Raw genomic sequence first — 140,219 nt, forward strand, 5'->3', positions numbered from 1 at the left:
GACTGGTCCAATTGCTGAGAGACATACTGGATAGTGTGCAGGTGGAAACACATCACAAGAGAGTATTTCAGGTTTCACACTTTAACAGTTGCCATTTGTTGAAGCAACAAAAAAGTGAATCTATTTTTGTTTGTTAAGCATAAAGATTTGGCTATACCAGTCATAGATAATTCTGCTTTCTCTCTCTCTATGACTCTGAAAGCTACACCTAAGTTATGACAATGAGATACCATTTTGATAGGTCTCAATCAGGAAATACCAGAACAAATTGAGATGGATTCCTCCTTTGTGTGTCAATACCTTGCTCTCTTTCAGACGAGAAATATGATGCCTTCAATTTCGCTGATTACTAGTTTCTGTGTCAGTCTTATCAAGGCAATGATAGGCTCTATACAAATGTCCTCCTAACGTTATTTTCCTAGCAAAAGTGGTACCTGACCTACAGTTTTTAAAGCCCGTATAGAATAGATCATATTTTTCTGCAGGCTCTACCTGGTTTCCTAGCTAGCTGCTTAATTTAATACATCAGAGCCTTCATCCAAAGAGCACTGCAAGACACTAACACTGAACATTTTACCATGCTGTCTTTGTCAGGATTAGAATTCATTTATGTTTAACTTATTCAGTCTTTTTTGTCAGCAAAGATGATTCTGGAGTTAAAGCTAAACTTTCTGAAGACATGGCTGGCTCATACAGGGAAGAACAAAACTACTGTGCCTGACTGTGAGTGACTATAAGTAAGCTTGATTGGCCTCTTCACACCCTCCAGAAGCAAGGTTGGACTCTTGCAACTGTGCAGCCACTGTCATAGTTACATAATTGAAAGACTGACAGTTCTCAAGACTTCATTATTATTTTTATTAGTGCTTTTGTTGGCACTGACAGTTTTTTCTCATACTCTTCAAATATGCTGGATGCTGGCAGCTGAGGATTCTGCATGACAGCTTGCATTGAAGTATCGGGGTATTTTTCATGTCGGTACAGAAAGAGAAAAACTGTCAACAGAAACACAAAACAGAGCTCAGAGATGGTTTTATATATCTTAGTTTATTTCAGGTTTGATGCTATTTTGATTTTTCACTTGCAAATCATAATTTTAATTATATGTGAGCAAAGGTTGTTGTTAAAAATGTAAGCAAAAGGATGAATTTAATGCATCTAAACAAGTACATAGTAAGAGTACTCAGCAAGGGAAGAAGTTTCCTGATTCATAGCTAGCTTTCTTTATTTAGGTCACTGCTAGAATGGTTTCATCTGAGCCCAATTTTTTTTAATGGTTCAGTACTGAATGATGTTAGATCATGAATGGCCTTCTATATTCCTTCTTCATAAGCACAGAAGCAGAGCCCAGTCAGATTAGTTTTGATGTGGATCAAAAGCAAGGTCTTTAAGGATATACAGGGAAACCTTTAAGGTTGTTTAAAGAGTGTACTTAAAACAGAGGGAAGATTTTCCTTGACTTTGCTGTCATAAAGAATCGCGTTGAACATGACTAGCAACAAAACACTTGGCATACAGAGAGCAGGACTTTCAGATCCTGAACACCCAGCAAGGAGCAAATTGTGTTGAACACAGAAGCAGAAGATGTGGTTCCTTGGCAGACCTCATGAGCAGTGATGCCAAACTCTGAGCTGAATTACCAATGGGGAATCGGTAAGTGTGAATAGCCCCAGCTAGGATTTAGAGGTCTTCCTTTCTGAATGAGCACTGAGAGAAAATAAGCAGTGCCTCTACAGCACTGCAGAGCTTTTATAAAACCAACTCTTCAGAGACACAGGTTGATTAATTAAACTCACTAAAGTGGATGTGGTTAAAAAACATACTGTCAAGCAAGAGGAGAAAGATGAAGAAGACAAAACTGTATGTAACTAATCGTTATTTGCATGAAATCATTGTGAGTTCATACAAAGGGTTTATTGAATGCACATCGGCCGAACCTTATTGATGATTATGGATTTTCTGGATATGCCTCAAAAACAGCATTTTCACCCCTGCATAATTGCTTTTTTTCTCCCAGCCATTTTTATAATTTGATTATCTCTATTGCTCCTGTAGTATAAGCTATTTATTGAAAAGTTCAATAGTCACATCAATAAAAAAAAAAGTATTCGAAATAAAGCAGAAATCATCTGATATTTCAATTTGCATTTAAGGTCTCTAGTTTTTTGGAGTTCTGCTTTGTTCCCATTACTTACATCATAAATGACAAGTCCTCAGAAGAGGATGTATATGTTCAAGTGGTGCCTGCCTCTGTTAATGGTACTTGGGGATCAGCCTTTCTAAGTATTACATGTGTGGTTGGATCATGACTGCACATTGAATATTATGACAGTTCCCTTGGTCTCCATGAAGACAGCCACAGAATCAGGGCTTCAGAACCATGTTTCCATGGGCCTGAACTTTCAAGCTCAATAAGTCCATGCTTTTAAATCACTGGAAACTCTCACCCTTCATATTTATAACTATTTGGAAATAACCCTCTGAATAATAATTGCTTGTGATCCTTTCTAGTTCCTGGAACTTTTTTCAGGGGAAAAAAATAAAAGAAAAAAAAAGTGGGTTTATATATAACGATTATTACAATCTATCAGGATTTTATCTATCTTCTTGTATCTTCTTGATGGCATACTTTTTCTGCTGGGTAGAACAAAGGACTGGCAGACAGTTAACTACCAGGTAACTAGCTGCTCTTCCCAGCTTTTCTGCTCTGCTTTACAACAAATTGTGAATCACTTCACAGTCCTGTCCCCATCTTTCCTCCATTCTTCAAAGGTTTTGCACATGTCCAGAGAAGTAACTGTTTCTTGCATATAGGCTGCTCTAAGCACTTGTCTTTTTCAGGTTCTGTAAGTGTTAGTGAAACTGAAAACAATAATTAAGAAGGTGATTTAAACTTTTCCTTTGTTATTCTTAAGCTTTTAAATAGCCTTGTCAATTCACGCCCAGTGACTCGAAAGACTCTACTGTGAATGAGCTACCCGTGCTCCAGTCCTGGAAAGAGGAATCTCTTCCCCAACAGGCAAAGGAAAGTAGAGTTAAGCATAGTGTAAGTGTATGAGATGAGGGCTGTCATTACAAACTGTTGTACTGGTGTTGAAGCAGCTGCTTTTTCTTGTTAGGAAGTAGGATTTCCCATTGCTAGAACCAACTACCTAATACATAGTAACCACGAAAATGACAACAACAAAAGGCCATTTCTATAGAAGTGAAAAGGCTTTTTATAAATCTTCAAGTCTTTTCAAATCCTTCTGAAACTTTAAATAATAATTTACTTTATCTCATTTTGACATTCTGACAGAAATTAGACTTTTTTTTTTTTGCAAAATAAGAAAATAAAAAATAACAAGACAGACTAAATTGTACACTTACATACTCTAGAAGCCAGTTTTAGTTCTTCAGTATATGGGCTCCTCAGAGCTTGAAATATGACTTATATATTCATTAGCAGCTCTAATGTTTAGGGACTCTGTCCTTGGAGAGAATGAGCCTATGGGGGCTATGGGAGCCAGGACAACAGGCCCATGAAGATTGTGCATAGGTAGAGTATCCACTTTTCAGTTTTCCTGTGAACCACAGCTTTATTTGTCATTTCCTTATATATATATAGACAGAGAGAGATGTAGATATATAGATATAGGTAATTTTAGATTATAGATGATATATAAAATGAAGCGACTACAAATATACATATATGGTCACTTTGTAATGCATTTATACATACATAAGTGTGAAAAAAGTGATAGAAAATTATAGCCTTAATGTGTTCTGTGTAAATCAGAATGCACATTTTTGTCAACAGGTCTCCCCCAAAATAGTTGTGCAAAAAATGTTTGTCTTTCTGTCATGAAACTGGGGGTAATTAACATACGCAAAATACTACAGTCCTGCTAGAAGCTACCCAGCCCTCCCCTGAAATTTAGGCTCTATTTATTTACAACAAAATAAAGTGGACCCTTCTGGAAAGAAACATAGCTTTGTGGCTGCACCAATGCTGTCGCACAGATGCTTTAAATCTTTTATATCTCCCAGACCTCCAGGGGCTGGTGTTGGATGGTATTGAGCCAGGGCCAATAAATAATTTATGCTAAGTAGCAATTTAGTTGTTTGGCTTGGGGTAAAGAAATCCAAGAAATTCATAAATAAAGTTCCCATTTTTGCTGTGTTCCAAAGTTAATTTATGTTACTCTGCAATTAACTAACATAAAGGTGAAAAAATATGACAGGCCTAAGGTAGAAAATAAAGCTCATAAATCTGCCGTATCTTAACTAGTGGTGCTTTAGTGATAGTTGGTGCTTGCACTTGGTTTCCCGTTCATCTAATTCACCTGTATTTGCTTGACCCAGAAAAATGTAGTAATTGATTTCTAATAGTTTCTCTTTGAAATAAACAAGCAAACCCAACATTTTCTGCTCTGTCCTTTGAACTAGAAGGTAGGTACTAGATTTTGGCAGATGTTTTGGAAAAATACACAGAACATGAAGTGTATAATGTGTAGATAAAAGCTGGTCATATGTATTTAAAACCAGCCTTGGTTATTTGTTAATGTGCTTTATATGTACACACACACTGAACTTACAGACAAAAGACATACAGACCTTGTTGTGATACACGCATTCTTCCCATTGACTTAACACCAGTATATCCTACCAAAGACATGACTTTCCCTCATCATCATCCATTAGTCTATTGACACTGCATGTACTGTTTAATAGAACGCTCTTCTGTACATGCAAGTGTGTAATTGTTGCTTTCATTAAATACTATCACTGCATTTGGAAGATTAAAATTATATAAATATCTGCAAAGTGCAAAATGCTGAAGGTAAGTACACTGAAATAATTAAAGTTAGGCAAAAGACTGGATGCAGGTTCTTCTAGGATGAAAAGACTATGCTTGTGTTTTCTGCCTGGAAATATGCTATAAGTTGCTAACCATAATATTTAGCAAAAATTCACAATTTGAAATTGTTGCATTTAGAATTGTAGAACTACTGAACTCTGTAGGAGGGAAAGGTAAAACAATGCATCCCATTAATTTTACAGGATTTCTCATTCTTAAGAGCTGTTTTGACCATAGATGTTAAGAACACATTTCTGGGAGGTTGTCTGATATTTACTTTCACAGAAATAGATTCTTAACTATCCATAAATAGGAAAAAAAAACCTGATCTGTGATCATGCAACAGAGAAGGACCAAGACCTCTGCTCCTCTGAAGCATTGTGTAGTCACTGATTTCAGTGAAACTACATTGATTCAAAGCAGCTTAATGCCTTATATTTTCAACTTTAAAACTCATCTCTGCAATTACTAGTAGTTTGAAGAAGTCCATTCAACATCCTTCCTTTCAGGATGCAAAGAAAGAGAAGCTTCTTTCCTCCCCTCAGTTTTGCTCCTGCAGAGTACAGTGTTGCAAACATCCCTCACTGAAATCAATGCCTTCTTATAACTTCAAGGAGCCTGTGAGCTTCAAATCTGTTCAGAGGTGAAGTGGCACAGAAGAGTTCAGGCTCAGACAGTCAGATACTTGCCTGCTAGGAAAAAAAAAATATCTCCAACCATTATCGAAAAGGGTCTGGTTATGAAAAATATTGTATTTGCTGTGATAATGGTTCCAGAGTGTGCTTCACTATCTGCTGAAATGTTTGTTTTCTTTTCCTGGAGGTTTCTGCATGATGAAGATGAATTTAGCTCTTTACTTCCTGAGATAAAAAGAAAATTACATGATTGATTTCTTTTTTAATTGCAGTACAGAGTATCTTGATTTCTGACTCTCACTTTTAGTCGTGTTCCAGGCAGTGCTTTCTGTGTTGGTGGGAGAGTGGAGCTGTGGGATGTGGCCACAGGAGTAATTATACAGTACAGATTATACAGTGATTATGCACTTCTCTCTTTAGGAGACTACAGACCACAGGGCCTGGGCCCTGGAGGAACAGTCCTAAATTCTTATAGAGTCTACTTTTTAGAAACAAATTTCAACTTTGCCAAATAAGAGTTTGGGAAAGACCATGTAATTTATTAAATGGAAGACAAGGTGTGAATCTACTCATTAAAATTCATAATGAGATGCATCTGGCATCTTAACACTTCTTACTATGCTGCAAATAGATTTTGTTAAAGGCCATTTTGCTCTTTCTAGCAGGACTACATGGCACAGATAAAGGGTTTTGAATTGCGGAAATGAGAATACGTTTTCAAGTCTATTACCTCCAATTTCCAGTCATTAAATGATTCAGTTGGAAAGTTTCTGTTTTAACTTTAGTGACCTCTAGCAGGGACACCAAGCCAAAGTGACTCTTGAAGATGAATGTAAGTCCCACATTCTTTATGTACATTAAAAGAATAGCTAAAAAGCAGTTCAACTTCTCCATATCAGTCAATACAGATCAGATTTCAACCAAAATAATATTTCCTCTAAACAGCCACTTGACAATGATTAGCATAGGTCTGTTCTTTGCTGAAGTGGATTCTCTCCACCTGGGAGATGCTCATTACACCAATGAAGGGCTGGGGAAGGAGAGAGATTTCCATCCTCTCAGGTGAACTGCTCCCTTTACACCCAACAAGGTTAAAAGATTTGGGTGGCTTAAGACACATTTTGCATTTACATATCTGCTTCCATCTTCAGAGCTGCCAGAGACTGATGCTCTATATTTTCCTCCTTTCACTGACACTGCACATTTTCATTGATAAAGAAAGCCAAAGAGAAATTAGGAGGCAGTTTAAGGCCTGAGCAAAACAGCAAAATGGTTTCACCCTTCCACCCCTCCCCACCAGAGAGGCAGTGAGGAAAAGAGCTCTCCTGCCAGTGGACATTATGGTCCAGGTCTTCTCCATCACCCTGGGCAGGAGAGGCTCCTGTCTCTCTCCCTCTGCTCTCCTATCACTCTCTGGAAAGGTCTGTTCCTCTCAAGCAAACCTAGCAGAGCCTAGGTGTTTGGTTACCTAGACCTTTAATATTTACATTGATGATGGAAGGTAAAATCACATAAACCAGGAATGTGAATGAAAAAGGAAGGTATTTCTCCAGCTATAGAAAGCAGGATATTTCAAGAGTATGCACAACTAAGACTATGTATGTATGGAGCTACATATAGATAAATAATATAGATAAATAACTGTGGGAACTTCATCTTGCAAAACATTTTAAAATGTTTCCATATTTTAAATGGATGCCATATAGGATATATTTCCTTGCAGCTTTAGAGATACACTATATCTCCTGCGCATCTTTCCTAAAGTTAAGTATTTCCTGAGTAAAATAAAGGATTTATTCCACAGTGTATGGTATTGAATAGCTCATACATAAATTTGTTCAGTTACACATATGGCTATGCCTAGCTCCAACTGATTTCAGTGAGAAAGCTTTGTAGAGAATATATCATCCAAAGTCACCTAGATTTCTGCCTTCTAGTCCCATGTTAGGTTTAGCATAGCAGAAAACAATTTCCGATAGCTGTATGCAGATCACAAGTTACCATGGTCATCTCCCAAGGTGGTATGGTGTACCTCACAGAAAAGATTTATGCATCAGCATTCTGACTGTGCCATTTGCCAGAATGGTATGCCATCTTGTCAAGGGCTCCTTCTCTGTGGAAACAGGCACACGTAAGAGATAATCTGCATAATGCATAATAAAAAGAGTCGTGAGTTATATTTTAAAGTTTGTATCTCAAAGTTTGTTGGTCTATCCATTTCTTTCCTTACTGCAGTTTTTCTAGTGATTCAGATCAACTTCTTTCCTGCTATGACATGAGGAGTTTTTAAATGATTAATTTCTGTGTAGGTTCTCAAGTCTTACACATCTGCATGCAGTTGGTAAAGTTTATACAGTAGCTGATTGTTGCAATATTTTTGTGATTGTGCCTTTGCTGTACTGAGCAAAAGGAAAGCTCACGCAGTCACTCAGACCAGCAAGAGATCTGAACAATATTCCTTAAACAGCTATTCAGTTACTGAGAACTATATAAGTAAATATCAGCTGGTGCTAGCAAAGGAGCCTTTAATTAATAATATTAAGGTATGATCATCATACTAAATGCTCAGAAGCATTTATACTGCTTTTGCAGCATCTACTTGGTACTCCATTAACAAATATTTTAAAAAGAGGACCTTCTTTCCCTTTGGGCCCTTCTTATGTGATATTAGACAAATAATACATTCATTTTCACAGTCTCCTCTCAACCTATTCTCAACTTCTGCTTTCAGCATTTAAATAAATACTGTATATCTGTATTACCTCTCCAATAACAACTCAGTCCTGATCTGCTGTACAGCAGTGGAGTAAATCAGGACTATGTACCTGCAACTTAAGCAGGATATCTTCTTGTGCAGAGATTGTTAATCACCGTTCTGTCGAGCAGTAGCGTTCCAGGAGCTGGACACCTGTGTCTGAGCTGCCCATCATCCACAGTCAGCATGGCTGCATTCACAGTGGTGCCTACCTCACTGGAGGAGGATAGAAGAGAAAATGAGCCTCACATGCAAGAAACTATGAAGAATGAATAAAGAAAAATATTCCTTACAAATTCACATAGCTATATTTAATTCTCATTGTGTTCTTATTAAAACAGAAGTACTGTGTATGCTTCTGGATCTTTTCGAGGTAGAATCTTGACCCAGCTGAAAACAATGGAAAATGCTTATTGAAATAAGTAAAAATCGCAGTCAGGGTTTCATATGTGGGAAATAACTGTTCTCTGCTAAGTACTGTGGTACCACACTTCATTGGTGTGACTTAGTGTTTCAGACACATTAGCTTGCAAACAGAACACTAATGCCTGTGGTATTTCTAGTGAAAACCACATTTCTGGACGCAGTTTTGCTCCATTTTAACTACAGTCCTCTTTTTCTTGTGCTTGTATATTCTAAAATCAAGATAAGAAATTTTAAGTTAAATTACTTTAGCTGGTAAAATCTATAGCTTTAATTTTCTCTCTCCTATGAAAAAAATGAAAAGCTATATAATATTTTTGGTCATATGGAATATGACAAATAGGCTAATAAATATTAATAAAATATGTATTGGAGATGAGCTATCCCTCACAGCTGCAACTACGTATAGAAACATTGATATTAAAGATGTAAAAGAAACCCATATCAACCCATTCAGCTCTCTCACTACCCAAAATCATCTATATTACAACTACAGTGCTCCTTATTTGTTGAATTAAATTCTTTTTCCACTCTCTTTCTAAATTAATTAAAAGCTAAAAACAGATGAAATCATACAAAAAAATGTTCACAAAGAATGGATTTTCTCTAGCCCGATTTTAAATGTCTAAAAGTTAGTCTTCTACTCCAGGGCAGTTAGTCTCTTATAGTCAAAAAGCAAAGCCAGGTCTCTTCAGGGAATGGTATACCCCAACCTAGTATGGGTGTCTAGTATCAGTGAGAGGAGCTGCCTTCTAAAAGTGTCTTTCCATCTTCATCGATTACAAAGACAGCGTAGTTAACTAAGCTACAGCAGGCACCAAACCTCTGATGGCTAAGTGCAGGCAATCCATATTCTGTTCAAAGTGACTTTTATTGTTCAGGCTTCTTTCTTGGAAATGGCTAATTAAACATAATTAATTAAACATAATAACAATTTTAAAAAATCTGTCATAATTTTTCGACAGACACCTCTCTGATCTTATTTGTTTCCACAGGTTGCTCTAGATTATTCAAAAAGACAAACAAGGTTGGACTAGATGACCTCTGAGGTCCCTTCATCCTAGGCCTTTCTATGATTCTATGAACTTCAACAGTTTTCTTTTAGCTTTCCTCAGTGTGCAAGCAGTTGTGTAAGGCTTATCCTGTTGTTTCATTTTCCATCGCAGTAACTTTAAACACTGAAGACCATGGGGCCCTTCCCTTGTTCTAACTGATGATACTTGCTGTTGATGTCTATCTCAAACCGAATGCCAAAACTTTAAAGGACTATAGCAAATGAGGTACCTCCCAAACCTGTCATCCCAGTGCCCAGTTAATCCTGGCTTTCCAGGGTTTAGAGAAAAGTGAAATGAATCCCACCATTACTATACACTAACTAATATGGAAATCACTAATGAATGCCAGCTTTATTGCTGAAACCTACTTAATGGTTATATTTGATATTTTTATTAGCACATGGTAGAAGGTCTGAGTCAAAGAGGGTTGTTTTTTGTTTTATTAAAACAGCATTCACCCTGCTCTTTTCCTCTAAGTATATCACCTACAATTTTTGTCAAAAATATAAAAGACATCCTATGCTGCAGCAGTATTCTTCTAATGGAGCTATGATACAAAGATGGCAAAATAAAATTGATTTTCCACTTTTTTTCCCTCTTCTTCATCTGCAGACACATCCAGCAGGCTATGATAGAACCCATATATTAAAAAGATATCTGAAAGACACCTTAAGTGTAATACTCTATCTAATCATGCTCACCACTATTACTGTTATTGTTGTTACATATTTATCTTTACTTCTAAGTTAGCCAATCCTGAAAACTGAATTTTTTTTCTTCAGACTGTGCTGTATGTGCTCAGCACATTGTGGATCTGTACTTTTTGTAAATAGAATGCTCTGTCTTCCAACACATTTTTTTTACCTACATAATTCACTTACAGCATATAGAAAAAGAACTCCTAACTTAGAAAGATTTCAGGATTCATGTTAACTCTGAGTCTTTCAGGACTTGGATGTATTTTCTTTCATTTCCTCACTCTTTTCATATAAAATTATATTATTTTTATGTATTTCCTAGTTATGGCACAGTCCAAAATTTGGGCCATTATCTGTCTGGATTTTTCCCTCTCATTTATCATCATTTTCTGCTATGTATCTGTCCAGTTGTCTTTTTCTTTCCTTTAATTTCTGTTTCATGGTCCCCAGATAGAGAATGAAATATTAGGTTTGTCAAGCGTATATCATTGTTTAAATGCCTGGAGATGATGGGTTAAACAGCCCAATCAATGAAACAAACCTCCAGTGCATTGCAGCTACTGCAAGTGATGTTCCCTCTGGCTGTTTAAGACCTACCAAGTCAATAACCTATTAATATCATACTCTGCTAGGGTCAGCGCCAAACAAGTCACACGTCTTTTCAAGGCATTCAGCTCATGGGCAGATTAAATGGAAGGCTGTTGGTCCTTTGGTGGCCTAAAAAAAATGTTGTTGGTGTTTTTTTTTTAATCTTCTTGCAAGATTAAAGCTTGTTGACTGTGAAATAAATTAAAAATTAAAAATGGATCAGATAGTAGTTACTGTAGCTACATAAAATCATAGCGTAACACAAACTGCACCATCAGTAATTCACGTGGAACCATCACTCCTCTAAGAATCTGATTATATTTTACTCCTATGGACTGCAAAATTACAGTCAGCAAACATGCCACTTACTTTACTTTTTACCTACACTGCGAGAAAATGTTTTGTCTTATCTCTGAATACTACAAGGTTCAAAGTCTTCAGTTTTTATGATACATCCAAAATAGAATCACAGACTGCAAATGGATAAGATGCCATTTAAAGCACTATCTAGTATCACCATTTACAGTCAGTTATTTTTCATACAAAAACTATTCCAACCATGAAAATCTAGGGCTGAATTTTGTCCAGAGTGCATTGCTAGGTCATGAAAGCTCCCTGTGTGCATCCAGAGAAATTTTTTTTTGCTATATCGAGCTGTAATTCATTGCATGAACCTGTAGACCTCACCATGATTTGTATAAATGGTTAACAAATTAGCATGCCAGTGTGAAAACAGGTTGTTAGACTTCTTGAGAAAGCAGTATTTAGTCTGAGCTTGGTGAGCACAAGGTACTGGGATATTCCCACCTCAAAAAAAGTGGGAATTTGGCTTGAGGAAATTATAAAAAAATATCCCAAATCCAGATTGTACCTCTGGTTTTCATTGGGTTGTCTGCTTCCAGACCCATTGTTTCTTATTCTGGATTAGAACTGGAAGAAAATTTCCAGACTTCCTTGTCACAAACTTTGCCAGGTATGAGCACAAGACAGCTGTGGCACACAGCACAAAGACATCCCAAAGATGTTGCAAGGAGGCATCAAAAGACATCCCACTGCCCTTTCACATGTTATTAATGAACTACTCAATTCACAGTGCTTAACAGGAAAATTAGTCACCTTCTCACAGGTTCTTGATAACGTCACAGAAGGAATCTGTGTCACTGCATATGTCCTGCTCAACCCCTGTTATCTCGGAGGATATTCCCACTTCTGCTGTGTGTGCAACAGGCATTTTAATTTTGCCCTGGGAGATCACTGTCTTACTGGATACAGATGTGTAAGAGAAGTATCCAGTTCTGGTACTGATTCTGTACAAACATCATTTAAAAAAAAAAAAAAGTCGCTCACTTGGTAGAATTTTTTTTCATCCAAGATGTCTTAGACAGAAACCAAAGATGAGGTGAGGATAAAGAGAGCTGAAAGTTGGTACAAATTCATTCCTAGATCAGCTCTTATACCTGATGCACATTCAAACAGAGTGAAGGTTAAAGAGTCAAAAGGCCAGTGACTAATTCAGTCTGATACAGCAAAGTTTTATGTTCATACAATGTTTTATGCCAATGAATTTCTCTGGTTTCAGGAATGAATGCCAAACCAGTTGTTAGAGTCTCAATGTAAATATTCTTTGAGGCTCAGTTCCTAATTAAAAATAAATAAGTAAAAAATAAAACAGATCAACACAGAAAACAAAGAAATAAATAGCACATTCAGTCTTCTCCTCACACAAGAATTTATACAGGGTTCAAAATACATTGGCCCAAATTAAGCAGAAAAGAAAGAAAAAGTACCTATCTTCTCCCTGATTATAAAAGAAGAACTTCAGGAGCTCGCGGTAAAGCCTTCTGGCAGAAAGAAACTTCAAAATCTATCCTTTTTTTTTCCCTTAACTGAGAACCCCCTTTGAAGTACACTGCAAAGGATTCTGCCTGTCCCCAGAAGCCCTGTGCAGTGCCGCTAGCCATCAGCTCCCACCACTTCTGAATTAACATCCCACAGACACTCCGAAGGAGCAGCACACCTACATTTCCTAGCAGATGACTTATTTAGTATACAAGCTCCGGTTACCCACCAGGCCAAAAGAAAAAGCACTGTACCCCTTTGGTATTATCCCTGATCCCCAAGAGGAGGGATCAGCTCTTCCATGAAACATCAAATAACACGTTGCAGGCACAGTGGATTTGTGTGCATGTGACTAGGTTGTGTAATTTACACAACACTCGGTGGTGTTTGGGGCCACATTGATTCACTGCTGGGAAGATTTGCTGTCTGCATCCCTCCAGTGCTTAGCATTCATGAAAGTATTGCAATGGCCCAAATTTCTCCCCTTTTTATCAGCTATACTAGAAGATTGGTCCATCTCATCACTGCCATTTCTGATTATTAGCTGCACAAGGGCAGTAGCAATCAGAACACATGGGGATTTATTGTTGGGCTACACTCAAGAGGCAGACCTCTTCAAGTCCTACTGTGAGGCCTTACTCAAGACCTGTCACCACCATGACAACTGTGAATTTTAATTAGGCCAATGGTTCATCTAGCCCAGTTTCAATTTCTCCAAGAAAAAACAGAAGGATGGATTTCAGGACAAAACTGAAAGATCAATTTTCTTATCCTTACTAAATATCCTTCTTAAATGCAAAGTGTCTTCCAAGACCTAAAAACTTAGTGACTTGTTCTTGGCCCATCACAGAAAAGTTTCTATTAGTATGCTTAATTTATGTGGACTAACATCAGGGTGTTTACATGAATGATAAATCCTTTTTTTGGATCCTTCCAAGTTCTTGGCCTCAGTAGCGTCTTGATACAGAGCCAGTGGAAGTCTTCTCCATCCACCCAAGGGAGAAAAGTTCTATTGCTAGTGGAGTGTGCCTGCTACATTAAAGGAACAGAAAATGTATTCTGGAAATCTGTACTAAACAGTCAAGAAGGTCAACTTAATGACAGGCAGGTTTCTCTGATTGAAAATCTCTTTGCTTTTCTTAACCACACTGGTACTTTCCCAGCCATGGGATAAGGACCAAGTAAAACACCTCAACATCACTTCTGGGGATCAGGATCTTAGCTACATCACAAGGCAGTAGATAAACCCTGAGACACATTAGCTAAAGATCTGCACTTCAGATGTTCTCTACCTTGCTGTCATGGTTCCCTTTGCACAAAGGACTACCTACGAATGTGAGCACTGGCAGTTGACCCACATCTTACAATAAATAAAGGCAAAATCATTTAGTCAAGTTGTCAATGTTATGTCTTCTTGATGGCAGGAAATCCCCAAGTACCATGTCACAGTCATTCATACACCACAGGCTCCCTTGCTTCCCATTGCAATTCAGTGATATGTCCCTTGTGCCTCATCTTCCACTCCTCCCTCCCAAACAGCTGGCACCAAAGAGCACTTGGTTCCCACAGGCAGTTGGAGTCACAGGGATTTAAGAACACAGCACCATTCCTTTGCATCCCTTCAAATCCCAGTCTGTGTGTTTTCCAAATATTGCCTTGTCCCTTTGCTGGGATGAAAGCCAGATACATGCAAGCAGCTGAGATCTACTGCTGTTTCCCTTTTGTCTCTTATTTGCCAAATCTGTTAACTGCAATCCCAACCAGGCAGAACTAAACCTGCCCTGAGACTGTGGTGCTGGTTCCAGTAAGATGAAGACAGTGAATGATATGTTTATATGGACTGTTTTTCTTGATCATGGGACTTAGTTCAACCTGTTGGAGTTTCCCCTTTGATACCTGTCTTCCCCTCTACCTGCTGCTTTCCCTCATTTTGGTACCATAACAAACACACTTTCCATGCCTGCACCTGGACCCCTTTACTGAAGAAGGGAACATACCTGACAGCAGCATTCAGACAGAGTTAACCACATTATTAAGGAAGTTTATCTTCTCATTAAAGTTTTTCATAACTGAAAGAAATCTTTTTTACCCATGTTTTAGGAAAATAACCAGCATATATTAAGTAAAGTGTGAAAAAGGACCATTTGAATACATATTAAAATAGTGCAAATTACTTTGGTTTTCCCCTCACTTTGGAGTTGTTTGCTTCCTTATTAGAAAGTTTGTTTTGTTGTGTTGTTTGTTTTATATATATATATATATATCGGATATACATATATGTTAAAATGAGAGTTCAAAGACAGGTGCACAAAAAGAAAGTGTAATCAAACATTGAATGAATCAACAACATGAATACTTTAGAGTTTGACTGAGGGTATTTAAACAACAATATAAATATATGTGCCATCACATTCTGATCCAGAATGACCAGGTGTGATTTCAATTAATGAGTCCAATTTCTTTTGAACCATGTTCCCTAAAACATATTAAGTGTTACAACTATGTGGTATTTTGCCTTTTCAGAATACAGTCCTTGTATTTCACTTTAAGAAATCACATATTAGTATTCCATCAAGCAACATGTATCTAAGGTTTTTCAGGCATTCCAGAATATTTTATGAATGTAAAGCAGAATTTCTAGAGGTTTTCAGTGTTGACCTCTTTGCTGCGTGGTTGAAGTCAGTGCAAATTTTACTGTATTTTCATTGCACACCCAATACAACATAATAGCCAGTGGCAAAATCTAGCATTTAAGAAAATCTGTAGCATTATCAAGTAAACAATCTCTTCTCTGCTCTGCTCCCATGCTATTTCATGGTGGAAAGCTAAGAGAAAGCTGCCCTTTACAAGCATGAAACAAACATGGATAAGGCTTATTTGCTCCACAGTATTTTCTTTTCCCTTCTATAATTCAATTATGATGTTCATAGGGGGATGTTTTTAAATATTAGTGTTCCACCAGGCAAAGCCATGGCAGATCTCTTTGTAAGAAAAAGCAAATTATTTCCAAGAACCAAACAAAACAAAGATGTTTAGTCACTGTGCCCTTTGTCCCACCTGATGCTGGCATTTCTGCAGAGTGAAAACAAGAGTTTTATTCTGAGTACCCCTGAGGGCTCCTGGGGTTAAGGTTCTGTTTGTTACATGGAAAATCATCTGATGACACTTCAGTATGAGGTTGATTAAAACTCAGCTGGGAAAACATTTATTGTTCACCTTGTCCAGAGACAAGAGTCTTGGTTACAGTCTTGGTTCAGAGGACAGCCAGGAGACATGACAGTTGATGCCCTGGGAGTCTGACACTGAGAAAAGAGGTCTCAAGTGCTTTATCTTGTGCCAATGCAGTTAGTGGTACTCTGCCATTCAAGGATAGCATTTTCTTTTTCCCTTCTTATTCCTCTTAAAAATAATAAAGATGGAGTAAAAACACAAGTAAATCCCAGGAATAACAACTTCTGCTCATTTAGGCAGCTGTCTACGGAAGTGAAAAGACTAGAATAGGTACTTCTGCTTAAATATCTCAAGGGAATAGGTGTTGTGGGAGACAAGGGATTTCAAAAGGAGACTTCTCCAACACAAAGAACAAAATCAGATAACTTGTCATGAAGACCTAGGCAGCCTGTGAGCCCAATGCTACTTCCGGCCCTGGACTCTTTATCTTCTAGGGAATGAACATGAAGGGTCCGTACCCTTCTGTGACAGAGCAACTTTGTACTCTTGTTCTGCACATTAGCTCTTATGGTGATACAGATGGAGTTGCTTCAAGATAAGGTATGATTTGCATTGTCCAGTGGTGTCATGGTTGTACATGTCACACCATTATATGTGCCATTATATATGTTCAGTATACTGTTGTATAGAAAAAGTAAAGCAAGCAGAAGAAAATAAATCAGAAAATAAACAGATTTATGCTATGACCTTTCCCACATGCTCTTGTCAACAGGTATCACTAATGAATCATTTTAAATCCAAATATTTTGGTTATGTACAATATTTTTGTTATAGGCATACCACTGAGAAAAAGCCATGGCCACATTACTAGCTACAAGGTTTGGAACATCCAGGGTTCTTTGTTGTTTTTTTTTTTTGTTTTTTTTTTTTCTTTTCCTGTGCTTTATACTCAACAGATTTTGACTATGATGTCCTCCTTGTATTAAAAAGGAAGCTGTTGTTGAGTGTAATGTGTATAATGACACCACTTTCATTGTAATGCAGAATGCATAGCTTCAAGTGTTTGCAACACTTTAGCCAGTTCCTTTCAAATTGAAAACAGACACAGAGCCATTCTGAATGCAACCTGCTAGGTCCAGCCACCAATCTTGTGGCTGACATCTCTACAAACAGCTCAGCATTCACCAAAGTTGAGGAAACTTCTAACAGAATCGCTCTTCAATGCCTCAAGTTTTAAAGTAATGTACAAATGGTGATTTCTTCCATAAATCGCATTAAAGCAAAAGATTGGTTTTCCTAGGGAGAGAAGCATGGTCATTTTTCACAAATCGAAAGCATCTGGCCCAAACAGAGCAGTGCATTTAATATATCACTATTTTATTCATGTGATTTGTAAACAGAAAAATATCCTTGGCAATGTCAGTATTTTTTTCTCCTCTTTTGCCCTTTAAAAAGTGCTTATAAATTAAGCTTCCCTCGCGACTGTGAGCTCAAACTGAAGGGCAGAGACTCTCTGGGGCAACGTGAGGCACACGGTTTTCACACCCAAACCTCAGAAGGGACAGGATGTACAGACTGAACCCCAGGGGATATATTCTGCATCCTCTCGTTCCTGAGGCACAGAGACTGATCAATGAAAGAATAGCTGGGAACTCTCTCAAGTTAATATGTTCCTCCTCCTCCTCAACAGGTGACATGGGACAGACAAATCTCCCACCAGAGGTCTACAAAGCAGCATAGTGCCAAATCCATGCAGTATGTGCTAGAGGGGTCACAAAAGTAGCCAGATGTCAGGTGTACAGTCTGAGTCACCACCTATTTGCCTGTTTTCCACTTTCCAGAGAACAGTGCCATGTCCCCAGAGAGGAACTTCGTAATGCATAATACAACCTAGTAGATGGGGCAGCCTCAGCAAGCAATTTCTAGCACAGTATTGACAGGATCTGTTTTCTGTTCATTGTCATTCAATACATTTAGCAGTGTTTAGGAAGAAAATATAAATCATTTGCAGTAAAGTTTTCTAGTGATTCAGACTTGGTGAAGTCCTAAATTAATGATAGAGATAGGTCAGGTGAATAGAGTAATCTACGTTGCTTGATAAACTAGTCTCATTTGAACATCAGATGCTATTGATATTTCAAAATATGATGTAATGCATATCAGAACATTTAAGAGAAAAAAAAAAAAAAAAAGACTCACTAAATGCAAATCTCTTGGCTTAGACTGTGTTGACCCTAAAATCCTACTTAATACCCATACTATCATAGAGTCATAGAATCATAAAAGTTGGAAAAGACCTCCAAGATCACCTGGTCCAACCATCCCCCTTCCACCAATATCACCCACTAAACCATGTTCTTATTATATACCATTGCAAATCTCCCAGTCCAGTGTTTTGGCTGAGAAGAGTAGCAAATGTAAAAGGTAAGGAATATCATAGAACCATAGAATCAACAGCTTGGGTTGGAAGGGACTTTAGAGACCACCCACTTCCAACCCCTCTGCCATGGGCAGGGACACCTCCCACCAGACCAGGTTGCTCAAAGCCCCATCCAGCCTGGCCTTGAACACTTCCAGGGATGGGGAAACCACAGCTTCTCTGGGCAACCTGTGCCAGGGTCTCACCAACCTCCTAGTAAAGAATTTCTTCCTTATATCTAACCTAAATCTCCCCTCTTTTAGTTTAAAACCATTTGTCCTTTTCCTTTCACTATCCACCCATGTAAAAAGTTACTCTCCATTTTTTTTTATAAGCCACCTTTAAGTGCTGAAAGACCACAATGAAGTCTCCCCAGAACTTTCTTTTCTCCAGGCTAAGCTATCACCAGCTCTCCTTTCTTTATAGGAGAGGTGCTCTAGCCCTCTGATCATCTTTGTGGCCCTCTCCTGGATCCACCCTAACAGCATCTAACACAATATGAAACAGGGAAGTGAACTGCATCTAAACAGCACCACCAAGAACATTACTGGAATATTGTCCCCATTCCTTCAGCCATTTCAAGAAAGATGTAGGGAAAAATGTGAAAATTATTCAGAAACTTATGATTCATTCAGGATTACAGAATATCCTTCTCAATAGTGAGAAATAAGATAATTCAATGTGTTCAGTTTCTTCTAAGAAGGGTAAGAGCAAATTTCTAGAATAGTAGAAAAGTTTCAGTTGGAAGGGACCATTAGAGACCATCCAGGTCCAAATCCCCAGCCATGCACAGGGATACCTCCCACCAGACCAGGTTACTCAAAGCCCCAACCAGCCTGGCCTTGAACACCTCCATGGACAGGGCATACACAGCTTCTCTGGGCAACTTGTGCTAGTTCCTCACCATCCTTATTGTAAAAAAATTCTTCCTTGTACCCACTCTAAACCTACCCTCTTTCAGTTTAAAACTGTTACCCCTAGTCCTATCAGTAGAGGCCCTGATAAAAAGTCTATCTCCATTTTTCTTATAATCCCTCTTTATATATTGAAAGGCCAAATGAGGTCTCCCCAGATCCTTCTCTTCTCCGGGCTGAACATCACCAGCTCTCTCAGGTGAGGTGCTCCAGCCCTCTGATCATTTTCATGGCCCTACTTTGGAAACAGTCTAACAGGTCCACAACTTTTCTTTCTTCTGATGATGCCTTACAGAGCTCTACCTATTGAAAAGAAGGAAACTTCGCTGGTAGCAGATGGCTCTCTAGTGCAGCAGAAGCATAACAATCAGAATCTGAAAACTTAATCTTCACAAATGCTGATTAGAGAAAAAAAAAGAAAGAAAGAAAGAAAAAAAGACATTTCTATAACAGTACCAATAATTAACTAATTGAACAACTATAAAAGGATGTGGTAAACTGCTGAACACCACGCAGTATTTATCTGTTCATTGCAGAAATTACTGCTGAATATCTTCAGATAGCCCCACGCAACTATGAGGTTAGACAATCAGACTGCTTCCATAAATAGATGAATTTCTTGCCTGCTCTTGTTGCCAAAAGAGTCATTTCTCTTTCTGCCACTGTGCATACCTATGTGTATTAATATGGACATTAAGAAATGCAATATAAATGCATTGCTGATGGTTTTGTTGATTTTATTTTTTTTTATTTCAATGTCATTGTACTCTGAAGACCCTTCGAAAATATGAGAATATGCTTTCTTGATATTTTAGGAGAAATTGAAGCCAAGGATTTGTTCATGGGGCTTGTGCCTTTCTGACAGGAAAAATGAATATACTGGATAGAGAATAATCAACTTCTAGAAGATGAATAGTTGTTTACCTGGTCAGGTGGGGAAAGAGCTGTATCTCCCTAAGCATACAGATCCCCCCACTCACAGTAGTTACACGGGGAAGACAATTGCACAGAGAGAGAAAAAAAAAAAAAAATGAGGGTGTCTCTGTGTAGCTTATGCATGCTGAAGTCATTTGACAAGTGCCTCAGAGAAGTTTAACTTTGCCAGAGTACTGAGGATGTGGGTTTCCTAAATTACAACATTTGGCTGATGCAGGGAATGGTTCCTGAAGCAGCCCTTTGATCCATTCAGGTGCCTGAACATAAAAATAAACTTTGAAGCTGTCAGTCTTTTAAAGTTAGCTGTGTAGTAACTGAGAGCTTATCCTCTTTGCCCCTCTCCCCTGCTCCTCTCTCCTCTCCTTGCTAAGAACATGTTGTAAGAGATCGTTGTAGAGAGCCTATCTTTAAATCAGTCTCTGAACTCTCAATATAACCATGTGTTTGCTGGATTTTATTTTGGTTTGCATTTTCTTTTCCCTCCATAAAATACTCCAGGGATATCAGGTACCCAGTCCTCAATGGGTTGGTTGGTACTTGATGTCACTGGTCTCAGAGCTATTCACTGTGAATAATGTTTAGTCCTTTTTTATTTTAATTGCTGGAATGGCTGTGGATATAAGTTGCTCAACACAAAAGGGTGACAAATAATGATGAAAGACACTAGAGTGCTCTCATGTGTAGCTTGGACCAGAAGGAGAAAAGAGATTATTGCAGCTGAACTGGTCACATGGAATTCGCTGGACCTGCCTGCTCCCACCCCCTCCAGCCCCTCGCGGGGAATAGTGCTCTTACAAGCTAAGAAAGACACAGTTGGCACAAAAAAAAAAAAAAAAAAAAAAAAAAAAAATTGATCCCATTAACAATGACCTTTAGAAATTTCAAGGACATAACGCTGCCTTTGTGAAGTGTAAACAGATGCATTGTCAAATAGTTAAAGAGCAGAATTGCTCCTGGATCTGTCATTTACCTCCTCATGCACTGGAGCTCCAAACTGTAAAGAGCCAGGAGGAAACAGCGGCAGTGTGATTATACAGTTAAAGAGACAAATACTTATGTTGGTCTTCTCAGCGATTGATATTTCTATTATATTTTTAATTAACATTTTAATCCTTTAAAATCATTTTAATCCTCGGGAAGCATGTTACAGAGTGAAATCGTTGCTATGAAAAGTGTCAAACAGATAATAGCTAAAATTAATGGTTTTGTGATATATCAAGTTTTCAAATTGTTCTTTTATTAAAAGAGCCTGACATTTTTCATTACAGCGAGCAGGGCTTTCTGAATAAAAAGTGAGCGTGTATCCCAGAAAATTTAACTATTTGCATGATAAAGTCCTTGTCCTGTTCTTTCTCCCATTTGAAACAGCTGCCAATAGACCAGATAAATATCTTTTGTGGTGACAGTGTGGAGCGCAAACCAAGGTGTCCAGGTGTCCTCCTCCCTCTCCTCCGTGGCTTAGTGAGGGCTCCCTGTAGGGTCTGCAACCCTCTCCCACACAGGTGGCACTTGGTGCCCTTTGCAAGCACAGGGCTGGTCTGAGGGATCCGCTCCAGGCTCGTCTCAGCTGATGGTTGCTGAACCATCATGTCAGTGGCTGTTCTGGCTTCTTCTTGGCTCAGAGTGTCATTAGCATTTCTAATTTAAGCAGTTAGAGGAAACCTCTGAAAGTCTGTAACTTATAATAGGATAAATAACTGCATGTGTAATTGTGGAAACACTTCAGTAAGTGGATACTGGCTGCTACAGACCTCATCTTTAGACCTTTCAAAACACACATGCACGATTCCTTCTTTCCCAGTCAGGCTCTTGCTTTATGACATTCCTCAGTTGAGCACACAGCAATAATACACACATGAGCTTGTATGCACCCTGGTTACTGGGAGCCATCAGCACCTATATACACTGACTATAACCCATAAAAAATGGGATCAGTGTCTCAAATCCATTATGGCAAATGCGGAAATAAAACAGTTTATTCAAGAATCACTTCAGTGGCTTACTTAAAATCACTTCAATGTGTAGTCTTTAACATGTCACCTTGTTAAGCCACATTCTGGTTCACAGATAACTAAGGTCCTCCCAATGTGGAAATTTTACGATGTTTTCCTTGGATGCACTTACTCTGTGGTTTTTCTTCTTTCCGCTTTTTCTTCTTGAAATGGAAAGCAAAACATTTCCTGGCCTAGTAAAAGAATGTTAAAAACAAGAGAATGAGTGATCTCGTTAAAAACTGTTGATTGCCAGCAGATGTACTACTGGGTATGTGTTGGATAATACAAGGGCTTTTAAAGAATCTGTCTTTTGTGCAGGGAAGGCCTGTGTAATAAGCGGAGTGTAAGGAAACCACAAGTAATAAGCTACCCAATATTTAATGTCTGGGGTCACCAATTAAAGCACTATAGGAAACTTTGTAATGAAATGTTTCCCCAACCCACAATACCTTTCTTTGAGTGTACCAAGCTCAATCGGTAGTTGAGAGCAACAGTAAGAGTGTGGAGGTGTATTTTACCAGAAACTTGCATAAATACTTTAAAGCATTGGATTGATACTCCAGAAGATGTGGTTTGTTGTCTGTCTATGCTGACAACCTGCTTGGAGCCCCTGGACTCACATCCACTGTAGCCCATTTTTGCATTTAAGAGGAAGAATTGTCCTAATTTGTCTTTATGTCCATGCTGCCTGAGCTGTGTTGGCCTCCAGCTAGTTTTGTGATGATATCAGAAACTGGGCAAATCACCCAAATCCGGAGTTTGACCTCAGGAGCTACATCTGGTTTGGAGTCCCAGCAGCAGAGATGTTCTCTCCCTGGTGGTGGTGCAGGAGCCTGGCGTATGGAAACACCACCATGCCCCAGGTTAAATGAGGAGAGGTGGGGGCAAGCAGCAGGTTGCTTTCCCTACAGGCTCCCTGACTCAGGATTTGGGTACCCCCTACCCTTCCAAGGTCAGCATAGTGACCTTGAGGGCAGGCTATAAGGTCTGTTTATTTTCCCAGGCTCTTTCTTGCGGTGGGAGTGGAGCTGGGGGTGAGAATGACAGGGAGAAGGTAGCATCCTCCAGGGGGCCATGCACAACCTGCACCCCAGTGTACAAACTATTCAAGGCACTTCCTATATTAAATAAGAACCACTGAAGAATTGAAATCAGGCCACCAAATAAAAGTGGGATAAATTTTATATTGTGAGGAGCACATTTTTCAGCTAGACAGACCCACCCTACTCCAAAATGAGGAAACCATGAAGTGTTCACTTAAATATATATATATATCCATTTTTTCCTCACAAAAAGTGCACATGAGCTGTAAGTCCTGATCCACATTAATTAAATTTCACTTTTAGGAAACAATAGTGCAAATTCCCCTTAATCCACAACATCTGACTTAACAGGGAGGGGAGGGAATTTCTTGATTCTCAGCAAAGATCTTCCTTGCATCTGCTGCAGAGCCTTGCTCTTTATTCCCCTGTACAGTGAAAGAAATTCGAGGGGATTGAACACTGAGAATAAAAAAAAGGCCGCCGCTTTTGTGTTGTTATCTCTCCCGATGCGTGCTACATGTTCCAGTGAGGAGTACAGGCGCTGAAACCCGGCACAAAAATCAACCCGGGTTTGACGACGCCGTCAGCAAACAGCGCGGCACAAAAGTCCATTGTGCTATGAGATAACCGGGGAGATGAATGGAGCGGGCTGTCACGGAGGTGATTGTGGGGCCAGCCGCCATCGGATCACCGCCTGGGCCTGAATTCCTTTATGGTTCATCAGGGCCTGTGGGTACCACAGAAAGTGTCATGATCCTTTTTTTCACCGGGGCCAGATGGTGTCCTTTCTGAGGCCTTCCTAATGCCCGGTTTTCCACATGTAAAACTCCTGGGAAAATGACCTAACTCACAGCTGCTTAGTGAGGCTTGAGCAGATCTTTAGAAAGACTTCTGTCGGAGACAAGGAGGTTGTACCACTGCGGGAGGAAGGGGGAGGCCGCCGACAGAAACCCACCGACTGCATTTGATCGGAAATAAAAACCCACAGGGCGAGGAGTGCACAGGGACAGCCCGGTGGTGGCAGGCTGGCAAGGTCCCTTTGCCTCCCCTGCCACCCCTTCCCCACGAGCAGGTGGCACGGAGGGGCAGGGGAAGGCAGTGTGGTGGCAGTGGGATGGGATGAAAAACTTGAGGTGGCTGCATGTGAGGGGCTGGGGCAGCGGGGCTGCCTGGGGAGGCGGCTGGCGGCGGGCCCCAGGATGGGCCCCGCACTGCAGGTGTGGTGACTGCAATCGACGGCAGGAAAACAGCGCTGGGCCCAGGACTCTTTCCAAGGCACAGAGCTGGAAACCCATTGTGGGGGTGCTTATTTTCCCCAATCAAGGCATGAGCAATAATTATCTTGATAACTTTTAGCTGCAGTCATTGACCTTTTAGCCCAAGCCGTACATCACTGCACCAGGAGGTTTTCATTTGCCTGTCTTTGCCAGGGAATGTTTTTTTGTTGTGGGTTTATGAAACCATCTGCATGCCTCCTTTGCAGCTGAAGCACTTTGCTTCCAGTGGTGCGTTTGTTTGCTCTGTTGGTGCATCCAGAGACATTTGGAGAACTGCTCCGCACAACCTACAAGTTCTCCGACGGTATTTTTCACAATCCCATATATAAATAGCCCAGTATGACTGTTAACCATCAACTTCATTTCACTTGTTCTGTGACCGTTTTAATCCCAGTGCTAAGTATATTTCTCCTCACGTATTTTAAAGTTTAAAGTGAATGAGGAAAGTTCCAATAGCATTTTTATTTTTATTTTTATTTTTTGCTGGACATGATCATCTGAGGAATTAAACAGAGGAACTAATAGAAGGAATTAAGATGTTCAGGGGAAACTGGGGGGAAAGAAGGGAGGAGAGGTTCTCATAAAGCAAGTTATGTTTTTTTAATTAAAAACTAAAAGTCAAAACTGAAAAAAAAAATGTTAAAAATCTTTCTGTTCTGATACCTGAGAAATTAAACTTGGTTTCAAATGTTTAATTTCTGCAACAAAAATACATAAAAGATGCTTACCACAACATTTTCCATTTTTAGACTGATAGAGAACATGCCTATGAATGTTTTTCTGTCTTTTTTTTTTTTTTTTTTTTTTTTCCAAACAGAATCCCAAACCTCATTATAATTTGTAAGGCAATAGCAGATCTGAGTGCCAAAGAAATACACCATTTGATCTCAGGTAGGTATTGTTCAAAGGTTTCTCTCTGCACTTGTTAAGAATACAACTTAACTTTCTTACAGAACATACATCCAGGGCACAGAAAGATGATACAAAAGAAAACAAGCAGTTTTCCAATCTCGACATCTCAGCTAAAAGAATAAAAAGTGGAAAAAGCATATGTAATGGTGCTCATGGTTGTTATGAGAAGGGCCATTTTTCAGTGCTGTCTGGGTATGAAACTTAAATTAAAACAATCCAGCAGTGTTTGGCCATCATAATCCTGGAACATCTGCCTTTGACCCAAAAACTACTGACATCCATGAGTTTCATTTCTCTTTGGTAACTTGCAGATTATTGATTTTATCGTTTGCCTGACATTTCACAGTGCATTGCCTCACTTACAGAAATGTTCAGCATTTATGCTGTGATGTGAACTGTCATAAAGTGAGGTAACATTCCATAAAATCCTAAGGGGAAAAGCACTTTGATGAGATGCAGTCCAACTTGGAAGGACTGTGGTTTTTATCAAGCCGTTCGAGGCTCACTCACCCTGAAAAAGCACGTCTCATAAGGGACAAGATAATTTTAAATAAAGACAACTGTTCTGTTCTAAAAGTAAAAGGGAAAGGATGAAATCTTTTCTTGTAACATGAATGAGAGTCATTATCAGGGAATAACAAAAAAGAGGAGTAAAACACACACATATTTGCTTTGCTGTTTTCAGCAGAGCAATGCAGTTCAAGAGAAACCGTTTGTGGCTTACATTTTTGATCTGCTAACTCTACTTTTTGTTTTAAAATGTTTCACTCGGCCAGAATGCCCCCCAGAAATCAGGCAGAGGCATCCGGCACGTACTTAGGATCTGTGTCTTGCAACAGAAGGAGCCCGAGAAAGGGAGCCAGCACTTCTCCTGCTGGGTCAGTCACATGCAGTCAGGCTTTTGCATAGAGCTAGCCTTCTGTCTCCTTCCTTTCATGGACAGAGTAACATTTTGTAGTGACACAAAGAAATTCTTCCCTCTCTTGATCATAAAGACCCACAGCACTAGATCCTCTTTATCAACTGCTCTTTTCTTATAGGGTACGATATATTTTATTTACATATGAATTGATTAGTTCATCCTGCAAACCTGGAAAGCTCAGTAGTTCACAAAAACATAAACCATGCTTTAGGAGTAGTAATTGCTGAAACTTGAAGAAAACAGCTATAGCAGTGCTTTGCTTAGCTCTCCATAATCTATGTCCTATCCATTATACACACCACAGTTGTGCAAGGCTATAGACAGGATGTAATTAGATTTTGTAGGGGAAAAAAAAAAAAAAAAAGCCACCTACAATGAATTTATAACTACAGATGAAATCACAGTATTTGGCCACATTAAGTTTCTTTTTGGAAAGATATCACCATAAAATGTCTGGCTTTTCATTGCCTGTGAAAGTGGATGTGCAGTTTGAGAGAGCCTACAGACACATCATAGTAAACTTTAAAAATCTCACTTCTGTACCTACAGGTGTGTGTACTGTACCAAAATACATTTCCTTCCAGACTCTGCTGTCATTCCCATATGCTTCTATTAGCATGCTGCAGCTTACCAACAACTGCCTGGCTTGCTACTGTAGTAGAAACCACAACAAAGATAAATGACAGGGAAATTTTCTGGCTGCATGAGTTTTCTTCCCATTCCAATCAGAGTCTTACAATTTCTCTTGGCCTGATAACTGAGAACCACTATATGAAATTACTAGGCACAACTGTAAGACAAACAAACGTACTTCTTCACATATGGCATTACTTGGGATCCTTGCACCATAACTACTCGCTGGAAGGGGATGTGGAATACAAGCAGGCTCAAACAGTAGTTACACAAGGCCAAGAAAGTCCAGTAGACACCATGCCTGTGCCAGGAAATTCCTAAATTATAGATAGCTGAAAGCTGAGAGACTCTGCCATGGGAAGGGTCACTCTGTGTTGTCCTCCTTATAATCGTTCCCTGCACAGTTGTTACTAGACACTGTCAGACACAGGAGCAGAAAGACCTTTGGTCTGACTCAGTACAGCTGTTCTCTTGTTCTTACGTTCTTATTTTATTCCAGCAACAAAGTCTATTTTTATTCTTCTCCCTAGAACTGTGGCCAGCATGCTGGGAACGGTTTTCCTAGGAATCAAGACTGTTATGACCCCATTTGTGAAACAGGGATACTTCTTTCTTTTCTTGTTCTGCACAAGGGGGCTTTGTGAGAGGTCTGCTCCATATTCCCCAGCTCAAGACCTGAAAACTCATCACAACCAACCAGCAATATATTTATGGTCCTTAGTGGTTATCCAGTAGGCATCAAAATGACATTACTGTCAGCTTTAAGCAAATATGCAAGGGTGCTCTGTGCAGATTTCATCTCTGCGTGGTATTTTCCTTATTGAAGTAAGGGCCCCTTTTGTGTTCGGTCTTGGTTGCCATTTATTTTAGGAGGGGAAGAGATTGATAAATATAACATGATGACACTTTCTCAGGCTGGATTGTTTAATAACATGCAGTATTCAACAGATATGTAAAGAGTAAAAATGACTTTCCCCACTAGAATGTGTCCATCACTAGATACCCTACACAGAGAGCTTTAAAAAAGCACTTATTTAATTCACAAGAAAGGCATCTCTTAAAATAAACCCCAGTGTGTAGGATTCCTTTCCTTTCTGCTGGCATGGATATCACTGGGACAGAATTGTTGGAAGAAAATATCAGTCTGAAAATCATGGTTAAAGTCTTTCTTGAATGCATGAATCTGTGGTAGAAATTGAGAAATAGCTAACCTTCACATGTTAAGACCCCATTTAGTCCCAGCAAAGAGCCAGGATCAAATTCTGTTTCAGTCCCATTTCCCATCTCATATTTATGGCAAAAACCCACATCTTGGGCAGTCCAGAAGCATACCATAGTGTGCTGCTGGTGTGTGCTGGAGGATAGACTATGTCCAAAAGCTCACCTAACTTTGCTGGACTTTTCCAGGGCTGCACAGGGGCATGCAGCCTCAGTGCTGTGGCCGGTTTGCAGTTGGACAGTTCAGGAACTGCTGCCCAGTACAATCAGTGTCACTTCTCCTGCCTGGGCAGGCAAAAGGGAATAAGCAGAGAAGCAGCACAGCAAGGGCTGGACACAAAAACAGCTGAGGTGGATGGGGCTTGTGTAAATCTGATCTCCATAAGGATGAAGGCAGTAGGCGGGCAGCTTGTCTCCTGCTTAGGCCCAGGCCTGACATGATGCTAAGGCCAGAGCAGCCCCTGCAGCCCTGGAGTCATGAAAGCAGAGAGCACATTTCCTTAGCATCTGCACGAGTACTCCTGAGCCACAGGGCTCCAACTGCTGTTGGCGTGCCAGTTTAGCAAAAATGCATAATGGCAGCCCTACAACCTTCCCTCTAACTCCATATAAAATTTATAAAAAATACAGTGCAAAGATTGAGAACCAAGGAAGAGTTGTCCTTAGTCTCTATACAAAGTAACACAGTCACTACAAGACCCCTACCCATACACATGCACCCTTCAAATCCCAGACTTACTCCAAATGTACTGGAAATTGTCCTGAACTAAATCATAGAAACATAGAATTATCTGGTTGGAAAACACCTTCAGGATCACCAGGTCCTATTTGGCCTACTGAGTCCCATTACTAAACCATGTCCTTACTGACACATCTACATGTCTCTGCAATGAGGTCTCCCTTCAGCCTCCTCCTCTCCAGACTAATCAGCCCCAGTTCCATCACCTGTTCCTCATAACTCTTGTTTTCTAGTCCCTTCACCAGCTTCATAGCTCTTCATCACAAGCACTCAATATCCTTGTAGTATGGGGCCCAAAACTGAACACAATATCTGAGATGCGGTCTCACCAGTGCTGCATGCAAAGGGACAATCACTTCGCGTCACTGGCTCAGCACTGTCTGCCTCTGAGCTTTGCAGAAGCCTGTAGTCAAAATCATTTTTTTGGATCTTTCTGATAACTTGCTGATCTTTTTGATAACTTGCTCCCATGTCCAAAAAATGAAATTTAGAGAAACCTGGATTTCTGTGTGATCACTGCCCCTTTTCTCGATAAATCCAGCCTTCTGTACTGGATGAATTTACATATTGCTGATGTAAATTATCAACAATGTCTACCAAACTATCAAATCAGCAAACTGCACTGATGGTCAAGTAGACCCAGCAGCAAATAAAGCCTATAGATGCATCTGATTGTGGATCTCAGTCTATTAGAGTAGAGGTTATGCACTCCTGCAAAGACTCGTGGCACGGCATTCTACACAAACAAATACCCCTGTTTGGGTGCTAACCTGTCTTCTTGGTACCTCACCCCGGCAGAAAGCTCCTGCCTGGGTTTATAGGAATAAGCAGTTTGATTTGGAATTTCATAACATACTTACATGTCGCTCACATTCTTCCGTTGAGCTAAATTGATCTTTTTTCTTCTCATTTCCTGGGTAGATTGCATTTGGTCTATGAGTAAACACAGTGTAGCTGCCCCGTTTTCCCAGGCTTTCTAATGAGAATGTGCTGTCTGATCAGGTGCATGCACTCTGCTGTCATTTGCAGCCTGACCTGCAGGTCAGAGGTGATTTGAGCAGGCTCAGGGATGCATACAAATCACATCCTCTTGTCTGTCTGTTTTGTTGACTGGTTCTCCTCAGGGTCATGGCTATCTTAAGTAGCAGCCTGAAGGATAAAGTGCGCCCTGTCTGAGCTGTAAAACTTTGACTTTGGACCAATTGCATCTGACATACAGCAGCATGAGGTTTGGTTTAGCCTTTGGATTCAGAACAAATCACTGACTATCAATAGCTGATAGTGACATGCAGTTTACTGAATGTCCACTTTTCTCTGGCAGCTGTATATTCTTCAGGAGAAACGGATGTGTTTTTAAGTTTCTAAGGTCATGTTTTAAATATGATGTTGCACGCAGTCTATTAGAAAGTAAGTGTGGCAAATAAATAAATAGCTAGAAAAATGTTATCTTGTTTTGTGAGCTTGATTTTGCACTCCCAGGTGGTGCACAGTACGGAGGGATGGAATAGGTGCAAAATGACACAAGAGTGACCTGCTCATAAAACAGAATGTTTTTAGGATCAGTGCTCTTACTGAAAACTTTGCAAGAATGATATTGTGGAAGAGCCATGCAGAATTATGCACTCTGTCCTCAAACCTGATGTACTGCCAGGAGTCTGGCGTGTTTGTGCCAGCACAGCAGGCAATGTCCCAGCCCTGAGTTATGGGCACAGGAGTAGTGTGCCCTACATACACCTCCCCATAATCATAATAAATGAAACAATGATAAGCAAATATTTCAGACCAGACTTGAAGTGGTTGGGTATTTTGCTGTCAATCAAAGGTTTTATTTTTATTTTTATTTTTGCAAAGTTTATGTGACATCAGGTGCTGAACCTGCCACTAGGAAAGTGCTTGCTGGCACAGCCTATGCCAAACCCAAATGAGGGGGCAGTTTTTAAGGCCACCAAGCAGTCATCAAAGAGTTACAGCTCTCTGCTGGCATCAGCCGGGGCCTGATTCAAAGCAGTGACCTGGAAGCAAGAGGCTCCGTGTCACCCCCATGGGTTGCCCGCCCCCCTGACACTTCGCTTATTAAAAGGCAACTCCACGGTTGTGTCCTTGTGCCTCCTCAGTGTTTGTGCTAAAAATCCACTCTGCCTTATATGTAAGTACATGGATTTTATCCAAAAGGAACACCTTTTTATTAGTTAAAATCCTTTGGTGGCTTCTATTTATTGCATCCCTTTTAGGAGTCACACTACTTTTGTCAACATTTTTTTCTGTTTCATTTTTTTCTGGTCTGCTGTCACGGCACTGTTTCCAAAGTTTTGCCAAGTCTGTGCTGCAGAATTATACTGAGGAGTACCTTGTGTTCTCCTCATGCTGTGATTTGGTAAAATAAAATACATAAATAAATAAATAAATAAAGTTCATTAACATTTCATTAACATGAAACATATTTCATTTCATTAACATATATATACTATCTTGTTTTATTATTATAAAACATGAATAGCTGAGGTGTTGCTTTCCGGAACTATCGTGTTACATTTCTTTCTTTATCCATTGATATGGGTTATCCAGGACCTGCAAAGTTTTCATAGAGTACATGTGCAGAGCTCAGAGGGTTGAAAAGAAATAGGCCTGCCAAGCATTTTCCACCAAAGTGGATTTTTTTTTAGTGAAGATACTGCTTGTTTCATTACTTCTTTCCTTCTTTTTTTTTTTTTTCCCACAAAATGTTCTCTTATCTCATGATAGAAATTTTTAATTATTGAATTAAAAATGAAAAATTTTCAGCTTTCAACCAGATTTATTTGTGGTTTTGGTAAAAAGAAAGGATGAAAAGACAACTATTTGCAAACAATAACGTCCTTTTACAGATTAGTTATGAACAAGTTCTATATAGTACAGTCTTAAATTATTGTTAAATCTTAAAAAATTGTTGGTATAACAAAACTGGTGAAGTCGTGCGTGACAGGTCTCATCATACCTGAAGGCCAGTCCCAAGATCTTTCAGGTCTTATTGAAATAAACAAAGTGTTCAACATACTGTGGAATTTCAGCCTTAATGATATCAGATCTGTAAATCATGAAATGATGGTACAAGATGAAGAATTGATGGCAGCATAATAGGATATGTTCCTTCTCCAGCAAAATCCAGTGGAGAATTGTAATAGTTCACCAGGGGAAGTAGGGTTAAAAACCTCTGACCCCTGATATCATATAAACATTGCCAAAAAAAAAAATAAAACCCTTGATTGACAGTGAAATGCGTGACTACCTCAAGTCTGGTCTGAAATCTTCACTGATAATTACTGGGTTGAGTGTTATGAGAAATGGGCAAGAGGGGTATCAGCCACATGAGCTTACATACACAGAGACCTGAGCATCTCTAATAAGAATTGATGTAGTGTGTCATCTGTAATTTAATCAGCAGCATTACATGTTGATAGTAAAACGAGTATCACAAACATTTTCACAGTAAAGATTAACACACACACACACACCAAATATCCACTGCCTTAAAATAATGTTCCAGTTGTGACATGAGATGATAAATAGAGGAAATTGCATATTTAAGCTGACACTCAACCCAGACCTGATTCCACGCTGCATCGCCATTTCTTTGCATATGGCACTTGGTGATGACCTTGGATCTGAGGTGTTTTGTGAGTGTAGGCAGCGTGGTGCAGGACCAGAAATGAGTACCAGCCTCAGTCAAAATTTCACCCACCATTATTTTCCATGGACTGTCATATCACAAAGCACCAGTCTGGATCCAGACCTGAACTTGTAGCCAGCTCCATTCCACACAGACCTCATTTTTCTCATTTTTTTTTATATGTTTTGGGAGTCATCTCCTTTCTCCTTGTGGTCCAAGTGATGGACATGCATTCAGCACCCCAGCACACATCAGCCAGAGCCTGGCATCTCCTGATACATGAGAGAAACTCCACCAATACCTGTAAGAGAAGATCTGCCCTAGTCCAGATGCATAGGAGTTAGCCAACTTAAGCTCAATTTAGACTGTATATAATGGAGGAAAACAGGCCCCTCTAGAGGCAATTCTAGCATAGTAGCTGTCTAAAAGACATAAAATGAATGGTTCTATGAAAAGTTCTTCTTCTTTCTTTTATTTATTTATTTTTTTTTTCTCTATCGAGAAAGGTGGGAAAGGTTAGGAAACCTCTGTTCTAGATATCTGTAGTGAGGTGAGTTGAATCCCACAGCTACCCTGTCCAGGAAACCCAAGCTGCAGAAGAGGCTGTCAGGCATGAACTCTCACAACATCTGTGTCAACATCTTTTTAATCAAAACTTTAAGATTTCTTACCAACTCTGTCTGATTTTTTTTCTCTATTTGGAACAATACTTGGTTGTGAGAGCTGAAAGAATTAGCAGTAAATGTACTCATGGGAAAAAACACATTATGACAATGAGGCAAAGGTCTCCAGTGTCTGCAGTCCCACAGTGAATATGCATGTTCAGATGTGCATATTAATTGTCATTTATATCAGTGGCAAGAGGAAGGGAACAAATGGAGCATGGGCATCTGTTTTCAAATGCTTACCCAAGGTGTTGACTCACGTCCGTAGGTCACCTGAAAGTAAAATTAGTCCCCAAGGATTCAGGCCAAATGTTCAGGGAAAATATTCTATCTCAACAGTCTTTGGAGCAACTCTTAGTAACTGTGTTTTTTTGACTCCATTTCTCTGCAGTTTTTGTTCACAGATATAAAATAACCTCATACAAATACTGTTTTCAGAGCCTTCTGTCTAATTATGCGTCCTACCACTGCTCCATTTTTGTTTTAACCTCTTTCCTCTCATCCACCAAAACAAGAAATGTACTTTATATTGCAAATTTATCTTCTAGATCCATTGGTATAAATCTCATGGCACAATCAGCAATGTAGCAAAAGCTGTATTATTATATATATTATTTCTAAATATCATCCTGAGTTGCTCAGTAGTGATTAAATAAACATGCCAATAAAACAAAAACACACAATACAAAACAAATCAAAACAACAACAACAAAAAATAGAATCATAACATCCACATAAGAAAGCTCTGAATCTCTGATAAAGCTTAAATTGCAATATAAAATAACCTAATGAAAGACTAAGGTTTTCCATGATGTTTTATAGGTTGTTGTAAAGAAGGTTTTCACCTGCACCTACAGCTTTTTGGATAATGTCATGACAAAACCCACATGTAATTAACAAAGTGAGGGGTGTTAATTGTTTTCACACATCTTTCGGATAAAACCTCTTCTGCAATCATTGAGACCTTTGACTTTCTCAAACAGGTTTAGCAATGCCACTTCATAACAGTTTCCATTGTAGTGTATTTCAGGACTGGTATTTTAACAACTGATCTGCAGGAGAATTACTTATTTCTTTTCTTATTCCTGTGAGGAGCTCTCCAGTGTGACAGGTCCATGAGAAAGTGAACCCAGCAGAGGAGCAGGTGGTCTGCTGCTCCCATGTTATTGCCATTATGTTGCCTTTGTTAAATTACTCCATAAACCTAAGTTTCCTCATTGCCATTTGTTAAATTTGCCCACCTCCACTCTGTGAGTACAGATAATCAGTCAAACCTTAATTGGGGTGTATTTAGATCAAAGTATGCAGGCAGCGTTTGCTCCCAGTACCTGGGTTGCAAATGAGAGTCACATGAGTGGCTTGCTCTATTGGACGTGCTTTTTGTTTAACCATGATCATTGCTGGCAGGCGGCTTTTTGTGTGAGTGAAAAGCCCCTTAGAATTCCTCTAATTCTGACAAAGAAACTGTCTTTGGGAGGAGAAATTGAGTATTGCCTTCTTGCATCTGAATAGTCTTTCAGCTCTATATTCACAGCAATATACTTAATATCCGTAGACAAGAAACAGAAGGTTTGGACCAATGTGTACTTTTATTTGATCCATTCCTAGCTTCTAAAAACTCTTGGAAGCATGTCCTTTTACCGGTTAGGGAGATATATGTAAGCTATGTCAGTATAGTCAATGATTTCTCTTACAGCAAAAACACTTTGCAGTAAAAATCACGTACCACTGTGGGTTGTCTTTTTTATTTAAGAAGGAATAAATCAAAACAAGGCTTGGGAAGGGATGAGTGATACGATGACACTGCACTGCTCCTCTGAAAAGGATACAAAATGTTTATGGAAAGAAAGGTATTTTTTACCTTATTTCTGATCTAATTGCTGGTTTAATCAGTTATTTTCAGATGGGTTAATTTACATTTCATGTCTGTTACAGGAAGTTTCTTCAGACAGAACTTGATGCTTCCAGCTTCTTTAACAGTACAGTTTTATAGTATTAACTGCCTTGGCTTTTATTTATCCCTACCATGGTAGCACCCAAAGCCTCCAGCTGAGTCCTGTTATGCTGACAGCTACAGAGAGTAAAAGATGTGTGTTCCCTGAAGAGCTTGCAGTTTAATCTAGGCAGCAAGTAAGACACACTCTACACTAAATTTTGAACTCACCAATATGTGCAAAAGAGCTACAATGAGCTTTTAGCACTAATGATGTTTGGGCTTCTGTTGAGCGGAGGGGACACATGCAGAAGCTAAATTTTAAAGCATCTTGGCCAGCTCCACTCAGTTCAAAGTGAGAAGGACGTTTGCAAAGCTGATGATAAATCTTCCAGGGCAGAAGGTTAGGTTCTGTGACCAGGCCATTGGCTGGTACAGAGGCAAAGCTGTCGTTAAGGACAGAAAGTTGACCTGCTCTTTGGATTTCTCTACATTTGAATGCTTAGTTAACAAAGCACAGATTTAGTATGTTTAAAGAGTCAATGCGAAGAAAATACTGTAAAGTAGGTCTGTTTTCCACAAAATTCCTCACAGACCTTATTCTAAAGGAACTTTGCAAAGAGTAAAGGCCACTTTTGAAGCAGCTTAAAGGCTACTTTTGTCAGTGAAATAACTTGCTGGACTTTTTCCCCCCAGATTTGTATAGAGCACTGGTTCACATCAGGGTCTGAAAAAAAATTAGTTTTGATTGTATATACATACATACAAAAGGGTAAACAGTCTGAATAAAGCCTTTTGTACTGGATTAGTGTCTTAGCTCTTTAACCCAAGCCGCAGGTTTGGGATGTCTTTGTTCAGTTAGGTTTTTGGGGCTGACCAAACCGGGTGTGTTTGAGTTTCATTCCTCACCCTTTTGAGGTCTGTAGAACTGATTCCTTGCATTCAATGCCAGCAGTACTGTAAGTGCCCGATGCTTTATTCTCTAAGCTATTCATCCTTTCAACCTTTGGCTTTTTTTCTTTAATCCATCTACCTTGCCGAGTTTTCAAGTCAAGTAAAATGTTAAACATGTGCTTCAAGCAAGAGCAACACAGAAATAACAGAGTACGTGCCAGGAATTTCTGGCCATCTAGTCTATTTGTTCTTTGTGCCTGTGTGTGTACAAATATATATGTGTGCATGTGTATCTAGTTGCACCACAAAGGATGAATCTACCAGGAGACAGAAGTCGTGCAAAGCACATGTTCCAAAGGATCTTACATAGAGAGAGGCAAAATAAACACATTCTAGCAACTTTTCTCTAATATCAAAAACAAGTAATTGCTCTACATCACGAATATTTTTATGGAGAATTCAAATGCTTAATGCTGCTTGTCTGAAGCCTTGATGACTTCTTTTTTTTTGGCTGCAGGGGACAAGAGGCTTACACACATGCCACCACTTCAAAGATTTGCCTTCTATTAATTTTTTACTTAAGCTTCAGAGTGTTAAATTGTTCAATTTAAGCCGTGAATACATTTTATAAGATCATCCTAGCCCACCATTTTTCCCAAAATAGAGAAGTTTAGGATATTTGGCAGTTTCACCTCCTCACCAACTCCATGCAAAATATATATGAATAATTGCTTTGAACCTCAGCAGCTTGTGATATAGAGAACCACAAGTTCAAGCCTTAGTCTTTCCTTAATGATGGAAATAGACTATTCTAAAAATAAGTGCTGAATTTGATGATTGAGATAAAAAAAACACTCACATCATAAATAGAAATGTGTTGTAACTTTTCCAATTGGAAATTAAAAATAATGGGCTATTTTCCATTTCCTTGTGGGGCTTTCACTAGCTGAATCAATATAATGAAATGTTCTAGTCAGCAAAATAAATCAAGAGCCTTTTACTGTTTTTATCATGCGAGGTTCCCAGCGGGGTGAGGGAGGAGAACAGAGGATATCACATGGCATTATGCAACCACCCTGCATCGCGTAGTCCGGCTGCTGCCTCTGAGACAGGTGCCACATCTGAGCCACTGAAGCTGGGAGATGGAAACATGCTTTGCCCAACAGTGGGGGCACCTTCTCTAACTGGCTGCCTTCTAATGTGGTCATAATCATAAAGAAAAAAAATAATGTGATTCATTGATCTCCTCAGATCTCCCCATGACTCAAAGTCCCTGTGCTCATGCATTCCTGTGGGTGAGAGCCTGCCTGATGTTCTTGCCCACAAAGTCAGCTGAAAGGATTCCCATCTTAACTCTGGGAGAATTCTATCCATCCAAAATGCACAATTAACTTCAGCTACCCCTGATAACTTGCTTGAGGTAGGAGCCACAGTGGGAGATGCCACAGCCACCACCCTGCCATGGGGGTCCCTGTTCTTTGCCACCACCCCAGAATGTGGGGCTGTGTGCCCAAAAATGGTGCTTGGCCTGAGGGCCAGGCAACATGTCATTGCAAAATAACCTCGGCCCACCATTTTACATCATGTTATGGAATTTTTTGTAGTCGTGTTTTCAGAGAGAATTTGCACTATTTTAAATGCCTTTACCATCTGGTAAAAGAAGGCACATGGGCAGTTATTAAAGAGCAGAGTTGCAATCACAGTGTAAAGCCATGTTCTTGCTAGCTCCACAGAAACAGTTCCCATTTCATGGGTGTTTCATGCAGCTTTTACTGACATTTTCATCTGAAGCCAAAGGAAGTCCCAAGTCAAAAAAATCATCATCCATAGCTGTTCCAGTTCTTCCCTGATCTTGACTGCCAGCTCCACTACCAGGGCAGTATCAGCCACCCTAGAGGGAAGATCCTTGGGGTACCAGCCATAAACAGGTCCCTGCAAACATATGCAAGTCCATGCTCTGCCTGCTGAACCAAAGGATTAGAATGAGGAGGAAGAGGCTGGAGCTGTGCAGACTGCTCTCCTGTTTCTTTCTATGAACAGATTCATTTGGTGCTTTCAGGCCTGTCCAGCTGGCAGGGACAGTGGGACAGTAGTGCTCCAGACCTAGAGTGACTGGCAGCAGGCACAGGGCTTGTGGAGGTCTGTGCCCACTTTGCTAGAGCAGCGCATAACCTCATCCTGGTGCCCTGCAGCACTGCCAGGGGCTCAGCCAGGTTGTCTGGAAGTTTGCCACCCCTGATGGCTGCCTCAGAGCAGGCCACTTCAAAGCCGTTGTAGTGGAAATGTGTGCTGCCATCAAGAAAGTGCTATTACTCCTACTAATAAGAGTAGGTGATATATAGGAGGCTATCAATGGGCTTAGACTCTTGGATTCCCAACAACTAATGCTACCCAAGGAAATTAAACGACTCAGATGAAAACACACTGGCACTCAAACTTGATTGCCTGAAACATTAAATTGCTAGAAGGGTCCTTGGCACAGCTGTGACCCAGGACAACCAGCATGCTCCCAAGCAATTTCTGGACATGCGACAGAAGTCAGCTCGGTCCAGAGACCATTCCCATTAGCAGGCTGTGTGTACATGGACTCAAGCTGTTCCATGCCAGTTGGCCTCTGGGCCAGAAAACAGTCTTGGGCATATTTACTTAATCCTTACAGATGTAGCCAAAGTGTACTGAAGTTATTAATATGTGTATTCTGTGCCCCAGACACCAGATTCTGGACTCCGTGAGCAGGTAAGAGTATATCTTCATCACACTGTGAGTCTCATCATAGAAGACTCACGGATACTCAGAAGCTTCACTAGGCTAGAAAGCACTTAATACTTTAGGAAAACAACTAACATCAAATTGGTCTAAATAGTCACCTAACTAAGTAGCCTGTGCTGAACAGTGGCCAGAAGGGGATGTCCAGAGAGCAGCATAAAACCAGTGTAAAAACACTGTTACACTCTTCTGAATATCAGCAATCAGCAGTTTAGGTATTTCTCAAGATTTACAAATACTGTATTGTCTACTGCACTGATAAAAGGACATTTTTGCCTGTATTTATGGGCAAAAGTGGTACTGGTCATTGTCTATTCTGGAAGAGCCAGGTTGCGTTCTGCTCCAGAGGTTTTCCTGGGAGGGCAAAGGGGGCTCTGGGTGTATATTTGGAGCACTTTCGGAGTGACAGTGCAATTTGCATTAGGAAGATAGACAGGTAGATGGAGGAGGGATGTTTAGCCTGCAGGCTACTAAAAAATATGTGCTCCCCCTGATAGTTGCTGTTCGCTGGTTTCCACACTAGTTGAAAGGATGAAGGGGGAGCTGGTCACCTCCTACTCCTTTTCCCACTTGACAGCTTGTTCAGCCAAATGTTGTACACAGCAACAGAGAAGGCTTATAGCAAAGGATGAGGAACACATTTTGCTCCTGATTTTGAATAAACAGACACTTGTTTAATGTGTAAGGTACTGGTCATTTTGTGATGAGGTGTTCTTTCCTTGCAGGGTTCCTTCAAGACTGTTTTTAGAGATCTGTTTTAGTCCATATTCTGAATTTATGGCAGTAGACTGGATGTTTTAATGAATTGTTCAAGAGCCACACTGTGAATATCAATCCAATGTCAATTAATGTCATTTTAAGTATTGACAGCAGGGAGAAAGACTGAGGGCTGTATGTCAGTGCAGTGAACTGAAGTCTTTATAAAACCTAAAAATAAATGATGCACAGATAAGTTTGTGCCTTCAAGACTACATGAAGCAAATGCAAGTGGGGAAGCTAATGGATGTTCCCTGCTCAGAGGACGGTGAAAGGGCTTATCTCAATCTGAATGAAAGCATCCCAGGACTCTCCCTCTTGTCACCTGTTTGTGGGAATAGTGAGTGAGTTGTGTGGCCCAGAATGTGGTAGTGTGACAGGCTGTACACCACACTACACCCAGAGGCTGAGGCTTTGTCCCCTCCCTGAAAGCCACCAGGACAGCCTGTCTGCCTCTCAGCCATCCTTAGGAGCTCTCTCTACCCTTTCCCTGTCCCTTTCTGTCCCATTTATTGTTCTTCAGATGTCCTTTTATCCCTCCATCATTTTACCCTTGTCTTGAGATGTGCATGAGTTGTCTGAACACGTCTTCTCCTCTCTTGGTTCATTTTTTCTCTGATACAAACCAGACTCTCTGAGCAACCCAGTCCATCGTCACTTCACAGTGTCAGCAGCTGTACGAAAATCCAAGCAGGGTTGCCATTAAACTTTAGTTTGACCATAGGACAGTCATAGATTTTTAGAATCGGTGATATAGATGTGATTTTTCCTACATATGGGAATTCTTGTCCTCAGCTGTAGTGAGCTCGGCTGTGGCAAGCCGTAACAGTAGTGTCAAAAACTCACACATTCTTGAGCTCCCAGAAGAAAGAAATGTACTTTGTGGGGTGAGAGGGAAAAGAGCAGCTTTGGAAACTTTTGAGGAGTGAAAAAAAAAAAAAAAAAAAAAAAAAAGTGTAAAAGTGTAATTAAAAAAAAAAAAAAGTGTAATTAAGGTTATTAGGGACTTGGCTAGCTAAAGAGAAGCAGCAGAAGCAGGCCAGTCACTCTATCTGCATTTTTACAAGCTGACCTTCCTTCAAAGAATGACCCCAATAGAAGGAAGGGTTCTGCAGAAAGAGACAATAAGAAACTAAGAGGATTCACCTTGCTGCTGTTTGCCAGTGTCCCATCTCTGCTGTGGGAACAGGACTCAGCAGCGTGCCAGATAAAGGCACACTCTAACATCTGTTCTCACTTTTTAGCACGGGTCAGCGTAAGATTGCAGAGTAAAATAACCTGCATCCTGCAGCAGCCCAGAGGGAAGTACCTTAAAATCTCCTTTGAAACCTCTGTTCTGTAAGACTTGGCCCATTTAGCTCATTGCACCAGTCATCAGCTCAAGGCCAAGGGCACTGATGAAACCAAGAGTCAGGAAAGTGCTTCTGGTCTCTTTATCTGATGCTGCTGTAGGAATGGCTGTCCTTAAACCACCTGCCTTGTAATGCATGCTTTACTCCTAGCTTCCCATCCCTACTTTTGATAGTACTAGGTTCACTGGAGAGGGAAAAGAGGGAAATAGCTGCCACAACAATGGGAAATGCAAAGACCATATAATTGCAGCGTGATTTGTCTTTTTACATGGACATCTTTTCTCTGTAAAATCTACCACAGAATTAAGGAAGTATGTTATCTCACCATTTCAACTTTCATCTCTGCCCTTCTTGAAAGAAATAAATTTGTATTCCTTAATTACTAGAAATGATGTCTTTCACTACTGGTCTTACATTTCCTGTGCCAACCAGGCCAAGCCGAGCTTTGATGAGCTGCTGAATCTCCATGCCTCTGCCTGCTGGATATAGGGCATTTCAGAAAGAAATAACTTAACCCAAAAGAGATATTAATTATAGATCAGTGCTGAGGTACCATCTTCAGTACTGGCCTTTCAGTTTTCTGCGTTAGTTTTCTCATCTGTAAATAAGTTTAATATTTAACTCAGCCCTGCTATATTCAGTTTAATTGGCTGATAGTTTTAGCTTAGGAAGTCAAATGCTATGTGAGTTTTGCTTAACTTTGCTTACCATTAATTTAGCTGCTACTTTAATGAATGTCCCTAAGCTTTTTCTGTGAGCAGTATCTATAGCCACAGTTCTGCCAGTCTTGCAGCTGGAATGGATCTTCATCCGACAGTCCCTATCAGGGTGGGGAAATAGCACAGCATCACCTTCCAGGACAGTCCCTGGCCATGCTCTGGGCAGCACCGGATGCGACCCGCTGCAACCTGTCCCCATGCCAGCCCAGGGAAGAAGTCCCATGTAAAAGGAGACAAATGGGAGCTGCAAAGCAGAGAAAGTTTCTTTCTGTTATATCCCTGGTGCCAGTTAGCACAGGGACTTCAGCGTAATATTATTATAACATTTTTTACAGTAGGAATTATAATTGAAATTTGTTATGTATGAGGATAACTAAAACTCGATCATTTCACACTCTCCAGTCCATGCCTGAGGACATTTTGGGGTAAATAGATTGCTTGGAAACAGCCAGTGACTACAGCTAAAATTACATTTTACCAACTGAGCTGAATGGCTTTTTAATTACAGCACTGATGTCCGCATGCTGTCACCACCGTCTAATACTAAGATGGTATTGATTTGATTTTTAACTTTGATGCACCAAGGGAAAAAAATGCAGAGTCGGATTTTTTTTTTCTGAAATCCTTTTTCCAAAGTAGTAAAGATCCCCAAGTCTAAAATGATGGGTTATTTTTTGTCTGTCTCCTCTACTCTTTGCTTGTGAGTGTGTCCACCTTGAAAATTTTTAGTTGTATACAAATATTTTTTGAAATCAAAATTTATAACTAAGCTACTGGTGATCCTCAGAAATAGTGAAATATATGCCATACATACAAATGTTGTATAAAATAACTAAAATAGCACTAAAATAGCACATATATCAGAAAGCCACAGACATCTGCATAGTCACTATCTCCTGTGACAATACAGTCTTACTATTAATTTCTTTCAAAAGCAACAGGAAATGCTTCTAATCAAAGATGTCAAGCATTTTATGGGAGGGTTAGAGAGGAATGTCACTATTACAGTGTTGCCTATGGGAAAACTGAAATGTGAATCAACTGCTTCTTTCAGACAAGAGTCCTCCAAGTGAAGATGAGACAGTACTAATTTTTAAAGATAGATTTTGTATCTTTACTATAGTGAGTCATCAAGTGAAATGCTTCTCAGGGTGAAGTACACTGGTTCCTTTCTTCTTCATCTAGGGGAAAATTATAAAACCTTACAAGGGAAACTACCTCAGTCCTGCAGACTGCTGCACACCCAACTTACTTCAGCGTGGCTGAGGAGCTGAAGGAAGCATTTTTGTATCTGTATGTGAAGTTTGAATAATATTGATCTAGTCAATACACTGTGGGTGTTTTAGAACTGGGGACAGTAGACTTGATCCCACACCCATATAATTGGACAAGCACTGTGAAAAAGGTAATCCATGTACTATGCTGGTGTGATACTGGTGTATACAGGTCTTAGAGCTGGGAATACATCTTGGAGCTGAAATCAGTAATATCTGAGCTAACGATAAAAATATAAATGAAAGTATATTAAATTCACCCCCTGTATAGCCATAAAGGTAAAGGTCTGTTGTAGATTAACAAACAGCTTTTCAATGAACACAGGACAATAATTCAGTTGAGGGGCTCTGATCTCTGATGAGTTTATGAATGAAAACAAAGCTCATTGAATGAATTATGGGCATGATTCACTCAGCTGTCGGGCAGATTTTTATAGCCTTTCAGTGCCTTTGGTTGCCAGGAGGATAGGATGCTGGACCAGGAGCCCCTCCTTTGAGTTCTGGCTTGGTCAAAGACTCACAATGTGTCCTTGGGAAATCTATTCTAGTGTGCCCCATCTCTCTCTTTCCCGTCTGTAAAACAGAGTGGATAATTCTATGTCATTTCTGTGCAGGTCACCTGTACGACAAATTCAGTGATGAAAAGTTCAGAGTTATTGACTGGAGCATGTACCAGGTGGGTTCGGCTTGGTGCCAATGTTAAGTAGACTGAGGACAAACCCAAGCTCGTATGTACCTTTTTGGGCATGGCCACAAAGTGGGGCAGCCACATCAGGTTTCTGCCTCCCCAGTATGCTGAGCAGCATTGCAGAGCACAGCCTCACTCTCCGTAGATCCATAGTGCTACTCAGGCACCCTGATGCTACATGGGCAGACAGCCCTCAGATGAGATATGTATTTTCTCCCCACTTCATAGACTACTGTGCTATGTTTCCCCTGTCATCAGTGGAAATACTCTCATTTACCCCAGCTAATATACATCTCTATATATCTGCCATTTCCAGCCCAGAAAGCTCAGTCAAATAATCAAGCAAATATGCAAATAGAGACAAAAGAATAGGGAAGAATGAGAAAATCCAAAGAGAGAAATGGCTGTGGCAATCCATTTTGCCCACATTTTTTTTTTCCATTTTTTTGTCCACCCCTGTGGACTTCAAGAAGAAGGCTTGACAGAGTCAGGAAACAGGAATAAAATTAAGAATTTGGATTTTTGTGACAAAAACACTTTCAGGTCTTTTGAGGGGCTCATAATTCCTAGCTTTTCACCACAACCCAGAGGGGCTAAGGGCTAAATGAGAAAAGCGATGATTCTTCATGAAAGCACATGACCACCAGATCTGGACATCTCCAGATACTGCAACGCATGTGACAATAACATGTTTACTGTGCTGTTCTAGAAAAATACTGCTCACACAAGCAGAGTAGGCCTTGGGATGTTTATGTTTTTGCTGGGGCTGAAGTTGAGAATAAGGGAGCGAGTAACCCATTCCCTGACAGCTTTCCTATCCCGCTGCTCTTTCAAGTGGAGTTTTGCCCCAGGCTGACTGATCTTGCAAACCCAGCTCTGCTTGAGATAGCTGATTTTATAATGGATATTAACTAAAATTTCACCCTTTAGAAATTTCAGAAAATTCCATTACCTCAGTTAGGACCATTACCAGTGCTTTGTACATGCTATTTTGTAACATGTATACATATCACTTACCATTTTATAACACAAGCTCTGAGCAGCATGTTTTGAGAACTCTGCCATCTTTTAGAGTGCAGGCAAAATGGGATACATGCAGATATGCAGCCACTGAAGGGTTAATGAGCAATGAGGAATTTGTGTATAGCTCATTAATTGTTATATTGCATCCCTTTATCTAAATTGTTAGTGGCCTGCTTAGTCAATTGAAACATATTACTTTGATATTAAAGCTGCAATCAAAATCTTTATTCTTGTGCATGTTCTACTTGAGAATACAAATCCTTCAGAATAGGGCAGTCAAAATTATCTTGAAAAGTACTACAATTCAATAAACCATATGCTCAAAAATACAGACATCAGGTTCAGCTAAATATCCTTTGCACTAATGCAGTGGTTCTGAATTTCCCAGCTAAACTCAGCAATGTGAAATTGTGTACAGAAAAGCCCACCAAGGTCTTGATTCAAATTCTGGCTTCCTGTTCAAGGAAAAGGAGGGTGATAGCTCCATGCCAGCCCACCACACAAAAACATTGTCGCTGTGGTTCTGTAGCAGAGCCTTGCACTGGGAAGATAATTATTGTGGATTGGTGTAGTGGTACATAGAGGTTTTTATATCGTTACATAAGGCCCAGAGGATTCCACCTAATTTATGATGCTCTGTGAGGCACTCTTTCTGTAGGCTTCTTCCCTAGGCCACAGAGCAGAATAAGCAATTGGAACCTCTCCAGACCTTACTGAGAGGCTTAGTAGTTGTAACAAAACACCTTTTTCATCTCAATGGACAGAAGCAGTGTAGACACATTCCCAAAGTAGTCATGCCTGTTACTCCCTAAACTAAAGTGAGAAGGGCCCCACTGATTGTGGCCTGGGCAGGAGCAGCCCAAAGGACACCCAGGTTACAAGTAGCATGAGTGGAAGACAAGAGGCAGTAAATTGGGAAGGCAGGAGAGAAGAATGGACATAAGGAACACCACTGATCAGTAGAATTGGTGCCAGCTACCTATCCTGTCCTGTGTAGGAGCTGGGATCCTACACTCAAATGTATGCTCTGGCAGTGAAAATATGGAGTCTGCATGGCTGTCTTTCAGACTGGGGTGCACCATTTGTAATGTTATAATTACATTTTACATGGCGTGGTTTCCTGCAAAGGCTGACCTGACACAGAGACACCCTTCTCTACTTACCCTGCCGATATGCAGCATGATGTGATCACTGTGCATGTGCAGACACATGTGGGCATGCATATGTTTGTATGGAGTGCTGTGTTACTGGGCACCACAAGCTATGCAACTGAAGAAAATGACAGACCAGTGCAGTAGAAAAACACATATATTAATACTCTGCTTGTTTCCGTCAGAAGAGAAGGATAACAACTGGAAGTGAAATAGGATTTTCTGATCAGAGCTGTCTTTCTGTTTTTCAAACCATTCATCATAAGGTACACAGAAACATACTCCTATACACATTTGTCTCCTTTAGTTGATTTTTGTTTTGTTTTGTTTTGTTTTTCCTGCTAGTGTCATGATTCAGCTATTATTAAGAAAGATTATTTGGTAGGTAAAGAAACATTTTAAATTATTTTTCTGGTAAAGTTAATTTGTTTACTGGATATCAGCTTAAAAAGAGGTTTTCTAAAATGCTTTTTTTACTGTTAAATTTGATGTTATCTACTTAAATGAATCAATCTCTACTGCAACCAAAACGGTAGAGAAAACAAAAGCTTGAACACTGTTTTAAAACATATGCTAACTAGTGAGCTCAGTAATGAGGAGATGATGCCAGAAATGCCAGGTTATCATCTCTTTACTATGATTCAGCTTAAGGTCGGTGACATTGATATAACTTTGACTTCAAGAGAGGAAATATTTCATAGTAAACAGAGCAAGAATGAATCCCTTTGGAATAGTAAAGGTACAAATTGCTTTAGTTTTCATTTCCGCAGTGCTAAATTTGTATTTCATGTGTGGGATTGTAATTGATGACTGCTTACTTGTCTGGATGAAGAAGGATGAAAAAATTACATTCTGATTGTCAAGGTTGTTTGTGTTAGTGGCTAAAATAGTAGACATCATGCTGAAATCTTTGTAAACAGCACACAAGCATTTCTTTTCTTCTTAAGCAAAACAAAACAAAATAAAACAAAAGGAGAAAAGAAGCTTCCAAGACAAAATATCCTTGTATCATCTGGTTGACATCTGGGAGTGTAATGTACAAATTTTCCTGGAAATAAGATTTGTATCAGCTAAGCAAACTTCAGTGCACCAGCCAAAGCATTAGATCTTCACTAAAGCTTTGAGGGATTTGAGGAGATTTTAACACCAGGTATCCTAATTCCCTTTCTACCGAGGTTCACAGTTAAAACCAAAGAGGTTTCTTCCAAAGCATTTCTCAGTAAATATTTTTAAATCTATAATTATTATTTCCACATTCCATTTTCTCAGTTTTTCCAAAAACTCCCAGTTGCCTCTCATTATCTGAGATAGTTCCACATCTAAATTTCCCCTGATCCCTTACAGACAAGATTATGTCCCAGTTAGCAGTGTAATTCATTAACATTCTCTGTGTTGTAGAGAAAGCAACAGTGAAACAAAGCCCTCTCCAGTTGACATTATTTTCACATCTTTTGAGGAAGAGGTGGAGTTCTTGCTTTATTTGTCTTTGCTGAGCTTTTATCTTGGTCACTGCTCTCTCATGAGAATTCCAGTGAAATGGAAAAAGAAAATACAATTTTCTTTCCCTATATAGCCTACAAGCATGATCCACCTTCTCAGTTTCAACATTATTTTGGACATATTATTTTTTTCAGTATTGTAACAGAGCAAGACTCAGGTTACTTGGATTTTATCCTGTCATTGTCTCAGAATCAACTTGAGGAAGTGACTTGCATATGGGGGTGAAAGGCATCAAGCCTGTCTAAGGCATTGCTGTTGTCAGAGCTTGATGAGTTAATGAAAAGGAAAACACAACATCAAAGTTGGTGGCAAAGGACTCAGATCAGTGACCCAGAGACTTGTTCCAGTTCTGCATTCTTATTTTGTTTATTAACTTTGATTACTTCTAAACCAGGAAAGGAATTTTTATTATATTATTCAAGAACAATTAAATCAGCTTAGATTTGTGTATGGAAGAGTAGAATCCATCTGAAACCTATGTTTCATTTCAGGAAAGAAAATTCATTTTATTTCATTTAAGAAAAAAATGCCAAGTAATTCCTTTAGGGTCAGTTTCCAGAGCCCATAATAAAACACTTGTGATACTTAATGGGAAAATTATATATAATTGGGAAATATTATGTATAGGTGGAAAACATTTAGAAGAGAAAAGGCTCTAGGAAGGATCAGTAACACACCTCTTTTAACACCAAACTGAACCAAATGTACAGTTCCCTAAATTCTCTCTTTATTTTCCCTGCAGCCTGTAATGTGTGATGTGTAGAGATGCTATCGTAAAGCTTCTTTTCTCAGCTGACCACACTGTTTATTCTAATACAGGCAAACTGAGCATTTAATTCTGAAAGGAGGGGTGATGGGGAATGGTCTTAGTTACGGGCATCCCAATCCTTGGGCAATTTGGGGGAAATCCATTTTATTCTGTAGATTCCTGGCCTTCTGTAGATCATATAGTGTATCTCACTGTTGCTTCAAATAACATCTCAACCCTGATCCAAGAAAGCACTTTTTCATAGGAAAGACTAACCATATGTTTTAAATTGAGCACAAGCTAACTGGTTCACTAGATATATGTTTCTGTAGCTTTTGACCAATTGCTTTTGTTTACTGATTAGCATTAATAAAGCTCAGCTAGACTCCATCTTAGGGCATGTTTATGCTTTGAGTTTGTTTACAGGCTACGCAATTGTCATGGCTCCTATGCCACATGGAAGAAATGTGCAAATAAACCATTAACTGCTTTTTCTGTGCTTCTTCGTACACTTTTGCACACAGTTCGTTGCCCTCCCAAGATCTGAGATCTCAATTTGCTGACTGTGTTTTTCTAAGGCTTCATAGTTCCATGCAGATGATGTAGACCAACAGAGGCTCTGCATGACACACATGGGTTCCTGCAAACTGCTCAAATTGCAAGTCATGGATCCAGCCCTTTGTCTTTGGTTAGGGTTTGCATGAAAGCTTTTACCCTTAAGTTGCAAGCCGGCAGAAAACAGCCGTACTGCTTAGCCAGTTTGTGCTCTCCTACCTTATCACAGTATCACAGAATCATAGAATTGTCTAGGTTGGAAGAGACCTCAAGATCATCGAGTCCAACCTCTGACCTAACAAGTCCTCCACTAAACCATATCACTAAGTTCAACATCTAAACATCTTTTAAAGACCTCCAGGGTAGGTTACAGAGTCAGAGAAAACTAGAGGACCACTTCTTATATTAACTGGATGGATCACAATTGTTCAGCAGACTTGACACTAACAGAATTTCTCCAAGCTTTCCTATGCAGTTTTACCTTTGATAAAGGTATTAAAACTATGACCAAGACTCTGTTCCATCACTGCGTAGCAGGGTGCCATCCTCTCTGGTGCTCAGGCAATTGCATGCCCTTGCTCACAGGGCATATGCTTAAGAAATTATTAGGAAAATACACAGAAGTAGACCTTGCATCCTTCCTGTGACTTTTGTCCTTTGCCTGTCCCAAAAGGACTCCGCTTGCTGTAACTAGGAATGGTCTGAACTGCTGAGGTTGAAGCATTTCCAAAACCATTGTACGCCAATATCTACTTCTGGTTAACCAGAAAGTCTGGCTCCAATTTTCAGAGGCTGCTGGCCTGTTTTTTTGTTGTTGTTGTTGCTGTTATTTGGTTGTTGTTTTTGTTTTGTTTTGTTTTGTTTTGTGGGATTTTTGTTTGGTTGTGTTTTTTTGTTTGTTTGTTTGTTTGTAAGAAAAGAAGCGCAATCCCTGCTCCCTCCCCACCCCCTGCCTTCTAGTGGTGTCATAAAATACACCACTCCGGACTGTGTGCTGTTATAATGTTGTTTCAGCTGATAAGTGTTAGCAAGAAGCCAATACAATAGAGTATGAAGTCAGTGTGAGAGCTCCATCGGTGTAGGTCTTTATTTAGAACAATAAACACTGTAAGATGATATATGCGATCTTTTCCACCAGGAGTGAAGAGGCAATAGATTGAATGCACCAAAAGCTGTTTCAAACCCCTCTGCTGCTATCCAAGAGTTACTTCTTTGTCTGTTTGTATGGTCCAATGAAACTCCATTTTCACTCCTTTCTTTTTTTTTCCTCCCCTTTTGTACACTTTACTTGCCATTCTAATTAGCTTTCTATTACTACTTTAAGGGGCAAATAGTGATGCCTCTTCTATAGCTCCTGAGAGCTCTTCTGCAGGCAACCATCTATGGGTTTGCTTACAATGTTTGTAAGGAGGGGCTGGAGAGAGAATGGCTGCTTGCCTGGGATGCAAGGGAATGAGCATAAACCTCCCTTCACTAGAGATTACCCCATCTGAAGGCAAGAAAATTGCCGTTTCTCATCTATAGAACAGTAATAACAATGCTCTCTGGATAAGGGCAGTCAGGGAATAAACACATAAAAGACTATCAGACACTAAAATAATTAAAAATTGGGGTATTCCTGTAAAGAATCTATGCCCTGTAACTCAACACCTGCTGTGTTCCCGTCATTTTGCAATTGTGCCATGGGCACAGACTACGATTATTTATGGCAGCCAAAAGCACACCTGAAAGAGCAAAGAGACAAACAATTTTCATGTTTCAGAGGAAAGCAAAACCATCTGGAGGTGTTGGTGGCCTACACAGAGAGATATTGTCCTATGTCTAGACGAGTTCCAGCTGGTCTTGGACATTATTTGGTTTGCTTTTGATCTGAGACATTTAAAATTAAAGTTTATTTCCTAGCTGCCAGCATACTTATGCTGGACTGCTCAGTAGAAGGGAGACATCCTTGTTAGGTGACATTTTGCTCTTCCCTTGCTAGTGCTGGTGCACAGAGCAGGCACCTCTCCCTTTATTCCTTGATGATGTTCCCAACTGCAATACAGCACTAAGATCAGCTGCTCTGCCTTTGCTGCTGGAGTTTCTTCTCCATTCCTGAATGACCAATGTGCTATTACAGCTATGCTTGATGGCACTCAGTTGGCTGTCTCATATATGTCTGTACATGTGCAGGTACCCATTCACAAAGTGTTTTCCACAGCTACCAGCACATAGCTTTGACTTTGCTGGTGGATACTGTACAATATTTTCCCTTATGAGTTCACCATTACTCTTTTAGACAGCCTAGCAAGGATGTTCAAACTATTCTTAGAGAGCATCTGAAGCAGGCACCCTATAGTGGATGCCTTTATTGCAATCCCTCCATTATAAAAAAACACTGGACATGATCACCTCTGTCTGGGAGGTCATTCCCGAGCCTCCTGCAAGCCCACCTGTCTTCCCATCTGCCACCACACACCACTGCCAGAATTTCCCCTCCTTGCAGAAGCACGTGTATGACAAGTGTCCCTGTCTGCTACAGCAGGCTTACACTCATTTACCATCATGTGTTCCTTGCCTCCTCCTGACATGAAGGGAGAGAGGCTTTATCTCACCTAATTTTAGCTTCCTCAAGCTTTGGTTTCTGGACTCCCAGCGGCAGACAGGCATCTATCTCCTAGTGGAGAATCAGCCCGACCTCAGAAAAGAATCTCAATATACCTGATTAATTCCTGGTGGAAGCAGAGAGATAAAAAGTTTGTGCAGGGTTTGCTACCACCCTTCTCTCTCAGAAAGGAAGAATGGTGGAAGGAAGTTGCCTCAGGTCCTAGGCTCAATCGATAGCAGAGAAGCACTTAGCCTGGAGGAGTGCCTACCTTCCCACCTAGCTCCCGTTCACCAAAGCACATTGCTTCCCAACCCACGGGGTCCAGCTGTGCCTGAATTACAAAACCACCTTCCTCAGGCCTGTGTGAGAAAAAGGGAAATGCAGCACTTAACAAAATGTTTAGATACTCCTTGCAATGAGTCTATTTTTAACCCTTTCTCCTTCTCTTTCTGTCCTCCCCCCTTCCTCATTTTGGTTTATTTCACTGTCATGTATTGAATGTTTTTCTTTCGCATGCTTTGCTAGTTTTCTTCTACTTTGAAATTATTTTCTTCTTTGGACAACATTTTAAATTTATATGAAGTGTTTCATAAAAAATAGAGGTAATGGTCAACAAACAAATTGTCAATCATAGCAAAACAAAATTCCTACAGGGAGGTAGCTCATAAAGGCACAACAATGCTTGGGAAAGCTTTCACAGCTCTTTGAGCTCACAACAGCTTCTGCGGTGTGGGGTGAATGGGGCCCAAAGAAAAAGCCAAGGCAAGATAGTCTAAGGACATGGGTAAGACAAAGTTTTAGACAGAGGTTGTATCTTTTATTAAATCATGCACAGGAAAAACACACAATCTTTCAGGTACTGCTCTTCTCTCATGAATAAAAGTGGGTTTAATGGCACAAGGACTTCATTTTCCCATTGGAATGCGAAGAGGAACTTCCACCAGGCTGGGATGTATAGAAGTTAAATATCTTTGATGCCTTTCTGCTTTTCTCCAGCAACCTGAAACTCACTTATATTAAAATTTCAAAATTAATCAACTTTCCCTCTTCCTACTTCTCCATGGAGTCAACAAACCCCTAATCCAAGAGATCCATATAGGATGGGGGCAAAGGCCATAGGTCTTTTCCAGTGGCTGCAATAGTGACCATCCCAAGCCTGAAAGGAGAGTCAGATGCAAGCTTATTTGCACTTCTGAATCTTTTTAAATCCAGTTGGATGTCATCTGCCAAGGCTGATTGCACCAAAGGGGGCAAGTGTGATTGACAGCACTCTTTTGTCCAGAGGCTTCAAGGTTGGCCCTCTAATTAATACATCTTTTTAACCTCAGTGTATGGGCACACCTTTGCAAAGTGCTTGGCAAGTGTGTGAGCCAAAGAAGATGCTGACCTTATCAGTTAGGATGTGAGCTTGCAGTGTGTCAGCTATACTGAAATTACTTCCACACCAAAACCTCCTAAGGTAACTTACTGAGCTCTCAGTCAAGCTACACAGTGTCCCTTGGAGAAGAAACACTTGGCTGGGAGAGCACATTTAGAGCCATTGAGAAAAGAGGCACACTGAAAGTCTGCACTCCAAATTCCAAGAGCTTGTCCCTGTGCTTCTACCTTTCCTAAGCTGGCTGCCCTCCTGCATCCAGCTGCTACAATTTCAATGGCTGCATTTCAGCCCATGCTTTCTGAGATAGTTTCATTTTGTGATTAGGAGTGCTGCAGACTATAGTTCAGTGTGTGAAAGAAAGATGGTGAGGATGAAACAGCAAGAAGCTGCGGAAGCATGCCACCTTTTAAATACCTGCACTTTGCAGAGAGGCAGAGGCTCTGAGCAGGGCAGTGTCTTTCCCCTACATGCAAAAATTTGGTAGTTCCCCCAGTACCAATCTCTCAGTGAAAATTGCTCAGCAGCTGTGAGACTACTTGGCAGACATTAGTGGGGTCAGGGCTCTGTGAGCATGGAGTCACTGTCTCCTGCACCAAGGAGTAAAGCTCAGGGGTGGCCAGAGATGCTCTCAAAGATGACAAAAGCCACTAGTAGCCTTGCTTCTTGCTCACAGCAGAGGAGCAGGAACAAGGAAATAAGAGAGCTCTTTGCAACCAACTTTGGAGAGAACAGCAGTGAATGGGGAAGCATAGCACTGGCCCAAACTCCCTGCATGGGTCTTCAATGCATGGAGGAGAACGTGGGTCGAAAGGATAAAGGGTTGCTGGTCCTGGAGCAGCAAGCACACCTCTAGCTAGTGATACAGGTGTTACAGGTGTTGTGTATCTAGAACAAATGGGATAAGTGCTGCTGGGCTGCTCATGGTTTCTCAGGAGAATAATTTGTCTCAAATGCTGAAGAGCTAATGCCTTCTCTTGTTTCTCTGCTCTATCCCAGCCGTACCTCTTTTCATCAGGAAATGTTTTTATGGCCCCATAAAAAAAAAATAAAATAAAAATAAAATAAAAAAAAAAAAAAAAAAAAAACAGAAAAAGATCAAGGGAATACCTTAGGCCTGTTGGAAAAAAAGAAGCCAGTAAAGACTAAACCTTAGAAAGTTTCTCTGATTAAAAAAAAAAAAAAAAAAAAAAAAAAATCCTTCTGTAGCATTGCAAAAGTGTAAAAAATAAAAATAAAGTTTTAAAAGGCAAAGAAAAAAAAAAAAAAAAAAGAAAGGCTTTCTACCTCCTTCTTCTGGCACATGAAGCTCCTTAGCTAAACTCATGAAACGGTCAGACAGAGAAGGTAACTAGTTGAAAAAGTGGTGCCTGTATTTTGATTTGTATTTTGATTGAGGAGAGTCAGTGCATGATTAAGAATCCATAGCATTTTGGGCCTTGAACATTATTCAGCTCTTATGTGGACAAAAAGGAACAGTTCCCAAGGCCAATATTGGATTTTAGTATGAGCTGCATTCCTGCTGCAACCACACTTACTCTGAAGCTACGTGATCTAGCTATTTTTATTTGACTGTAAGGAATTCAGTGCACTCAACAGGGTGTAACATCTGTGACACATCCACACAAGCATTGTTTATTTTTATGAAACAAGACTGATGCTTACAGTTACTGGCTCTTGCTTTGCATCACCCCAATGGGAATCACAGAATCAGAGAACTGTAGGGATTGGAAGGGACCTCGAAGGATCATCGGGTCCAACCCCCCTGCCAAAGCAGGTTCCTCAGAGCAGGCTGCCCAGGTAGGCATCCAGACAGGCCTTGAATATCTCCAGAGAAGGAGATGCCTCAACCTCCCTAGGCAGCCAAGGAATTCCTCCCTGGGAATGCACAAGGAGAATCATTGCACTGCATTTTCAGTGGTTTGTGGAGACAAAATACACAAGGTAGGTAATCTGTAGCATGCTGATAATCCTACAGAATTACACATACATGCACAATTAGTGTCAACAAAATGAAAGCAAAGACTGCTTTGAAAAAAAAAAATCACAGTCTTGTTACGCAGAATAAATTGCAAAGGGTAGATGTGCAGCGCAATTCAGGTTGTTGTCTGGAAGATGGGGAAGAAAACTGACTGACCAGGGCTTCAGTTTTGATCCAGGGCTGCTGCTGACTCCCTCGCTTGCCCAGCAACTTTGATGGCTCAGTTTTCTCAGCTGTGAAAGCCACATGAAATAATATTTATGTGTAGGTGTGCTGTGCCATTTTCTGTGTCCATGCAAATAGTAACTTAATGATGGTGAAGCACAACCCAGCTGAAGGTACTACAGCATGTGCTGTTCACAGTGGGTCTGCTTGTTATTGGCACCACAGATAGAAGAGAGAGCTGCATAACCTGGTTAGAGAGATGACCACAGTGACAAATATATGGCATGGGCAAGTACACTTTTGTGAAGATACCATGTGCTGGGGTAGGGTGGAAAACAAGCACAGTATAGTTTGCTCTGCATTTTTAGCTTTACTTTTCCCTTGTACTTTATCTGATTTTCTAGTAACTGATAGTCTATTGATCCAAATTCACCTCTGATTAAGTCTGGCATCCTGAGGGATGTTCACCCACACATACACCCAGCAAATAGCAGTGGAGGTGTTGAAAATAGTATGTGTTCCTTAGACTGTACATGTGAATAGGAAGATAAGCAGTGCACTGTGAAATATAGGTTCCTGTAGCTGGGAGACTTTGGGTCCTTAACTAAGATGCCATGTTGTGTTCACATGTGTCTTCCAAGAGAAATTTTTGCCCTTTTGGGCAGAACATTGTTTTAATACATCTGCACATAAAGAAGTCCTGCAAGTTTTTCCTTCTCAGTTCAAGGAAGCAACCTGCACAAGGCATTTCAGCTTCAGGGAAGTCCAGATTGCACATCAGTGGGGAAGGTGGGTGAGTGCATGCACATGCATGTGTGTGTACACCTCCAGACACGTGCTTTTGGCCATGAAGCCAGTGACTGGTAGGTATTGAAGTGCAGAAGTAAAAAGAAATGTGTTTATTCTGTAATCCTTAAAAGAGTCTCTTATTAAAATTTCATCTTGTTTGAGCCCTTTCTTCCTCCTTCCATTATTATGGCTGGATTATACCACTGGGCACAACCCCAGACTAGGGGTGGGACGAGTACAGAGTCTGCCATCAACTAGCAACTCTCCAGTGTCCATCTGACACTTTTCTCTCCTTGCTCCTCTTCCTTTTCCATTACAAGCAAGGAAAGGACTAATTCTTCCCATAGATTAATAGCCACAATTCCAGCGCTTTTTTTTAGAGCAAATAGCTGATATTCGAACCATTCCCTATATATCTCTATGACCAACTGATTGATGAATAAGCCTATACAGCACTCTGGACAGACCATGTAAATCCCATCCAGGTCTTTCTCCTCCTCACAGGCGTATAATCCACCTGCAGCCCGGAGCTCTGTGTATCAGCACAGATTCGCTGCAGTGAAACCAAACGCCGGGTCAAACCAGGGGAGATGCCATTCTCTGCAGCCGCATCCTGTGGCATGAACAATCCCTGCTCTCAAAAAACTTCTCTCCGGAACGAGCAGAGCAGCTCCGCCACAACTGCAGAGCACTTTGGGGACGCGGGGGGCTGGCAGCAGCAGCACGAGCAGAGAGCCCCACAGATCGGTGACAAGATTAAAGGAGCTGCTCTCCCAGCCCTCCCCCCAATGGGTAGCAAAATCAAAGTTAAAAATGTATCTGCAGAAGGGACTGATGAAAGATTAATAATTAATTTTGGAGCAGCGATACAGCATTTTTGAAATGTAAATTTGATGCGCAAAAGTGGCATATTATGATAAGCAGGAGCAACGAGGGAGAGGGAGTACAGGAGGGCCTGTTGCTCAGAGACAGGCTAGTAAGGAGCACTTGCAGCCGTCTTTATTTTCTCTTTTCCATCCCTCCCTCTCTTTATGCAAACTTATTATCTGAACTTAGGAGGTTTTGAAGAAGTTTAAGGGCTGCACATCTAAGGCGCAGATTCTTCAGAGCACATTTCAATCACAGTTTTGCCTTGAAAGTCAAATCTCCAGTTACGCATTGCCATCCGGTGTCTTCCTACCCTTCCTTTCCTCTGACTGCCCCTTCCGCAGCTGCTCTAGCCATTCAGCTATATTTCTGAGCCTCCCCCTTTGCTTCCAGTATTTGGATTTAATTTTCTACCCCTTTCCACCCTACTTCCCTCCCCAGCGTCCCTCCTCCTCTGCTCAGCCGCTTTTGAACTGCCTCCTTTTGTGCTCTTCCCAAGCACGGTGCAGGCTCTTTCTCTCTCCCTTTTCTTCCCCCAGCCCTGTTTACATGAGGGCTTTGAGAGCAGCTTCACCATGCGCTCTCATGAGAGTTGTGCAAATTGCACCAGTGCTTCAGTTGGAAGAGACACTCATCTCTGGAGCCCCATGCTGTGCAAGAGTGCATCAAGGCCAAGTAAGCCCCTTGATGCTGCCTCACGCTGTGATCCTCCTTTGCACAGTGTCATGTGTCAGGACAGTTTTCCCACAATGCATTCTTTAGTTCGGTGTCAGGGGAAAAAAAAAAAAAAAAAAAAAAAAAAAAGAACAAATAATCTGCTGCCGTCACAGGCAAGCCCGTTACCTGCAGGGCAGGCAGTGGGGTGAGTCTTCTCGCACTGAATCACAATCCCTTGCCAAGGTTGGCTTGGGACAGGTATTTGTGAATTCTTCCCCCAAGCAGTCCATGCTCTGTCCCTTCAAACTTTTTGCGCTACGTGTGTCATGTTACAAATAGTGGGAATTTGGGAAACTCGTTAAGGAAAAAAACATCTCGTGTTTTTATTCTCTTACATGGATTCACGTGGCATTTGTATTTATGCATATTGACAGACCTGCGCTTTGCAAGTACAATTAATACCATATAAATCATTCATATCTCTGCCCTATCATTTATGGGAATATAACAAACTCCATATCCTTATCTTAATTAAACTGATAGCGCACAACAGATACAGCTCCCAAGTGCACCTGAAAACATCACCAAACAATGCAGGCTCTCACAAGCAAGAGTTTGTACATGGTTTTTATCGCATGGCTAGGAGGACACCTGCACCAGCAGACTGTCAGACGGGCAGGTTTGCAATAAGGACCAAAACAGAGGCCTGCTTGGCTCTGAGGTTTGGTGGGAAGGTGCTGGCCATGCCATGTGGTTTGGTGGCTGCAGTGCAGGCCACAGCACCATGCTTTGCGCAGGGCTCTCTAGGGGGACACACAGGCCAGAAGCAGGGGTGCTTGTGTGGTGCAGGTCATTTCTCTGATGAATTGTTGATGTTTCCCCTTTCCCTACCCGTCTGTTCATCAGGTCGTCAGTCATCAGCCCCAGGGCCTCCCTGAGGAGTAAGCTGGTTTGGGGGAAGGAGGAGGAGCACCCTGTCAGCGCAGCTGGAGTGAGAGGATGGACAGAGGACAGCCTTTTCCAAGAGATTATTTCTCTAGCTTTGCCTCAGAAAAGCACCACTACTCAAGAAGAGCACTTAAGCATTTGCTTATGTTTAAGCACATGCTCAAATCTTGTTGACCTAAACAGAAATGAAGCATATGTGTTTAAATGAGCATATGCTTAAGTGCATTCTTCAGACAGGAGGGATGAGGGCAATTAAGCACGTATCTATATGCAAGTTAACTATCTGTCATTTGCATTTAGTTGTCGTAATGCATTTTGGACAGTGAACATTTCTGGCAAGGAATTATTTTACTAATCATTTCACAACACTTGAGAGCTTCAACAAAAAGAGAGAATTCCCTGTTCCTTTGAAATGAGGTTTTCTTCCTGAAAATAAATGAACAGATAGATAAATAAAACCAGGGATTTTGTAATTGCAATTTTTCTTGAGAAGGTAATGAATAGCTTGTGAATGTAGTCTCCAGTCTGTGTCCACTCTGGGTCATTTCACCAAAGAGGGACATCTTGCATAACCGTGAACGGAGACAAAACTGTCATTTATGTCTTGAAACACAGAATAAACTTTTCCCATCCATTGTTCTCTTGTATATGTGTAAGTGTTGCCGTTAGCAGGCATGATTTGATTTAGACCTTCCACACACTGCAGCTGGTTTAATGGAATGCCATAATAGTGTCACACGGTTATTCTTGAAAAACAGCTACTAAACATTGGTGTTACTTATTGTAGCAATATTTATGTGAGAATGCTGCAAATACTTGGGAAAAGGTTTTAAAGGTTGAAAGGCGAGTATAGCCATAAATTATGAGTAATGCTGCAGTTGGGAAGTGACATAAAGTTCAATGGCCTCAGCTTTCTGCACTGTGTGCTCATTGTTTTGTGTACTCATGTGACTGCGCCTCGGCCAGGCCGGGGCTGGGGCTGGTCCTTGCTCCGTGGTATTTCAATGGAGGATTGTGGATTTTTTTTTTAAAGCGATTCTCCAGTGTCTATTGTGTAACTTTCTCGTCTCTGCCACAAAAATCAGCCTGAAAGCCAACCTTAGTACGCTGACTGACTGAAACACATAATGGTGTTCATATTAATGCTGGCTTACAATACTAGCTCACATTTTGTTGCCTGACAGTTCTGAAGGGAGAAACAGAAGGCAAAAAATGCAGTGCCAGCCAGCAAAGCTGATATATTTGTTTAAGGGGTATTTGTGGGGTCTTCACACCACTTTCTAGGAGCCTTCCACCCAGCAAAGAGCAGAGAAACACAGCCCCAGCCCTGGCAGGTGGAGTAGGGCAAGCATCGCGGGACAGGGAGGGAAAGGATGAGATGAAGCTGGGACGAGGGGCCTGAGGGAAGGCCTGCCGAGCCAGGCTGGCTGCTGCTGTCCCCTGCCGTGCCCATCACTGTTTGATCTCCAGCTCAGCAGCAGCCTGCTGGCTTCTCACAGGCAGCTGCCGAGGCAAAGCAAGCAGCAAAGCCGGGATAACCTCGCTGCTCACAACAGCCTGAGGCATCTTTTGCCTGTATCTAGGCTAACACAAGGGAAGCCTGAAATAGATAAGGTCCTGAATGGCAAGATCTCTCCAAAGGGTCCCCAGACACGGTGAGCCATGCTCCTACCATCACCCTCCTCAGGCAGCAGAGGGCTTTGCGGTTTATGTGGATTAGATTTGTCCCTTTATAAAGCTCATCTTCAAGTGAAATTGCTATTTTTCCCTGTGCTGTGGCATGCAGATGGGCCACTGATCTCCCCCCAAAACCTGTGAACCTGCTCTAGGGGGCAGAGGGAGGAGGCAGTGTGGAGAATGTCATTTGGGTGGTTAGGCTCCCATCTGTAAAATCCTTAAAGACTGTACCTGCAGTCCTCTGTGGCATACTACATCCCCACACTACTTGCTGTCCTGTGTCCCTGCCACCCTCCCTGATAGCACCTGTCCCTGGCCAGCTCCAGCCAGAACAGGATAACTGCTGGCTACACTCACCATGTAGCCAGCAGTTATCTCACTGTAGGATCACACAGGGATTCAAGGCACTGTTATGGGAATACTGCTGGTCCTGCAATTATAGCAGGATCTCCAGAAGTGTCTATATCTTTCAGGTGGCCCCACTCTTCCTTCAGTTTTCCTCTGCTGCTGGAGTAAGGATTGCCAATCTCTGTGCCCAGCAGCATCAGCAGTCTGTTAGTGAGGCTCCTGGGCAGTTCCCTCTTACCAGCACCACACTGGTAATGTCTTGTCAGGTCCCTGACAGAGTGCCCAGTCACCAGAACCTCAGAAATCATCCCTGAGCAAGTGGGATCATCTTCTCCTTCCCCCTTTGGCTGGAGAAGCTCATGTTCAGTAAAGAGAAGGAAAATATACTGAAAACTGAACAACCCTGGGCACAGGGGATCCCTCCACCATGGTACAAGCCCCTCACCTTGCCAAGAACAAGGACAGTTGGCCACACTTTGTCACAGGGACTTACAGCTTCCATCCATGCCCTTTCCTTCCACAGTATAAGGAGTTTTATGCAGGCACATGTGGATACAGCTGCGTGCATTTGTGCAGTGCTTACAGCACACACCACTTCTGTGCTTATAAAAGAAAATATGTAATATCATTTTTTCTCTGATTTAAACAGGTTGGTTAATAAATTAGCCAGACGGTAGCAACAATCCTTTCTGCCAGGGCAGGGAGAATGGGAAGTTGTACAGATAAGCTTTTAGCAAAGTTGCAAAATGTCAGTAGCACATAAAACCTGAAGTTACCATAAGCCCATAAAAACTATGCTAAGTGAACAAGTAAAATCACAGTAATCCTATAATCACATAAAACCTATAATAAATTGCTGTTGTGTGGTAAAAGCTGATTAAAAATCAATTAAAACAGTTGAAGCTAAGGTGTCACCTTAATGCATCACATGGTGTTTACTCTACCCTGACCTGCAAGGAGTCCCTCATTTTCCTTGCCTCTATACACAGCCACAACAAGGAAAGGAAACAATTTCTGCTTACCTGTGCCAGACTTGCCAGTCAATAACTTATGGTGTCCAGAGACAAATAAAATAACAAATAAACAGGGAAAAACACTCTGCCTGGACCTAGGAAACATGCAGGGCACACAGTGTAGAGCACAAATACAACACTGGCCATGTGAGATGGCTGCCAACAACACCAGCCTCTTTCATTGCCCTCTCCTCCATAAAACTGCTAGCCCACAGAGCCCAGTCTTCTGGTGGCAGGGAGGCACCTGAAACCCATCTAGTAAGCAATTTCAGGGTCCCAAATTTGAAGGAAAAGGACTATATCCTGCTGCATCTATTTCTTCAGCCACGCATTGCAGAGACAGAGTCAGGGCAAGCTCAGCTCACCATGCAGTGCCACAAAAGCCCCTTTCCTGTCTTCATATTTGGGGGTTCCTGTTACGTATCTGTGTGACAATACAAATTAACCTTGCGATATCATTTTCTCTCTCCCCACTAAGAAGCAGCAGCCACAGTATTTTATCATGTCAGTCCAAGGCTGCTATAAATCAATCATCTACATCCTGCTGCCATCTGCATCTCAGGAAAGGCTCCCCAGGTGCCACCCAGTAGGATGCTCCACTATGTAAAAGCTCCTTCACTGTGTCAACATCTCTCCCCTAAAAAAAAGAAATGGCTCCCGTGAGGTTTTCACCCGCTGCCCAGTCATGACTCTGGGCATCAGTGAAAAGACAAGTTTGTGATGCTCACTCTGTGCACAGACCTGTGGATAGGTCCTCACAGCATCCTTGCCTGATCTCCCCATGCCAAGCACCCTCAGAGAGGAGCACTCTCACAGCCTCAGTGTATCCCTCAGCTGCATGAAACATGGACCCACCTGGCATGACCCCACTGCTCCTGTTAGAAACATGTCATAAGGCAGCAACTGGTTTGTGCTGGTGTCCCAGTGAGATGTGGTGCCATGTGATGCTGGTGACCAGTAGTAAGCTGTCTGTCTTTTCATTTCTGATAGCTTTGTTTGCATGTAATCACAACAGGAAAAAAAATGCTCTAAACTCACCAAAAAAGTGTTCTTTCCAGATCCTTTATCCTTTAGTGAGGAGGATATTCAGACAGAGAAGTGAACATGAAATCTGTTCCAGATGGTAACACAGTATCAGAGTTTTAGGGCAAGAAATATCGTTTTAAAAGATGTTTAACTAAGAATGTCTTGGTAATGATAAATGTGGATTTTGAGGAAGTCTGTTCAGCATTTCTAAACCAAAATGCAATTTGCAAATCAACTTTGAAATTGACGTTCTGAAAAATCTCTGAGACTCATTTACTGGTCTAATATCTTGCTCTTCAGGAAACTCTGCTATATATACATTGTTGATGGTAATAAGTTTTTAAATATCATTTTGTTGAAAAAAATAGTTTGGTATGTCTTGTCTGGAGAGGGAAAAACAGGAGAAGAAGGCAAGGCTAGGCAAGGAAATATATTTTAGGAATTATTCTGTTATTAATTATTCTAACTTTTATTTTAATCTTTAGCTTTAATTTGGCTTTAAAATGCTATGTAATCAATTTATTTCTGAGTTCTAAGCCATATAGAAAGTTATCAAAGGTATTGATTTTAAAAGAAATTGCAGGTAATTCAGTTGCATAAGGTTGAGACAGAAAAATCCAAATGTCAAGTAGAGTTAAAGAAAGATCAAGAAGATGTAAAGCTGTGGGATTTTGTCTTCAAAGCCATGATCTTTTAGACAGACAATTAAAGGAATGGCTGAAAATAACGGTTTAAGATGGTTTTGGAGGCATCCAAAGAAATACCATTAGTAGCTGGCAAACTGTAAAGCCACCATTAAATATAACCTTGAACTTGGTATGATTTTCATAGAAGATCTGTCCTAAAAAAAAAAAAAAAAAAAAAAAAAAACCACTACAGATCTGGCCAGAAAAAGTGAAAAAATCCTTCTTGTCTGCTTCACTGGGTGTCTACAGGATAACAGCATGCTCTGCCTCAGTGGAAGTTAAAGAGTGATGTCCATAGGGCAAACAGGCATCAAGTTATCTACAAACTCATTGTTTCCAAACCTTCAGGGAGACAAAATCCTTTTGACTTTATTGAATGTGCATTTCTGCCTAATCTCCCACCAACCTTTTCTTAGCATTACCAGTGGCTGCAGAATTGACCCTGGGCTCAAGCTGAGCTCTCCCCTTGAAGCAAGTTCTGGCTTCTGGAAACAAGATGTAACAGCACTTCAGGTACCTGTGTGAACAAAGTGGACATCAGTGCACTGCACCAGAGCATCCTCAAGCCACATGGCATCCAAAAATAATTATTGCCAATCATAATATGCATTTACAGGGTCAGAAGTTAAATTGTTTTTGTCTCATCATCATTACATTGCAGTCTTCATAAGCAATTAGAACCTCAGGAAAAAAATGGGGTTGTGTTGTGTTGGTTTTTTTTTTTTGCCTTAAAAAGTAATACTTAGGCTTTGCTTCAGCAAGCTATTTGAGTTTATTCTTAGCTTTAATTTCAGACCATTCTGCAAGGAACATCACTACAGCTTAACAGCTATGGTGTAATTAAGAAACACATTGGGGACAAGATTCAGACTGACAGTTTCACTTAGGAAAACTGTAGGCTTGTTACTCTGAGGGAAAAATTAGGAATATTGAAGGAGAAGTTCCTTTTACCAAACTTTAATTGTCTAAGCATACTCAGTGCATGGCAAGAAGCAGACAGCTCCATAGAGGAATCCATGTCACTTAGAGATTCAACTTGGATGAAATAATCAGAGGATCCAAAATCACACTCTTGTCTTTACTGATTCAGAAATGTATGCATCTGAAGAAATCAGATCTTTAGAATCCCTCTCTCCTCTTTTTCTGGTTTAATTCCTCCTCAACTCATCCATTGGCTTGAAGAGTCATTCTGCTTCAAACCAAGTTCTTTTGGTCCTCACTGCTCCTGCACAACACCTCCTCCTCCAGACCATGGTGCCCAGCTGGCTGTGGGGGGAATAGAGGTGCTCAGTCAGTCTTCCACCTGTGTTTCCAAACAGATCCCAAGAAACCTTTTTTTCTATAAACTGCATGTCCTGTAATTGTGTGACCTTCTGACCAGCTTCACCAAACAAAGCTGATCAATATATACCTCCCCTTTCTGAAGGGTTAAACTCATGAAATGTTTTTTGTTTTTTAAATGCATCTCTTCTTCATCCCTAGGCACAAAAGTCAGTAGCTCAGATATTGCTTAACCACTTCCTTGGATGTTAGAATGAAAACTTAGAGGTTCAGTCCTACCAATTTTTCAAATGCCTGCTGTGCTACATGGCAAAATAATGTCTTTAGTTGGGTTAATTCAAAATATATATAATGTTTTTGTAAAATATGATAGCATTTATTAGTTCATACACGTATAGTAGAGCCTTCCCCAAGAAGTTTCCAAACTTCCTAGCAGGTAAGGAATCATGCAGCCCTCCTTTCTATTGCTTTTTTTTTTTTTTTCCCTTCCTAGCCCTGCACCACAATCACATATGAAACATGAGATCTAACAGCTTCTGAGCATTCCCTGGTTTTTGGCCCATCATAATTACAGGAACACCTGCTTTGGATGACCCTGTGTTCATCCCCTGTGGGCAGGGCTCCATATTTCTCACCAGTCCTCCTAGTTGCAAATCAGGGGCAGTCAAAAACATGTGAGGTGCCAGAGCAAGTTTGGGGGAGGGTTTATACAACCTACAGGCTTTATATCCTTTGTATTAGTTCCTAAGATATGGTTCTGTGCTTTTTGTTGTCTATTTTACATTTTGGAAGTCTGTAACATTCTCTGAAGTTCATTGCTGTATTAAAACCACAGTTGCATAAGTCACATAGACACACAAAAGCAATAGCAAAAGAATAGTAAAACATGAAACAAATACAAGGTTTAAAGAAAACCAATTGGTACTGTGCCATATGACTTCCTAAGAAGTCCCAGGTGTAACCACCAAAACAGAGCTATGGGTGAAAGACAGAAAGGTAGTCATTGCTGCTGCACCATGAAGAGATGAAGATACCAATCACATTGCTGGCCTAAGTCTGCAGGCATTTGCATGAAACACACCAGGCTGCTTGGACTTACCAGACTACAGCACAAGTGGGTTTGGGTTTATGCATAATGGATCCCAGGCTCCTTAAATACTCCATCTTTCAGGTGTATCCTATTTGCAAAATGAAGAACAAACCAGGTGTACCTGAAGTTATACAATCTCTAGGGAGCTAAAGAAGTATTTGTTTGTGTGGTCCCACCTCCCAGGTCTTCCTTTGCTGCTCAGCACTACCCAGCAAGATACAGCAGGAGCAGGTTCCTTCACTGTGCCCCTCACTTTTCACTGGTTTAAGCGTGGCTCACCACAGGTACCAGGTTATCCCAGCCTGTCATTGCCATGCTTTAAATCGTGCTGATGCCTTTTTCTTCTACTGGCTCCCTGCCAAAAGAGCAGAGCTGCCTGCTGCACTGGGTACTGACACCGTAATAGTCACGTATGCAAGCAAAACACTTTATCTTTTCTTCCTATTTTGATATCCCATTACTGGTGGGGGGGGGCAAACAGCCTTGCTGAGTTTATGTGGGGATTAGTGACAGCCATGGATCTCAGCAGCAACAGGCAGTTTCCAGGCAGTATTCCTGTGCAAGGGATGTCTGTCTTTCTGAGAGCTTGTCTGTCACACATCTGTGAAATGCCACAGAGAAACAAGGCAGTAGCTTCTGCTTAAAGCCCAGTCCCTTCAGTCACAATTATCATATATTTTTGTTTGTTTGTTTTTGTAAAATTCAAACCAACACATTCGTTCTTCGTCCATTTACTGCTGTTTCAGCTTTATTATGCTGTGGTCCTCAGTGAAACTTGGCTTTGCTTCCTGGATCTAGGTGAAGCCAGTCCACTCTGAAGCCAGTTATATCTGTAAGAAAAGATTCAATACAAAAATCTCTGCCTTTGGCTTTTCTCAGCACTTGCCCTTTCACTTACAAACCTTGTTTATGGTGCAAACGATTTACAGAAGTCTGACAGCAGTTCAACAAGGTGAAAAGCAAAAGGCAGAAGAACTCCACATTTTCGTCATGTCACAAACATGATAGAACAACAAAAACAATTCCATTTTCTGCTTTCTCCTTTCAGTAGTGATAAAGTCAGATCTCTGAGGAGGTATTACTGTGAAACTAACACTTAAATATGTGCCTTTGAGGCTTTTTTCCATTGTTTTCCCTTTAAAATGAAGTTTAAAAATACATTGGGGATTCAGCAATATCTATAATTCTGTCTGTAGATGTCTGCCTCTCTACAATTTGCTCTTTTGTGTCTTTTAGTCCAAATCTATTTCTCCCATAAGCAGGTGCAGCTCTCTCATCTTCCACAAAGCTGCACCTCTACAGCCAGACATTCCAACCCTTTCCTGATACTTTGGGAACACATCGCCTGCACTCACCTCTTTCTCTCTGTACCCTCAGCTCAGCACCAGGACCTCTTCCTCCCACAGTGATCTTGCTTGCTGTTCAAGGAGGTGGCCATAAGGTAAGCCCCAGCACCGTGCCCCAGCACCAAATCTCCTTACCTCCCACACTGTTCATGTTGACTGGTACCGTCAGGTGCCTGACACAATGGTGTCCCACCATCATGGGGTGAAGAAAGCATCTCAGCATTCCTGAATGTTTCCTGCAGGTCTGATAACACTTGCTGGTCAAACAGAACCAGCTGAAGAGAAAGCAATGTCAAGCCCAGGCAATACAGTGGGATGTCCACAGTGGGAGGAATGATGATATTTTTGGATTATCCAGAATACAAATTTTACCCCAATGTCCAAAACCTCAGCAGTAATTTTATCCAGAATATGCCAGTGAAAGAAGAAGATGGAGGGGAAGTGGAAGGGGTATAACCAAGACTGGCCTTTTGCCAACATGGGGAAGCAGGTACAAACTGTTCTTCTGGACCATTTTGACCTAAAATGATCTCTTATAGATCTGTATGCCTGATCCCAGCCGACAAATGTGTCTCCAGATAAGACCTGCATATACCTCTGAGAAGATACAGATCTGTGACCTAGGTTTAACTTATAAGTATATGCAACAGGAGTGATTAAAATCACTAAGGTGCACTTTCAGCATTGGTCCACAAAGACCAAACCTTGGACTCTACTCATACTTATTCCTCTACTTCATATCAAAACTATATATCAATGGGTACCCACCAAACAACACTGCAACCCAAAAAGTATGTGTGGTATGACTGGCTGTTAGCTGACATGCCACTCTGTTTATCATCAGAGTCTACTAAGGACTTCCATATGAACAAAGGAGCAAGCCAAGTTTTTGCAGGAATTGTGGAGCTGCTACAGCAGATTCATACAAGATTAGCTGACAAAGACAACAGAGTACACCAGAGAGGAATGCATTTCCAATCAGGTCCTTTTTGCTAAGCTTTCTTCTTCCCCTGGATGAGATAAAGGAGATTTTAAAAGATGTCCAAAAAAGGTATTTTAAGTTGATTTACATTTGCTAAGGCATACACTGTCTTTCCCTTGTGTGGGTTAATGATCTTAAATTGTTCTGAAGCTTGATTAATGTCTATAATCTCTTGGTCCAAATGTTATTGTGAGTTATTGATCACAAGCCAAACACGGAGAGCTCCACTCAGGACCTAGTCTGTGGATGGTCTGATTTCAGGAGGTACAGCACACTTAAGTGGGCTTGGGATATTAGATTTTGAAATTGTCCCTTGACATGTAAATCTTTGAAGTCTTTTGGAGTAAAGGGAAACATTTATAACACGTAGGCAGGCAGATTAATTGATCAAGTTATTCTGCTTCCTGTCTCTACTACAGATTTGCTGGAGGATTTGGACAAAACCCTTCACCAATACTCAGTTTTCCCCCCCTCCAAAATGAGGCAAATAGGACTTGACACCTGCAAAGATCTGTTTTAAGACAGGTAAGTGAAGATAATTCAATAATGTGCTGAAATCCCAAGGTACAAGGTTGGAGAAGTATTACTATCTGCCACTGACTTCTTATTTATCCTGCTCAAAGAAAAGGGACGACCACATTTTCAAAGGGACCTCAATTCATCTTTCTCTTTGGACAAACCCGGGTATACAGCACCTCCCATTCATGTGGCTTTACTCACTTGAATTCTGTGTGTGTTTTTTTGTTTGTTTGTTTGTTTGTTTTTGTTTCTGTTTTTTTCCTTGGTGAAATCAAGAACCTTGCAAATAAATTTGCATTTCACAGCCACAGCTCACCCCCCTGCAGCCACCACATGCCAGCATGGGGGTGGCAGGGAAGCGCAGGCAGGGGGCTGCTGCTCTGCACCCTGCTGTGCCCAGCCAGGAGAAAGGGTTTGCTTTTCTCCCTTTTCCTCCTGCCTGAGGAATCCCGGGGGCGGGCTGGGAAAGGAATCCTGGTCACTGCTGGAACTTGGAGGGGGACGGCACTCATTCATTCACCACCCTCTTGGCGGAGGTAGCTTTTGCTTGTTACTTAACCCATTGAGCCACGTGCTCTTTCTCTGCCTGCTGGCCCTGATAGATTTCTTGTTCCCTGGTCCTGGTGTCATCTAGAAGTAATATGACATCAAAATTATCAAAGTTGCAACTGGAACACTCTCTTCTACACCAGACGCTCATACATCCCAATTCCTCTAGCTCATAACCTTGGTGTCCCTGCAGATTGGCATTGCATAGCCAGGAAATGCTCCCTATAATTCACTTGGATGAAGCCCCTTTTAAAACAGGACTCAAAGCATTTAGCATAACTCCCAATGTAATTCTAGCATCAACCCAGCTGACACATCAGTGATATCTAGCAACACTCCTGCCTTAGAGCTCTGCAGCATCAGTGGGAATTTCTGAATCTGGCTGCTTAAGAAAATAATAAGGCTTACACGGTCATGTTGGTTTTTCACATATTGGTACACACATGTATGCATGTGTGTATGAAAGAGAGACAGACATGTTATCTCCCCTCAACCCCATCTTTCTTCTGAACTCATTAGCAATTTCAGATGAAGCCAGTAGAAATTCTCAATGTCCAAAGCCATCCTAATTCCCAAACATTTCTAACAAAAGAGAGGCAGATGGTGGAGACAGACCTTACCAGTGCCCTGGCTGGGCAGGCAGCTACAGGGTGCAGAGCCACCCCAGAGGAAGGACTGCCCCAGCCCCTACAGAAACTCTGCTCATTGCTTAAGCCATAGCAGACACAGCAGGTCCAGCCAGGAGACACAGTGCAATAGAAAATCAATTTTTGCAAATCTCAGAGCTCACAGAGCAACTAATTAGCTTTGCTTGCATTAAGTACCTTTTCTGAAAACCAGAGGTGGAAAAAAAAAAAAAAAAAAGATGTAAAACCACTTGCTTTGAGGTTGACTGCATCTTGGTATACCTGTTTCAGGACAAATTGAGGCTTTTCTGATTCTATCTGTATCGTTCCCACATTAATTGATTTTTATTGGCAAGGCATCAGATTTCTCCCTATCCTGCTATTTTTCCTTAAATCAAAACTCCATCCAATCATTTTGCTTTAAATAAAATGCAATCACAAGTTAGTAGAATTGATCTGTGGATAAGATTGCTAGACAGGGGAGAAGGGGGGAAAAGTGTGGCAATATTTTCCTATGAATCAATTTCTTAGGCAAAATAAAAAAACAATTAAGCAACTAAATATCTAAACAAAATTTGAAGTCTGGTGTAATTTCTACAGCAGCTGTAAAGTGGTAAGATAACTATAAGTGATAAGGCACTATATAGCTGCCAAAGTGAATATTTTATTAAATGGTGCAGGACCATTTTATTAAATGGTGTACAGAAAGCAGACTTGTGACCTCTCCAAGTGTTTTAATACTAAAAACATCTTGCTCCTCCACTTTTTTTGTGTTTGTTTTTTTTTTTTCCTATTTTGCAACAGAAAATCCAACAATAGCTTTTTAATGTGATATTTATAGGTGCTCTTCCTGCACCAGTGGTGGCATGGAAAGTTTGCAATATGAAAAGATCTTGGTTAAGGGAATGTTTTGTTTAGCTGCTATCTGTGCATTGCCCTCTTCTGATAGCTGTTAGTTTAAGCTTCACAGGTAATCTGACTCAGAATCAGTATATTATCCTTTTCACTACTTATACCAGCACGTGATCTTATCTGAGCTGCCATTTATACCATCATCAATATCAGCAGCGAACTTGATCCACTGTGCTTACTATGGCTCCTGTCTCTTACAGCTCTGAGACTAACATGTTTCTACCAAAATCTTTGTAGGAGTCTTGGTTTCATTATGGATTTGCTGACATCAAAGTCATAGACAGGATCTTCAGTGCTAAGCATACATTTGGGGATCTAATAGCTGAGAAGTGATGTACAAGCTCTCAGTAAGAGTAATAGATTGTGCTGTCTATCAGTAACCAGATTATTAAACAAATTCAGCATCGTTAGGAAGTACGAATTGACTGAATGCTGTAGAATCACTGCAATGGATGCCACTGCAGCAAACATGAAATCTGCAGTTTGGTGGATATGCCAAACTCTATGCCTTTCTCTTCTCTACTATCTTGAAACTTTAATTCAAAACTAATAATTGTATAAATGATGGTTTTGTTTAAGAGATGTTTGAACTCCTCCATTCTACTGATAAATTGTTAAATTGGATTTATGCACCAAGAAATGTCAAGGAAAGTACTGATTAATGTGACTTCTAGACCAGAAAGGATTTTGATATATTTTACTTTGACAATCTTAGTGGAAGAAGCTAAGGTATATGTCAAAATGCATCTTTTGCTTTCTTCCACGCTTACTAATTGTTGATAGCAGTATACATTGCCCCAGCAGCTGCTCTGACCCATAGGACAGGCACAGCTGCTCCTGCTGCCCATGGGGCCTCAGTGCTAGGAAGGGTCAGTCCCAGGGAAGGGATGAGGAAGCCCACAGAAGCAGTGGATGCTGCCACTTCACCTTCTTCCAGGTCCCAGGAGAGGCCAAATTTCTTCCACAGGGCTTTTCCTGTGCCTGAAATTTGGCATTAAACTTCCCAACCCACAGCAGGAACACCCTGACCTCGGACTTTCTGCACTGTCCTCCCCAGGCAAGGAGCAGTGGGGAGATGGGATGAGCTGTGGCCAGTATCACGTACCCTAAGACTAGCTCAGATAGGGTAGGTGGCATTTATTTGCATCATGACCTGCAACTGTGGTGACTGGATGCCTTTATGACAAAAAGCCTGAGAAATGACTTCCAGTTTCTGCCCTCCTAGGGAGTTTCTATTCACATTTGTTTTCCTCTACACCTCAGCCCTGTCATATCCAAGTCACATTTAGTCTTCATTTGCATATCTGAGGAACTCACAGAGCAGATAATCTTCTTTTTTCTCCCTCACTGGAAGCCTAAATTCTTCCTCCAGGCCTTTGCCTCCAGGCACTTCATACCAGAAAAGCACTTAGTCGAGTTGGCTAGGTAAGGGTCAGTAATTTGGGGCTGTGGATCATATGCTCATCATACACTCAAGTTCTTGTTCTATGCATTATACACAGCCACGAGGTAGCTTTCAGACATCTCACTAGGACCCCATGCCTTGATTATCATGCTGTTGTGTGTTGGTTGTGACGGGCAGCAGAGAAGTCAGTGGAGCACAAGCCCTGAGAACAGCACAACCCAAGGAGCAGGGCATTTTGAGTGCACCAGCAGCTGGATGCTGCAGCAAAAGTGAGTGAGTAGGTAGAAACATTGACTCAACCCACTGACTGGACTGAAGCTGCTGATGGGAAGGCCCCATAATATAAAATAATAATAAAGCAAGAGCCAGAAATCAAACAGCCTGGTAAAACTGAAAATGTTAAAAGGAAAATCTAAGTCAGAAAGATTTTTTACAAGGAGCAAGTGCAGCTTATGTAAAGCCAGGAAAAAAAAAAAAAAAAAAAAAAAGTGGATGGCAGAAATATGGAAGGATGAGAGAAGACTTGAAAAATACTCAACGAAATCCATAAAAAGAAAAAAAATGTTGCTTAAGCCAAAAAGAAATGTGAATCAGAGAGAATCACTACATGGATAACACAGCAGCCCTTGGTGAGGAGGAAAACTAAGTATTGTTATACAAATGTTAGGGAGCTACATTATTCAACCTAATTTTTTCTATAGTCAATTATATTTTTTCAATCCCATAAAAAAATTCAGACTTCCAAAATTGTTTCCTGTACATGGGAGACGCAGGAAGATCACCCTGACATGGCCAGCAGCTAAGCACCCACTTGGTGTGTGGTCCACCTGTCCACACCACCTTGTTCCCATCAGGTCTGCAGGTGTAATAGTTACCCTAAATTATTTCTAACATGTTATTAATTTGCTTGCTACTAAATCCAAATGATAATGCCTGTACTGGCTCTGTGTTGCTTTGTTTATGTTTTTTCCTTGCATTGCATTTATGGGTTGGTCAGTGGAATTGTACTTATTTAACTTCCCACTGGTGCACTGAAAGGCACCAGGCACAGTGCAAGTTAGTGGTAATGTTGTGTTTGATGTTAGTAGCTCAGTATTTCACCTTCATGGGATACTCAGACTTTTGTGTTTCCAGAACTGAATACAGGAAAATAAACCAAAAAAGAAATTACAATTTTGTCCTATATAGTATAATAGGATGTCAGTGCATCCAAACTATTTGACATTGTCACTTTAAGAAAACAAAAGTCTAGCTAGCCTTCAAGTCCTATTAAGTTGTTTCAAATTGATCAAGAGCTCTTTTCGTTACACAGCAAAACTCCTTTCTGAAACTTCTGCAGAAAATTTTGCTGTCTTCTTCTGTCACCTTTTAATTATTTGTATATCTCATCTCCTTCTCTGGTCATCTCTGGTCATACCCTACAGCCTGATCCTGCACAAATCTAGGTGGACATAATTTGATGTGCAGGAGACAGTCCACTGACATTCTCAGAGCTAAGGGGAGTAAATCAAGTCCGTGTAGAAGCATTGTATGATCCAGACCCAAAATATCCCTAAGTACAATCAATGTCTCTGTGAGTGTTGAGTCCTTTTATTTCAGCATGGATAATCCTACAACTTATTTGTGATTTTACTTTATCTGTTTTGAATTGTGCTGCTATTATTCAGTTATCATAAATAAGTTACCATTATCTTCCAATCATCTTGAATTATCACCTTCTCTTTCACCTCCCATTCCTAAGACCTTGGAAAAGGATACCGGGGGGATGAAGGGGAAGATGATTGTATGTCTGACCATCTAGTCACAAAAAATTTCCCTAAAGTCCAGTTTGATTTCCATAATACTGAGGCTGCATTGTTTTGAATTTTTAATTATTTATTACAGTCATCAGAGTGTGGCAATGTGGCTGACCTATTGCTTTTTAATTATTTTGGTTGCTTTTGATACTATTAACCATGACATTTTGCTGATCCAGCCACATTTGTCTTTTAGTTTTGGCCCTGAGATCATTCAATGTCTGTGTCCATCTCTGTCAACAGAAAGTCAGCTTCTTCTTAAGACTTCTTCTGTCCGGTGGTATCTGTTGGAAAAGACAATTAAGTATTCCCCTCCAACTCTTAGATAGGAATTTGGGTTAGATCCTTGTCTCTTTCCTGGTGCTGCATAGATTTCTGGCTCCAATAAAGCAGTAACTTTCTAGGCCTTTTTTAATCTTGCTTCAGTGTAAGATGGAACAAGTAATAATTTCAATAAAGGAATGTCAGCAAGACAAGTATCTATTAGCAGTCCCATGCTTAGTACAAAAGCCCATTATCTTTCCTCCACTTCGGAGGAGGAGAATTTTTGAAAGCAGGCAGGTTCCCCCATGCCTTCTGGAGGGCTGGATGCCCACCACTCTGCTGTCTGTCAATATTTGAGGCACGGGTTGCACTCATGTTCTGCCTGGATTCAAGACTGTTATTAGCCCTTTCTACAGGCACCTGTTAAATTCAATACCCTTTTCACAGGACTTTATTATCCAAGCAGGAAAAAAAATAAAATAAAATAAATAAAATAAATTTTAAAAAGAGCTGGGACAAACAGGGCTGTGCTAGTGTGGTAGGAAACTGTTAAAATTCACAGTTCTTTCCGTACCCACCCACTGAAAACCAAAACCAGAACATGATGCTTCCCACTGGCCTCATGCTCTGCCCCTGGGACTGCACTGCTGAGACTGAGCTCTCAAGGCATCTCCTCCTCTGTGGTTCACACAGAACCTCTCTCAAAGTCTCCACCTTCCCTTTTATGCTCCCTATACATGTCCCCAGAGCTGATGCTTGTACTGAACTTTGCAGCTGAACTGCAAAGCAGGAAGACCCCTCACCTTCACTGTGCCCCATCTTCCTTTTTCTGTCCTTTCCAGAGAAAAACAAGTCACACAGGTGAAAAGTCCAGACCAGGTTTAAATCAAGTGTCACTGTGTGTTCATTGAAACTTTATCCTTTCAGTTTGCATGGCCTCACAATCTCAGAAAAGAAATTCTGAGGGAAAAATTTGAAAGAGGGAAAGGAGAAGGCCTTGTGGCCTCCCCTATAGGGAGCCCCAGAAAACACAGATCTCCACAAGGCCTTTGGAGCAGGACTTATTTAAGAACTTATTTTAAGGACTTATTTAACCAGAAAGCAATGCTTCTCCTCAAGTAACAGTAGATAAAAGGAGTTATGCCCTAAAAATGCATATTTTTCTGCCATGAAGAGCAGACAAAACCAGCTCAGAAGAAAATGCATACACTGCAAACATATAACAGGGAGATGACAGGCAGTGTTAATGTCCACTCTTGAGATGTTTCCAAGAAGCAACATCTGGGGCAGAAAGCAGTTCTTGGGGGAAAGAAACATTCCCTGATTGTCTTTTCCTGTTATCAGGCAGGAGCCTTTCCGCCACTGATGTGGCCAAGTTCATCCCTGGTACAGTAAGGTTAGCACAGTGCAATAGTTATATTCACTCTGGACTGTCTTGCCCCACTCTTCTCTAAATTTGCCTCATAGAGTGAATATGAACCAACCCTTTTGCCATGCTCTGCAAGCCATTAATTGGCATGTTTTAAAGTAATTTAAAAAGTAATGTTCAAAATGTTTTTGGTTTTTTTTTTTTTTTTGGTTGGTTTTGTTTGTTGTTGTTTTTAATCTGGCGGAGCCTTCTGATTTATTGTTTATTATTATTATTATTATTATTATTATTTTAAAGAACTGCCATTTAGCCTTATAAAGCACTCCTTTAAAGCTAAACACCTGTACAATTTTCCAGAACTGCCCCAATTTCTCCCTTCTCCTACAGACACTGCCTTAAACCTGTATGGACTATGTGTTAGTGTCACTCAGAATGGCATGACAGGACATGTTCAGGACATTATGGCAGGACATAAGCAGCTTCCCTGGAAAAAAAAATGCTGCTGAGTTGTTTTAAACATTGGCAATATTAATGACTGTGTCATGTTTAAAAACTGATTCCCTTAAGAAAATAGATATAGGGTGATGTGAGAAGAGAACTTGGCTGCTGAGGCCTCCCTTTGAGCAAGTAAGGGGGTCACCTGCATCTGAGGATGGTGGGTTTTTTTTGGACCTCCTGACACTGGGAATACAGCAGAAAGTAGACTCTGAATTTTCTGACTCCAGAATATTTTTTCATGTCTTATTACCATTGCATTTCAGAACTCCAAATGCTTGTTCTCCTCTTTGTGGTAAGTATGAATACTAATCAAGAATACTTCAGAGGGGTAGAAAAAGAAACTTTTCCATACAGCTCTATCACCACTGTCTCCGCACTCCAAGTGTCTGACGTTCTGCTGAAGAAAGCACATTAAAATGAACCCTTAAACTCAACAACTGCTGAAGAAAGGCAAGGCATGAATGATGTCCAACGTGGTTAGAACAACAATATCATTATCTGCAGCAAAGAATTAGTGAGGTATTAGACGACTCATTATGAAGTGTGTGTTTTGAGCCATTTCCCATTCTTATCTGGTGATTGCTGATAAAACATCAGCATCCGTGATTACCAGAGAAATCTTTACTTGCAACACCACCTCCACACTACAGAATACCATTATTATTCAATATGATTTAAAATTTGATGAGTAGTCAAGTGTAGAAAACAGGTATGCATTATATTCCACTTGGCTAAAAAGCACAAAATACCAAATTTTGCCTGATAAATGAAGCATGTTCTTAATCTAACAGGATCAAGATGTAGCCTGCTCTAAATGAAAAGCTACTGCATGTTTTATCACTACATAATGAACTCCAACCTGTTTCACTGGTTTCACCCCCAGTCCCTAAATAGAATCACATGGACCTTACCTTAGTACACGGACAGACGTCGGTATGTAGTTCCAAGAACATTTTATGTCTTTTATCCTGTTACCTAATATAAACTTGTATTAAATATGTCATTGGTTCCTTTTTTTGGCTTGCTTTGTCTTTAATAAAAGCTCCTGCACTAAAGCAGGGAAGTGCCTATGGAAATTATAACCTATAAAATATGATTACCAGACAACCTAGTATTGTACCACACTTATCAGATATCCATAAAAGAAAAAAAAAAAAAAGAAAAAAAAAAAAAAAAGAAAGAAAAAAAAAAAAGTGAAAACCAAGAGGGAGCAGTATTAACAAAAACACCAAGGCAGAAAAGCCCAGAAGGAAAAAAATGGCAAGATGGCAAGAAACTCTTCTGGGCTCTGCTGTCATTACCAGCTGTAAAACAGTTTGCCCATTCAGGGCTTACAAGAAATGTGTAGCACTTGACCCACATAGTTCTTTCCTTAAATCTGTGTGAGCTTACCTGGCATTTTTCTAAATCAGTTTTAAAGGAAAGGTATTTATAAATCTTATTACATCTACTTCTAGAAGGTTAGGGCAGCACACAAATTTTCAGATTGTTAGTGATGAGTCCTTTTTATTACTGAGATTTCCAAACTATGAAAAGATATGACTGAATACTAAAAGTATGCTAAAGTCTTGCCAAATTTGTATAATCATTCTCTTTCTTTTGGATTGTAATCTTCTAAAATTGCTTTCTGTGCTAGTTCTTTTTAGATTGTGAACAAACAAATTCCCTCAAAAACAATGAAACGGGATTATGACATAATGGCTGTTATGTTCATAACAGCCAAATGTCAGCTGTTAATACTAAAACAGAGGAAGAAAGGAAGAAAGACAAAGCTATTGAAGATGCTACTGCTAGTTTCCTTGCAGGTGTATTGGCTCACAGGAATTCATGGAAGATGCAAATTCACAACTATTCCAGTTCTGCTTAAAATACCAAGGTTTTATTAGACACCAGGCAAAAAATGCAGTCCCAATAAAGCCCTTGGGAATTTTTCCATTGGCTGCACTGCGCCAGGACTTCAAATGGATATTTAACCTGGTGAAGAAATGAGTGGAGATGATTGCAGGATTTCCTTCTGTTTGAACGTTCTCATTAGATGAGGCCTTGGTGACCTCTGGGTTGATGGGTTGTTCCAATGTTTAATTGCTTTGACCTTCAGGGAGTTTCTTTTCATGTCCAACGTAACCTTAGGTTTTTTTTGTTTAATGTGACAAATTACTTCATAAAACCAGCCCTGGATATTTTCATTAATTCTGGACAAATTGTGTTACACATAAAAGATGTCTTTTCCACAGATGCTGTAGCCATGCCAAATGGTCTCATAATTATTCCTTTTTACCTACTTTGGTATATATTGGTAGATATTTAGAATAATTGCTGAGCTTTATAAGAATATATAAATAATGGTATAATTCTAAGAAGAATTCTAAAAATCATACCACAAAAATACACAATTTTGACCCCCCTGCTCAATAAAGTGAGCCTTTCAGAGGCCGTGTTTTCTGAAAACCTTTCACTTCTTCTGAGGAGGGAACGCAGCCCTTCTGCATTGATGCTGCAGTGCTGCCTCAGCAGGAACCACAGCAACGATGCTGAAAAGCTCCTGGCTGGCTCAAAACCAGCCCTGCCCTACCAGGAGCTGCATCTTCCATGTCTCTGAGAGCCTGCAGAGAGGCTCCATCTGGGACAATAGAAATGCTGGAGGCATCGGCTTCTTTCCACAAAAGTCAGGTATCAATTTCCCTTGGCATCCTGCACCAAAGCATCTCAAGAAAAGCATTCTAGAGTCAAAGCGCACAAGCTTGTGGATGGTTTTCCCAGTTTCCCTTTTGAAGTGAAGGGCATGAAGCTCCTCTGTACCTCACAGGGCACACTGTGTGCCTCCACCACCTCACCAGGATGGCACCCTGGCCAAGGGGAAAGGGACTTGTTGTAAACATGACAGCCAAATTTCCCCAGACTAGCCTCATCACTGACACAGAGGGGGCTAATTCTAGCCTGTGTGTATGGAAATTAGGTGGTTAGCTGTGTGGTTTACACATGCAGATCCCCATTTGCAAATGTCACCTGTGAAAGACAGAGGCCACTCCAGGAAGTACAAAGCTCGGGATTGTTTAGGCAGAATGGAAAATGACACCCCGGCATTTACAATGGGATTTTTATTATCGATGTCACAGATATGATACTTGCTACTGACATGCTTGAATTAGAAGAGACAAAGTAAACTGTTAAAAAGAAGAAGCCATTGAACTAAATATAAGTGTAACCCGTGTGCTTATGTTGCAGCATTCGATTTCCTCTTAAGTCTTGGGAAGAGGGGAGAGAGACAGCAAAGGGGAGACTTGTGTTTCAGCTGAAATCTCTTGTGTGTATACAGGAGGGTAGGGCCTCTCCAAAAAGAAAAAAAAAAAAAAAAAAGAAGAAAAAAAAGAAAAGAAAAAAATCAGACAAAGAGCCAGGAGCCAGCAGTTAGGAAAACCTTCATTGAGGAAGAGAAATTTCCACCCAAATGCATATCTCTGCAATGCTTCAAGTGAGAAAAAGTTAAAACTGAAGGAGCTGGAAGCATCTCTAAAGACTGAGCACCTGATGACATGTCTGGGCCAAAAGCTGTGTTTGCTCTGTCCTAAGTGTGACACTTTTGATAGAGGTTTTAGATCTCCAGACTCACAAGAAACCAAGCAAATGGTCATCTCCTGCCCCAGAACCTGGAGCTGGCTGCAAGAGCCCTTGGACTCTTTTTTTTAGGAAAGATTTAGATGGAAGCTGAGCTGAGAAACTGGACAATCCAGGTGGTACTCACATGTCTGTGTACTTCCAAGAGGTCTTGGAAAAGATGAAGAAAATGATGCTATATGGTGAAAATGGGAGAAGGGAGAAGTTTCTGAATGTGTCAGACAAAGAGGAGAAGTGACATTGGTCACTCAAAGCTTCATAGTAACTGCATATAATATCAACAGTGTTTGGAGGAAGAACAGGTTTCATGCATACAGGTTCTTTTAAAGAAATAAAAGTATTTTCAAATGATTTCTAGCATTTATTGCAGAAGACTGCCTTTGTATTAAGTGCTTAATTCCCCAGCAAATTTGGCTCCTGAGGGCTTTTTGTATCATAGCTCATATCTATGACAGACAGACAGACAGACAGGCACACAGATGGGTTATGAGATGTCTTTGAAAGACAGGATCTCATCCCTCCTTCAGCAAAGCAAAGAGCTGTGCACAAATGGCAAAGTGCAGCTGAGTTATCCACACTAAAGCCTCAGCGTCTCAATGCCACTACGAGAGAGCCTTTCTAAACACTGCACTGTCAAGAATAGGAGAGAACAGTGAAATAAGCCACTGTGTGATTCAAGTGTCTCTAACCCGTCAAAGAAACACTTTCCCTTGGCCCCAGGACTGCATTCTTCAGCTCTGTTTGCTGCACCATAAAACACGAGGTCATTTTTATCACAAGCCTTATGAATAGAGACTGGAACTTTCTACAAGGTCTTCTTTTCTTATCCCCCACTTCTCCCCCCTTCAAAAACAACTCCCAGCTGGCCAGTACAAGAGGTTTTGCTGTCTGGGAGCTTCCTGCCCATGACACCTATAGCCTTAGAGGGACCTGGCCCCTCTAGGCCCTCAGAGCAATTTGCCAGCTCACCTGGAGGCAACCTGATCTCGGTCAAGGGTCTGCCACCTTGCCTGGTGTCGTCAGGTGGCAGCAGGGGATTTAGAAATGTCAGGGAAGCAGATTCCACTTTCCTCCAAAGCTAAAGTTTTATGTTAAGGAGGAGAAAGGAACAAAACATTGCAGGTATTTGTAGTAATTAGATGCTGCCCATGAGAACCTGAGCTCCTCAGGAGGAGCAGTGACCATCAGGCATGCAGGCAGCATCACGAGGAAGTGGTGTCCTGTACTCTCAGTATTTTTAAACTAACAAAATATAACAAAAACAAAACAATAAAAGAACACAGCTCCTTTCAGATGAGAATTCTGTCCTGAAGGAGCCCAAGATACAGTACTCGGATCCAGACATCTCCCGATGGTTGATATGGAAAATCTGGAACTGACATTTTCCATTCTTTTGAGCCTGGATTTGGTATTTTCATCGCCTCTCTAAGATGAAAATGAAGTGCTCTGCCCCTGATAGCCTATTTCTGTGGTTTTGCCTTCAGCAGGTGACACTCCAGACACACTGTACATGAGTAGTCCATATCCATGAAACACTAGCCAGCCTATTAGTGGTGCCCAGTCATGCAGAGTAGAGATTGCTGTGTGCAACCGTTTCTCTCAGTTCAGCAGGAAAGAAGTGGGGGTCTTTGGGTGCACAAGGGCACTCTGGTTAGTCTTCTCAGTTATTAGCAAACCACAAGGTTCATTTCTTAGAATCGATGAAGTTTCCACTGAATTGTTATGAATAAAAACCTAATTTAGATTGCAAATTCTTCTAGCTGACTGTATGTTTTTAAACAAATACATTTCTTAGTTATTAAAATGCTGTATTTTTACTAAAATTTAGATTTTGTTGACAGTATCTCAGTACACACTAGTCTGTAACAAATGGAGACCCTTTAATAAGGCTAAATGGAGACTTGAGGCCAAATGTGATTCACTCTTTCAGCAACTCCCCAAATTTCAGTCCTGGTGGAACAAGAAGAAAGCCTTATCTAGAGAGCATGCCCCATCTGGGATACATTTTGCAAGTCTTGCATACCATTATGAGGACCTAAATTGAGCCCTCCTGCGATAGCACAGAATAGAAAACTCCAGCATAGGAGAAAAAAAAATAATAAAAAAAAAATTTAGATTCACCCAGATTTATATCCTTTGATCAAAAGCTGCCCCTTGTGCTTATGAGAATCTCATGTAAATATCTGCAAAGTTACTGCTTTATCTGCTTTCATATTCCTCTGTAGAACAGCCTTTGCCATCTTACCTACAAGAACGGGTTTCTTGGGCTGCTGAAATCATGGCTCATAGTGCTGAATATCAGTGTCTCATTATTCTTGTTCTTGTTAGAGACGGATCTACGCCTTGTTTCAGAGGCTCTGGCTGTATTTTATCCCTTATTTATGCAATATCTATTAAGATGGAGTCCTGCTGCATAACTGGTCTCCCATCTACCATGGTAATGAAAAGCATTATTTTTATTAGCACCAGGTTTTACTTAGCTACATCTTTCAAAGGACACTGCCAAGGTTGGTCCAAAGTTTAAATTTCACAGAAGCAGACTTTTACAAAACATATGCCCGAATAGAAACATTGCCATTGATTTATTTTAATTGCAAGTGAAAACAATTGCATTTGATGAAATAACCATTCCCCTGAACTTTCCGCCCTAAACCTGAAAACCTAAAAGTGGAAGTGACTCAAACACAGGCAAATCTGACTTCATTGATTTCTATTGTCCATGGTGAGAAAACACAACCAGTAAACAAAGCAGAAAGAGTGACAAGTAAATTGGATTTTTAAAAATTCTTTCACTTTTAATAACATTAAGGTGGGATTTGTAACACAGGTAAAGGCATTTGTTTGTTTGCAGCATAGGATCTATAAGGCGACAGTGTCCCTTTAAATCCCTTCCCCTTGTAATTTATTTGCTCTAGGAATGATGGCAACTAAGTTAACAGTGGGAATAATTGCAACTCCTGAAGAAGTTAAATTTGCCACTTTTTCAGACCTAAAATTTAATTTCCACACTCAGACAGAACTTTTGCTTCCAGGTAACATCTATGCAAGCCCCTTCCCCAAAAGCAATGTCCGGACAGGCTCTTTCCTAGCCATTTCTCCCTCTATAGAAGGCAGGACTGGCCAAATATCCCAAAGGGGTATTTGTGCACACCCAGACCCTCTGACCAAGGGGGAAAAGTGAAGATGGTGCAGATGGGCATAATGTCCTTCTTTCAGCACAACAGTGTCCAAAAATGTAAGCCTGTAGACACCAGTGGCAGCCCCACAGGAGCCACCAGCATTGAAAATTACAGGTTTTCCCTCTTTCCACAAGCCAAAGAAAGCCATGTCTAGCTTTTGGTCTGTCTCCACAGGGCTTTTTTCCTCCAGCACATGAGTTAATCCACAAGGGATGGCAGAGATTGCACTGGATTTGCAGGTGAAGATCATGGTCTTGCCCTCAAGTTATTTTTGGAGATCTTTGGAAATCCAAAGCTTCTTTGAAAATCTGCCTGGGTTTTTCCACAAAGGACCCTGAACCAAAACCAAGTGAGGGCAGAGCATCAGGATCTGCCTTACCATGTTGAGGCACATCAGCAATTTCAAGTGATACAAACTGCCTCTGTGTGATGTGAATTGCTCATTTCAAGAGAGCACTCCTGTACCTAACCGGAAGTCTGAATCCTGTACAAATTATTTATATTGTTTGGGGCTTTTGTTATACTTTGCATATTATCACATTAAATGATGCTTCTGTAAAAATGTGAGGCTTTTGAGCACCAGAATTATTCATGTCATAATACCTGAATAAAGGAACTGCAGAAATCTGCAAATAGAGGAAAGCAACTGCCTTTGCTTCCATTCATCAGCATGTCTGGATGAAAATCACCTTTCCTGTTTAATGTTTGCCCTCCATATTTTCAAGTGTAAAAATTCAAGCAAAAAAAAAAAAAGTGCTGTGTAGCAGCTGGCCCATTTAAGAAGGTGATACATATTATTCAAATGATTACACGAATGGCTAAAGGTGATGCATTATTCCTTATTTTCATTTGTGCAGCATAGCTTCAGCATGGTGATGAACTATGTCAACCAGGAACCTTGGCTGCCTTCTGTTGGAGAAAGCCCCTCAAAGATCTTTGATGTGACAATGAAACTGGGAAATATTACTGACTCACAGCCTTTAAGCAATCAAGAAGTGATCAAAGCAGTGACTCAAGAATTCAAGGGAAAAATTACATGCTCAGGGATATGAGGAAAGCTTATTACCAACTGATATTCAACAGAACAGGCAACTGAAAGTCTAATTTTGTGAAATATGCTTTTAATTGGTATTCACCGAGTTATTGTATATTACTTATGCAAAAAGCAGCCTTTAATTCCAAAAAAAAAATGAATGGCTCAAAATTCCAGTCATGAAAGTGTGGGATGGAAATGCTTTGTCCCATTTCATCTTTGTCCAACTCCTACATAAAATGCAGGTCATAGAAAGAGCCAGGGGTCTCCAAATTTCACCTCCGTAGCCCAAGGTCTAGGAGATTTGTCCTCTGCTGAAAATAAAAGTACTGGTGAGGCAGGACTGTGTGAAACACAAAGGCAAAGCTCTGATCTCAAGCAGAGGTTGCACCAGGAGAAGCTCCAGTGAACCATCCAAAGCCAGAAAGATTTAGACATGCACACTCTCCAGAGAGGCTTCTTACAACACACCCTAATGTGAAACTATTTTGCCACGCTGTCTTTTGTGGTCAAGTCTAATCACCGTACTTCCCAGTAGCCCAGCACAGCGGTGGGGTTGGGACAGGCCATGGGTGCTCCCTATCCTGTCCCCACTGCCCAGGAGCCCAGGAGACCCAGAGCTGATCACCCAGCCTGAAGACCAGCAGCAAGGGGACATGCTACGGACCTTGGTGCTGCTGTGGCACTGAGCACTCACAGGACAAGGTCATGCTCCAGACAGAAGGTTTCCTTCATGGGCACATTACAGATAGGACAGGAAGTATTGCTTTCACACGATAAACTCCAGCATATTTTGCCTGTATTGCAAACAGCAGTTTGTTTGCCTGGTGAGCTGTTCCCTCAGACTAGCTACATACATTTTTCATTCACGTTGATGAGAAGACTACTATCAACTCACTGATTTTCTGGCTGTCCATTGACTACTTGTCAGGCATCACTATATACAAAATACCTTGAATATGCCAATGATCAGGTAAAAATTGAAGCTACTTGTCTTGATGTTACATTCTATTCCCACTTGACTCCATTTTTAAAAAGATCTCAAATGCTGCAAAATGAGAATTGCACATTTTTAGTGAACACTGAGAGGATGATCTATGCTGACAGGCATTCACTTGCTGTCTGCCACAGGTAGCCCAGCATTAAGGTATAAAGCTTCAGGGCACTGAAAGGATTTGATCTAATCTTATATTATAAGAAGCATCCAACATTGTACTTTTTTTTTTCCAACACAGACACTTATGTACAGCCTAAGGGCCCAATCCTGCTCCTCTTGAAATCAGTTGGAGTTTTTGCCTTTGCTTCAGCAGCAGAGGGAGAGGGAACAAGTTGTGTAAGGGTGTTACATGATGGCTATTCAGTCTTCCTAACAAATCACTCTTTCTTGGGAGAAAGCAGGCACAACAGAGCTGGAAACACTACCTGCACAGTCAGAGCAACCTGTCTTCCAGCTCAGCTTTGCAGGCTAACGTTGCTCCTGTTGTTCTTCCTTGCCAAAGGTCTGGAGGTGGAAATGTGTTAGCCAGAGATCTGGACTGAGAGAAGAGGTTCACTCAGGAGAAACAGAGTTGTATGAACATCAAAACATTTGAGGTTTCTTTTATAAGTCATAAAAACAAATGCATTGACTAGAAGGACATTGAGACAGGATGCAAATACTCTCAATAACTAAATACTTTTTGTAAGCAGTTGATGGATTGCACTTGAAAAAAAAAGCATGAGTACAAAAGCCAATGAATAAGACTTAGGAATACCTTTCATTTTCTTTCCCATCTTTTTGCCAGTAGAATGCATTTATTGTATTCTATCATCACCGTTCATTGCAGCACATCAGACTTTAAACTGAGAAGATATGTACAGATACTGTGCATATCTATGGAAGTTGAGAAATGTGAGGATTTACATGAATGCATGTTTTCCCTGTCTAATCTTTTCTAATATACACATTGGAGCATTCAGACCACAAAACCCTGGGACTGATCCTGCAATGTTAATACTGTTTGTTCTTTCTTTTACAGGTAATGCAAGGCTTTAGAAACATGGACCGGCCTCCAGCTGGTTGCAAGAAACAGTCAACTATTTTTCCATCAGCTGGACCTATAGGACTGGTGTCAAAAATATAGAATTAAAAGGAAAATATTGACCAATATTAAGGACTGCATTAAGTGGTTTTAATATATTTTAAAACAGAAACAAAAATTAATTACATAAGCTTGAAGAAAACAATCCAAAAAAGTCTGTTTTCACATCACGTTATTCATCCCCATCTGTAAGAGTGGAGCCTGATCCTGCTAGGTCTTATTCATGTGGGTAATCCCTTTGACCTTAGTCATAAATACATTATTCTAGCTCAGGATAATCTCCAAGCATCAGTCTGAACTGATGCCTGCACTCTTGAACACAAATGCACATGTTATATTTCTTGAATCTCAGAGCTGTACTAGCAAGCAGGCTGCATTAATACAATATAATACAGTATTTCATCTTTAAATATATATTTATATAGGCAAGCCCTATCCCTTCTGACCCTTAAAAAAAAAAAAAAAATCCAGGTGTTTCAATTTGGAAAGAAACTTTGGATTTGTTGTAGTTCTCTTTCTGTGCACTTTTTTTCCCAAAGGCAGACATTCATACACATATAATTCCCTCTTCTTGTCACTGGGCTTCTGGGTCAGTGAGCATTCCTCTGCTGTAGTGTTTTTCAGATGAAACTCCAAGAGAAACACTGTCCTCAATGATGGGTCGGATACAGCAGAGGAGGATGGGCAAATATTCTAAGATTGGCCTGGATTCTTGCCAGCCGCAGAAGAAAAGAGCCTTTGTGTTCGGACATCTGAAGGCCAGGCATAAACATGTTAGCCGATACTTAACACCCAAAGCCAGAGCCAAAACCGTTAGACACCCTGAATAATCCTTGCTGGGCCTCCTTTGGGCTTCAAACTGCCCATTACAATGGGGCGGCCTCCTCCAATTACTAAATGTGTTTCTTCTAAAAACATCCTTACAGGAACTCCCAAAATAGCAGCGATTAAAAGCAAACAGCCTGTAATTCATTGACATATGCAAACCTTTTAATGTTTTGCTGGAGACAAGTTGCAACTTTTTGTACCTACAAGACTATTTATGCATTTTTAATAATTACCCTTGTATATTATGTGATACAATTCCTTTAGGCATTTAGTTAAGAGAAGCAACAGAATTCGCATTCAAAAGAAACTGTTAGTTTTGCTGCAAGAAGCGCAGCTAATTTATGTAGTGAATTTTTTATACATTTTTTTCCCCTGATTTCTCTTCCCTGCTGTCCTCTTCCCCCTTTCTTCTTCACTACATTAAGAAATTCTGATGTGCCTGCAGCAACATCCACTGGTGGGGAGCGTCTGCGGTGATGCCAGCCCAGGCTTCCCGACACTGGAAGCCAGTAACGTGTGCTGCTTCAGCAGGACGCGCTCCCTTATAAGCCCCTGTGGGAATTGCCTTACCCTAGGGTCCTCTCTAATCACATATCTTCTGCCAGCTCACCAAATCCCTTGTCACCTGATAGACAGCCATCCCGAATCTTTCGGTGCTGCACAAGGAACAGTGTGAGAAAAGCACTCCTGCAGATCAAGAAGAAAGATGCTTTCGTGACCGACACAGTCCTGCGAGCTCTGACTTGTATCTGAGCTCAAATTCCCAGCTTGCTTGCATTTTGGCTAACACTTCAGCTCTGGATTTGGATGAGCGGATCAAAGGGCCAAGCAGGGAAACTCAGGCAGTGGGATGAGCACGGCACGCACGCAGTTCCCACCGGCACTTCAGGCGCACACAATTTGGGAGAGTAGAGCCTGAAACTCACAGAGCAACATAGTGACAGCCAGTGCTTGACCTGCATCAGGGGATAAGAGGTAAAGAGTTAATTTCTTCCTCATGACACACCAGAGGACCAGATCCCCAGCTGTGTTGCAGCATTGATGATTTCACCCATTTATACCTGCCAAAAACCTGATCCTCCCTCTCTTTTTATAGGATCAACCAAAAGCAAGCTAAGCCAAATATTTTGGTTTTGTTGCTGCTTGATGATATATTTGAGGTGGGATCTTAAAGGCAGCCACTGAAGATACTACACTTAAGGAAAATGCAAAGGAGAAAAAAAAAAAAAAAAAAAAAAAAAAAAAAAAAAAAAAAAAAAAAAAAAAAAAAAGCAAACCTCTTATCATCAGCAGGTCACAGTTCTTGCACAACAGCATTTCCCTTTGGCTTCAGCCGGCAGTTTGTCAAAGCAAGGACTTCATTTTCCCATTTTAAATTAGCAGTAGATAATTAGGAACTGCCTACAATTAAATACTGTTGTTAAAAAATAAATAAGTACTGGCACTTCCCTGTTTAGACAGTAAGGAGAAGGCTGTGCATCAAAAAACACAGGACACATGAGAATGTGAATAGCAAAAAGCTCATAACAAAGAAGGATAAACTCTTCTTTGTGTGCTTACTGGATTCATTTATTTCTCTGTAACTGAGAACCTATACAAATAAATGGGATAAAAAGCCCACATATACGCTGATATCAGCTGCAATCTGCCGTTCTTAAACCAAAACTACCGGAACGCAAAGGAAAGGGGCAAGACTTGCACAAGGGGCACACTGAGCCAGCTGTGCTCTCAGCAGAATTGCTTCTCAGCTCCTACAGCTGCAGCAGGACAAGTCTTGCACTAACAAAACCACTTGCCAGGGTCTAACACTATTTCAGCTCATTCCTTGCTCAGCCCTAGACTTCCCTTGAGATCTTCAGTGTATCCTTTTACAGCTACACCTGTGAGATACCAAGCACTGCATCTCCTGAGCATCCTGCTGCATGCAGGGTGGTTTCTTGACTGCAGAGCATGCCTGCCACCCTCCTGAGTTAGTTTATGTATCTGTAGAAGAAATCCCCAAAAGCAGCTGAGCAGGGAGCCCCCAAGTCAGTCTCCATAGCAAGTGGCAGGACTCAGACTCTGCAGGGCCATAACTCAGTCTGGTGTTGGAGTTGCCAAGCCTGTCCCTCAGTGGACATTCACCCACACAGGTGTGCCCACAGCCTGCTTGCAGCCCTAGCAGTGGCTTGGTATGGCTGTCAGGTAGCCGGCAAATGTAGAAAATCTCCCAATTCCTCCTTAAGTTTTCTAGTTTCTAGGTATGAAAAGGGAACCAACCATAGGATAACCATCTTTCTAAGTCGCCTTGAATCCTTTGTGAGAGCACTCTCCTCCAGCTGGGTACCTGCTCTCATTTCTCCCAGCTCCAAAAAGGACCAAATAACTTCCCAGCCAGGTCTGCAGATGCTCTCGTTCAGCCTCACGGGAGATGGTTGGGACACTCTGTCTCCAAGAGCACACAAAGCTACTAGACTGAAAGAAGAATGATTTCTCCCTGACCTCATCTAAGGCTCTTGGGAAAGCTCGTTTCCTGTGACTTCATAGAGGGGGAATGGAAATACAGCATTTTTTCAGTACATCATGCATTCAGTGACCCTGCCTGTAGCAAAAATATTTTGAGGAGAAAAAAGTCTTCAGGGTAAGTATGATTTACTAAAATGATGGCAGCAATTTATGTAATAGTAACAATTCAGAGCAGAAGTGCAGGATCGTACGTGTTTCTCTCTCTGGCACTTTGGGGAACCTCACCAACAAAGAAAATCGTGGACTGGAATCACCAACACGATTCTCATGACCCAGATGCTCAGGGTACTTTGCAGTGCTGTGTCCCCATGCCAGGTGGTTTCTCTGCCACCATGAAGAACCCATCTCGGCAAGTAGCACTGGCATGGTACCGGCAAGCTAACAGCTAACTTTGGTTAACAGGCAGCACAGACTCACTGACAGCACCATCCCACCCACTGAAGTGCCATGCTCCTCCAGAAGCCCTTGGAGCTCAGTCACAAGGTGGCTAAATGGTTTATTTGGGATGGCAACATTTATTTGGACGGCAACTTCCCTGCAAGGTTCACAAGATGGGAGGAGGTAAATATTCTTTGGTTTCTCTGTCTGACAAAACTATTTAGAAGGGATTGCAGCACAATAAAACCAAACACGGGAGGAGTGCGCTCCTTTACTTCCTCAGAAAAACAGAGACACTTCTTGGCAATGTTGTAAGCCTGTCTATAACCTTAGCATTTCCTCTCTTGCTCCCCCTAAAAGCACAAGGATACAGACTGGCGGTATCACTCCTGCTGTAACACTTCACTGCAGTTTACATCTTTTCATTTAACCCTCTCTCCTGAGCCAGATTTAAGCCTCTGGTATGCTTCATGCAAACAGCTCTGTGAGGCAAAGCAATGCTGTTAAGGAGTCAGGCAGGAGAGATATCAAATAAACTTTCCATTTTATTTACAGTTCAGGAGCCCTGCAGAATGACACACACTTATGGTTTGGGATCACTAGCAATTATTGTAAAGGTGAAAGCAGATACTGCAAATTTAACAAGCCTTTTGTATGAACTAATTGCATTAGAATACATTAGTAAGGGTGCACATTGTAGGTTTTATGTTTCATTGGAAAGGTCATCCTAGATTCTGGTTGAATAGTGAAAGAGAGGAAACCATATTAGCAGTGTATCCAGCAAGTGTCTCTAGGATGAATTTTCTTCAGGTCATTTGCATTATTTGATTGTAGCTGAATAGTTCTGCCTCTGCTAAGCAAGTAGGGGAAGACCTACAGTGACAATAGGGGAAGTTCAAAGTCTTTGAGCCTTATTAGAAGGCTCATTTTCTGCACTCATTTTCATGCGCTCGTTTCCCAGAACTAGGCTAGCAGCTGTATAATCAGGACAGCAACTTGACGTGCCTCCTATGAAATACTACCCTCTCAGGGAAAGTCTCTGTTAGCGTTCAGGAGGCGAGAGGGCTGCTGCTTCTTCAGAGGTACGACACCCCGTTGTGCCTGACATAAAGCCCCGCTTGGTGCTCTGCCAGTGACTGGCACCAGCAGCCTGAGCTGGGGCACACAGGAGGATATGCATCCTCCCCATCCCCTCTCTAAGCCAGCTCAGATGTCTCCTGGGCCCACCCAGGCACCAAGTTTTGGCTCACATAGAAAAACCGTATCCCTAGTCAGGCAGGGCTCCCCTCCGCATAGCTACCTTCAGCACTGCCCCGTCTCGTGGCTGCGGCAATGGGACTGAGCATCAGCAAAAGATGGGCAGAGACTGTGTCCATCAAGGCATTTGGTAGATTTGTGGATCTGACAGTGTAAAATCTTCTGGTTACCCATCTGCACATCCTCCGGGGTCTCCAGGAGCATGGCTGGCACCCACTAGTTCTACTAATACATGGACTTATACACACACCCCCCAAAAAAAAAAAAAAAAAAAAAAAAAAAAAGCTCACCATGTGTTAGGCTGAGCAGTGCAAGCAGGGATGGAAGCAGAGCTAAATGGATATTCCCAGTGACCCCCATCTTCCCCAGACCTGTCTTCAGTGTGTAAGAGGCACAGACAATTTGCGGCACCCTCCAGGAAGGTGCAGAGGCATTTACCCTGTCGCCAGCCACCTTTGCCCTGAAAGGATGTGGCTTCTACCCATCTGCCACCCCAAGAAGATGTAAAAGAGAGGAGCATATGGCTCTGAGAAAATAAAAGGTCCCAATATCTCAGCTTGGTGAAGCTATTGACTTCCTGTCTGACCTCCAGCAAGACACATGCCCTCCATCTGCCCTGCTCAGGCTGGCTGCGAGACAAGCAAAAGTGACTCTACTGCAGAGATGCTGAGTTTGAGTTTAGCTTGTCAAAGCCACAGCAGCTGGTCACCCCTTTGATGCCGACAAGCTGTGTAAAGGCCCATTGCAGCCAGCTCACAGTACCCAGGCCTTCCCCTCCCACAAACTCAAACAGCTCCCCAGGCCCACAAACACAAGTGATGCAAAACTATCCCATGACTGCTGCAAGCATGAGCTGGGATCCCCTGGGCAATCAATACCACCTCCTCTTTGCACTTCTTTCCGTAGCTTCATAGCCCAGTGCTGCAGCACCTGCAGCCCCACAGGCTCAGCACAGCTACTGGGGCTGCACACCCAGTCCTTTCCTATGGCTTCTTGGTACAAATGCATTCATACAACTGCAACAAGGGAGGGAATCAGTCCCCTACGTAATGTATGCCACCTCTGGCAAGGCTAAAGGTTCAGTTCGGCAAAGTCCTTGTGCAATTTGGTTGTGGGACTCATCCCACACCAAAACACTTTGCTAGGTAGCATGTCAGGTAGGAGGGCTCTTGGTCCATGGAGGAGGAGTAAGACCCATTAGAAACCAGAGGCACCCCAGCCCTCCAGTTTCCACGCAGCAAAATCTTAACATGAGAATAGCAAATACCTTCCTTCTTTCATTACAGTTGTATATCTTCCCAAACAATATTTTTTACCTACCCTACTTTGCAAACATCCTACTTCAAATCTTAATATCCTGTAATTTGTATACTGAATTCCACGGAGGGAATTTGATAGAGTGTATGCCACAGCTTTTATATGTATGTACTGTATCCAAAGGACTTGGTGATCTAACTTAATATCTGATAAGCCCTAATAATAGCCATATTTTAAAGCCCATTTTAAATATTTAAGAATACAATCTGAAATAAAAATGAAGTGTGAAATGTCCATATTAATAATATTATCATTAGCCACTATTAACCAAAGAGTTGAGTTTTCTTCATAGTTCCAGGCCCATTAACAGCTTTATCCTAACAAACCTGACATCCTGAAGATCTCTATTTTATTCTGTTTATATTTTGGCATACTTCATCATTTTTTTTCAGAGGGAACTAAAAGCTGAAAGTCCTAGAGGGAGACATAAGCCTCAGTGTCCCAGCAGGTCCCACTGGCACAACTGCTCTGAAGCCTTTCCTGGTCCCTTCTTGGTGCCAAGTAATTGGGCCCAGAAAAACCCCATCGTTCACCCACTGGGCTCTAGATCCAGTCCTGCTTTGTTTTGTTTTGCTTTTCTGGTGTCATTCTCTCACCTCAGCCATTTCACATCTTTCATTATCCTGGCTGAAAGCTTCTTACCATTCTGTCACCTTTCCCATTTTCTTCACCCCTATTGTACACCCACGCCCACATGTTTTCCTTGTCTTCCAAACCCTTCTTTCCCACTAAACTAATAGTCATAAAACTAAGATATATCTGGAACTCAAAAAAAGCACTTTCCTGTAAGGTGACTGGTGCCTGCCACCTCCCTCATCCCTTTCTTTCCTTACTATATCACTCTTTGATCATGGTGTTTCTCTCCAGTAGGAAAGGAAGGGGACAGTGCTCCCTACTGCTATAGGTACAAGATGTCGATGACAAAGGGGGAATTCATACAAAAGGTACACAGGTTAAATATTAATTATATCAATGTCTTTACACAGCAACAAAGTAAATATAAAATTTTTAACAATGTGTTTTGAAAGGTCATGAAAATACATTAAAATGCATCAAATCAATAACAAGAATTTTAAACTACTCTCTGAAAAACCAAAGTAGCTACATACACAGATGATAACCATTTGAAAGAACTTCATATAAAATCATTTTTCACTTCAGTATATCCTCTCATGATCTGATGGAAAGATTTTTCTGCTCTGGTAAGAAAATGATTTGTTTGTAATATCAGTCCAATACTATTAGTTATATCGATTCGTATTAGGCTATAGACTGGTGAAGTTTTCAAAGCCTTAGCATTGCACAAGTGATGAAAATGTCTCACTGGATCAAGGTGCAGAGCAGGGTCCCCCAAGTGGTGTATATTTTGCCAGGTTATGCTTAATTGAGCCATGTAATGATTACTATAGATTAACAGTGAGTGTTTATATCACTTTAAATAGTCTTGATTGACTGAAATAGCTTTACCAATACATCAAAATCTTAAATGTTTCCTTGAAGTATTCTACAATTCTATTTCTCACACTATCCAGGTATTTTTAGGAATTAAAATTCCAACACCATTTGGTCAAAATCAAAATCAGAGTCTCTTTTTATCCTTTTAAAAAGTCTTAGCTGAATCTTCCCAGTGATATCAATAAGCTTTGGGATAGACCATATGGCTCCCACTTAGATTTTAAATTTCATCAAAATGCTGCATCTGGTTTGTTTTAATAAATACAACATTATTTGCTAACACAAACACATTCACCTGGAACATGCTTGCACAGGACATTTCCAGAGGCAGCACATTCATTGTCTCCCTCAAATAAAGCAAAAATGTCGTGGTGGGTTTCCACATGCAACATCTCCTTCACTTTTCCATAATTTCCTACAGTAACAGTACAGAAAATTTGCTTCTTGGGAAGATCCGCCACCCCTCATGCCCCAGAGCACTCACAGACCCCAGGGGCTGTGTGCACTCTGCAGGCACTCTGAAAAGGTGAATTGCTTTAACCTCAAAATTCTTAAACTGCAAAGGCAGCCCAATACATATCTGCTTCTTTGAAGTCTGTAGAGACTTGGTTTGTATTTAAAAATAAACATTAAAAACTTAAAATCTAGAAGATTAACAAATAGAAGCACTATTTAAAGTGATGGATCATGTAAGGTAATCACTACAGTCTTTCTGACTGCGAAATAGGATTTACACACAGTTTCTTCTTTCTTTTTTTTTTTTTTTTTCCTCCCTATTGGACACTGCAGAGTATTAACTGCCATAGTCCTAAATTTAGCCAAATGCTGTGATTATCAGATGTATTCACTTGCAGAATCTTTTGACATTTTTGTGGTTGTCTAGCAGTATATGGTTCAATCATAAAAGGGCAAATGACAGGCGGGTGTAGGAAATGAATTTTCTTCTTACTGACATATCAGGGGAAGGCCCCCTGCTGTAATATGGAAAATCTTTTATGCAAAAGAGCACAGCAACTTACAGTGTGCAATCACTACTCAGACTTTTGCTTTGTTGGTGGTGTTTTTCCCCCCAGTTCAGTGAAGGAATGGGAAAAAAGATGGCCTTAAAATCAAGTTTAAAAGTTCAAAATTGATTTTGGTGTTAGCACATATTTATAGGTTTAAGCATATAGAGATTAAAACGCAATAAAGCTCCCTCTAAGTATAAGCATGCCCTCTTTAACTGTGCTGTTTTTCTGGTAATCCTGAGGCCATTCACACAAATACTTTTTCACACACAGCCAAAGCAAGGCAAGAGGCAGGGAGGGACGCGAGCTCCAGCAGGAAGCAGTGAGAGCTGTGCCATGCGGTGTGCACTGGAAAAACAAAGAGCCGGCTGCGCATTGTAGGCATGCAATTAGTGTTTAGACTGCTATTTCCAAGCACAATCCAAACACAAAACTGGATATAGGAAAATCAACCTTCCTGTAGGATTTAGGTAAAACTGCCTTGGGAGTAAATAAACTCTCCTTTCCTTTCCGCAAAGGCCACTTTACCCCCTTCTGGCAATAAAATAAGATTGTAAAGAGAGTGCAAATTTAGTGTTTGCCTTTTTAAGGCCCCTGGTGTAAAGTGGCCTCACTGCAAATAAGCATCAGGCCCAGGGAGACTCAGATTATCCACAGTGCTCTGGAACGAAAACCAGAATGGCGTGAGGGTTTATTATTCTCCAGAAGATACACAAAGCCTGCCCTTTGGCTCACACACGCTGCTCTGCTGTTTAGAGATGGCAAACTGCAGGAATCAAAGCACCTGGAGGTGGCAACACTGAAGCTGAAGACAACTTTGCACGGCCCTGTGTGCTGAGGCTGGCAGTGGGCACAGATGGGAAATGCCAGTCCCAATTGCCTAAACACAGAGGAATCTGAGAGGCTGTGAAGAAATTTGGTCTCCAACAGTCACTGCCCAAAGGGGCAATGCTCCTCTTTGGGGAGGCAATGAGAGCAACAGGAGGCAGAGACTGGGCCTGGGCGGGCCTTTGGGAGTTGTGTGAGGCTCCTGGGCTGGCAGGTGGGCAAGGCCTCCCCTCTTTCTCTCTCCTGTCACCCCCACACCCCAAAACTGTTGGTGGAGAAAAAGATGGGATGGGTTGGGAATTTTCAAGCCAGTGACTCTACAGATAAAGAAGAAGAAGAAAAAAAAAAAAAGAAAAAAAAAAAAAAAAAAAAAAAAAAAAAGGCCAAAACGCTCAACAGAAGCACTCCATTGCAAACCCTTGCAGACATTGCCAGGCCTCAGGCACCCACCCTCACCCATGGGATGTCCTCTCCAACCAGACCACATCTCTCCTGGCATTTCACAGACTCTAGTCCTGGTCACCATGTGCACCATGTGTCCACAGAGCAGGGAAATAGGGCATACAAAAGGAAATCAAGGCTCTACACCCCTAAACTGTGCTTCCCATCAGGCACTAGGATGGCATTTCCAGATGAAATGTGGGGTTGTTTTCAGCCAATTTTTTTCATTTTTGAAGAAAAACTTATATGTGTGCACTTATTATATGTATATATAAGCTCTTCTATTTACACAACAGATTTTTCCAGGAAAAGCATACTTATTTTGTTTCAAAAAATCTGTTTAGTTAAAAATCCACATTTCTATTGAAAAACAAGTCTCTGAGGACAATCTCTTTGAATTACTCACAGAAAACTGAATAAATCCAAACAGCAAGACATAGTATGAAGAAATATTTAGTTTCTTAGGAAAAAAAATATGCCCTTCAACTACTGATGGCTAGAATTTAACAGGACTGGTCCCAGAGAGTGCAAATCAGTTATTGATTTCAATGAATCTATGTCAATTTATCCCAGGTGAAGTTCTGGCCCACTAAGCTCAGGGAAACAAAATGTCACCTCTACTTTCTAAACACTCTTTCTCAAATCACATTCCCTTGTAATAATGTGCAGTGAGTGTTTAGCTCAACATGCCTCTTATAGTTTCTGTTTGGGAGATGATTTTTCTTTTTAATTTCTCTGTCAGGCACACTTACTGAAGCGCACACGCTTCAGACAGATGCAACCTGCAAAAAGGTTTGAAAGACAGTGATTTATTTATGAAATTCCTGGTTGAGAAGATGAAGTAAGCCACACGAAAATCTTAAAGCTGCTCACTACTGTATAGCATACAGGTAATGTATGTAAAACACATGGAGGGAAAGCAGTGAGAATATTGGGCACAGCATCTGTGCATGATAGAAATACAGCAGGAGAAAAGTGTCAGTGGGTGGTGAAAAAAGCTATAAGGACAATCTCTGCTTTGCCTCTAAAAACACTTTGCTGTCTCAAAGCCAGAATCAATGTTTATCATATGGACTTTATAAAATCGCAAGATGATCTGGTTTGGAAAAGATCTTCAAGATCACCTCATCTAACCATCAAGCTGACCTACCAAGTTTCATCAGTAAACTATGTCCCTTAGTGCCATGTCCACACATATCTTAAATATGTCCAGGGATGGGGACATTGGCACTTCCTGGGCAGCCTGTTCCAATATTTGACCACCTCCCTGTGAAGAAAGTCTTCCTAGCATCTAATACAAATCTCCCCTGGTGCAGAGACCATTAGACATATGTCTAGTTTTTAATCTTGTGTGTTTCATAGTATGTAGTCAACACAGCAATCAAAACTGAGGATCCATGGTGGGAGCAGAGTATAAATTTACCTAAAGTCCCTGCAATGAAGCATTTTGCCCCTAGGTAAATGCTTGTATATGCCAAACTCATTTGCTCAAAGGAATAGGTGTTTTAACTCTCAGGTTACTCCCAATCAAGTGGGTACACTGAAGGATGATGGCTATCAACATTCCCACTTGAATGCACAGGGGACATGGATATTTGGCTGTGCAGGTTCAAAGGATATTCATGACACTACCTTCACTCTCTGAGTGGCTCCTTGGCTGGAGAGGCTCCCCATAGGCTCTACCAGGTGGCACTGAATCAGTCAGGGATGTATTTAATAGCATTTGAAAGGCACATCCTAATAAAAGAGATTCATGGATTAGAGTATTCATGGTTCTTGCACCTTGCCATCAGTGGGTGGCAATTTTTGCAGGCTTTTCAGCTGAAATGGCACTAGAATGGATTGTAGAGGCAAGATGGGAACATATGAATGAGCTCATTCAGAAACAAAAGCACAACCACAAGGACAGGACCATGAGACAGCAGATGCTGGTAAAGCAGGAGTTACTGCAGTAAAGGACAACAGTAATCAGACTGGAGCTGCTCTGTATCTTTACGGGGAAGAGAGGAGAGCTGCATTCAACAGGCTGGAGAGCAGGGCTTCAGCAGGTATTCAAGGTGCAAGCAGAAAGGGAGAGACTAGTGTAGTGGGTTTACATGGCAAGGTTTTGGTAGCAGGGAGCCATAGGGGTGGTTTCTGTGAGAAAGATCTAGAAGCTGCCCCAGGTTTGGGAAGGGCCCCATTGTTTTCCAGATCCGAGCCAATAAGCGATGTTGTTTTGCGCCTCTGTGAGAGCATATTTAAGACAGGGAAAAAACGCTGCGCCACACAGCAGCCGGGAGAGTCAAGGGAGTGAGAGAACAGCCTTGCACCAAGGTCAGTGTAGAAGGAGGGGGAGAGGTGCTCCAGGCGCCGGAGCAGAAGTCCCCTGCGGCCTGTGGTGAGGACCATGGTGAAGCAGGATGTCCCCCTGCAGCCCATGGAGTACCACGGTGGAGCAGGGTTCCACGCTGCAGCCCGTGGAGGAGACCACGGTGGAGCAGGTGGCCCTGCACCGACGGAGGCTGCCGCCTGTGGAAGACCCCTGCCGGAGCAGATTCCGGGCCGGACCTGTAGCCCGTGGAGAGGAGCCCACGCAGGAGCAGGTGACCTGGCAGGAGCTGCTGCCCGTAGGGGAGCCAGGTTGGAGCAGTTTTCTCCTGAGGGATGGACCCCGTGGTACGGACCCATATCTGGAGCAGTTCTGGAAGAGCTGCTGCCTGTGGGAAGCCCACGCCGGATCAGTTCATCAAGGACTGCATCCCATGGGTGGGACCCCACAGCACAGGGGACGAGAGTGACCGAGAAGGAGCGGCAGAGAAGAAGTGCTGTAGACTGACCATAACCCCCTTCCCCGTTCCCCTGCGCCGCTCGGGGGGAGGAGGTGGAAGAGGGTGGATGGGGGGGAAGGTGCTTTTGTTTTTTTTTTCCTTTGTTTTCTCACTTCTCTCGCTTGTTAGTCGTAGGCAATAAATCTTACTATCTCCTTATGCCGAGTCTGTTTTGCCCGTTACAATAATTATTGCGTGATTTTCTCGTCCTTATCTCAATCCTTGAGCCCTTTTCACATATTTTCTCCCCATTCCTCTTTGAGGAGGGGGAGTGAGAGAGCGGCTGTGGTGGAGCTCGGCTGCCCACTCGAGCGGAACCACGACAACTAGATATGAATGACCAGCCAGAAAGATGATCCTAGCAGGAGTATCTGAGCATGTTGCCAAAGGCAGAGGCCACCATCATCACACAAGAGGAAAAGCTATTTCCATCTAAAAATGAGGTTCTCCTCCACCATAGTAGCATAGAAAGCAACACCAACACTAAGGGGTACCAGTGCCTGTGAGGGGTCCAGCTCCAGGAATAAACAGAGTTAGGAATGCATTTAAGGGAAAGTAGAGACAAATGACCAAATAAATTGCATAACGCTGGAAGAGATGAGCCCTTGTGACCCTGACCCTCCTCCACTAGTGAGGAGCAGAATCCCTTCTGCCCTCCAAAAGAAAGTATAGTGACTTAGGAGGCTGCCATTAGCCCCCCACCAGTGAAATGGGTTAGAAAAGGAATCCTCACCTGCAGTGTAGGAGTTATTCCTGAAAGCTTTCCGCTTAGGAAATAAGGTTTTGGGGTAGTTAACCCAATTTGTTTTGTCTTCTCTTTCTTCCTGTGTGGTGGGGATGTTGGGTGGAGAGTAAAGGCAGGAGATGCCAGGAGCTGATAATCACTATGTGGATGTACACAGGAAAAGACAGCATTAGTCGAGATGGGAGATGAGAGGAGTTTTGGCAGTGCTCACAGAGTAAATCTACAGAGGAAGATGTAGCAACCTGTTGGAGAGAGCCCCAAGCTGGGGGGGGCAGGGGGATGGAAAGAAGCTGAGGGAAGGCATGAAGGGATATCAGGTGTAAGAATAGCATCCCAGTACAGTTTCACTGAGAATAAAGGCTTCAGAGCCATCCCTTTGAACCCACATGTCCACCCTCTACTAGTAAAGCCATTAGATAGACAAGAATTAAGAGGAGAGAAATCACTCGCCTGCAAACCGCTTGCTGAAGACATGACATTCCTGAAGAAAAACGTACACAAGGGTAAGCAGCTTACAAGAGCAAGCTATCTCGCCCGGCTCACCCCCCACGAACACTATTAAATCCGTGAGAATCAGAACAAGAAAATTGTCAGGGAGAGGCTGCGATTAGCCAGGGTCTCGGCTAGAAAAATAGTTTATGAATTGTCATAAAAATTTAAAGCTCAACTTCATGTTAGCTGCTGCAATGTCTCTGCTCCCACCTACAGTACAGTTCGTTTCCCTCCGTCTTCATCACTGACTGTGCCAGTACAAGGGGGAAATCTTCTGAATGTTTCCCCAAAATTAAATGCTGAAACGGCATATCATTATTTTGATATTCAAATCTATTATTAATAAGCTATACACTACAAAAAGATTCTGAACATGAGTGATATGTCTCGTAATTCTGACCTATTAACAGAAGTACATAAGTCTCTCTGGACCAAAAAAAATAGTTGTTAAAAAAAGATGAATCACTTACTCAAATCAAAATAACATGACAGTTCCGTGAAAGATTTCAAAATAAAAGTTAATAAGTTAATGGATTCATTTTATTGCTCCTAAGACACAAACAGATAATGCAGAACAGTCAGTCATCTTCTTATTAAATAATATGAATCAACTACTCCATCATGTTTGCATTAAGCAAGTGGTAATAGTATGCTTCCTGATGGTAGTAGTGCACGAGGAGTGCCAGCAAGTGCTCAGGGCTCTGCTTCAGGGCAAGGCCAAAGCACGTTCTTAATTGCCTTTGGAGTCAATGAGCCCACACTTACAGTTTGGGATATACTTGAGTATTATTGTGAAGAGAGGGGCAGAAGTATTTCCTCAGTGGAAAGCCACCGTTTAAGCCATCAAAACCCTTCCACTTTACAACTGCTCTCAATCATGGCAGTTTGGGTGGGCCTCATCTCATCATAAGCTGTCATCCAGCACCACAGACCCCACATCACCTCTCCAGAGCCCTTCTCCCAGGAGAGTCTGTGCTGACCTACAGAGATACCAAACAGCTGGTAGGGGAGCCCAGGAGAGCAGCTTAACCCATACCATTTGCTTTTACGTGGTGAAAATGAAGAAAATGAAAGAAACATCACACTCAACCTGCAGCAGAGGGAAACGTTCCTGGAAACTTTGATAAAAAAGGCTGGGTTTTGCAGTGTGAGGAGATTAAAAATAAAATGACATTTCCCTGATATAAAAATAAGTCTTCTGGCTTCTTTCAAGTGCTGTAGCCCAGGAATCTTCTGGAGGAGAGAGCGGAGACTCAGGAGGAAGATTGCCTTTGGGGAGTGGTGGAGCAGCCTTCCCCAGCCCTGTGGAAATCCCATTCAGTTTGGCTGCATTGTGTGGGCTCGATCATCAAAGCCTTCATGTGCACAGGAGTTTTTAAAAAGAACATGGGGTAACAAAAATCTTCCAGTTGAAAGTGGGCTGCCTTGTACAAGCATGGGTAATTTCCCTACCTACTCAGAATAGATATATGTGTGTTTTTTTAATGTAGAAATCAGGTAGTGAAAGGATAGTAAACAAACTACTTGTGGCTACTGCCATTTAAACATGAAAGAGGCAGATGAAAAGGCATTGATTTCAGCCATGCTAGGCTGAAGGGTAAGGACTATTCACACAAGTAAGGGTTTGGAGGACTAAGCTGCCTAAACAAAAGCCTGGGCCACCTTTTTCAAGAGTACCTAAGACTGATTTTCAAAAGGACCTTCCCCTCTTAAGTCACCGGGGATATATCTACCCCTTCCAGCAGGGCAGTCACGCCAGCCTCGGTTACTAGAGGGGCTTTGCCTGTGCTGACTGAAGGAGACATGAGGGAGAAATGTACTGGTAGGGCTGCAGCCAAAGCAAGACCTCTGCAGACTGCTGGTGCGGATCCGTCTGCACAAGTGTGGGTATACCATCCCACATTTCTCATTCCCTCAGGCTCTTTCAAAACTGTTACCATAAGCCTACAGCAGGCTTTCAGCAGAGGTCTCTGAGGCTTTGAGCAGTTTCTAACTGTATTTATGTGCTTTATCCCTTGAGTAGGATAAACAGGTTAGCAATTAACTCTAGCTTCCTGACCTCTAGCTGGATAACCAGATCTCTAATTATATTTTCAGTGGCAGTGAGTCTCCAGAGTTGTGCGACAGTATCAGAAAGTTTCCACTCCCGAGTAGAACCTGCAGCTCTCTGTGCAAATTGGCAGCTGAGAAAGTATTGGCAAAATGGGAAGCCAATTTTTCCCTAGCCAGGTACTTCTGCCTCCTCAGCACTTCCAGCCATCCTGCTCTGCTGCTTGAAAAATACTTACCCTGATAGGTGGTGGCTAGTACTCCAGCTGGTTCACATTGAGAAGCAAGAGGATTCGGAGAAGCATTTTATTCAAAAATCCCCTTTATTTAATAGGAGACCTGTATCAGGAAATATTCACAGAACTCAAGAAACTGGCTACCAGTGACAAGCCCCATGCCCATCATACATGTAGGTTGTTTTCAAATAGTTTCTCAATAGAGCATTATGCTGGGAGAAGGCATGGATTTATTTCTTGATACGGTTACAGAATTATTCCTCATGAAAAAGAAAAACAACTTGTAATGTACCACTAGCCATAGGTGCATAACTGACCTTCAGAAAGGTGATATACTTGGAGGGACAACTCTGAAACTGGCAGAACATATCTCAGAACAGAGTATCTGCATGGATGGCCTAATGCCAGAAGCTAACAGTGACAAAGCAGAGCAATTTGGAAAATCAGCTTGCTGTCATCCTGTATGCATGTAACTCTTGAAATAAAACAGTGATCTAATACAAAGGAAGTATATGGATTTAGTCTGACAGCAACGCCAAACATCCATTCTAAGTAAGTGCCACACACATCCTCTTTTTAAAAGGGGGGGAAATGCACAGCAAATTATCTGTGTTCACATATGCAGAATGAGTGGTCTTTGCACTGATTTTTCTGTGTGGTTTCCCACTGTCTGTACAGAAAATGCATGTCTACATTTGACCCCACTTCTTAACTCATTACCCGAATGGATGATGTTTTTTGAAGACAGATGTAGGACTGTTCAAGATTTGCATCAAAGCAGGAGAAAACTAGACTACTTCCTCCTTTCTTCTTCTTTACAATAAAGATTAGGCTTCTCTGCTTCAAGCAAATTGGTTTGGAGATGGAGAGCTGCACTGAGCATCCCTGCCATCAGGACAAATGGGTGTTCAGACACTAGTAGATTCCTTCTCAAGAGACCAGAAACTAAAGTGCGATGTGTACACCATGAGATAATATCCTACAAAATCAAAGGTCAGGAGAAGAAAATATTGTTCATACTTCACCTAGAAAGTTAATTATACAGGTTTTAGAGAGGACTAAAATATTAATAAAAGTAATTTTAGAAGTCTGTCTTTGTTTCCCTCAATGGAAAAGAAACGGTGGCAGAGGTGAGTGGTTTAGTCCTTGCTTAGATCTTTTCTTCCTGGTGGCTTCCTTGCCTCTCACACCTTACCACAAATTCTGTGCATCAGGGGTCACTGCAGTACACACCCAGACAAGTTCTTATTTTACCTGCTGTAATGCTGTCACTCCTCCAAACCATGTATAACTAAAAAATTTGTTGTGTTGTTGCAAAGCAGTAAGTGACAGCCCACAGCACATTTCAAATGGCCCATTACGGGCCCCAGATGTCTTTGTATCTCTGGTTATTATACTTTCCAGGTTACTTCTTTGCTGGATGAAGGAGACTACAAAATGCAGCAGCATGTCATGGAGAGAGCAAACATACACCTGAGACTATAAAGGAGCAGGAGACCAAAGAGGAGTGGAAGTGTCATCCCACCTACATAATCATGATATTTCACGTTCCCCACTCATTCCTTGCTGGACCTGTTTTATCCACACCATATTAAAGCTGGGAGCCAAGACTCCAAAATTCACAGGTAGCATTTTTCAAAGCAGTCAATCACAACAATATAATTTGTCCACAGAGGTTCCTATCAGGAAAAGTATAAATAAGATTATAGAGAAATCTCATCCAGCTATTATATTTATGAAAAGGAAGTGGAAATAGAAGAGGGAAAAAATGGCTAGCCAAATTTATTAGAAAAGACAAGACAAAAGCCAAACTGAACAGGGCAAAGACAGAACTAAAGCCAAAAGGAAGATACTCATGACAAAGGTTAACCACAAATGGAAGGTAACCTCTGTCCTGGTTAGAGTCCCCACAAAGGTTACTCATGGCTAGGACTCTGGAGAGGGGATGCCAAGAGAGCCATAGCTGCTAGAAATACAGATTTTCTGTATTCGTACAAAAAGATCCCAGTATGATTTAGGTATGGGAAAAAAAAAGGTGGACCTGTTCAAAGAGAGGTATGCCTGAAGCAATACATAGGAAAAGTGTAAGAGAGAGAAGAAGGTCAACTGAAATCTTAATTCATCTTATCTTTTAAAGCAGCTGAATAAATTATTTTGCATTGAACATTTTGGGACAATATCTTAAGGAAGGGCCTTAAGGGTCCAAATAAACTGTGTAGAAGATATCCCTGGGAGCCTGCATTTGATAGGGCTTAGGAAGGAATGAAATGTTCTGGGTGAGGGCAGACTTAGCAGAATGACAAAAGCACTTATGAACTTTATGTCCATTCCTACCTTGAGCATCCAAACAGTGCAATGCCTGCTTGGCTTGCATTGAACAGCTGGAGCCATGCAACTGCACAGCTGGAGCCATGCAATGGCACAGCTGCCATCACATCCATCAAGGAAAAGGGAAACCAGAAAGAGACCATACAGACAGAGACAGCCCATGCAGGGAACAAGAACACAGGAACAAAATTGTTGTAGAGCACTGATTCAGGGCACAAACCACCTTTAAATAAAGGTTTAAAAGAAAAAGTACTATATAAAAGTACTATACTATATAAAAGTATATATAGTATAAAGTATAATTTATACCTCAAAGAACAAAAAGATGGGGACGATTCTGTTCTTCAGATGCCCAAAATGCGCCAGATCAATCAAGAACAAATAAGTAGGTGGGCTATTCTATGCTGAGCTGATAGGTAATGTGCAAAAAGAGCTGTTTTATGATTGAGTCAACCCAGTAAGAGTGTTATCATACTTTCTAACCTACTTCTAGGCTTAAAAAAAAAAAAAAAAAAAAAAAAAAAAAAAGACCAGACGTCTCTCCTGCTTCTGAAATTTCTGCCCTGTTTTCTTGCTTGGCAGGGGTTAGGCAAGCACTTATTCTCCACTGGCTTCTGCCACTCCCCAACCAACAGCAAATACTTTTTCTGTTGTAAAGCGTAGGCAGGGGTTCCAGTGGTTGCCATTGAATAGCCGGCAGTAATAGCATGTGCTCTCCAAGAGGCCTCATCTTTTTCCTGTCCCTAGAAAGGAAAGCAATTGAAAATGGAAGGGTTGGCTTTTTAATGGCAACTGATACATAAAAGCCAATATTCAGATAGTCTGAAAATTAGTACCTACCTGTTGGGCAGTTTTAGAGACTTTTTCTCCCCTTCCAATATGAGCATTAAATGTTTTCACAGTCTCCCCAACAAATCTCCTAGAAAGCTAAAAGTGATCTACACCCTGATTAAAGCTAGCAATGAAAAGCAGCACTCGTCTATTGACATGATCCAAAGACACCATCACACATAATCGCACTTTTAATGTATAATAAAACAATACTTCACACATTTATGGAGTGGAATAAAACCAATCTATTACTGGTGCCTTTTAGTTTGGTTTAGTTTTCTCCAGAACTGATGACTTAATAACAGAGCCCTCCTCTCAGAAAGCATGCAGGTCTGAATTAGAAGTGTGAAACTGGATTTATGAAATAACCTTGGCAGTAAATAATAGCACACCTCAAACCAGGATTCATCACACACCTGTGTGGTGGGGAATAGACGTCAGCTTCATCACCCATAGAGTATCAATCACTCCCAGGATGCAAATTCAGTGAGATACAGAAAGATTACTTTGCATAACCTATGGAAAGTAGTTGAATCAATGTAATAAAAGCTTCAGCGCAGCATTGTACAGCCTGTGAGTGTCCTTAAGAACAAGCTTTTTTCATCATTTTACATATGAACAGGAGCATGGCAAGTAGATGGATGTACTAGCTCGTAGCTGTGGACGCGGAAAGCTTTATTCAAAGATTTATTCCAAGGCTTCAGTCATAAGTGTTGACTCTTCTGGTCAGAAGGAGAAGCCTGCCCTTCCTTGAAGTCAGCAGCAACAACCCCACATCAGCCTCTGACACTCCTGCATGGCACCTAGGGGTGGCCCAGCCAGCAGGACAACCATCCTGGCCATGTGTGTCCATGTCCCTGTCTCATGATGATGGTTTAGAAGCAAACCCAAAGGATGGAGAGCCCTTCGTGGTCGCTCAGCCTGAAAGTCCCCTGCTTTGACATGGTCCATGGGGCTAGCAGAACGATAATCGGGCATTGTGTTGTGTAAGGCAAACCTTGCAGCCAGGGGTAGACAGACTGTATTATTTTTCCTCCACTGGATAATATCACACTTCATTCCTATTTACTGTATGTATAGCCCTCTATTTACTCCTTTATTTAGTAGAACTGTGTATCACAGTAAAGGCCCCATATCATGCATATTACAAGTGATTTCTGACACCAGGATGCCTTAGAAAAAGAGATGCATATAAAATGCTTAGGGAAAAAAAATAAAGACCTCTTTTTCATTCTTATGTATTTTACAGCCATCAAAGAAGTATAAACACATATACATAAAAACATAAATCTTAAAGCTTATTTTATATGCTTTTTATATATTAAACACAACTGTTTACCTTCAGTTTCTTATTGTATTCCTTTTGAAAACAGATTAATGTAAAAAAGTTTTAAAATGAGGCATTCCACTGCCACTTCTTTGCCGTTGCACTATTTATTACTGCTCTGAGACTGCAGAAAAGAAAAAGGATGCAAATGGCACTTTATTCCATAAGTCTTTGGGTCAAAGTCAGCTACCTACCATGCTGATCAGATTTCCTTTTTTTAATTTTGGCAAAGGATAGATATCCTCATATTAGATTTAGGAATATAATCCTTGTTATCTCAGCACATCTACACCTGTCAGCATACAGCTTTCAATTTTTCTTTTCTTGTCATTTCTTTTTTTTTTCTTTTTTTTTCTTTTTTTCAGATTCATGCATACAATCCCCACCCTAACTGATGTATAAAACATCAGGGTAAAAGACTGTAAACTTGTTTTGCCTGCATAAGCATTTTAAAGTGAACTGTTTTTTCTTTTACGGGGGTATCTTTTTACTAAAAGAAAAAAAACGTCGGGAACAGTTAAAATGTTATGTTTAACACTGACTTACTATTTAGCTTTTTATAGCTCCAAATCCCAAACAGCGTGCTGAGGGATTACTGGAGGGGAACGAGCGCCCTTCCAGTATGCAAGAGAAACCAGAGCCAGGCAGCAGCTCTGCAGAGGGGCGCAAGGCCAGGCAGCCCCGAAGATCTGGGTCCGACAGTCACATCCAGAGCTAATTGAAGTCGCTGCCAGGCACAGTAAAACACACCCCTAGGTCTCAATTCAGCAAAAACTTGCAGGAGTGCTTAATTCAGGGCACATTGGATCACCAGCGTTATGCACCTGCTGGAAATTAGGCACATATCTAAATCTTTACAGGAGCGTCGCTTTCCCTTCTATTACATTTTCATTTGCGCAGGGGGCTGGAGGAGGATGTGCAGGCTGCACTACAAAGCACAACAGGAACATTCACAACATTTTTCATTCCTCCACAATAATTCTTTTTTTTTTCTACTTACATAGAATGGTCATTTAATGTTTGTTTCTAGACAATTAATTTTGGAAGTGCTCTTTGTCAAAACTGAAGAGACTGCCACTTGTTCTGCAGGTACTGTAGGAACCCAGGTGGCTTGTGAGTTGTGATGTGTAAGGATGGAGGTAGAGGGGTTGCAGGTAGTTTGGGCAAAATGTGGTTTTGTAAGATTTTTTTAAAAAAGTGAATCCACCAACATACCTAATTTTCCTCAGTGCAGCAATGGCTCATCTCTATTTCAGAGTTAGTAGATGTAGAACAGCCTGATCAATATTCAGTGTGCAACCAGGACTTCTGCCTTTGCTGTGCCCTCACTAGAAATTATTAAGCATATAAGGCAAGGAAAAAAGTCTCCATTCCCAAGACTTAGTCTCATTCTAACCACCTCAAATTGTCATTTTGGAGCTTGTTTGAAATGGGATTGAGGAGCAGTAGGGAAAAAACAGTCAAACCTGTTCTGTACCCATGGACTCCTTGGGCCATCAGAAGCTTCTCCAGGCTGTTCTGGCAGCCTCATGTCTCGGAGGGCCAGAAAGGTCAGGGTGAGCTCCTGTGGTCATGACAGGAAACAACTGAGCATTAACTGGTGTCTGTGGCTCTTCTATGCTTAGAAGTTTTGGGGCATCCAGCGGAGAGGACAGCTCAACACTGCATTGCACAGCGCTGTTCTGTCTTCTACTCCAAGAAGTATGAAGGTGATGGCTTCTTTCTCTTCCAGGCCAAAAAAAAAAAAAAAAACACAAAAAAAACTCTGCATGAGAGGCAATCTTCAACCATGAATGAAGAATTTCACCCATTTTACAAGGGAAACTGGGATGAGAATAATGCACGCAAACACATAGCTATTATTCACCATTGCTATACACAATTAAAACCTTTTAAAAAACATTTGGCCATTTAATCAAACTTTTCACAAGCGGTCACTCAACTTTGGCTGCCCAATATTAGTCAGCTGTAATTAGTTTGGTAGTTTCCGCCTCTCCATAGAATATGGAGAAAATATCCCATAGAATGAAACATACAAGACCACAAGAGAGTGATCCTTATGGACAGTTCCCTTCTTAGAAACACAAAAATATAGAGTAAGCACAAACAGACATTTCAGGGAAAACCTCCCCCAGCCCACTGGCTTGGGATCTCTTTCTCCATCCATGATCTAGTCTTGACCTGCTGAAGGGAGAGGCTGAAGTACGTTAATTGCATGTCGAGTCTGTGAGGACTGTATCTGAAAAGACTAAACAAGCAACTGTAAACTAACATTTTCAAAAATATTACAATTTTGTTTAGGGAACCTCCCTGCCCGGCAAAATTCTGAGTTTCCAGAAGAGTTCTGAGTTTACCAGAGAATGCAGTGCTAGATCTTCCCTAAGAAATAACCACAATTTTTAGGACATGCAAATATATCATTTTCCCTTAATTTCATTCACTGAAAGGACTGAACCACCAAACTGAGTCCTTCCATGATAGTTTGCTTTGAGACAGACACTAGCAGGGAAAAAAAAAAAAAAAAAAAAAAAAAAAAAAAAAAAAAAAAAGGCACTGTTTCATTGTTGAAAACAATACTGCCAGTTCCAATCATTAAGAAACTACAAATCAGTCCATGCACAAAAAGCCTCATAGATTAGCTGTAAAACCATGATTTTTCAAATAACAGTAAAAGCTGGTGCCTGCTTTTGCTTTTTGAGGTGGTTTAGGTTTCTCATTGCATCTTTCCTTGCAAACTTTGCAACTTTGCAAACTTTAGAAGCTTTTCCTTTGAAATGAAAGATGGGCTGCTTATATATTTTTGCTTGTCTCCTGGATCTTGATCTGGATGAAAACATCGAGCACTGAAACAGTCAAATCAAGACAGATGGCAAAACTATATAAGCAGGAGGAAGCAGGATCCTATGATGAAAAACATCAAGGAATTTATCTATAGGTGATAGCACCAGCGTGTCTTTCATGCTTCTGGTATCTCTTATAATAAAGTTCCAGCCAATGAGTCTAGGCTCGGTGGTTAGTTATGTGCACCTTTCCACTGCTTCTGATAAGATTTCATGGCAAGAAGAAGCACGTGATTTAGGAATACCAGTACTCAGGATAGCAAGAATAAAGCTCTGCTTCTTACCCTGATCTACCTCCTGCATTGAAGCTTGTCTATTTTCATACCTAAAGCTGCGGTAAGGATCATGGTGGTGGCAGCTGTGGTCGTGGGACACCTGGTGTTATTGCAGCTCAGAAGACGGGAGCTGCAGACAATTCCCCTCCCCATGCCTTCATCCACAGCAAAACTATCCAGGGCAGGGGGGAGCAAGGAGGAGCAGAAGAGCATTTTCCCAGCACCTGCCCATGAAATAATGCTGAATCTGGCTGAGCCTGGATGCTCTTGAACCAGGCCAGTATCTGAATTGCCCTCGGTGGAAGAGGGGCTGCAGACAGATGTCTCCTGTGCGCGCCCATCTCTGTTCCCACTCTCCTGCTCGCAGGGGCTGTCACGCTAATTGTTACAGGCACTTTTGCCTGCTGACTCCCTCTGCAGAACGCGAACCTCTGCGCAAGATAATATGTGCTGACTTGATATCCAGAGGAGCTGCTGAGAGAAAAAAGAGGCACAAAAGGCAATTAGACAGGCTTGTTCCTTTACCTCTACATTCTAGCAGCTTCCCAAGGAGTTTCCTGAACACTTAGCTTCCAGACCGATTTCTTAATTTCACACCAACTTTGGCAACTGCAATGCAGACATCCTCCTAACAGATCCAGAAGTTCCCAGGGCAAACGTCACGTGGAACTGATAGCACTGCCAGGGAGATATGGGCTGGTGGGCCGATAATAATAAGCCCAGCTATATGGGCATGGAGATGGAAAGAGAGATGCAAAGCATCCAGGGCAAGAATGCCAAATTTTCTTTTTTAAAAGAGGGGGAAGGTTTCAAAGCAAGTATCGGGCACCTGTTGTTACGTGCTAAAGGGGAAATCTTTCCACTGGATCCACAGGGCAGGTCTGAGATAAGCAGCTGGAATGATAAGTTATCTCTGTTGCGATTCAGGAAATATAGATGCTTCAGATGCTAATGGTGTGTCAGCAGGGAAACAGACACGCTGCGGACTCGGGTTAAGTAATCCTAGGAAGGTGTTTATTCATGGATAACATTTGCAGAGAAGGTGACTCCCTACCTCGCTTCTGGCTGCCCAGAGGAGCTGCTTATAGCCAAAAATATGCCCAGGGAAGTCAAGCAGCAAGGTGGTGCTGAGTGGAGAGCAAAACCCAGGCGTGACAGCCCCCTGCCAGCATAGGCACACACAGCCTGGGCAGGACAGCACCGTGCTCACCCACCTGCACTGACCACAGCACCAGGGCTCAACCCGGCCCCGTGCAGCACCCTGCAAATTGGGAGACAAATTGGGAAGGACGAGGGGTCACCCGTGCGCCCCACTGCTCCGGGCTAGGTGGGCTGCAGCTAGAGCATGCCTGGCAGGCACTTGTCCAATCTATTTTCAAAATCCTCCCACTGCCACTCCAGGCAATCTATTCTTGTGCTTTCTAGCTGAAAAGTTAGAAAGCTGTTCTTAATGTCTAATCTAAATCATAAGTCAACTTTAAAAATGACAAGCATGGTTAAAAGTTTCAAGATTTTTCCTAATAATAAACGTGGTTTTCATTTTATTTCTCTGTTGGTTGCTGCACATTTAGGGTACCTTCAAATCACTTTTTAAAGCATCCCTCTAGAATCATGATGTATAGAAACCATATTTTTTATTTCTCACAAGAGCTGAGATTGTCATTTAATTACATAAATCCAGGAGTAGGAGATTTTAGGAGAAAAAAAAATTGTGATAAAGTCCTGTGAGAGATGCCAACACTTAATTTAGCTGTAAAAGGCGCTTTTTTTTCTTTCTTTTTTTTTTTTTTTTTGATCTGTTTGCCTCACAGACCCATTGCCCAAAAATGTTCTGAAGTGACAGCAATGTCAAGCAGAAAAGACATATCACCCATAACTAGCAGAGAAAAAATATCTCAGGTGTGGGAGAGACGTATTCCTATGTATATGCATACATATTCCTTCATTTACTTCTCATCAAAACCCACTTTAACTATCCCAGTCGTGTGAAGGTTGTCTTTCATTAGACATTTTGCAGGATCCCATTGAAATAAGTTAATGGCAGTGGAGGTAGGTACTTTCTTCCTGTCTCACCAAAGATGAACAGGTAGAAAGCTGCAACTTATTTCAGGTGCTGCAACTCCAAAGTAACCATGCTCGCTTCTGCTTCCAGCCTTGCAAAGAGCAGAACATGGGAGAGCCCCTGACGCAAATGCAGAAACACAACGAAAACACAAACAGGAGCTCTGATCTTCTATGCAAACAGAAATAGATACGAAGGAAAACCAACTGCCTCACATTTCTGTGTACGTGTGGTTAGTGCTGAATTGTCTCTGGAGGGACTGCATTCAAAATTTAGATCCGCAAAGCTTGTTGTTTTTCACAGGCAATGACTGGCTTTTTAACTAGGGCGTCACGTTAATTGAGGGAAGGGAAGGGAAGGGAAGGGAAGGGAAGGGAAGGGAAGGGAAGGGAAGGGAAGGGAAGGGAAGGGAAGGGAAGGGAAGGGAAGGGAAGGGAAGGGAAGGGAAGGGAAGGGAAGGGAAGGGAAGGGAAGGGAAGGGAAGGGAAGGGAAGGGAAGGGAAGGGAAGGGAAGGGAAGGGAAGGGAAGGGAAGGGAAGGGAAGGGAAGGGAAGGGAAGGGAAGGGAAGGGAAGGGAAGGGAAGGGAAGGGAAGGGAAGGGAAGGGAAGGGAAGGGAAGGGAAGGGAAGGGAAGGGAAGGGAAGGGAAGATCTTTGAGTAAAATCAAAAAGCACTAGCTATGTTTTTGTTTGTTTGTTTGTTTTTCTTTTGTAGTCTGGCGAAAGACAATAAGAATGTCCCAATGCAAGGTCCAGGAGAGCTACCTTTCTAGAAGTGGAACAGCCATTCATATTCATTGTGTTGACAATGTGCTTACAATCCAAAGGCATATAATTTCCAAATTGACTCAATTTACACCCTCGCTGTGTCTACAGGACATATGGTGTCCTGCTGAAGACCCCAGCTATGCCTGGTGAGCTAGTCCTGCTGCTTCAGTCAGCCAAGAACCATCACCATGATATCTTCTCAGTCTGAAAGCAGTACCTCTCACTCTGTTTTCTACTCCATGGACTCCACCACTCTGCTCTACCATAGATCAAAACTCTGCCCACGTCTACTTTCCCACTATTTCCCAGTCCTATCAAATTGGTGTAACAGCTTTTCTTTGAATCAAAGATCTCTGATGCCATGCCCTTTGTTCTCATTGCTGGAATTCTGGTTGACAGCAGAAAATCTTGGCCTACAATATAACAACATTATAACCAAGATTTTTTAACTGGGAGTATCGGTGTGTATAAGAGGCAGCTCCACCATTCCCACCTAAAATGAACAGGATACATCCAGATAGGAGGCAAAGAAGAGTGATGTCTTCATTTCCTGGCCTTAAAAAACAAAACAAGTGGAATTAAAAATTTATTTATTTTTCAGCAGCAATGGATATGGAGCTCTTACAACATAATATATAAAGAGTAGTTGTTGACCAGTTTTGTTTTTTTTTTCAAATAAATTTATTGGATAAATATATAAGTTTAGTGTAAGAGATGACTGTAAGAAAAAGGAAGAAATAAAGTAACAGGGGAGGAGCACAAGATGCCATGGAGGAAACATCTGGGGGCTGGCAGAACCCAATAAAGCCCTGAGTTACCTCTGAGCAACCCAGCCTAACTGCAATACACCAGTCCACGGGTGCAAACCAGCACTGCCAGGACTCTGGAGCAAAGGGCTGGCTCAAGGACCCTCTTGGCTGCACAAAGATCTTCCCATCCTATAGCGAGTTGCTGTGGAGCCAGGGCAGGGAAAGTAGACCAACACAGGGTGCCCCAGGACTGTCTGTGCCAAATGCAAAAGCTACTGTCAGCTCAGAAGAGCTGACACACCAAAGGTAAAAATGGTGCTTTGCCAACCACCCTCACCACACATCCCCAAATGTGCCATATGGCCAAAAGGACTACGAATGAGTCTGCCGCTCCTCAGGTTCTGGTGTGAATTGACAATGAGTCTAACATATAAATTACATCGTCTTTTAACTTTTTGTGATGTATAGCATTGGACAGCTTTGTCTGGGACAATCCATCATGAACTGGTCCTGTTGACATTTTGGATTCTCTCTTATGACCTTGTCCTTTCAGCACAGGCATAATTGCGCTTATGATAATTTTATTCCCAGTTAGGCAGCTATTTTGCACACCTTTGAGTTACAGAATAACTAAGAAGCCAGTCCCCTGCACGGCTGCTGAAGCAAGGCACCTTGAACCAATTTATGCCGAGGCGCAGTCAGTCCAGCGGCGCAGCAGTGAATGGAAGCGGGCAAACTCACCTCGCGTCGTGCATGTAGGTGGGTTACCTCTGCTTAGCTGTGCTTGCAAATCACTATACCACAGGTGCAATCTCAGCTGGGGGCTCCCTGCTGAGGAAACACCGGCCATATGTTTGCACAGCAGACGACTGGGAGTTCTGCACGACCAAGCCCTCACCATGTGAAGGGGCTAGCAGGCAAAGGAGAGGGGTCCAGGCTTGTTCCCTTGACCCAGCTCACACACAAAGAGCCTCCCATTCCTCTCAGGGAGCTTTAGGTTCAGGAATCATCGCTAATTTGCCCGTACATCGTGGTGTTTAGGGATATTTTTTTTAGATATGTATCACTAGCAATTATCTAGGGTGATGGGCACATCTTTTTTCTTGAAGAATTGACTGTTCAGTGTCACTTTAGCAGGAATATACAATTATTATGGTACATGAATTATTTGAGCTGTTCCCTATGAAGACTGATTGCCTTTCACAGGCTGTGTGTGGGAGAGGCAGAGAAATCCCTGCTATTCCAGAGTCAGCACCCCCAGACAGCCAAGTGCAGCTGCACAAGTGCAACTATCACTTTGTCTGTAGCGGCGCTAGAGCCAAAGCCTCTGCCCGTCCTGCTCTCCAAACACGAGAGTGATTTAGCTTATTTAAAACCATTGGGTTAAGAAGAATGGGAGAACGTGAGCAGGCCTGCAAATATTTAAAGTTACCCTTAAACTCCGAGCTAGGTATCACAAGAGTGAGGAGAAGAGGGCATCCCACCATATCCACGTGTGCAATTTCAGGGAAAAAGCAGTTATGTCACCTGTAGCCACCTGTGAATATAAAATTATTAGACTGATTGTTAAGTTATTGTAACAAGTAGGCTATGACACTCACAGTGCAATGACCAGGGGAATGAGACAAGTGCAGGTGTGTTTCAGCTGAGGACCACAGCTTCACAGCATCACTCTGCCCTCATCTATACATTTTCCAGCCCCTTCAGTTTGGCCACTGAAGCCAGTGGGAGGAGATGGCAGAAGGTTTGACCAGGGATGAAAGTGACCTGCTACAGGAGCAGCTACTGCCGACCTGGAAGGAGTGGCAAGCAGGGGGGGGGCTCCAAAGGCTGAAGGTTTTTTTCTGCATGCCACAGCACACTTTTGTACTTTTTCTGGATCTGCTTCCTTTACACGTGTTTTGAAGCTGCTTTCCGGGAGGAGGTGGTTGTTTCTGGAGTGTGGATGGGATGCTGGAGATGCTGCTCAAGCCCACAGACTTCTTGAGTGCTGCTAACTCCTGCTGCCCTTGGCGCTCTTGCCCGCTGTCAGCCAGACTTTATTTGCCATCAAATTTAGCATAAAGTGTATCTGCTGTTTACCAGAAAGACTCACTCTCCCGAGAATAGTGCTCGTTTTTAGCCCCGGCCTGATGAAGGAGGAGGGGTCGGGTGCACGGCCTAGAGCTTCATGCCTGAAGGAGAGAGAGGTGCTGCTGCAGCTCTGGGAACAACACGGGAACAAGGCCGTGTCCTCTTACGTCCTCCATCACTTCCTCCTCACCTATGTGCTTTCTGGAAGCTGCAACTTAACTTAGCATTGGATGTTATTTGGTATTTGGTATCAAAACAGTCCAGAGAGTGAGCGAGAGATGCTAACAGACAAGACAGGGGCATTTTAGACAAATGCTGAAGCTCGTGGAGGAGCAGCAACACAGTGCCAACACCAGCCGAGTTTCAGTTGAGTTGAAAAAGCAACTACCTAGTCCCACAACACGAAGGAGAACGAGGTAACATTTTACAATGCCACGGCTCCCCTTCCTCCCCGTTCCTTCGAGCCGGGGAGGGGGCTGTGGTGCCCCCTGCCTCCACCTGTCACACGGGTGGGCACGGGGAAACCCACGGGCTCCGACAGCCCACCCTTGGCTCTGCCCGTCCCCTGCCTCCCCCGGCAGCCCCCCAACAAGGGTTCTCCTCTGTCGGTCACAGAAGCTTTCCTGAAGCCCCCGGTAAAACGCCCCCGGCCCCGGTACAACGCCCCGCTGCCGCCGCCCTCTCCCACGCACCCCCCGCGGCTCCCCCCCTCTCTCTTCTCTCTCTCGCTCTCCCTGCCGCTTATTTATTTATTTCTCTATTTCTCTCCCTGCGGAAGTGGCAGCCACGCCAGGTTAAAGCCCTGAAATCCGAAGCCCTGAAACCGAGCCGCGTGTCCCCGCCGCTCCCACCCGTGTCCGGCCCCGGCCGCCGTCGGGGGGCCCCGACGGACGCCGGCTGCGCTCCAGCCGCCCAGAAGCGACGGTGACGGCCGAGCCCAGGGCGATCAGGAGCAAGGGACGGGGACGAGGGGGGCGTCCCAGGGATTTCCTCCCCTCCCCGGGGAGCCGCTGAGGCTGCCCTTCGCGAGAGAGGCAAAGAAACGCGGATCCGCCTCGCCCGCGCCGAGGGATGCTCGCCCCGTCCACCCGCGGCAGCTCCGGCGTGGGAGCCTCAACCCGGGTCCGAGCATCCCCTCGGCGCCCCCCCAAATTCCCCTGACACCCCCCCCCGAGCCCACCCCCCGATCCCGAGGCAGGGTCGCCCCCAGCCCCGGGGAGCCCCGGGCTCTGGAGCCCAAACGGCCCCGGCCGCCCCGTTCTGCATTTTAATACCGAAATCTGGAAGTGGAAATTGTTTGATGTATGAGGAGACGTTATCTAATTAGGGCGTAAGAAATTTAATCTTTCCAGCAGGCAGGTCATATAATTAATGTTAATTTAACGCTCAAATTCTCAGTCATTAATTTTTATTCTCTTAAATGTAGTTTGGCAGGGCCCCCTGATCCATGGCAATGGATTTTACTGGATGTAAGAGCACACTTGGTCTTTGGAGTGAATTACTGCAGCCCTTCCTATCCCAATAACAAGATCACATCATGTATGCATTATTAAGCCATGTAATTGAATGGTCCATAGTTTGCATATCAGACTATTAAAATAATGTGTTTTGCTTTTCTTCCAACACGTAATGTTAAAGCCTTTGCGAATATTTGGTGATTCTGATAATTATCACCAAATTACTACAAATGTTCTCTTCATTAACGTGATTTCTTTCAAGCATTTTTAAAAATGTGAATAATGCATTAAGTGGTGGCTTGTAAAGTGTTTTTTTTTTTTTAAATAAAACTTGTCAACCGCAATTCGAAAATGAGACTGAAAGAAAAAAGGAAAAGAAAAAAAAAAAAAAGAAAGAAAGAAAGAAAAAAGAAACTTAACAATTGAACGGGAAGAGAACAGTTGTGCTATGTGATTGGAAAGGACGACTTTTATTTTTCCCTATTTCAGATAAGTGACTGTACACCTTTAAAGTTTCACTCCATCGGGAGCAAAAGTGCATGCAATCTAAAGAACTGCCGATTGCAGACGATACAGAACAGATGGAGGAACAAAGTTGGAGCTTTTCCTTTTGCAGGGAATAGATGGGGACAGAGGCAGACAGACAGAGAGATTGATTTGAAAAGATACTGACCTCTCTCCTTCAGCTGCAATTTAACTTGTCCTGGAAAAAAAAAAAAAAAAAAAGGAAAAAAAAAAAAAAAAGTGAAATCTGCGTCCTCCCCTCCTCCCCGCCCTGCCTGCCTCCTTCCCCCCGCCCCAAGTGCGCGCTGTCATTTGAACAAACTGCGGCGCCGATCTCGGAAGGTGAATAATTCCCAATTAACTAAGTAACTAACTTTCTTCTTGCCATCTTGAGTCACTCACTTAACTAAATCTTAAGCCTCCGAGAGCCTTCATTATCGCCTTCCCCCCGCCGCACTGTTTTCAAAGTTCAATAGCGAGGAAAAAAAAAAAAAAAAAAAAAAACACTGCTGCAAAATAAGAGTCTCTCTCCGAATTTAAGAGCCGTTCATTTGCATCGGGACAAGCCGGCCCCCCCTCTGCAGATTATTTAGGCACCAAAAAAAAAAAAAAAAAAAAGATTTAAAAAAAAAGATTAAAAAAAAAAAAAAAAAAAGCAAAGGCCCCCCCAGCAGCTGGTGTCGGGAGCGGTGCCACGGATGCTCTGAGGGGCGTGCAGCAGGGCCGGGCTGCGGGAGCCGGGGCGCCCCGCAGCGCTGCGGGACGGCTGCGGGACGGCCGCGGGGCGGGCAGGAGCGGGACCCGCCGGGGCAGCCCCGGCCACGCTCTTATTTTGGTTGGGAGCGGGCGGCGCGGCCCCGGCTGGAGCGCGGAGGGAGGCGAACTGTGCTCCTCTGTTCGGTTTCGGGTTGGTTGGGCTTTTTTTTTTTTTTTTTCTTCCTTTTTTTTTTTTTTTTTTGATTTTTTTTTCCTCCCCCCCTCCCCTCTCTCTCTCTCTCCTCACTATAGCAACCAACGCCAGGCTGGCAAAAATGCACCCTCTGTGGACAATGGCCCGGCCTTCCTGCTCGCCTCGCTCCTCTTCTTCCTCCCCGAGCCAAAGAAACTTTCCAGATCCCCCCCCCCCGGCCCCTCCTGCATCTCCCCCGGGGCAGGCTCCGAGAGCAGCCCCACCGGCACCGGGCCGGGCCCGGGGAAGGCAGGAGGGGGGTCCCCAGCCGGGCTGCGGGTGCTTTGGGGGGGGCTGCCCCCATTGCACCGGGCTGAGGATGCTCTGGGGGGCTGCTGCGGTCCCCGGTCCCCCCAGGGTGTCCCCAGCCGTGTCCCGTGCTGGGTGGTGAGGGAAAGCCCGGTGGCACCCCCAGGCTGGGCATCCCTTCGGCCTGGAGGCGAGCACGGCGCTGGAGAGCCCGGGGGGTGTTTGGGGAGGGAGAGGAGCCACCTTCCTCCTGCCGCCAGCCCAGCTCGACCCCAAAAACTGGAGGGGGCCGGAGGGGGCCAGAGGGCCGTGCCCCCGGGCGCTTCGGCTGAGCCCTTCCCGGGGCGCTGCTCGCCTCCACCGGCCGCGATCGCTGCAGGAAAGAAGAAAACAGCCGTTAGCTGCATCGCCCAGGGACGGGGAGCTTGCTCTCGCTTTTATTTCTATTTTCTACGTATTGTCCCGCACAGCTCCCCGGTGCGGGCTTTGGGAAGTGCCCGCTGCAATCCCCTTTGCCTGCCGGAGGGGCTCGGCCGCCTCCCCTTGCTCCTCTCCACCTGCTCCTGGGCCAGCCCCAAAAGCCCCGTCGTGGGGCGCTCCTTTAGCGGCCAGGCGCTGGGAAAGTAAAAGGCGAACTCCAATAGCGCCCGGCTCTGGCTCCGAGGATTCAATAAACAAGCCGCATTAACTCCAGCCAGAATTTATCTCGTAGACTGATGGAATTTGTCTTTTTTTTTTTTTTTTTTTTTCCCTCCCCTCCTGCTTCTTCTGCTTCTTTTTCCCCCCAAGGCCTCATATTCTCCACTCAAAATTTCGCAGCCTTCCTTTGATAAATTACTCAAAGTAATCCCTGCACCAGCCAAGTCTGACTGGTTGACGTTGTGTTAGAAGTCTTCATAGCGGTGTCTGTCTATAAAATATTCACTTGCGGACTACAAAGGGTGGATCATTTTTAATGACAAGATTCAGAACTGGAGGATGAAGGGAAAAGATTAATATCCGTGAATTCAAATAATTTAATTTCAAATGCCGAACTTAGAGCATTATACCCTACCAGTTTAAACAGCGATGCAGATAAAATAGAAGAGTCTCGGGTGAATGAAGTGGCCGGAAGAATAGAGTTGCGGGAAATGCTGGAAATGAGCCTTCGTGCAAACTTTGCAGGAACTTTTTTTTTTCTTTTCTTTTTTTTCTTTTTTTTTTTTTTTTAAATTCCACACCTTTCTATCTTCTGGGATAACCGGTATTCTAGCGGGGCAAAAAACACAGCTGATATTCCGTATGTGAGCGTGCAGATATATGTGTATATATACATATATATATATTATACGTGCGGGGAGATTTTCCTCCGTCTCGAGATAGGTGGGGAAATCTATTTGGACGGCGGATTTTAATTTCAATGGGTAATGTGAGCTCGTGCAATCAAAGTTATCAATTTCTGTCCTTTTTGTTTAGATTCCTTAGTTAAATGTGTTTGTTATATCTACCCCGAGGAGAAGCAACTTGAAAGTGTAGCTTTTGAGTCATCTTATAAATACATCCCTGAGGCTGCGGTTCTTGCAGCTTTAAGCAGTTTTCATTAAAGCAGCCAGCTGCCTCTTTGTGTAGATTGGATTTTTTTTTAAAAAAAAAAAAAAAAAAAAAAAAGCAATCACTTGTGCACAAGCCCCGGCCTCAGTTTTGTCTCTCCGCAGGCCCTTAAAGTTGAAGTTTCATTCATGCCTTGGGTCTGCCCGCCGAACCGGCCCTCCTCGGCGGAGCAGGCTGGCGAGAGCCACACGGAGAGCGCGGGCCCGCGGACTTCACAGGGCAAGGTTAAAAGGGAGGCAGGGATCAAAACGCCCCCGGCTCACAAAAGGTGCATTAAACGCGCCCCGGCGAGGAGCGCCGAGCCGCCGAGCCGCCCCCCGCGGGCAGCGCCGGGAGCCCGGCTCCGGAGGGGCTCGGCCGCTTCCCCCCAACCTCCTTTTTCCCCTCTCCCGGCCCCGGGGGGTGTCCGGGGACCCCCGCGAGGTGCTGGCAGCCCCGTGCTGCGCAGCGAGGCCGGCGGCGGTGGCGGAGGAGGAGGAGGAGGAGGAGCGGCAGTGAAGGAGCCACCGAGGAGGGCTGGCAGCTCCAAGCCGCTTCCCACGGCCCGGCCGCAGCGCAGCGCACCGCACGGGGATACAGCCCCGGGGATAGAGCCGCGGGTCAGCCCCGCGCGGCGGGCGGGGGGCGGGGGGGGGCTCACGGCTGCCTCCCTCACACCGCCGGCACCCGGCGGGTCCCGGCCACGCCACCGGGACCGGCACCGGGAGCGGGAGCGGGAGCGGGACCGGGACCCGCTGCCCCCGCTCCGCCTCGTCAGGGGCTGCCCGCGCCGGGCCGCGCAACAGGAGCCGTTAACGGGCGGGCCCGGGGCGGGGCGGGGCGGGGCGGGGCGGGGGCGCGGAGCTCCTCACCCCTCGCCCCTCTCCCCCCCCCCCTCCCTCCCCAGCTCCGGGCCCGGCCCCGCCGCCGCCCCCGTTCCCCCTCAGCGCCGGGCGGGCGGGCGGGGGGCGTGTCGGGGGCGGGCCCTCCCGGCGCGGCCGGGCCAATGGGCGGGCGCGGCGGCGGCGGTTGCCAGGGGCGCCCGCGTCCGTCAGGCGGCGCGCGTCCAATGGGCGTCGGCGGCGGGGCGGGGCGGCCGCGCGTGCCTTCGCAGTGGGCCCCGCCGCCGCGCGGGCCGGGGGGGCGCGGGCGCCGCGCGGCGCCCGAGGCGCAAAAGTAGCTGTCAAATGCGCGGCGCCTTTCCCCGGCGCGCTCAGTGCGGCGCGGCGAGTCATGGCGACCGCAGCCTCCAACCACTACAGCCTGCTCGCCTCCGGCTCGCCCATGGTGCACGCCGAGCCGCCCGGCGGCATGCAGCCCGGCGGCGGCTACCGCGACGCGGGCGCGCTGGTGCAGGCGGACTACGCGCTGCAGAGCAACGGGCACCCGCTGAGCCACGCTCACCAGTGGATCGCCGCGCTGTCCCACGGCGGCCCCGGCGGGCCCGGCGGCGGGGGCGGCGGCGGCGGCGGCGGCGGCGGCGGGGGAGGCGGCGGCGGCGGCGGCGAGGCGCCGTGGGCGGCGGGCGCGCTGGGCCAGCCCGACATCAAGCCGGCCGTGGTGCAGCCGGGCGGGCGCGGCGACGAGCTGCCGCCGCCGCCGCCGCAGCACCCGCCGCCGGGCCGGGCGCCGCACCTGGTGCACCACGGCGGCGGCGGCGGCGGCGGCGGCGCCGGGCACCACGCGGCGGCCGCGGCGGCGGCGGCGGCGGCGGCGGCGGCGGCGGCGTGGCGGGCGGGCGGCGCGGCGCACCTGCCGCCCGGCATGGCCGCGGCCAACGGCGGGCAGGCGGCGGGGCTGCTGTACTCGCAGCCGCCCGGCTTCACCGTCAACGGCATGCTGGGCGCCGCGCAGCCCGCCCTGCACCACCACGGCCTGCGCGACGCGCACGACGAGCCCCCCGGGCCGCCCCCCGGGCCCCCCGGGCCGCCGCACCACGGCGCCGAGCACGGGGGGCCGCCGCCGCCGCCGCCGCCGCCGCCCCACGGCCCGCACCCGGGCGCGGCCGGGCCGCCGCCGCCGCCCGCCGCGCCCCCCGGGGCGCCGCACCACGAGGCGCACTCGGACGAGGACACGCCGACGTCGGACGACCTGGAGCAGTTCGCCAAGCAGTTCAAGCAGCGGCGGATAAAGCTGGGATTTACCCAAGCGGACGTGGGGCTGGCGCTGGGCACGCTGTACGGCAACGTCTTCTCGCAGACCACCATCTGCCGCTTCGAGGCCCTGCAGCTGAGCTTCAAGAACATGTGCAAGCTGAAGCCTTTGTTGAACAAGTGGTTGGAGGAGGCGGACTCCTCCTCGGGCAGCCCCACCAGCATAGACAAGATCGCGGCGCAGGGCCGCAAGCGGAAAAAGCGCACCTCCATCGAGGTGAGCGTCAAGGGCGCGCTGGAGAGCCACTTCCTCAAGTGCCCCAAGCCCTCGGCCCAGGAGATCACCTCGCTGGCGGACAGCCTACAGCTGGAGAAGGAGGTGGTGAGAGTGTGGTTTTGTAACAGGAGACAGAAAGAGAAGCGCATGACGCCCCCGGGAGGGACGCTGCCGGGCGCCGAGGACGTGTACGGGGCCAGCAGGGACACGCCGCCGCACCACGGGGTGCAGACCCCCGTGCAGTGAACTCGCGGCGGGGGCGCCCGGCCCCTCCTGCTCCTCCTCCTCCTCTCCTCCTCTCCTCCTCCTCCTCCTCTCCTCCTCCTCCTCTTCCTCTCCTCCTCCTCTCCATCCTCCCCCCAACTTTTGATCGTCCTCCTTATCTTATTATTTTTTTTTTTTAATTTTCCTCCCGTCTTTCAAAAAAAAAAACGCGCAAAAAAAATAAGAAAAAAAAATAACAAAACGAAACAAAACAAAAAAAAAAAATAAGCGAGAGAGAAAGAGAGAAAGAGAGAGAGAGAGAGAGAGAATCAAAGCAGACAAAGCACCTGCACCGGACTGTCCCTTAGACGGCAGCAGGTGCGGGGCGGTGTTTTGACCTTCCCGTGCGCTGCAGCGCAGTGAGTATCGCGCCCAGGCCGGCAGGGCAGGGGCGAGCAGGGGGCTCCGCTCCACGCCGGCCCAAAATTTGCGCCCTGCCCTGGCCCTGGGGGTGGCCCTGGGGGTGGCGAGGACGGGGGTGGGGTGGGGGGAACACGGTGGGGGGGGGGGGGGGGTGCGCAGCAACCTCGCGGGTCCCCCGGAGCCCCCCCCCTCCCCCGACACAAAAGGCAGGTGGCATCGCGGACCGTCGCTCGGGGTTGGCACATGCTGCTGTGTTTATTTTCTGTGGATCCCCTGTAGGAATGAGTATGTGAAAAGGAAGAGAAAAAGCGAAGCTATCCCTTTTGATGTAGGCAGTATTTAACCGTACCGATTTGCACTGCAAGGAAATCGAAGTTTACATAAACAGATTCATTTTGTTTTCTTCCTTTCCCACCTTAGTTTTGAAAATGACTTGCATTTTCCACGCTGAGCGTTAGTCGACCAGTGACCGGTCCACGATGTGTTACTGTGTTCTAGCCTTTGCTTTATGTGTATATGTGAACTTTTGTTATAAACCAGTCTTCTTAAATATGTGTAATGCTTATTTTCTCCTTTTGCTGCAGCAGGAAGAGCGCATATATCTGTATGTATGCCTACGTACGCACGCCTGCCTGTACGTACATGCAGACACATATATGTGCAATATATAATATATATATAAGATACGTATATATATATATATATCTATATCTGCGCACCGCCAGCTCCCTCTCTCCAGGGGCTTGGCTCTCCCAGACGCTCGCTCAGAGGCGACTTGGGAGAAGGGAGAAGGGAGCCGACAAAGTAAACTTCATTTTCAGGCAGTGTTTGCGGGGGTCGAGGCGGGGGGGAAGAGCTGCTCGGCCCTCCCAGCTTGTTGCGGCAGGGGAGAGCAGGGCCCATTGTGGAGGAGCTCCGGGAGGTGAAACCGCACAGTTCATTTCCAGAGTTTTCCCGGAGAAAGTGGCGCTCCCTGGAGAGGGAAGGGGGGGTCCTTTAGGCCTCCCCCGGTGGCAGGGTGCCGCCAGCCCCCCAGACTTGCCCCCGCAATGGGGGTGCGGTGCTGGGGGGGCCCACGCAGCGTGTCTGGGTCCCACCCGCGTGGGAACACGGCCCTGTCCCCTCGGCCCCTCGCCCGTCTTTTTGCTGCGCTGCCCCTTCTTTATTTTTCTGTTCATCCCCAGCCACCAACCCCCCCCCTCCACCTCCACCACCGCCACCTCCTCCGGTCGGGTTGCGGAGTAATTTATTGGACGAAAAGACCAGTTTAACTCGGGCAGCCTCGTGTCTTTCACTGGGGAATGAAGTGAAGTGGAAAGAAATGCCATTTTCAATTCGTCTTCCCCCCCCCCAACCCTCCCCACCCACCCCCCTCCCCGTTAACAGTTTTAAAGTGCATTTCGTGGCATTACCCTGATGGGAAACGGTTAACTTTCCAGAAAGAAAAAAAGGAAAAAAGAAAAAAAAAACAAAAAAAAAAAAGAGAGAGAGAGAGAGAGGGAGAGAGAGAGAGAGAGGGAAACCCCCACGGGGAAAGCAAAACAAAACAAACAAAACAAAAAGCTCTGAAGAGAAGCATAGGAGTGGGAACTCGGAGCAGCCTATGTATGTGTGCGCGTGTGCCTCTGTGTTTATGTACTTATGCACACGCACAGCCATACATATACATTAGAGGAACTTTAAACTATGATAGTTATAAATTCATAAAGGGATCATTTAGTCAGCACGAATGGGTGCTATATAGGCAAAACATTTTTATAAGCTAAAAGTTTACTTAGGTGAGTGTTGGACAATTATGGAGAAAAAACACGGAAGCGTTCTCTTGCAGAGAATCATATAAATATTGCATTCAGTAGCTAAGGCTTTAGACTACGTTTCTCATTGTCTTTTAAAGCGCCTGTGACATTTGGTTTTCTTTCTTTCTTTCTTTCTTTCTTTCTTTCTTTCTTTCTTTCTTTCTTTCTTTCTTTCTTTCTTTCTTTCTTTCTTTCTTTCTTTCTTTTCTTCTTGGCAAGACAGATGATGATTTCTAAGAGGCACATGCAGTAGCCTTTTTCCTAGTTTTCCAACAATCGTTACAAAGATACGGGCACCGAGCTTTTCTCTTTTCTTTTTTCTTTCTTTTTTTTTTTTTTTTTTTTTTTTGGGTGTATTGAGCTGCTTGTTATTTAAAGTGTTGAGGACTAGCGCCTAGTGAAGTGAATCAGATCAGGGCAGATCCAGTGGTAAAGGGAGGAAATGAACTTTCAGACGCTTATTAATATGTGTGTAAGGTCAGAAAACGGAGTCTAGAGAAGGTTTGAGAAAAGCCTCAAACTCCAAATAGGTTTACTAAAAAAAAAAAAAAAAAAAAAAAAAAAAAGTTACCACGCAAACCTTACCACTATGTATATATGTTTAATATTTGTCCTTTGAAATGCAGAAATAGTTTCAATGTTTTCTTTGTCTATTTTTCTTTTCCTTTTTTTTTTTTTTTTTTTTTTAAATGCTACCCAGGGAAATATTTTCATATCATTTTTAAGTGGCCTGCCTCAATGTATATTTATTTCTTTCAAAGCAAACAGGTTCTGGAAACTGTTTTTCTGTAGCTTTAAATGAGTAGGTGAACAAAATCTATATGGGATGTAATTTTTTTTGGTTCAGTCTCTTTAAAAAAAATACTTTGTTTTGGTACATTTGGATGTGCTTGTGGGGAAAAATAAAAACGCAGAGATCCTTATATATTTATGTTAAAGTAATATTTTATTATCTACATAAAACAGAAATGCACAATACCTTCATAGTTTGTTCTAATTATTGAAATATCTTTATTTTATTTTTAAAGATAGCACAGATTTGCAAAGCTCTTAAAATTTGGAGGGAGAACGCCCCAGTACTTATACACTGAGCTGAGTTCTGTGTAAAGCGCCGCCGTTCCTTTATATCTCATGGAATTTTGGAATAAATTTTATGCCTATACCGAGAGGTTCCACGTCCCTGACTTCCCGGGCTTTGGCGGAGGGCAGCGGGGGCTGTGCTCGCTGCGTGTCCCCGCGGATGACCGCAGCAGCGGGGCTCCAAGCGTTTGGTTTTTGGGGCGCGCAGGGGGGCCCTGCCCCTGGTGCTGGCACCGAGACCCGCTCCTCGGCTTGGTCGCAGCGCTGTGCTCTGCCTGGAGGCTCGGCCCAGGAGAGAGCCGCTCTCCTCTGCTCCTTGCCCTTTGACAATTTAAGATCGGGCTCCTAAAAAATGAGGAAAAAAAAAATAAAAAGAAGGGAAGAAAAGAGGGGAAAGGCGGAGCTTCCCTACGGGGGAGCACTGTCGAAAGCCGGGGAGCGGGGCCGGCGGCCCAGGCTGCGGCAGGCGGGCGGTGCTGTGGCTGTACCTAGGGATAACTGTGCTGCCGGGCCGAGCCTCGCCGAGCCTTGCAGTGCCTTGCCGAGCCGTGCCATGCCGGGCCGGGCCGTGCAGGGCCGGCTGCGAGCGGCCGGAGCCGGGCGTTGCGCCGCGGGGGTGCCGGCGTCGGGGCGGGCGCGCCGGGGAGCGGAGCGGGGTCCTGAGCGGGGCCAGGCGGGGTGCTGAAACCTCCGGGGCTCGCTCGGTGCGAGGAGGACGGGGTCCCGCTGCCCCCACCCCGGCGGTTTCCGCGATAGTTTCGAGGCTTATTAGATTTAATCATCTTTCCTAACTCCTAGTCAATATCACGCTCATCCCGAACAGATTCAGCTAAATGATCTTATCAATAGTTTCGAGGAGAAGTGACAGAAAGAAGAAGTGTTTTGCGACCGCAGACGTGCTGACGGGTAAAATGTTTAAGCTGGCTATGGATTTGAAGCCCTCGGTCAATATCCCGCCGGATTGCCTGCGGAACGCGAGCAGCCTCTGCCCTCTGCAGGACACTTCGGGGGGCCCGGAGGGAACCTTGCGCCTGTGACAGCAGGGCCCTGCTGGTTGCGAGCAGGGGCTGGCCGGGACGGGAAGAGCCTCTCCCGGCAGGATAGCCCCTTTCAGGAGCCAGGGGCAGGCCCGAGGCCGCGGGGATGGGCGCCGGGGCGGGCTCGGGGCAGCGCCCGCAGGGATGCTCCTGCCCCGGGGAGCGGAGGGCAGCGGCTGGCTCGGGTGCGCTGCCCGGGAGGGTAGGCCGGCCGGGCTGTGTGTGCGGGAGATGCTTTTGTCTCCTCTCTTTGTATTATTTTTTTCCCCTTCTTTTTAAGAGAAACGGGGGGGGGGGGGGAAATAAACGGAGCGGCCGCAGGGCGCACTTTCTGCAGGTGGATGTCGGGGTGCGCGGCAGCGAGCTGGGCTCGGGCACGGCCGCTCCTGGCAGAGCCTCCCTGAGCTCCCTTCTTGCTGCAGCTCCGCTGCCGACAACAAAAGCCCGGCGCCCTCGGCTCGCTCCCTCCGACGGAGGCCGAAGCCGGGAGGCGGCTGCGTGTCCCCAGGGCCGTGCATCGTGGCTCCGGCTCGGCACAGCAGAGCGGGGACGGGGGGGCTGTACATAACCAACAACCCCCCCCACAAGGGCTGCTGCCTCCCCAGGTTAAACTTTGCAGAGCCCCGACGGGGGAAGAAGTGGCCCCGGTCGCCCCCGCCGCCTTTCCCTCGCCTTCGGGTTTTGCTGGAGGATGCTCGGGGGCTGTGTGACCCCCCCTCCCCCCCGGCTCTCGGCCTGGGATGGGGCCTGGCTGCTCCCGCAGCCCCCAGCCCCAGCCTGTCGCCGTCCCCATCCCTCCTCCGGCCTCCCTGTGGGGCACGAAGCCCCCCGAGGTCTGCCCGAGCCACGTCGGTGGGGCTGCTGCGGCTCTTTGTTCTGGTGCTTTCTGCGCGGGGCTGCTCCTCCTGCGGGAGGGAGGAGAGGAAAGGAGAGGAGAAAGCCCCCCAGGGGGCGAGGAGGTCGGGAGAGGGGTTTTACCCGAGGCTTTTGGTCCCCACGCGTGGGAAAAGGCGGCGGGAGCGAAGGGGGGAAAGTTGTAGGAAAGCTGGGCTCTGCCGTGCCCTCCCCGCCGTCGGGGGCTGCTTGTTTAGCGTGTATTTCGGGAGGGGACAGGAGGGTGAGTGCGGGGGTGTTGGTGCCTCTCCGGCCTTAATCCGCAAAGGGAAATGGGTTTTTGGGGAGCTGCGGGCGCTCCCCCGGTGCCTTGCGGCGAGGTTTTGCCGTCGGGGCTGCGGTGCTCCGCTGAGGGCGGCTGCAAGCCTGCCCCGGCCGGAGGCTCTCGGCTGCACTGCCAAGGGTGCGAACATTTTGGGGTAAATGCCTTAAAGCCTAAAACAAGCGTGCTTCGGCGGAGCGGCTGAAATAAACCCGAGAACTTCCCCGAGGCGCCTTCCCAGCGGGGTGCGGGACGAGCACCGGGCCGCCCGGCCGTGCGCGGCTTCCCACGCTCCCAGCCTTGTCCCCAGCCCCAAAAAGGGCCCTGTCCGGGGGCAGCCCCGCTCCCCCCCGACACAGCCCCGGCTCGTAGCCGGGCCCGGGTCCCCAAGCAGCGCTCCACGGCCGGGGGCCGGATCCTGCCCCCCTGCCCCGCTCTCCGCCGCCCGTCCCAGGGAGCATCTCCCAGCGGGTCGGGGCAGCGTGAACAGGGCCCCGGGCCGCACCGCTCCTCGCCCGGAGTTTCTCTTCCTCCTCCTCCTCTTCCTCCGGGCACGAAGATGCGGGCGCAGGAGCCGCTTCCCCCCCTCTTTACCCCGTCCCGGCCGCCCGGAGCCGTCCCGGGAGCTGTAAGAGGCGCTCGTCTAAAAGTTCGGGGCTGTTTTCAGCCCGCCCGCCTCATTCATTAATTCCCTTTTCCCTCCTTGATTCATTCATGTCTGCAGTCATTCATTGCCAAGTCCATGGAGGCATCAGCTCCTTGGTCAGTAGGGGAGACGCACAAACAAGGATGGTGCTATTTATTTCCCTCTGCCTGTGGATTTCCAAGACATTCAAGCAGGCACAATCATTAAACTAATTTGTATTTGATTGTTTGGGCGGACGGGGGTGAATTTTATTGCACTAAGCATTCAAGCACGCACGCATCGCTGATTACCAGTATACATTAAATAAAGTTGTTTGTACACATTGTCTTACCACATATAGGCAGTCTTATTATTCTAATTACTCTAATTAGTGCATTGAAATGTTTTCTACTTGATTTGAGGAGACAGTGATTAGTTCTATTACTTCTTTTAACTCTTATTTCATGGAAAACTGTTGATGCATGTTCCAATTACCTTATTTTTCTCTTTAATATCGTGCGGGCCAAAAATATGATGAAATAATAGCGTTGGCGGGCAGAAACTTTCATCTATTATCCCCATTAAAAGAGCTTCCATTTTTTATAGTTTCCCCAGCAGATATGCACATGTATTTTATTTTATTTTTTTATTATTTTTTTTTTCCCAGGCGATGGCGAATAATTATTTCTAGCCAAAGCAGCGTGTTTCTCCTCGCATTTTCTTCTGCCAATGCTCGGACACGTTCTGCTTGGAGCATCCCCTTTTTACTTTCCTTTTTTTTAAAAAATTATTATTTTTTTTTTTCCCCAAAAAGGGAATCGGAGGTGTATTTCACGCGAGCCCTCTTTGACAAAATTTAAATTAATGCCGCTATTAATTGATAAGATCAGTTCCTCAAACACGTTCCTTCGGTAGGGAATTGTAATTAAAGCCTTAATCCCGTTTGAGACTTCTCCTTTCCCAAACCCTTTCCGGAGGGGTTTTTGTTGCCGTGCCCGGTGCCGGTCCCGGAGCGGCCGGACCCCGGCGGGGCAGGGAGGCCACCCGGTTATCGGGGCAAGCATCGGCACTATTGGGCCAATAGAGGTTTTGTGTCGGGTTTTGGTGTGTGTGTGCGCGCCGTTTTGCCTTTTGTGTCGATGTGCGAGGCACTTAAAACGAGACGGGTACAAAGCCGGCGGTGGGGAGGGAATCTCGCCTCCCTCTCACGTTACAGCCGGGGAGAGCGGCTGCTGCTCGGTCATACAGACACTGCTTTTGTTGTTGCTGCCTCCCCCTCCCCTTCCCGCTGTTTTGTTAAATAAATACGAAGGGGTGGGAAAAAAATACGGGAAGAAAAAAAAAAAAAAAAGGAAAAAAAAGCAAGGGAAAAAAAAAAAAAAAGTCCCGTAAAATTCTTAGAAGTCCAGGTCTGGAGGGAAATCTATGGAGTTACATAGGTAAATACTCGGCCTAGGCTGCTTATACTTTTAATATTTAACCTGGGATTATCCGGGATCTGAAGACGTGTTCCTAACCTTTGCCAATTGCCTATGCAGAAGAAATCCCGCAAGATGCACAAAGGGGAGAGGCGGCTGCCAATTGCCGCTGCCGAGGGGCTCCGAGCCGCCGCTGCTGCTGCTGCCGGAGCCCCCCCCGGCCCTGCGCAGCCCGGCACCGGGACCCAAAACGGGACCGGGACCGATTTTGGGGCCAGGACCGGGGTCGTGCTGGAGCGGCCTCGGGGCCGCCTTTGTCAGGAGCCGGGGCGGGTGGGGGCTCGGCGGGGGCTCCCCCTGCCCCGCAGCTCGCCCCCCGGGACCCCATTTTCCCCGCACTGCCCGGGGGTCCCGGCGGGGGGGTGCCGGTGTTGCGGGGCGGGGGTGCGTGCGGGGTGAAGTCTCCCGGCTCTTCCCCTTGCCGCAGAGCCCCGCCGCACATGGGGCGGGCCGGGCAGGAGCCGTGCATTGCCCCGATCGTGTGCAGCCCCCCGCAGCCCCCCGCAGCCCCCAGCCCCGTCCCGGTCCCGGTCCCGGTCCCGGTCCCCGCGGGGGCAGCGCCCGGAGCCGGGCGTGGAGCTCGGGCTCCCCCCAGCGGCCGCCGGGAGCCCCGGGCCGGGGTCGGGGGTCGGGGGCGGTGGGCGTCCTGTGCCCCCCCCGCTGCCTCTCCCCCTGCCCGGCTCGGCCCCGGGTCCCCCCCGTGAGGAGAAGGGGGCAGGGGCCCGCCCGAGGGGTGTTGAGGGCGGGTGAGCGACATGTCGCGACAGCAGAGCGTCCCGATAGCTAGGCAGGCAAACGGAGCTGAAAGAAGCCGGACCAACGCCAAGGAAGATTAAGTTTCGGAGGACAGAGGCCGTCACGCCACGGGCAGCAAGCACTGCGGCACCGAGAAGGCGTGGGGAGATCGCCCGTTTCCCTGCTGAGCGCCAGCCGAGGACCCGTCGGGGGGAGAGGAGCAAGGCCCCGTGCCCACGGCTGCTCCAGAGGAGGTAAGAGGCAGCTGCAGCCCCTGACAGCTCGGCCCGAGCTGTCCCGGCTGCAGGGAGCCCAGCTCAGGGCGGGCAGAAAGCCGGAGAAGCTGCCTTTGTTTTGGGGACCCTTTGGAAACTGGAAGATAAGCGAGGCTTGGGTTGCTCATCCATGGGTTTGGGGAACTGGATAACGCCATCTTCTTGTGCACCAGTTTCACTGAGCACCCTCAATGCGTAACTCCCATCCCGAACCCAGCAGCAACAGATCAGGGCAGAATCGGGGTGCTCACCTCACTAAGATCCCAAATGCCTGTCCTTTAGCCAGAGGCATCCCTGTACCATGGGCTGGGACGCTTTGAGCTATGTCCTGTGGCAAGGGGCTAGATCTCACTTCTCTCCCTGCCAAGCTTCCCGTCTGCCCCAGCCCCACAACACCTGCACATCTCTGGGAGGTTGTCCTGGGCCAGTACCTGTCAGAAGCCAGTCAGAGCACCCGGGGAAAACGTGAAATAATTCTCTTTCGCAGAGGTAGTTTGTCAGCTTACACTCTGGCTTAGCAAGGCATGTATCTGCCTACATCCTACCAGCTACCTGAGCAATCGCAGTGAGCTATCAAACTGCAAAATTACAGTGAGATTTAGCAAAGCACTTCTCTGCAGCTTCCGTGGCTGGGGCCCTGTACAAAGGGCTCGGACTGCTGTTCCAACAAGTGCCCCTGGTTTACAGGTGCTCAGCATCAATGTGCAGGTCCCAAACACCCAGCCTGAGCATCCTGCCAGGGACTACCACATGCAGGGAAAAGTGCTTGCACTGAGGTGTCCCAAATGCTTTCTGTTGGAGATCAGAAGTGTTCAGGCGATGAAGCCGCTTGGTGGAATTGCTAGGAGGCAGTGCAGGCAGCGGCTGGGACAGCAGGGAGCATTGTAAAACACAAGTAACAGTCCCACTCCAGCATCCCAACCTGCCAGCCTATACAGAGGAGTATCCCTGGTGGACATGGCCTGCTTTCTCATTTCTGTTAGCAGTTTCAAGACAAAATCTAGCATTTCCCGACTAAAAGGCATGGCCTTTCTGCCTTTGTGATGCATACTGCTGGTCTGCAAGGGGGAGGCTGCATCAGGTACTGACCACCTGGGAGACTGAAGGATGCAAGGAGGAGCTGGAGTCCCCTTACTCTCTCAAATTTAAATCCACCATGCACAGGAGACCTCTGGGGGGGGGGAGGAAAAAATGTTTTTTATAAGAGAGTTTTTCTGAAGAGAAAAAAAATATGCCAAGGAGAAAGGTAGTACACCGGCTTTCTTGCAAAGGGCAGAGCGCACATTTTCACTTAGTCTCTTAGAGCGCTTAAGGAAAGGAGTGCTTTTATCAATGACATGTCATTCTGCAATTTTAGATGGTAAATTGGGGTAACACAGGAGGGACAGGATGACATTTGCCACAGGTCAGCATTGTGCTCACGGCCAGGCTGTTACTGGCATGCAGCCCCGCTCTGGAGCCAGGGTTTGATGTTGCAGCTCCAAGGGCCAGCGCTCAGGCTCAGTTCCTGCCAGCCAGAAGACATAAAAAGTGCCTAAGGGAAACACAAAAAGGTGGGTTGTCATCCCCACCCCCTGCAACCGACCCCTTGTTACCGGTGACAGGCAGCACCTGGTCGTTAGCTGTAGATCATTAATCCTGATCTATGGCTTCTTTCTGAAGATGTGCCATCTTGGGCAGCGGAGATGCAGATGTGAGAGCCTCTGCACCTTCTGGAGAGCAGCAGAACACCAATGGATCAATACCTTAACTTGAAAGCTGCTGTCATTCTCTGAAGAGACTGAATTATTTAGAAGTAAAAAAAATAAAATAAAATAAAATAAAATAAAATAAAATAATCAGAGCTGCACTGTAGATCTCGAGGTTGGATCAGTACCCACTCTATTTTGCTCTTTGAAATCCCATCTTTTAGCTAATTCAAAGATAAATATTGAGTCTTGCATAATACTCCAGCTCTAGGTGAATGCCATTAGCATGCAAGGCAGTAAGCAATCACAGAGGTGGAAAGGGAATTGCAAGTTTAGTCACTTGTTCCCAGGTCAGTCGGCAGGCACTGCACAGCCAGCAGCGCAGCCCAGGGCTTCCGTCTCACGTCTCTGCGTCCACCCACTGGCTTTAACCCTCACCCATTGCCTGGAAATGAGTGCCTCCTGCTCAGCACGAGGTGATGGCTGCAGACCTTAAAGAAAAGGTCTACAGGAAAGAAAAGTTGCTCCAAATCACCCTACCAGGTCCTTTGTATGGGAAAAAAAATACAAATACTGAAATAGCATGCCATCACCTTCAGAGAACCTCCATACGGTCAGGTAATTGTGCACGCAAACATCTTGCAATTCCTACACAGAAGTGATTGCAGAAATGCAATGAAAACGTCCAAACAGATGTTGTATATATAGGAAGTTCTCCAAAGTTCATCTCAAAATGCTATTGTGTCAGATATTTTCAAAGTGCCCAGTGAAGCTCTTTAGCACTGACTCTTTGCTGCTGTCCCTGCTCAGAAACAGCAGCTTCCAGCAAGAGATCCCCAAGAGCAGGTGTTGGAAAGCGATAGCAGACACCAGACTAAACCATTTTCAACAGCATCTTGAAGCGAGAATGAGAATTGCTTACATCAATCACACCTTCTTAGATGTAACACCACTTTCTTTTTATTCCCATTCCAGTTTTCATTAGCTCAGAGCTGCCTTTGATAATTTTTAGCAACTGTTAATAAGACTAATTTAGGCAAGGTTCCCTCGATTGTTCTATGCAAGGCCTCCCATGTTAAAATAAAGTTGTTATGTTTACTATTGGGTACAAGTATCAGAAACAAAAAACTAAGTGGTTTAAACCTAAATCACATTTTTCTATTGCATTCTGTGTAATTTTTGGACTATTTAATGTTTATCATCTTTTTTTTTTTTTTTTTTTTTTTTGGTCTGTGGTAGACTTTAGTTGCAGCCAGTGAACGAAGCTAATTATAAACACAATTTATCCTTCTTACTAAGGAACCATGCAGACCATCACTGGTCCCAAACAGGTCTCGGAGACCTGGAAGTGTTTAGGTATGCCAGTTCTTCTCCTGGTGGAGAGCAACTCCTGATCCCACTTGTGCACACCTAAACACGGGTTCTTCTCTTTCCTCCCAGCACTTCAACACCGTGGGTATCTCACACCATATTCCCTCAATATGACTGAAGGGTCTGCAAATCCTTGCTATGGCTCCTGATTTTTTTAAAAGAAAAATAACCTCCCCAGTGAAATATAAAAATGTGTATGAAGGAGAGGGATACGTCCTTGTTGCAAAAATGCGGTTGCACTTTTTTTAGCTCCTACAGAAATCTGGCAGCTCAAAACCGCATGGCCACTGTGTCAGAGAATTTTGATTTCTACCTCTTCAAAGCCACGATGGAAAATGTTACATTAAAATATGCTTATCATAATAAATGTCTGCATTGTATGTGACAACACTTGATACTACCAGCAAATAAACATTTGCAGCATGCATGGTATCAGACCTACATTGTTTTACTTATATTCAATTAAGATTGCCAATTGCATCTTAAGGTAACAGAGGCGCAGTGACACTTTTTGAACATTTTCACAGAACATTAAACATTCCTCAGTCCCTGTGGACTGATAACATGTAAAACTATGTAAGTACTGAGAACATGTAATTGCTTTCGCTTCCCCAAATAATAATGCACTTCTAACAAACAACAATGTGATAAAGTGTACTACAGCCTCTCAGGCATTAAAACCTGGGAAACCTGATATATTTTAAAATCTGGATTTACTTTTTGTTTTGTTTTGTTTTGTTTTGTTTAATTTATTTTTTAACAGTTTGCTTTAACAGAAGTGCCACACAGAGAAATGAAAAGCCACCTGATATCCCCACTTACATGTGTGCGTGCTTTCAAAACTTGCAGAAGCAGCACTGAGAAACTGGTATCTGCCAAAAACGGGACAGACAGACACCAGGTCTGAAACTGTGTGTGTCAGAAGCCAGTTGTGCTTTGTCCATGATGCACAGAACTAGGGTCCAGCCTTGTCCTTTCTCTTCTTGGTAATCAGAAGCAACAGCAGCTGAATGCTGGTGCTCAAATACAGCTTCAGCACATTCGAGGCGCTGCTGGCCTGAGGCAAAGCTGTGATACAAAAGCACACAAGTGAAGCTGGACACTTCTGCAGGTGCTGGAGATTAAAAGGAGCCTTAAGTAAAGTTTCCTTAGAGACACAAGAACACAACTCAAAGCTACTATTTGTTTTAGCAGTTTTTGCTGGAGAGTTGCCTTGAACAATTAACAGTAGCAGGCAAATTCAGCAAACACTCTTAATATAAACTTTGTCTAGAAGAAAATGGTCACTGATTAGACTAACACCAATTTGGCAGGTAATTCTAGATCAGTAAACAAACTTTCTAGACAAGATGGGGGAAAAAAATCTATCCTAGCAGTTACTTCCAGTTCAGCACTCAGTTGTCCTGGACAAATCAAGTCCAGCTGATAACCTGTCACCATCTGCTTCCCATTTGAAAACCTACAGAAGTCTGCGAAAGCTTTGCTGAGCTATTATCAACTTTCTGGAGTTCCACAGCACTTATACACAACTACATAACTACCTAACTACCCAACTAAAAGGATTAAAAATACTTTATGGTAACACCATTTGTGTTTGAGTAGGAAATTATTCTTGAAAGAAATTCAACTTTTTTTTTTTTTTTTTTTTTTTCTTGGAGGCCTCTTTTGGTACATTGTAATCTCCTCATTTTGCTTTATATCCCATCTGTCTATATCTGTCTGTTGCCTCTTGCTCTGTACCTAAATCAGAAGCTGTTTCAGGCAGTGAAACATTTGCTGTTTGTTTAATGCACTGAGGTCTATATGCTTTAATAGGGCTACAGTATTCTAAAAATTAAGCAATAATACACTTAAAAACATCTCACAACTTTGTATCTAAAAACACTCAGGAATAACATTTCAAAATGAACAGAGATACAAATATGTTCAACCTGTTCTTCTAATACATCGTGTTTTGTTATTTCACCATTTTTTCTTTCAAATGAGTGCACAAAAGGACAATGAATGTAGACAAAATTTTATTTTATTTTTATTTATTCATTATTTTATGTACATTTGGTATTTGGCAACACAGTCAAGGGGATACAAATTAAGTTTGCAAAGCAAGATAAATATATATAGGTTGGATATATATTCACATTTCTGTCATCTTGGAATTCGCAGATACCGACAACTCAGAGAGGACGTCGATTCCAACTCCTTTACACTGGCAGTAACAGAATAAAGCTGCACAACACTGTTACAACATTTTAAATGATTCAGCATATCAGAATAAAACAGGCCCAATTTACTAAATAGTACTCATTGACATGTAAATATGTAATCTAATTTTTAAAATAAAAAGAAAATATCTTTGAACAAGTAATATAAGGCATTAGACTTCTCCCTAATAAATTCAATCACTTACAAATACAGAGCTAACTTCTCTGTTTTGTATAGGCATGTAGGTAAAGCCCCTTCATCACACGACACCTTATATCACAAATATATGTCAAGTGATATGTGCCAAAGGTATTCAAACAAGGAGGCACGAGGTATCTGTGCCTGCATACACACAGAGACCTTTGAGTTTTACATAGAGAAGATGCGGTAGTCAAATCTCTACAAAAATTATACATTAATAACATACCTTCAGTTCACCAAGCAGAATACTGAGAAGAGAAAAAACACCATTTTGAAATATAATCAAGTAAAACCAAAAAAGCCTCGGAGGAGAATACTAAGAGGAAATATAGAGATGACTCTGAGGTAAACACCGCTGGTACAAACTAACAGGGGCACAAAGCAAAAAATGGGGTGAACGTTGGGTGTGTACGACTTATGGAATGACAGCTCAGAGAACAAATTTGGTATCTAACACTGTACATCCAGACACAGCTCTGGGAATACTCACTATGCTTAGGACTGCAGCTGTGCAAAATAAGTGGATGTTAGCTCCATGGGCCCATGGAGCTCAACACCGGGGAACAGCCATGAAAAACACATCCACGTACTGCTCCCCCCACCTCCTGCTTTTGGTCTTGCAAACCAGTCTTCCACACGCCTTAAATATGTCCTCACTAGCTTTTGTAAACTAAACTTTCCAGTGTCTGCTTCTCGAGACTTTAGCTAGGAAGGTTACTGAAGCCGAGTAGGACATGCGTATGTTCTCATAGGCTGACAGCAGCATTAGGGCTTGAACCACTCTTATGAGGGAAAAGCAAACAACCTCAGTTTGGACGCTTTGGATGTAGTAGTGAGAGGAAGTATGTAAAATTATAGAGTCTTAAAACACAACCAAAAGTGGCTATCCTCATTTATGCTAAGTCAAAACAAGACATTTGCACAACCAACATGCTCTCACCTGCTTCTTGTTACACTCACACTGAAGTTTATTGCCTGTTTTTATTTTCTGTTTGCCTCATTTTACTACCCAAGTTGGGAGGCTAAAAATTGTTTTCTACTATTTAAGTGTTTAAATAGTAGAAAACAAAAGTTTTTTTAGTTTTAGCCGAGATGTGTTGTAGGAAGGCATCACATACAGTTCAATCATCAGAGCAAAGAAAGCAGTGGCCTTTGGCAGTTAATAGGGAGCATTAAGGGATAAGCAGCCTCTTACCCTGAACCCACACATGCTAGGACAGACTATGTAGTTCAGGGAGATAGACTCCAATTACAGCTAGTTTCATGTGGTTTATGTGGGCTTTGCTTCTCAATTCAAGGCTGATCTCCTGATCTGAATTGCCCCATGGAGGAACATACCTATCCAGAGCAAAGGGCTAATAAGAGAGTAATTTCCTGACTTTGGTACCTACCCTAGATATTTAAAATTAGATGATACAAATAGCCTCCAACTTTAGAAAATATACTTAGAGGCAATTATCCCTTTTCCTTCTGATTTGTCATTAAAAATGAAAAAAAAAATAAAATAGTAACTTGCTTGTGGTGTTTTGGTGCTTGCACGTATAGCAGAACTATTTACAGATACTGTCCAGGACTCTTCCCTCTATTGCTGCTCTTCTACCTATTACATAAATTAGTCCCTTTAAAAGGTAACATGGTAGCAGCTGGTTGTTTGTCAAAATCCCATTGTGGCAGCAGAAAGTGGATAAAAATATTAATACAAATATTAATAATATAATAAGATAAAAATATTAAGTCAAACACCATGAAAGTATGTTGTTGCTAGTTACTTGAGGGGCAACGAGGAGAGAGAAATCCTTTTTAAATAAATTCAGGTGTCGTGTTTGGGTATTTAAGTTCGAAGGCCTGGAAATGCCATTCCTTCTCACTCACACAAATAAACATGGGCAGAAAATGTCCCCAGGCAATTCACACACACCACTTGTGGAGATCAGGCCAGCCTCAACACACCCTAGCTGCACTATAAGCCTGTTGAGAAGACAAACACAAAAAGCCACAAGATGCTAAAGAGTTGTAGTGGTTTTATGCTCACTAGGAAGAGCTAGAATGAGACCATCAAATCAATTTCACTAAGATGGCTCAAGGGACAGCTGGTAATTAGGACTTGTCTGTAAGTGAAAGTTAAATGAGAAAGTGCAAGGTCCCCCTGCAAACACACTAATTCCTGAATATTTAAATTCATTTTTGGTAACTATTCCAAAATAACTCCAAGCATAGACTAGCCATTAGTTTCCAAACCACAACCAAACAGCTGTTTATTAATTTCCCTCTGTTCAATGCAGAGCAGTGTGTATCATGCAGAAGTCTTTGGTACAGCCATGAGGAAAGTCAGTATAAACAGACCAACTTTCAGTAGAGGGAACCCGTCTCCTGAGAGTGAGCAGAGGACCGGACTGACAGTAAAACTGTCCTTAGCCAACAGCTCTTCACCACGGTACAACGATAAATAACCACGCAAGGGATGTTAAGTTCATCACATTATACTCAGTATCTCCCTGAAATATTCTGACAGTTCAGTGTTTCATAAACCGTCATCTTTTTCATCTGAATTCAAATTTTCACATTTTGACACTATGAATATTTAACCACCAGACTCAGTTTCCAACAGAGTAAGCACGAAAAAAATGGCACCCAAAGCACAGTAAGCCAAATTTATCCTAAGATCTATGTAAATAAATACTAAAAATAAGAAGACACAAACCAAAGTTCCTAAAGTATTATAGGCTAGCTTCTGTTTAGAAACTAAATTTTGTCAGTACCCCACAACAGAGGCATTTATCTTAGTCCTTGGTGTAACTTCCAGACTTCTGAGTCAGAATAATACTAATAGATAATAAATATACTATAATACTAATAAATAATATACTATAGTAATACTAATAATAAAATAGTTGGGTGTGGTTTTTACGTTACAGAACTGTACATTGAAAATGTCACCAAAATTTTTTGTTACATTTTCCCACTAATGTAAACAAAAATAGCACTTCTCTTAAAAAAAAAAAAAAAAAAAAAAAAAAAAAAAAAAAGGCAAAAGAACGAGATTCCTGTGCCTACTTGTGACATTACATATTTTTTAAGACACTTGTGTGGCCAGCAGGACTAGGGAAGTGATTGTCCACCTGTACTCAGCTCTGGTGAGGCCACGCCATGAGTACTGCATTCAGTTTTCGGCCCTTGTAACAAGAAGGACGCTGAGGTGCTGGAGTGTGTCCAAAGACGGGCAACAAAGCTGGTGAAGGATCTAGAGAACGAGTCTTACAAAGAGCAGCTGAGGGAGCTGGGGTTGTTTAACCTGGATAAAAGTAGGCTGGGGGTAGGGGGAGCCTTATTGCTCTCTACAACTACATGAAAGGAGGCTGTAGCCTGTAGCAAGGTTAGGATTGGACTCTTCTCCCAAGCACCAAGGGATAAGAGGAAGCGATCTTGAGTTGCACCAGGATTGCACTTAGCCTGGATATTAGGAAAAAAATCTTCACTGAAAGGGGTGTGAAACACTGGATCACAGTACTGCCCAGGAAAGTACTGCCCTGCCGCCCAGGGAAGTGGTTGAATCACCATCCCTGGAGGTCTTCAGAAAACGTGTAGGTGTAGTGCTGTGACACAGTTTAATGGTAGACTTCACAGTGCTAGATTAAAGGTTGGACTAGATGACCTTGGAGGCCTTTTCCAACCTAAATGAGCCTATGATTCTGTGATTTCTTCCTTTTCTCCCCCTTCCACCACTTTCACCAATCAGTACACTGACACAAACAGAACCACCATAGTGCAAGTCTCAGATGACAAAGTCACTGAGGGGTGAGGTAGAAATGGACCTCTGGAGGCCACCAGGTGCAACCCCTGAACCCCTGCTCAAGCAGGGCCATCTACTTGCCCAGGGCCAGGGATCTCAAGATCTTTGAAGAGGG

At 43.3% G+C, this 140,219-nt stretch overlaps 1 protein-coding gene and 1 long non-coding RNA gene across 2 annotated transcripts; both read left to right on the forward strand.

The window, feature by feature from the left end:
- Positions 1–31,090: 31,090 nt before the first annotated feature.
- LOC311435307 lies at positions 31,091–85,375 on the forward strand. Its single transcript, XR_014692049.1, has 4 exons — positions 31,091–31,157; positions 66,549–66,612; positions 67,919–68,024; positions 85,283–85,375. It is a non-coding gene; the product is annotated as an uncharacterized lncRNA (long non-coding RNA).
- A 35,455-nt stretch (positions 85,376–120,830) lies between these two features.
- On the forward strand, positions 120,831–122,509 carry POU3F2 (POU class 3 homeobox 2). Its single transcript, XM_084515336.1, has one exon. The coding sequence runs from the start codon at positions 120,907–120,909 to the stop codon at positions 122,287–122,289; it is 1,383 nt and encodes a 460-aa protein (XP_084371462.1). The 5' UTR covers positions 120,831–120,906; the 3' UTR covers positions 122,290–122,509.
- Positions 122,510–140,219: the final 17,710 nt, after the last annotated feature.

Source organism: Aythya ferina (assembly GCF_964211825.1).
Source record: "Aythya ferina genome assembly, chromosome: 3".
Lineage (NCBI taxonomy): Eukaryota > Metazoa > Chordata > Aves > Anseriformes > Anatidae > Aythya > Aythya ferina.

Coding starts and splice junctions, on each gene's coding strand:
- POU3F2 (XM_084515336.1), top strand. CDS start 120,907: ATGGCGACCGCAGCCTCCAACCACTACAGCCTGCTCGCCTCCGGCTCG.